A 144,179-nucleotide genomic window follows, 5' to 3' on the forward strand; every position below is an offset into this window, starting at 1 on the left:
AGTCTGATGAGGGCAAATCCCAGACCTATCCCAGACCTAACATGCGTTATCCTCTAAAATATTTATCAAGACCAGGTTTAATTGATTGTTTCAGTGTGGACCCACATTACTACGTGATCCAAACCAGAAAAAACCCAGGATCCGTTCAACAAGTATGTGAAGAATGCGAAAGTATGAGTCTGATGAGTGAAAATCCCAGGCCTAACCTAGACCTAACATGCGTTATCCTCAAAAGTATTGATCGAAACCTGGTTTAATCGACTGTTTCAGTGTGGTACCACATTACTATGTGATCCAAACCAGAAAATAACCCAGGATCTGTTCAACGAGTATGTGAAGTGTGCGAAAGTATGAGTCTGATGAGGGCTAATCCCAGACCTACCCCAGACCTAACTTGCGTTATCCTCTAAAATATTTATCAAGACCAGGTTTAATTGATTGTTTCAGTGTGGACCCACATAACTACGTGATCCAAACCAGAAAAAACCCAGGATCCGTTCAACAAGTATGTGAAGAATGCGAAAGTATGAGTCTGATGAGTGAAAATCCCAGGCCTAACCTAGACCTAACATGCGTTGTCCTCAAAAATAGTGATCGAAACCTGGTTTAATCGACTGTTTCAGTGTGGTACCACATTACTATGTGATCCAAACCAGAAAATAACCCAGGATCTGTTCAACGAGTATGTGAAGTGTGCGAAAGTATGAGTCTGATGAGGGCAAATCCCAGACCTATCCCAGACCTAACATGCGTTATCCTCTAAAATATTTATCAAGACCAGGTTTAATTGATTGTTTCAGTGTGGACCCACATTACTACGTGATCCAAACCAGAAAAAACCCAGGATCCGTTCAACAAGTATGTGAAGAATGCGAAAGTATGAGTCTGATGAGTGAAAATCCCAGGCCTAACCTAGACCTAACATGCGTTATCCTCAAAAGTATTGATCGAAACCTGGTTTAATCGACTGTTTCAGTGTGGTACCACATTACTATGTGATCCAAACCAGAAAATAACCCAGGATCTGTTCAACGAGTATGTGAAGTGTGCGAAAGTATGAGTCTGATGAGGGCTAATCCCAGACCTACCCCAGACCTAACTTGCGTTATCCTGTAAAATATTTATCAAGACCAGGTTTAATTGATTGTTTCAGTGTGGACCCACATAACTACGTGATCCAAACCAGAAAAAACCCAGGATCCGTTCAACAAGTATGTGAAGAATGCGAAAGTATGAGTCTGATGAGTGAAAATCCCAGGCCTAACCTAGACCTAACATGCGTTATCCTCAAAAATATTGATCGAAACCTGGTTTAATCGACTGTTTCAGTGTGGTACCACATTACTATGTGATCCAAACCAGAAAATAACGCAGGATCTGTTCAACGAGTATGTGAAGTGTGCGAAAGTATGAGTCTGATGAGGGCTAATCCCAGACCTACCCCAGACCTAACTTGCGTTATCCTCTAAAATAATTATCAAGACCAGGTTTAATTGATTGTTTCAGTGTGGACCCACATAACTACGTGATCCAAACCAGAAAAAACCCAGGATCCGTTCAACAAGTATGTGAAGAATGCGAAAGTATGAGTCTGATGAGTGAAAATCCCAGGCCTAACCTAGACCTAACATGCGTTATCCTCAAAAATATTGATCGAAACCTGGTTTAATCGACTGTTTCAGTGTGGTACCACATTACTATGTGATCCAAACCAGAAAATAACCCAGAATCTATTCAACGAGTATGTGCAGTGTGCGAAAGTATGAGTCTGAGGAGGGCAAATCCCAGACCTATCCCAGACCTAACACGCGTTATCCTCTAAAATATTTATCAAGACCAGGTTTAATTGATTGTTTCAGTGTGGACCCACATAACTACGTGATCGAAACCAGAAAAAACACAGGATCCGTTCAACAAGTATGTGAAGAATGCGAAAGTATGAGTCTGATGAGTGAAAATCCCAGACCTATCCCAGACCTAACTTGCGATATCCTCTAAAATATTGATCGAAACCAGGTTTAATTGACTGTTTTATTGTGGTACCACACTACTACGTGATACAAACCAGAAAAAACACAGGATCTGTTCAACAAGTATGTGAAAAACGCGAAAGTATGAGCCTGATGAGGGCAAATGCCAGACCTATCCCAGACCTAACTTGCGTTGTCCTCTAAGATATTGATGGAAACCAGGTTTAATTGACTGTTTCAGTGTTGTACTTCATTACTACGTGATGCAATCCAGAAAAAGCCCAGGATCTAGCCATCAAGTATGAGAAATATGCGAAAGAATGAGCCTGATGATAGCAAATCCCAGACATAACCTAGACCTAACATGAATTATTCTCTAAAATATTGATCGAAACCAGGTTTAATTGACTGTTTCAGGGTGGTCCCACATTAATACGTGATCCAAACCAGAAAAAACCCAGGATCCGTTCAACAAGTATGTGAAGAATGCGAAAGTATGAGCCTGATGAGTGAAAATCCCAGGCCTAACCTAGACCTAACATGCGTTATCCTCAAAAATATTGATCGAAACCTGGTTTAATCGACTGTTTCAGTGTGGTACCACATTACTATGTGGTCCAAACCAGAAAATAACCCAGGATCTGTTCAACGAGTATGTGAAATGTGCGAAAGTATGAGTCTGATGAGGGCTAATCCCAGACCTACCCCAGACCTAACTTGCGTTATCCTCTAAAATAATTATCAAGACCAGGTTTAATTGATTGTTTCAGTGTGGACCCACATAACTACGTGATCCAAACCAGAAAAAACCCAGGATCCGTTCAACAAGTATGTGAAGAATGCGAAAGTATGAGTCTGATGAGTGAAAATCCCAGGCCTAACCTAGACCTAACATGCGTTATCCTCAAAAATATTGATCGAAACCTGGTTTAATCGACTGTTTCAGTGTGGTACCACATTACTATGTGATCCAAACCAGAAAATAACCCAGAATCTATTCAACGAGTATGTGCAGTGTGCGAAAGTATGAGTCTGAGGAGGGCAAATCCCAGACCTATCCCAGACCTAACACGCGTTATCCTCTAAAATATTTATCAAGACCAGGTTTAATTGATTGTTTCAGTGTGGACCCACATAACTACGTGATCCAAACCAGAAAAAACACAGGATCCGTTCAACAAGTATGTGAAGAATGCGAAAGTATGAGTCTGATGAGTGAAAATCCCAGACCTATCCCAGACCTAACTTGCGATATCCTCTAAAATATTGATCGAAACCAGGTTTAATTGACTGTTTTATTGTGGTACCACACTACTACGTGATACAAACCAGAAAAAACACAGGATCTGTTCAACAAGTATGTGAAAAACGCGAAAGTATGAGCCTGATGAGGGCAAATCCCAGACCTATCCCAGACCTAACTTGCGTTGTCCTCTAAGATATTGATGGAAACCAGGTTTAATTGACTGTTTCAGTGTTGTACTTCATTACTACGTGATGCAATCCAGAAAAAGCCCAGGATCTAGCCATCAAGTATGAGAAATATGCGAAAGAATGAGCCTGATGATAGCAAATCCCAGACCTAACCTAGACCTAACATGAATTATTCTCTAAAATATTGATCGAAACCAGGTTTAATTGACTGTTTCAGTGTGGTCCCACATTAATACGTGATCCAAACCAGAAAAAACCCAGGATCCGTTCAACGAGTATGTGAAGAATGCGAAAGTATGAGCCTGATGAGTGAAAATCCCAGACCTATCCCAGACCTAACATGCGTTATCCTCTAAAATATTGATCCAAACCCGGTTTAATGGACTGTTTCAGTGTGGTACCACACTACTACGTGATCCAAACCTGAAAAAACCCAGGATCTGTTCAACAAGTATGTGAAAAACGCGAAAGTATGAGCCTGATGAGGGCAAGTCCAAGACCTATCCCAGACCTAACTTGCGTTGTCCTCTAAGATATTGATGGAAACCAGGTTTAATTGACTGTTTCAGTGTTGTACTTCATTACTACGTGATGCAATCCAGAAAAAGCCCAGGATCTAGCCATCAAGTTTGAGAAATATGCGAAAGAATGAGCCTGATGAGGGCAAATCCTAGACCTAACCCAGTCCTAACATGCGTTATCCTCTAAAATATTGATCGCAAGCAGGTTTAATGGACTGTTTCAGTGTGGTACCACACTACTACGTGAACCAAACCAGAAGAAACCCAGGATCCGTTCAACAAGTATGTGAAGAATGCGAAAGTATGAGTCTGATGAGTGAAAATCCCAGGCCTAACCTAGACCTAACATGCGTTTTCCTCAAAAATATTGATCGAAACCTGGTTTAATCGACTGTTTCAGTGTGGTACCACATTACTATGCGATCCAAACCAGAAAATAACCCAGGATCTGTCAAACGAGTATGTGAAGTGTGCGAAAGTATGAGCCTGATGAGAGCAAATCCCAGACCTAACCTAGACCTAACATGAATTATTCTCTAAAATATTGATCGAAACCAGGTTTAATTGACTGTCTCAGTGTGGTACCACATTACTACGTTATCGAAACCAGAAAAAACCCAGGATCAGTTCAACAAGTATGTGAACAATGCGAAAGTATGAATCTGATGAGTGAAAATCCCTGGGCTAACACAGACCTAACATGCGTTATCCTCTAAAATATTGATCGAAACCAGGTTTAATCGACCGTTTCAGTGTGGTACCACATTACTACGTGATCCAAACCAGAAAAAACCCAGGATCTGTTCAACGAGTATGTGTAAAACGCGAAAGTATGAGTGTGATGAGGTCAAATCCCAGACCTATCCCAGACTTATGTTGCGTTATCCTCTAAAATAATTATCAAGACCAGGTTTAATTGATTGTTTCAGTGTGGACCCACATAACTACGTGATCCAAACCAGAAAAAACCCAGGATCCGTTCAACAAGTATGTGAAGAATGCGAAAGTATGAGTCTGATGAGTGAAAATCCCAGGCCTAACCTAGACCTAACATGCGTTATCCTCAAAAATATTGATCGAAACCTGGTTTAATCGACTGTTTCAGTGTGGTACCACATTACTATGTGATCCAAACCAGAAAATAACCCAGAATCTATTCAACGAGTATGTGCAGTGTGCGAAAGTATGAGTCTGAGGAGGGCAAATCCCAGACCTATCCCAGACCTAACACGCGTTATCCTCTAAAATATTTATCAAGACCAGGTTTAATTGATTGTTTCAGTGTGGACCCACATAACTACGTGATCCAAACCAGAAAAAACACAGGATCCGTTCAACAAGTATGTGAAGAATGCGAAAGTATGAGTCTGATGAGTGAAAATCCCAGACCTATCCCAGACCTAACTTGCGATATCCTCTAAAATATTGATCGAAACCAGGTTTAATTGACTGTTTTATTGTGGTACCACACTACTACGTGATACAAACCAGAAAAAACACAGGATCTGTTCAACAAGTATGTGAAAAACGCGAAAGTATGAGCCTGATGAGGGCAAATCCCAGACCTATCCCAGACCTAACTTGCGTTGTCCTCTAAGATATTGATGGAAACCAGGTTTAATTGACTGTTTCAGTGTTGTACTTCATTACTACGTGATGCAATCCAGAAAAAGCCCAGGATCTAGCCATCAAGTATGAGAAATATGCGAAAGAATGAGCCTGATGATAGCAAATCCCAGACCTAACCTAGACCTAACATGAATTATTCTCTAAAATATTGATCGAAACCAGGTTTAATTGACTGTTTCAGTGTGGTCCCACATTAATACGTGATCCAAACCAGAAAAAACCCAGGATCCGTTCAACAAGTATGTGAAGAATGCGAAAGTATGAGCCTGATGAGTGAAAATCCCAGGCCTAACCTAGACCTAACATGCGTTATCCTCAAAAATATTGATCGAAACCTGGTTTAATCGACTGTTTCAGTGTGGTACCACATTACTATGTGGTCCAAACCAGAAAATAACCCAGGGTCTGTTCAACGAGTATGTGAAGAGTGCAAAAGTATGAGTCTGATGAGGGCAAATCCCAGACCTATCCCAGACCTAACATGCGTTATCCTCTAAAATATTGATCCAAACCCGGTTTAATGGACTGTTTCAGTGTGGTACCACACTACTACGTGATCCAAACCTGAAAAAACCCAGGATCTGTTCAACAAGTATGTGAAAAACGCGAAAGTATGAGCCTGATGAGGGCAAGTCCAAGACCTATCCCAGACCTAACTTGCGTTGTCCTCTAAGATATTGATGGAAACCAGGTTTAATTGACTGTTTCAGTGTTGTACTGCATTACTACGTGATGCAATCCAGAAAAAGCCCAGGATCTAGCCATCAAGTTTGAGAAATATGCGAAAGAATGAGCCTGATGAGGGCAAATCCTAGACCTAACCCAGTCCTAACATGCGTTATCCTCTAAAATATTGATCGCAAGCAGGTTTAATGGACTGTTTCAGTGTGGTACCACACTACTACGTGAACCAAACCAGAAGAAACCCAGGATCCGTTCAACAAGTATGTGAAGAATGCGAAAGTATGAGTCTGATGAGTGAAAATCCCAGGCCTAACCTAGACCTAACATGCGTTTTCCTCAAAAATATTGATCGAAACCTGGGGTCAATCGACTGTTTCAGTGTGGTACCACATTACTATGCGATCCAAACCAGAAAATAACCCAGGATCTGTCAAACGAGTATGTGAAGTGTGCGAAAGTATGAGCCTGATGAGAGCAAATCCCAGACCTAACCTAGACCTAACATGAATTATTCTCTAAAATATTGATCGAAACCAGGTTTAATTGACTGTTTCAGTGTGGTACCACATTACTACGTTATCGAAACCAGAAAAAACCCAGGATCAGTTCAACAAGTATGTGAACAATGCGAAAGTATGAATCTGATGAGTGAAAATCCCTGGGCTAACCCAGACCTAACATGCGTTATCCTCTAAAATATTGATCGAAACCAGGTTTAATCGACCGTTTCAGTGTGGTACCACATTACTACGTGATCCAAACCAGAAAAAACCCAGGATCTGTTCAACGAGTATGTGTAAAACGCGAAAGTATGAGTGTGATGAGGTCAAATCCCAGACCTATCCCAGACTTATGTTGCGTTATCCTCTAAAATACTGATCGAAACCAGGTTTAATCGACTGTTTCAGTGTGGTACCACATTAATACGTGATCCAAACCAGAAAAAACCCAGGATCCGTTCAACAAGTATGTGAAGAATGCGAAAGTATGAGTCTGATGAGTGAATATCCCCGACCTAACCTAGACCTAACATGCGTTATCCTCTAAAATATTGATCCAAACCAGGTTTAATGGACTGTTTCAGTGTGGTCCCACATTACTACGTGATCCAAACCAGAAAAAACCCATGATCCGTTCAACAAGTATGTGAAGAATGCGAAAGTATGAGTCTGATTAGTGAAAATCCCCGACCTAACCTAGACCTAACATGCGTTATCCTCTAAAATATTGATCCAAACCAGGTTTAATGGACTGTTTCAGTGTGGTACCACACTACTACGTGATCCGAACCAGAAAAAACCCAGGATCCGTTCAACAAGTATGTGAAGAATGCGAAAGTATGAGTCTGACGAGTGAAAATCCCAGGCCTAACCTAGACCTAACATGCGTTAACCTCAAAAATATTGATCGAAACCTGGTTTGATCGACTGTTTCAGTGTGGTACCATATTACTATGCGATCCAAACCAGAAAATAACCCAGGATCTGTCAAACGAGTATGTGAAGTGTGCGAAAGTATGAGCCTGATGAGAGCAAATCCCAGACCTAACCTAGACCTAACATGAATTATTCTCTAAAATATTGATCGAAACCAGGTTTAATTGACTGTTTCAGTGTGGTACCACATTACTACGTGATCCAAACCAGAAAAAACCCAGGATCAGTTCAACAAGTATGTGAAGAATGCGAAAGTATGAGTCTGATGAGTGAAAATCCCAGGGCTAACCTAGACCTAACATGCGTTATCCTCTAAAATATTGATCGAAACCAGGTTTAATCGACTGTTTCAGTGTGGTATCACAGTACTACGTGACCCAAACCAGAAAAAACCCATGATCTGTTCAACAAGTATGTGAAAAACGCGAAAGTATGAGCCTGATGAGGGCAAATCCCAGACCTATCCCAGACCTAACTTGCGTTATCCTCCAAAATATTGATCGAAACCAGGTTTAATTGACCGTTTCAGTGTGGTACCACATTACTACGTGATCCAAACCAGAAAAAACCCAGCATCCGTTCAACAAGTATGTGAAAAACGCGAAACTGTGAGCCTGATGAGGGCAAATCTTAGACCTAACCCAGACCTAAGATGCGTTATCCTCTAAAATATTTATCCAGACCAGGTTTAATTGACTGTTTCAGTGTGGTCCCACATTACTACGTGATCCAAACCAGAAAATAACCCAGGATCTGTTCAACGAGTATGTGAAGTGTGCGAAAGTATGAGTCTGATGAGGTCAAATCCCAGACCTATCCCAGACCTAACTTGCGTTATCCTCTAAAATATTGATCGAAACCAGGTTTAATCGACTGTTACAGTGTGGTACCACATTACTACGAGATCTAAACCAGAAAACTCCCAGGATCAGTTCAACAAGTATGTGAAGAATGCGAAAGTATGAGTCTGATGAGTGAAAATCCCAGGGCTAACCTAGACCTACCATGCGGTATCCTCTAAAATATTGACGCAGACCAGCTTTAATGGACAGTTTCAGTGTGGTACCACACTACTACGTGATGCAAACCAGAAAAAACCCAGGATCTGTTCAACAAGTATGCGAAAAACGCGAAAGTATGAGCCTGATGAGGGCAAATCCCAGACCTATCCCAGACCTAACTTGCGTTGTCCTCTAAGATATTGATGGAAACCAGGTTTAATTGACTGTTTCAGTGTTGTACTTCATTACTACGTGATGCAATCCAGAAAAAGCCCAGGATCTAGCCATCAAGTATGAGAAATATGCGAAAGAATGAGCCTGATGATAGCAAATCCCAGACCTAACCTAGACCTAACATGAATTATTCTCTAAAATATTGATCGAAACCAGGTTTAATTGACTGTTTCAGTGTGGTCCCACATTAATACGTGATCCAAACCAGAAAAAACCCAGGATCCGTTCAACAAGTATGTGAAGAATGCGAAAGTATGAGCCTGATGAGTGAAAATCCCAGGCCTAACCTAGACCTAACATGCGTTATCCTCAAAAATATTGATCGAAACCTGGTTTAATCGACTGTTTCGGTGTGGTACCACATTACTATGTGGTCCAAACCAGAAAATAACCCAGGATCTGTTCAACGAGTATGTGAAGAGTGCGAAAGTATGAGTCTGATGAGGTCAAATCCCAGACCAATCCCAGACTTAACTTGCGTTATCCTCTAAAATATTGATCGAAACCAGGTTTCATCGACTGTTTCAGTGTGGTACCACATTACTACGTGATACAAACCAGAAAAAACCCAGGATCTGTTCAACGAGTATGTGAAGTGTGCGAAAGTATGAGTCTGATGAGGGCAAATCCCAGACCTATCCCAGACCTAACATGCGTTATCCTCTAAAATATTGATCCAAACCAGGTTTAATGGACTGTTTCAGTGTGGTACCACACTACTACGTGATCCAAACCTGAAAAAACCCAGGATCTGTTCAACAAGTATGTGAAAAACGCGAAAGAATGAGCCTGATGAGGGCAAGTCCAAGACCTATCCCAGACCTAACTTGCGTTTTCCTCTAAGATATTGATGGAAACCAGGTTTAATTGACTGTTACAGTGTTGTACTTCATTACTACGTGATGCAATCCAGAAAAAGCCCAGGATCTAGCCATGAAGTATGAGAAATATGCGAAAGTATGAGCCTGATGAGGGCAAATCCTAGACCTAACCCAGACCTAAAATGCGTTAACCTCTAAAATATTTATCAAGACCAGGTTTAATTGAATGTTTCAGTGTGGTACCACATTACTACGTGATGCAATCCAGAAAAAGCCCAGGATCTAGCCATCAAGTTTGAGAAATATGCGAAAGAATGAGCCTGATGAGGGCAAATCCTAGACCTAACCCAGTCCTAACATGCGTTATCCTCTAAAATATTGATCGCAAGCAGGTTTAATGGACTGTTTCAGTGTGGTACCACACTACTACGTGATCCAAACCAGAAAAAACCCAGGATCTGTTCAACAAGTATGTGAAAAACGCGAAAGTATGAGTCTGATGAGGTCAAATCCCAGACCTATCCCAGACTTATGTTGCGTTATCCTCAAAAATATTGATCGAAACCTGGTTTAATCGACTGTTTCAGTGTGGTACCACATTACTATGCGATCCAAACCAGAAAATAACCCAGGATCTGTCAAACGAATTTGTGAAGTGTGCGAAAGTATGAGCCTGATGAGAGCAAATCCCAGACCTAACCTAGACCTAACATGAATTATTCTCTAAAATATTGATCGAAACCAGGTTTAATTGACTGTTTCAGTGTGGTACCACATTACTACGTGATCCAAACCAGAAAAAGCCCAGGATCAGTTCAACAAGTATGTGAGAAACGCGAAAGTATGAGTCTGATGAGCGCGAATCGCAGACCTATGCCAGACCTAACTTGCGTTATCCTCTAAAATATTGATCGAAACCAGGTTTAATTGACTGTTTCAGCGTGGTACCACATTACTACGTGATACAATCCAGAAACAGCCCAGGATCTAGCCATGAAGTATGAGAAATATGCGAAAGTATGAGCCTGATGAGGGCAAATCCTTGACCTAACCCAGACCTAACATGCGTTATCCTCTAAAATATTTAACAAGATCAGGTTTAATTGAATGTTTCAGTGTGGTACCACATTACTACGTGAACCAAACCAGAAAAAACCCAGGATCCGTTCAACAAGTATGTGAAGAATGCGAAAGTATGAGCCTGATGAGGGCAAATCCCAGACCTATCCCAGACCTAACTTGCGTTGTCCTCTGAGATATTGATGGAAACCAGGTTTAATTGACTGTTTCAGTGTGGTCCCACATTACTACGTGATGCAATCCAGAAAAAGCCCAGGATCTAGCCATCAAGTATGAGAAATATGCGAAAGAATGAGCCTGATGAGGGCAAATCCCAGTCCTAACCTAGACCTAACATGCGTTATCCTCAAAAATATTGATCGAAACCTGGTTTAATCGACTGTTTCAGTGTGGTACCACATTACTATGTGGTCCAAACCAGAAAATAACCCAGGATCTGTTCAACGAGTATGTGAAGAGTGCGAAAGTATGAGTCTGATGAGTTCAAATCCCAGACCAATCCCAGACTTAACTTGCGTTATCCTCTAAAATATTGATCGAAACCAGGTTTCATCGACTGTTTCAGTGTGGTACCACATTACTACGTGATTCAAACCAGAAAAAACCCAGGATCTGTTCAACGTGTATGTGAAGTGTGCGAAAGTATGAGTCTGATGAGGGCAAATCCCAGACCTATCCCAGACCTAACATGCGTTATCCTCTAAAATATTGATCCAAACCAGGTTTAATGGACTGTTTCAGTGTGGTACCACACTACTACGTGATCCAAACCTGAAAAAACCCAGGATCTGTTCAACAAGTATGTGAAAAACGCGAAAGTATGAGCCTGATGAGGGCAAGTCCAAGACCTATCCCAGACCTAACTTGCGTTGTCCTCTAAGATATTGATGGAAACCAGGTTTAATTAACTGTTTCAGTGTTGTACTTCATTACTACGTGATGCAATCCAGAAAAAGCCCAGGATCTAGCCATGAAGTATGAGAAATATGCGAAAGTATGAGCCTGATGAGGGCAAATCCTAGACCTAACCCAGACCTAAAATGCGTTATCCTCTAAAATATTTATCAAGACCAGGTTTAATTGAATGTTTCAGTGTGGTACCACATTACTACGTGATGCAATCCAGAAAAAGCCCAGGATCTAGCCATCAAGTTTGAGAAATATGCGAAAGAATGAGCCTGATGAGGGCAAATCCTAGACCTAACCCAGTCCTAACATGCGTTATCCTCTAAAATATTGATCGCAAGCAGGTTTAATGGACTGTTTCAGTGTGGTACCACACTACTACGTGATCCAAACCAGAAAAAACCCAGGATCTGTTCAACAAGTATGTGAAAAACGCGAAAGTATGAGTCTGATGAGGTCAAATCCCAGACCTATCCCAGACTTATGTTGCGTTATCCTCAAAAATATTGATCGAAACCTGGTTTAATCGACTGTTTCAGTGTGGTACCACATTACTATGCGATCCAAACCAGAAAATAACCCAGGATCTGTCAAACGAATTTGTGAAGTGTGCGAAAGTATGAGCCTGATGAGAGCAAATCCCAGACCTAACCTAGACCTAACATGAATTATTCTCTAAAATATTGATCGAAACCAGGTTTAATTGACTGTTTCAGTGTGGCACCACATTACTACGTGATCCATACCAGAAAAAGCCCAGGATCAGTTCAACAAGTATGTGAAAAACGCGAAAGTATGAGTCTGATGAGGGCGAATCCCAGACCTATGCCAGACCTAACTTGCGTTATCCTCTAAAATATTGATCGAAACCAGGTTTAATTGACTGTTTCAGCGTGGTACCACATTACTACGTGATACAATCCAGAAACAGCCCAGGATCTAGCCATGAAGTATGAGAAATATGCGAAAGTATGAGCCTGATGAGGGCAAATCCTTGACCTAACCCAGACCTAACATGCGTTATCCTCTGAAATATTTATCAAGGTCAGGTTTAATTGAATGTTTCAGTGTGGTACCACATTACTACGTGAACCAAACCAGAAAAAACCCAGGATCCGTTCAACAGGTATGTGAAGAATGCGAAAGTATGAGTCTGATGAGTGAAAATCCCAGGGCTAATCTAGACCTAACATGAATTATTCTCTAAAATATTGATCGAAACCAGGTTTAATTGACTGTTTCAGTGTGGTACCACATTACAACGTGATCCAAACCAGAAAAAGCCCAGGATCTAGCCATCAAGTATGAGAAATATGCGAAAGAATGAGAATGATGAGAGCAAGTCCCAGACCTAACCTAGACCTAACATGAATTATTCTCTAAAATATTGATCGAAACCAGGTTTAATTGACTGTTTCAGTGTGGTCCCACATTACTACGTGATCCAAACCAGAAGAAACCCAGGATCCGTTCAACAAGTATGTGAAGAATGCGAAAGTATGAGTCTGATGACTGAAAATCCCAGGCCTAACCTAGACCTAACATGCGTTTTCCTCAAAAATATTGATCGAAACCTGGTTTAATCGACTGTTTCAGTGAGGCACCACATTACTATGCGATCCAAACCAGAAAATAACCCAGGATCTGTCAAACGAGTATGTGAAGTGTGCGAAAGTATGAGCCTGATGAGAGCAAATCCCAGACCTAACCTAGACCTAACATGAATTATTCTCTAAAATATTGATCGAAACCAGGTTTAATTGACTGTTTCAGTGTGGTACCACATTACAACGTGATCCAAACCAGAAAAAACCCAGGATCAGATCAACAAGTATCTGAAGAATGCCAAAGTATGAGTCTGATGAGTGAAAATCCCAGGGCTAATCTAGACCTAACATGCGTTATCCTCTAAAATATTGATCGAAACCAGGTTTCATTGACTGTTTCAGTGTGGTACTACATTACTACGTGATGCAATCCAGAAAAAGCCCAGGATCTAGCCATCAAGTATGAGAAATATGCGAAAGAATGAGCCTGATGAGAGCAAATCCCAGACCTAACCTAGACCTAACATGCGTTATCCTCTAAAATATTGAGCGAAACCAGGTTTAATGGACTGTTTCAGTGTGGTACCACACTACTTCGTGATCCAAACCAGAAAGAACCCAGGATCTGTTCAACAAATATGTGAAAAACGCGAAACTGTGAGCCTGATGAGGGCAAATCTTAGACCTAACCCAGACCTAAGATGCGTTATCCTCTAAAATATTTATCCAAACCAGGTTTAATTGACTGTTTCACTGAGGTCCCACATTACTACGTGATCCCAACCAGAAAAGCCCAGAATCCGTTCAACAAGTATGTGAAGAATGCGAAAGTATGAGTCTGATAAATGAAAATCCCAGGCCTAACCTAGACCTAACATGAGTTATACTCTAAAATATTGATCGAAACCTGGTTTAATCGACTGTTACAGTGTGGTACCACATTACTATGTGATCCGAACCAGAAAATAACCCAGGATCTGTTCAACGAGTATGTGTAGTGTGCGAAAGTATGAGTCTGATGAGATCAAATCCCTGACCTATCCCAGACCTAACTTGCGTTATCCTCTAAAATATTGATCGAAACCAGGATTAATCGACTGTTTCAGTGTGGTACCACATTACTACGTGATCCAAACCAGAAAAAACCCAGGATCAGTTCAACATGTATGTGAAGAGTGCGAAAGTATGAGTCTGATGAGTGAAAATCCCAGGGCTAACCTAGACCTAACATGCGTTATCCTCTAAAATATTGATGCAAACCAGGTTTAATGGACAGTTTCAGTGTGGTACCACACTACTACGTGATACAAACCAGAAAAAACCCAGGATCTGTTCCACAAGTATGTGAAAAACGCGAAAGTATGAGCCTGATGAGGGCAAGTCCAAGACCTATCCCAGACCTAACTTGCGTTGTCCTCTAAGATATTGATGGAAACCAGGTTTAATTGACTGTTTCAGTGTTGTACTTCATTACTACGTGATGCAATCCAGAAAAAGCCCAGGATCTAGCCATGAAGTATGAGAAATATGCGAAAGTATGAGCCTGATGAGGGCAAATCCTAGACCTAACCCAGACCTAAAATGCGTTATCCTCTAAAATATTTATCAAGACCAGGTTTAATTGAATGTTTCAGTGTGGTACCACATTACTACGTGATGCAATCCAGAAAAAGCCCAGGATCTAGCCATGAAGTATGAGAAATATGCGAAAGTATGAGCCTGATGAGAGGAAATCCCAGACCTAACCTAGACCTAACATGAATTATTCTCTAAAATATTGATCGAAACCAGGTTTAATTGACTGTTACAGTGTGGTCCCACATTACTACGTGATCCAAACCAGAAAAAACCCAGGATCCGTTCAACAAGTATGTGAAGAATGCGAAAGTATGAGCCTGATGAGTGAAAATCCCAGGCCTAACCTAGACCTAACATGCGTTATCCTCAAAAATATTGATCGAAACCTGGTTTAATCGACTGTTTCAGTGTGGTACCACATTACTATGTGGTCCAAACCAGAAAATAACCCAGGATCTGTTCAACGAGTATGTGAAGTGTGCGAAAGTATGAGTCTGATAAGGGCAAATCCCAGACCTATCCCAGACCTAACATGCGTTATCCTCTAAAATATTTATCAGGACCAGGTTTAATGGACTGTTTCAGTGTGGTACCACACTACTACGTGATCCAAACCTGAAAAAACCCAGGATCTGTTCAACAAGTATGTGAAAAACGCGAAAGTATGAGCCTGATGAGGGCAAGTCCAAGACCTATCCCAGACCTAAAATGCGTTATCCTCTAAAATATTTATCAAGACCAGGTTTAATTGAATGTTTCAGTGTGGTACCACATTACTACGTGATGCAATCCAGAAAAAGCCCAGGATCTAGCCATCAAGTTTGAGAAGTATGCGAAAGAATGAGCCTGATGAGGGCAAATCCTAGACCTAACCCGGTCCTAACATGCGTTATCCTCTAAAATATTGATCGCAAGCAGGTTTAATGGACTGTTTCAGTGTGGTACCGCACTACTACGTGACCCAAACCAGAAGAAACCCAGGATCTGTTCAACAAGTATGTGAAAAACGCGAAAGTATGAGTCTGATGAGTGAAAATCCCAGGGCTAACCTAGAGCTAACATGTGTTATCCTCTAAAATATTGATCGAAACCAGGCTTAATCGACCGTTTCAGTGTGGTACCAGATTACTACGTGATCCAAACCAGAAAAAACCCAGGATCAGTTCAACAAGTATGTGAAGAATGCGAAAGTATGAGTCTGATGAGTGAAAATCCCAGGGCTAACCTAGACCTAACATGCGTTATCCTCTAAAATATTGGTCGAAACCAGGTTTAATCGACTGTTTCAGTGTGGTATCACAGTACTACGTGACCCAAACCAGAAAAAACCCATGATCTGTTCAACAAGTATGTGAAAAACGCGAAAGTATGAGCCTGATGAGGGCAAATCCCAGACCTATCCCAGACCTAACTTGCGTTATCCTCCAAAATATTGATCGAAACCAGGTTTAATTGACCGTTTCAGTGTGGTACCACATTACTACGTGATCCAAACCAGAAAAAACCCAGCATCCGTTCAACAAGTATGTGAAGGATGCGAAAGTATGAGTCTGATCAGTGAAAATCTCAGGACTTACCTAGACCTAACTTGCGTTGTCCTCTAAAATATTGATGGAAACCAGGATTCATTGACTGTTTCAGTGTGGTACTACATTACTACGTGATGCAATCCAGAAAAAGCCCAGGATTTAGCCATCAAGTATGAGAAATATGCGAAAGAATGAGCCTGATGAGAGCAAATCCCAGACCTAACCTAGACATAACATGCGTTATCCTCTAAAATATTGAGCGAAACCAGGTTTAATGGACTGTTTCAGTGTGGTACCACACTACTTCGTGATCCAAACCAGAAAGAACCCAGGATCTGTTCAACAAGTATGTGAAAAACGCGAAACTGTGAGCCTGATGAGGGCAAATCTTAGACCTAACCCAGACCTAAGATGCGTTATCCTCTAAAATATTTATCCAGACCAGGTTTAATTGACTGTTTCAGTGTGGTCCCACATTACTACGTGATCCAAACCAGAAAATAACCCAGGATCTGTTCAACGAGTATGTGAAGTGTGCGAAAGTATGAGTCTGATGAGGTCAAATCCCAGACCTATCCCAGACCTAACTTGCGTTATCCTCTAAAATATTGATCGAAACCAGGTTTAATCGACTGTTACAGTGTGGTACCACATTACTACGAGATCTAAACCAGAAAACTCCCAGGATCAGTTCAACAAGTATGTGAAGAATGCGAAAGTATGAGTCTGATGAGTGAAAATCCCAGGGCTAACCTAGACCTACCATGCGGTATCCTCTAAAATATTGACGCAGACCAGGTTTAATGGACAGTTTCAGTGTGGTACCACACTACTACGTGATACAAACCAGAAAAAACCCAGGATCTGTTCAACAAGTATGCGAAAAACGCGAAAGTATGAGCCTGATGAGGGCAAATCCCAGACCTATCCCAGACCTAACTTGCGTTGTCCTCTAAGATATTGATGGAAACCAGGTTTAATTGACTGTTTCAGTGTTGTACTTCATTACTACGTGATGCAATCCAGAAAAAGCCCAGGATCTAGCCATCAAGTATGAGAAATATGCGAAAGAATGAGCCTGATGATAGCAAATCCCAGACCTAACCTAGACCTAACATGAATTATTCTCTAAAATATTGATCGAAACCAGGTTTAATTGACTGTTTCAGTGTGGTCCCACATTAATACGTGATCCAAACCAGAAAAAACCCAGGATCCGTTCAACAAGTATGTGAAGAATGCGAAAGTATGAGCCTGATGAGTGAAAATCCCAGGCCTAACCTAGACCTAACATGCGTTATCCTCAAAAATATTGATCGAAACCTGGTTTAATCGACTGTTTCAGTGTGGTACCACATTACTATGTGGTCCAAACCAGAAAATAACCCAGGATCTGTTCAACGAGTATGTGAAGAGTGCGAAAGTATGAGTCTGATGAGGTCAAATCCCAGACCAATCCCAGACTTAACTTGCGTTATCCTCTAAAATATTGATCCAAACCACGTTTAATGGACTGTTTCAGTGTGGTACCACACTACTACGTGATCCAAACCTGAAAAAACCCAGGATCTGTTCAACAAGTATGTGAAAAACGCGAAAGAATGAGCCTGATGAGGGCAAGTCCATGACCTATCCCAGACCTAACTTGCGTTGTCCTCTAAGATATTGATGGAAACCAGGTTTAATTGACTGTTACAGTGTTGTACTTCATTACTACGTGATGCAATCCAGAAAAAGCCCAGGATCTAGCCATGAAGTATGAGAAATATGCGAAAGTATGAGCCTGATGAGGGCAAATTCTAGACCTAACCCAGACCTAAAATGCGTTATCCTCTAAAATATTTATCAAGACCAGGTTTAATTGAATGTTTCAGTGTGGTACCACATTACTACGTGATGCAATCCAGAAAAAGCCCAGGATCTAGCCATCAAGTTTGAGAAATATGCGAAAGAATGAGCCTGATGAGGGCAAATCCTAGACCTAACCCAGTCCTAACATGCGTTATCCTCTAAAATATTGATCGCAAGTAGGTTTAATGGACTGTTTCAGTGTGGTACCACACTACTACGTGATCCAAACCAGAAAAAACCCAGGATCTGTTCAACAAGTATGTGAAAAACGCGAAAGTATGAGTCTGATGAGGTCAAATCCCAGACCTATCCCAGACTTATGTTGCGTTATCCTCAAAAATATTGATCGAAACCTGGTTTAATCGACTGTTTCAGTGTGGTACCACATTACTATGCGATCCAAACCAGAAAATAACCCAGGATCTGTCAAACGAATTTGTGAAGTGTGCGAAAGTATGAGTCTGATGAGAGCAAATCCCAGACCTAACCTAGACCTAACATGAATTATTCTCTAAAATATTGATCGAAACCAGGTTTAATTGACTGTTTCAGTGTGGTACCACATTACTACGTGATCCAAACCAGAAAAAGCCCAGGATCAGTTCAACAAGTATGTGAGAAACGCGAAAGTATGAGTCTGATGAGCGCGAATCCCAGGCCTATGCCAGACCTAACTTGCGTTATCCTCTAAAATATTGATCGAAACCAGGTTTAATTGACTGTTTCAGCGTGGTACCACATTACTACGTGATACAATCCAGAAACAGCCCAGGATCTAGCTTTGAAGTATGAGAAATATGCGAAAGTATGAGCCTGATGAGGGCAAATCCTTGACCTAACCCAGACCTAACATGCGTTATCCTCTAAAATATTTATCAAGATCAGGTTTAATTGAATGTTTCAGTGTGGTACCACATTACTACGTGATACAAACCAGAAAAAACCCAGGATCTGTTCAACGTGTATGTGAAGTGTGCGAAAGTATGAGTCTGATGAGGGCAAATCCCAGACCTATCCCAGACCTAACATGCGTTATCCTCTAAAATATTGATCCAAACCAGGTTTAATGGACTGTTTCAGTGTGGTACCACACTACTACGTGATCCAAACCTGAAAAAACCCAGGATCTGTTCAACAAGTATGTGAAAAACGCGAAAGTATGAGCCTGATGAGGGCAAGTCCAAGACCTATCCCAGACCTAACTTGCGTTGTCCTCTAAGATATTGATGGAAACCAGGTTTAATTAACTGTTTCAGTGTTGTACTTCATTACTACGTGATGCAATCCAGAAAAAGCCCAGGATCTAGCCATGAAGTATGAGAAATATGCGAAAGTATGAGCCTGATGAGGGCAAATCCTAGACCTAACCCAGACCTAAAATGCGTTATCCTCTAAAATATTTATCAAGACCAGGTTTAATTGAATGTTTCAGTGTGGTACCATATTACTACGTGATGCAATCCAGAAAAAGCCCAGGATCTAGCCATCAAGTTTGAGAAATATGCGAAAGAATGAGCCTGATGAGGGCAAATCCTAGACCTAACCCAGTCCTAACATGCGTTATCCTCTAAAATATTGATCGCAAGCAGGTTTAATGGACTGTCTCAGTGTGGTACCACACTACTACGTGATCCAAACCAGAAAAAACCCAGGATCTGTTCAACAAGTATGTGAGAAACGCGAAAGTATGAGTCTGATGAGGTCAAATCCCAGACCTATCCCAGACTTATGTTGCGTTATCCTCAAAAATATTGATCGAAACCTGGTTTAATCGACTGTTTCAGTGTGGTACCACATTACTATGCGATCCAAACCAGAAAATAACCCAGGATCTGTCAAACGAATTTGTGAAGTGTGCGAAAGTATGAGCCTGATGAGAGCAAATCCCAGACCTAACCTAGACCTAACATGAATTATTCTCTAAAATATTGATCGAAACAAGGTTTAATTGACTGTTTCAGTGTGGTACCACATTACTACGTGATCCAAACCAGAAAAAGCCCAGGATCAGTTCAACAAGTATGTGAAAAACGCGAAAGTATGAGTCTGATGAGGGCGAATCCCAGACCTATGCCAGACCTAACTTGCGTTATCCTCTAAAATATTGATCGAAACCAGGTTTAATTGACTGTTTCAGCGTGGTACCACATTACTACGTGATACAATCCAGAAACAGCCCAGGATCTAGCCATGAAGTATGAGAAATATGCGAAAGTATGAGCCTGATGAGGGCAAATCCTTGACCTAACCCAGACCTAACATGCGTTATCCTCTAAAATATTTATCAAGATCAGGTTTAATTGAATGTTTCAGTGTGGTACCACATTACTACGTGAACCAAACCAGAAAAAACCCAGGATCCGTTCAACAAGTATGTGAAGAATGCGAAAGTATGAGTCTGATGAGTGAAAATCCCAGGGCTAACCTAGACCTAACATGCGTTATCTTCTAAAATATTGATCGAAACCTGGTTTAATCGACTGTTTCAGTGTGGTACCACTTTACTACGTGATCTAAAGCAGAAAAAACCCAGGATCTGTTCAACGAGTATGTGAAGTGTGCGAAAGTATGAGCCTGATGAGGGCAAATCCAAGACCTATCCCAGACCTAACTTGCGTTGTCCTCTAAGATATTGATGGAAACCAGGTTTAATTGACTGTTTCAGTGTTGTACTTCATTACTACGTGATGCAATCCAGAAAAAGCCCAGGATCTAGCCATCAAGTATGAGAAATATGCGAAAGAATGAGAATGATGAGAGCAAATCCCAGACCTAACCTAGACCTAACATGAATTATTCTCTAAAATATTGATCGAAACCAGGTTTAATTGACTGTTTCAGTGTGGTCCCACATTACTACGTGATCCAAACCAGAAGAAACCCAGGATCCGTTCAACAAGTATGTGAAGAATGCGAAAGTATGAGTCTGATGAGTGAAAATCCCAGGCCTAACCTAGACCTAACATGCGTTTTCCTCAAAAATATTGATCGAAACCTGGTTTAATCGACTGTTTCAGTGAGGCACCACATTACTATGCGATCCAAACCAGAAAATAACCCAGGATCTGTCAAACGAGTATGTGAAGTGTGCGAAAGTATGAGCCTGATGAGAGCAAATCCCAGACCTAACCTAGACCTAACATGAATTATTCTCTAAAATATTGATCGAAACCAGGTTTAATTGACTGTTTCAGTGTGGTACCACATTACTACGTGATCCAAACCAGAAAAAACCCAGGATCAGATCAACAAGTATGTGAAGAATGCCAAAGTATGAGTCTGATGAGTGAAAATCCCAGGGCTAATCTAGACCTAACATGCGTTATCCTCTAAAATATTGATCGAAACCAGGTTTCATTGACTGTTTCAGTGTGGTACTACATTACTACGTGATGCAATCCAGAAAAAGCCCAGGATCTAGCCATCAAGTATGAGAAATATGCGAAAGAATGAGCCTGATGAGAGCAAATCCCAGACCTAACCTAGACCTAACATGCGTTATCCTCTAAAATATTGAGCGAATCCAGATTTAATGGACTGTTTCAGTGTGGTACCACACTACTTCGTGATCCAAACCAGAAAGAACCCAGGATCTGTTCAACAAATATGTGAAAAACGCGAAACTGTGAGCCTGATGAGGGCAAATCTTAGACCTAACCCAGACCTAAGATTCGTTATCCTCTAAAATATTTATCCAAACCAGGTTTAATTGACTGTTTCACTGAGGTCCCACATTACTACGTGATCCCAACCAGAAAAGCCCAGAATCCGTTCAACAAGTATGTGAAGAATGCGAAAGTATGAGTCTGATAAATGAAAATCCCAGGCCTAACCTAGACCTAACATGAGTTATACTCTAAAATATTGATCGAAACCTGGTTTAATCGACTGTTACAGTGTGGTACCACATTACTATGTGATCCAAACCAGAAAATAACCCAGGATCTGTTCAACGAGTATGTGTAGTGTGCGAAAGTATGAGTCTGATGAGATCAAATCCCTGACCTATCCCAGACCTAACTTGCGCTATCCTCTAAAATATTGATCGAAACCAGGTTTAATCGACTGTTTCAGTGTGGTACCACATTACTACGTGATCCAAACCAGAAAAAACCCAGGATCAGTTCAACATGTATGTGAAGAGTGCGAAAGTATGAGTCTGATGAGTGAAAATCCCAGGGCTAACCTAGACCTAACATGCGTTATCCGCTAAAATATTGATGCAAACCAGGTTTAATGGACAGTTTCAGTGTGGTACCACACTACTACGTGATACAAACCAGAAAAAACCCAGGATCTGTTCCACAAGTATGTGAAAAACGCGAAAGTATGAGCCTGATGAGGGCAAATCCCAGACCTATCCCAGACCTAACTTGCGTTTTCCTCTAAGATATTGATGGAAACCAGGTTTAATTGACTGTTTCAGTGTTGTACTTCATTACTACGTGATGCAATCCAGAAAAAGCCCAGGATCTAGCCATCAAGTATGAGAAATATGCGAAAGAATGAGCCCGATGAGAGGAAATCCCAGACCTAACCTAGACCTAACATGAATTATTCTCTAAAATATTGATCGAAACCAGGTTTAATTGACTGTTTCAGTGTGGTCCCACATTACTACGTGATCCAAACCAGAAAAAACCCAGGATCCGTTCAACAAGTATGTGAAGAATGCAAAAGTATGAGCCTGATGAGTGAAAATCCCAGGCCTAACCCAGACCTAACTTGCGTTGTCCTCTAAGATATTGATGGAAACCAGGTTTAATTGACTGTTTCAGTGTTGTACTTCATTACTACGTGATGCAATCCAGAAAAAGCCCAGGTGAGATGAAGTGTGCGAAAGTATGAGTCTGATAAGGGCAAATCCCAGACCTATCCCAGACCTAACATGCGTTATCCTCTAAAATATTTATCAAGACCAGGTTTAATGGACTGTTTCAGTGTGGTACCACACTACTACGTGATCCAAACCTGAAAAAACCCAGGATCTGTTCAACAAGTATGTGTAAAACGCGAAAGTATGAGCCTGATGAGGGCAAGTCCAAGACCTATCCCAGACCTAACTTGCGTTGTCCTCTAAGATATTGATGGAAACCAGGTTTAATTGACTGTTTCAGTGTTGTACTTCATTACTACGTGATGCAATCCAGAAAAAGCCCAGGATCTAGCCATGAAGTATGAGAAATATGCGAAAGTATGAGCCTGATGAGGGCAAATCCTAGACCTAACCCAGACCTAAAATGCGTTATCCTCTAAAATATTTATCAAGACCAGGTTTAATTGAATGTTTCAGTGTGGTACCACATTACTACGTGATGCAATCCAGAAAAAGCCCAGGATCTAGCCATCAAGTTTGAGAAGTATGCGAAAGAATGAGCCTGATGAGGGCAAATCCTAGACCTAACCCGGTCCTAACATGCGTTATCCTCTAAAATATTGATCGCAAGCAGGTTTAATGGACTGTTTCAGTGTGGTACCGCACTACTACGTGATCCAAACCAGAAGAAACCCAGGATCTGTTCAACAAGTATGTGAAAAACGCGAAAGTATGAGTCTGATGAGGTAAAATCCCAGACCTATCCCAGACTTATGTTGCGTTATCCTCAAAAATATTGATCGAAACCTGGTTTAATCGACTGTTTCAGTGTGGTACCACATTACTATGCGATCCAAACCAGAAAATAACCCAGGATCTGTCAAACGAGTATGTGAAGTGTGCGAAAGTATGAGCCTGATGAGAGCAAATCCCAGACATAACCTAGACCTAACATGAATTATTCTCTAAAATATTGATCAAAACCAGGTTTAATTGACTGTTTCAGTGTGGTACCACATTACTACGTGATCCAATCCAGAAATAGCCCAGCATCCAGCCATGAAGTATGAGAAATATGCGAAAGTATGAGCCTGATGAGGGCAAATCCTAGACCTAACCCAGACCTAACTTGCGTTGTCCTCTGAGATATTGATGGAAACCAGGTTTAATTGACTGTTTCAGTGTGGTACCACATTACTACGTGATCCAAACCAGAAAAAGCCCAGGATCAGTTCAACAAGTATGTGAAAAACGCGAAAGTATGAGTCTGATGAGGGCGAATCCCAGACCTATGCCAGACCTAACTTGCGTTATCCTCTAAAATATTGATCGAAACCAGGTTTAATTGACTGTTTCAGCGTGGTACCACATTACTACGTGATACAATCCAGAAACAGCCCAGGATCTAGCCATGAAGTATGAGAAATATGCGAAAGTATGAGCCTGATGAGGGCAAATCCTAGACCTAACCCAGACCTAACATGCGTCATCCTCTAAAATATTTATCAAGATCAGGTTTAATTGAATGTTTCAGTGTGGTACCACATTACTACGTGAACCAAACCAGAAAAAACCCAGGATCCGTTCAACATGTATGTGAAGAATGCGAAAGTATGAGTCTGATGAGTGAAAATCCCAGGGCTAACCTAGACCTAACATGCGTTATCCTCTAAAATACTGATCCAAACCAGGTTTAATGGACTGTCTCAGTGTGGTACCACTTTACTACGTGATCCAAAGCAGAAAAAACCCAGGATCTGTTCAACGAGTATGTGAAGTGTGCGAAAGTATGAGCCTGATGAGGGCAAATCCCAGACCTATCCCAGACCTAACTGGCGTTGTCCTCTAAGATATTGATGGAAACCAGGTTTAATTGACTGTTTCAGTGTTGTACTTCATTACTACGTGATGCAATCCAGAAAAAGCCCAGGATCTAACCATCAAGTATGAGAAATATGCGAAAGAATGAGCCTGATGAGAGCAAATCCCAGACCTAACCTAGACCTAACATGAATTATTCTCTAAAATATTGATCGAAACCAGGTTTAATTGACTGTTTCAGTGGGGTCCCGCACTACTACGTGATCCAAACCAGAAGAAACCCAGGATCTGTTCAACAAGTATGTGAAAAACGCGAAAGTATGAGTCTGATGAGGTAAAATCCCAGACCTATCCCAGACTTATGTTGCGTTATCCTCAAAAATATTGATCGAAACCTGGTTTAATCGACTGTTTCAGTGTGGTACCACATTACTATGCGATCCAAACCAGAAAATAACCCAGGATCTGTCAAACGAGTATGTGAAGTGTGCGAAAGTATGAGCCTGATGAGAGCAAATCCCAGACATAACCTAGACCTAACATGAATTATTCTCTAAAATATTGATCAAAACCAGGTTTAATTGACTGTTTCAGTGTGGTACCACATTACTACGTGATCCAATCCAGAAATAGCCCAGCATCCAGCCATGAAGTATGAGAAATATGCGAAAGTATGAGCCTGATGAGGGCAAATCCTAGACCTAACCCAGACCTAACTTGCGTTGTCCTCTGAGATATTGATGGAAACCAGGTTTAATTGACTGTTTCAGTGTGGTACCACATTACTACGTGATCCAAACCAGAAAAAGCCCAGGATCAGTTCAACAAGTATGTGAAAAACGCGAAAGTATGAGTCTGATGAGGGCGAATCCCAGACCTATGCCAGACCTAACTTGCGTTATCCTCTAAAATATTGATCGAAACCAGGTTTAATTGACTGTTTCAGCGTGGTACCACATTACTACGTGATACAATCCAGAAACAGCCCAGGATCTAGCCATGAAGTATGAGAAATATGCGAAAGTATGAGCCTGATGAGGGCAAATCCTAGACCTAACCCAGACCTAACATGCGTCATCCTCTAAAATATTTATCAAGATCAGGTTTAATTGAATGTTTCAGTGTGGTACCACATTACTACGTGAACCAAACCAGAAAAAACCCAGGATCCGTTCAACATGTATGTGAAGAATGCGAAAGTATGAGTCTGATGAGTGAAAATCCCAGGGCTAACCTAGACCTAACATGCGTTATCCTCTAAAATACTGATCCAAACCAGGTTTAATGGACTGTCTCAGTGTGGTACCACTTTACTACGTGATCCAAAGCAGAAAAAACCCAGGATCTGTTCAACGAGTATGTGAAGTGTGCGAAAGTATGAGCCTGATGAGGGCAAATCCCAGACCTATCCCAGACCTAACTGGCGTTGTCCTCTAAGATATTGATGGAAACCAGGTTTAATTGACTGTTTCAGTGTTGTACTTCATTACTACGTGATGCAATCCAGAAAAAGCCCAGGATCTAACCATCAAGTATGAGAAATATGCGAAAGAATGAGCCTGATGAGAGCAAATCCCAGACCTAACCTAGATCTAACATGAATTATTCTCTAAAATATTGATCGAAACCTGGTTTAATCGACTGTTTCAGTGTGGTACCACATTACTATGCGATCCAAACCAGAAAATAACCCAGGATCTGTCAAACGAGTATGTGAAGTGTGCGAAAGTATGAGCCTGATGAGAGCAAATCCCAGACCTAACCTAGACCTAACATGAATTATTCTCTAAAATATTGATCGAAACCAGGTTTAATTGACTGTTTCAGTGTGGTACCACATTACTACGTGATCCAAACCAGAAAAAACCCAGGATCAGTTCAACAAGTATGTGAAGAATGCGAAAGTATGAGTCTCATGAGTGAAAATCCCAGGGCTAACCTAGACCTAACATGCGTTATCCTCTAAAATATTGAGCGAAACCAGGTTTAATGGACTGTTTCAGTGTGGTACCACACTACTTCGTGATCCAAACCAGAAAGAACCCAGGATCTGTTCAACAAGTATGTGAAAAACGCGAAAGTGTGTGTCTGATGAGGGCGAATCCCAGACCTATCCCAGACCTAACATGCGTTATCCTCTAAAATATTGATGCAAACCAGGTTTAATGGACAGTTTCAGTGTGGTACCACACTACTACGTGATACAAACCAGAAAAAACCCAGGATCTGTTCAACAAGTATGTGAAAAACGCGAAAGTATGAGTCTGATGAGGTCAAATCCCAGACCTATCCCAGACTTATGTTGCGTTATCCTCAAAAATATTGATCGAAACCTGGTTTAATCGACTGTTTCAGTGTGGTACCACATTACTATGCGATCCAAACCAGAAAATAACCCAGGATCTGTCAAACGAGTATGTGAAGTGTGCGAAAGTATGAGCCTGATGAGAGCAAATTCCAGACCTAACCTAGACCTAACATGAATTATTCTCTAAGATATTGATCGAAACCAGGTTTAATTGACTGTTTCAGTGTGGTACCACATTACTACGTGATCCAAACCAGAAAAAGCCCAGGATCAGTTCAACAAGTATGTGAAAAACGCGAAAGTGTGTGTCTGATGAGGGCGAATCCCAGACCTATGCCAGACCTAACTTGCGTTATCCTCTAAAATATTGATGGAAACCAGGTTTAATCGACTGTTTCAGCGTGGTACCACATTACTATGTGATACAATCCAGAAATAGCCCAGGATCTAGCCATGAAGTATGAGAAGAATGCGAAAGTATGAGCCTGATGAGTGAAAATACCAGGCCTAACCTAGACCTAACATGCGTTATCCTCAAAAATATTGATCGAAACCTGGTTTAATCGACTGTTTCAGTATGGTACCACATTACTATGTGATCCAAACCAGAAAATAACCCAGGATCTGTTCAACGAGTATGTGAAAAACGCGAAAGTATGAGCCTGATGTGGGCAAATCCCAGACCTATCACAGACCTAACTTGCGTTGTCCTCTAAGATATTGATGGAAACCAGGTTTAATTGACTGTTTCAGTGTTGTACTTCATTACTACGTGATGCAATCCTGAAAAAGCCCAGGATCTAGCCATCAAGTATGAGAAATATGCGAAAGAATGAGCCTGATGAGAGCAAATCCCAGACCTAACCTAGACCTAACATGAATTATTCTCTAAAATATTGATCGAAACCAGGTTTAATTGACTGTTTCAGTGTGGTACCACATTACTACGTGATCCAAACCAGAAAAAGCCCAGGATCAGTTCAACAAGTATGTGAGAAACGCGAAAGTATGAGTCTGATGAGCGCGAATCCCAGGCCTATGCCAGACCTAACTTGCGTTATCCTCTAAAATATTGATCGAAACCAGGTTTAATTGACTGTTTCAGCGTGGTACCACATTACTACGTGATACAATCCAGAAACAGCCCAGGATCTAGCTTTGAAGTATGAGAAATATGCGAAAGTATGAGCCTGATGAGGGCAAATCCTTGACCTAACCCAGACCTAACATGCGTTATCCTCTAAAATATTTATCAAGATCAGGTTTAATTGAATGTTTCAGTGTGGTACCACATTACTACGTGATACAAACCAGAAAAAACCCAGGATCTGTTCAACGTGTATGTGAAGTGTGCGAAAGTATGAGTCTGATGAGGGCAAATCCCAGACCTATCCCAGACCTAACATGCGTTATCCTCTAAAATATTGATCCAAACCAGGTTTAATGGACTGTTTCAGTGTGGTACCACACTACTACGTGATCCAAACCTGAAAAAACCCAGGATCTGTTCAACAAGTATGTGAAAAACGCGAAAGTATGAGCCTGATGAGGGCAAGTCCAAGACCTAACCCAGACCTAAGATGCGTTATCCTCTAACATATTTATCCAAACCAGGTTTAATGGACAGTTTCAGTGTGGTACCACACTACTACGTGATACAAACCAGAAAAAACCCAGGATCTGTTCAACAAGTATGTGAAAAACGCGAAAGTATGAGTCTGATGAGGTCAAATCCCAGACCTATCCCAGACTTATGTTGCGTTATCCTCAAAAATATTGATCGAAACCTGGTTTAATCGACTGTTTCAGTGTGGTACCACATTACTATGCGATCCAAACCAGAAAATAACCCAGGATCTGTCAAACGAGTATGTGAAGTGTGCGAAAGTATGAGCCTGATGAGAGCAAATTCCAGACCTAACCTAGACCTAACATGAATTATTCTCTAAGATATTGATCGAAACCAGGTTTAATTGACTGTTTCAGTGTGGTACCACATTACTACGTGATCCAAACCAGAAAAAGCCCAGGATCAGTTCAACAAGTATGTGAAAAACGCGAAAGTGTGTGTCTGATGAGGGCGAATCCCAGACCTATGCCAGACCTAACTTGCGTTATCCTCTAAAATATTGATGGAAACCAGGTTTAATCGACTGTTTCAGCGTGGTACCACATTACTATGTGATACAATCCAGAAATAGCCCAGGATCTAGCCATGAAGTATGAGAAGAATGCGAAAGTATGAGCCTGATGAGTGAAAATACCAGGCCTAACCTAGACCTAACATGCGTTATCCTCAAAAATATTGATCGAAACCTGGTTTAATCGACTGTTTCAGTATGGTACCACATTACTATGTGATCCAAACCAGAAAATAACCCAGGATCTGTTCAACGAGTATGTGAAAAACGCGAAAGTATGAGCCTGATGTGGGCAAATCCCAGACCTATCACAGACCTAACTTGCGTTGTCCTCTAAGATATTGATGGAAACCAGGTTTAATTGACTGTTTCAGTGTTGTACTTCATTACTACGTGATGCAATCCTGAAAAAGCCCAGGATCTAGCCATCAAGTATGAGAAATATGCGAAAGAATGAGCCTGATGAGAGCAAATCCCAGACCTAACCTAGACCTAACATGAATTATTCTCTAAAATATTGATCGAAACCAGGTTTAATTGACTGTTTCAGTGTGGTACCACATTACTACGTGATCCAAACCAGAAAAAGCCCAGGATCAGTTCAACAAGTATGTGAGAAACGCGAAAGTATGAGTCTGATGAGCGCGAATCCCAGGCCTATGCCAGACCTAACTTGCGTTATCCTCTAAAATATTGATCGAAACCAGGTTTAATTGACTGTTTCAGCGTGGTACCACATTACTACGTGATACAATCCAGAAACAGCCCAGGATCTAGCTTTAAAGTATGAGAAATATGCGAAAGTATGAGCCTGATGAGGGCAAATCCTTGACCTAACCCAGACCTAACATGCGTTATCCTCTAAAATATTTATCAAGATCAGGTTTAATTGAATGTTTCAGTGTGGTACCACATTACTACGTGATACAAACCAGAAAAAACCCAGGATCTGTTCAACGTGTATGTGAAGTGTGCGAAAGTATGAGTCTGATGAGGGCAAATCCCAGACCTATCCCAGACCTAACATGCGTTATCCTCTAAAATATTGATCCAAACCAGGTTTAATGGACTGTTTCAGTGTGGTACCACACTACTACGTGATCCAAACCTGAAAAAACCCAGGATCTGTTCAACAAGTATGTGAAAAACGCGAAAGTATGAGCCTGATGAGGGCAAGTCCAAGACCTATCCCAGACCTAACTTGCGTTGTCCTCTAAGATATTGATGGAAACCAGGTTTAATTAACTGTTTCAGTGTTGTACTTCATTACTACGTGATGCAATCCAGAAAAAGCCCAGGATCTAGCCATGAAGTATGAGAAATATGCGAAAGTATGAGCCTGATGAGGGCAAATCCTAGACCTAACCCAGACCTAAAATGCGTTATCCTCTAAAATATTTATCAAGACCAGGTTTAATTGAATGTTTCAGTGTGGTACCATATTACTACGTGATGCAATCCAGAAAAAGCCCAGGATCTAGCCATCAAGTTTGAGAAATATGCGAAAGAATGAGCCTGATGAGGGCAAATCCTAGACCTAACCCAGTCCTAACATGCGTTATCCTCTAAAATATTGATCGCAAGCAGGTTTAATGGACTGTCTCAGTGTGGTACCACACTACTACGTGATCCAAACCAGAAAAAACCCAGGATCTGTTCAACAAGTATGTGAGAAACGCGAAAGTATGAGTCTGATGAGGTCAAATCCCAGACCTATCCCAGACTTATGTTGCGTTATCCTCAAAAATATTGATCGAAACCTGGTTTAATCGACTGTTTCAGTGTGGTACCACATTACTATGCGATCCAAACCAGAAAATAACCCAGGATCTGTCAAACGAATTTGTGAAGTGTGCGAAAGTATGAGCCTGATGAGAGCAAATCCCAGACCTAACCTAGACCTAACATGAATTATTCTCTAAAATATTGATCGAAACCAGGTTTAATTGACTGTTTCAGTGTGGTACCACATTACTACGTGATCCAAACCAGAAAAAGCCCAGGATCAGTTCAACAAGTATGTGAAAAACGCGAAAGTATGAGTCTGATGAGGGCGAATCCCAGACCTATGCCAGACCTAACTTGCGTTATCCTCTAAAATATTGATCGAAACCAGGTTTAATTGACTGTTTCAGCGTGGTACCACATTACTACGTGATACAATCCAGAAACAGCCCAGGATCTAGCCATGAAGTATGAGATATATGCGAAAGTATGAGCCTGATGAGGGCAAATCCTTGACCTAACCCAGACCTAACATGCGTTATCCTCTAAAATATTTATCAAGATCAGGTTTAATTGAATGTTTCAGTGTGGTACCACATTACTACGTGAACCAAACCAGAAAAAACCCAGGATCCGTTCAACAAGTATGTGAAGAATGCGAAAGTATGAGTCTGATGAGTGAAAATCCCAGGGCTAACCTAGACCTAACATGCGTTATCTTCTAAAATATTGATCGAAACCTGGTTTAATCGACTGTTTCAGTGTGGTACCACTTTACTACGTGATCTAAAGCAGAAAAAACCCAGGATCTGTTCAACGAGTATGTGAAGTGTGCGAAAGTATGAGCCTGATGAGGGCAAATCCAAGACCTATCCCAGACCTAACTTGCGTTGTCCTCTAAGATATTGATGGAAACCAGGTTTAATTGACTGTTTCAGTGTTGTACTTCATTACTACGTGATGCAATCCAGAAAAAGCCCAGGATCTAGCCATCAAGTATGAGAAATATGCGAAAGAATGAGAATGATGAGAGCAAATCCCAGACCTAACCTAGACCTAACATGAATTATTCTCTAAAATATTGATCGAAACCAGGTTTAATTGACTGTTTCAGTGTGGTCCCACATTACTACGTGATCCAAACCAGAAGAAACCCAGGATCCGTTCAACAAGTATGTGAAGAATGCGAAAGTATGAGTCTGATGAGTGAAAATCCCAGGCCTAACCTAGACCTAACATGCGTTTTCCTCAAAAATATTGATCGAAACCTGGTTTAATCGACTGTTTCAGTGAGGCACCACATTACTATGCGATCCAAACCAGAAAATAACCCAGGATCTGTCAAACGAGTATGTGAAGTGTGCGAAAGTATGAGCCTGATGAGAGCAAATCCCAGACCTAACCTAGACCTAACATGAATTATTCTCTAAAATATTGATCGAAACCAGGTTTAATTGACTGTTTCAGTGTGGTACCACATTACTACGTGATCCAAACCAGAAAAAACCCAGGATCAGATCAACAAGTATGTGAAGAATGCCAAAGTATGAGTCTGATGAGTGAAAATCCCAGGGCTAATCTAGACCTAACATGCGTTATCCTCTAAAATATTGATCGAAACCAGGTTTCATTGACTGTTTCAGTGTGGTACTACATTACTACGTGATGCAATCCAGAAAAAGCCCAGGATCTAGCCATCAAGTATGAGAAATATGCGAAAGAATGAGCCTGATGAGAGCAAATCCCAGACCTAACCTAGACCTAACATGCGTTATCCTCTAAAATATTGAGCGAATCCAGATTTAATGGACTGTTTCAGTGTGGTACCACACTACTTCGTGATCCAAACCAGAAAGAACCCAGGATCTGTTCAACAAATATGTGAAAAACGCGAAACTGTGAGCCTGATGAGGGCAAATCTTAGACCTAACCCAGACCTAAGATTCGTTATCCTCTAAAATATTTATCCAAACCAGGTTTAATTGACTGTTTCACTGAGGTCCCACATTACTACGTGATCCCAACCAGAAAAGCCCAGAATCCGTTCAACAAGTATGTGAAGAATGCGAAAGTATGAGTCTGATAAATGAAAATCCCAGGCCTAACCTAGACCTAACATGAGTTATACTCTAAAATATTGATCGAAACCTGGTTTAATCGACTGTTACAGTGTGGTACCACATTACTATGTGATCCAAACCAGAAAATAACCCAGGATCTGTTCAACGAGTATGTGTAGTGTGCGAAAGTATGAGTCTGATGAGATCAAATCCCTGACCTATCCCAGACCTAACTTGCGCTATCCTCTAAAATATTGATCGAAACCAGGTTTAATCGACTGTTTCAGTGTGGTACCACATTACTACGTGATCCAAACCAGAAAAAACCCAGGATCAGTTCAACATGTATGTGAAGAGTGCGAAAGTATGAGTCTGATGAGTGAAAATCCCAGGGCTAACCTAGACCTAACATGCGTTATCCGCTAAAATATTGATGCAAACCAGGTTTAATGGACAGTTTCAGTGTGGTACCACACTACTACGTGATACAAACCAGAAAAAACCCAGGATCTGTTCCACAAGTATGTGAAAAACGCGAAAGTATGAGCCTGATGAGGGCAAATCCCAGACCTATCCCAGACCTAACTTGCGTTTTCCTCTAAGATATTGATGGAAACCAGGTTTAATTGACTGTTTCAGTGTTGTACTTCATTACTACGTGATGCAATCCAGAAAAAGCCCAGGATCTAGCCATCAAGTATGAGAAATATGCGAAAGAATGAGCCCGATGAGAGGAAATCCCAGACCTAACCTAGACCTAACATGAATTATTCTCTAAAATATTGATCGAAACCAGGTTTAATTGACTGTTTCAGTGTGGTCCCACATTACTACGTGATCCAAACCAGAAAAAACCCAGGATCCGTTCAACAAGTATGTGAAGAATGCAAAAGTATGAGCCTGATGAGTGAAAATCCCAGGCCTAACCCAGACCTAACTTGCGTTGTCCTCTAAGATATTGATGGAAACCAGGTTTAATTGACTGTTTCAGTGTTGTACTTCATTACTACGTGATGCAATCCAGAAAAAGCCCAGGTGAGATGAAGTGTGCGAAAGTATGAGTCTGATAAGGGCAAATCCCAGACCTATCCCAGACCTAACATGCGTTATCCTCTAAAATATTTATCAAGACCAGGTTTAATGGACTGTTTCAGTGTGGTACCACACTACTACGTGATCCAAACCTGAAAAAACCCAGGATCTGTTCAACAAGTATGTGTAAAACGCGAAAGTATGAGCCTGATGAGGGCAAGTCCAAGACCTATCCCAGACCTAACTTGCGTTGTCCTCTAAGATATTGATGGAAACCAGGTTTAATTGACTGTTTCAGTGTTGTACTTCATTACTACGTGATGCAATCCAGAAAAAGCCCAGGATCTAGCCATGAAGTATGAGAAATATGCGAAAGTATGAGCCTGATGAGGGCAAATCCTAGACCTAACCCAGACCTAAAATGCGTTATCCTCTAAACTATTTATCAAGACCAGGTTTAATTGAATGTTTCAGTGTGGTACCACATTACTACGTGATGCAATCCAGAAAAAGCCCAGGATCTAGCCATCAAGTTTGAGAAGTATGCGAAAGAATGAGCCTGATGAGGGCAAATCCTAGACCTAACCCGGTCCTAACATGCGTTATCCTCTAAAATATTGATCGCAAGCAGGTTTAATGGACTGTTTCAGTGTGGTACCGCACTACTACGTGATCCAAACCAGAAGAAACCCAGGATCTGTTCAACAAGTATGTGAAAAACGCGAAAGTATGAGTCTGATGAGGTAAAATCCCAGACCTATCCCAGACTTATGTTGCGTTATCCTCAAAAATATTGATCGAAACCTGGTTTAATCGACTGTTTCAGTGTGGTACCACATTACTATGCGATCCAAACCAGAAAATAACCCAGGATCTGTCAAACGAGTATGTGAAGTGTGCGAAAGTATGAGCCTGATGAGAGCAAATCCCAGACATAACCTAGACCTAACATGAATTATTCTCTAAAATATTGATCAAAACCAGGTTTAATTGACTGTTTCAGTGTGGTACCACATTACTACGTGATCCAATCCAGAAATAGCCCAGCATCCAGCCATGAAGTATGAGAAATATGCGAAAGTATGAGCCTGATGAGGGCAAATCCTAGACCTAACCCAGACCTAACTTGCGTTGTCCTCTGAGATATTGATGGAAACCAGGTTTAATTGACTGTTTCAGTGTGGTACCACATTACTACGTGATCCAAACCAGAAAAAGCCCAGGATCAGTTCAACAAGTATGTGAAAAACGCGAAAGTATGAGTCTGATGAGGGCGAATCCCAGACCTATGCCAGACCTAACTTGCGTTATCCTCTAAAATATTGATCGAAACCAGGTTTAATTGACTGTTTCAGCGTGGTACCACATTACTACGTGATACAATCCAGAAACAGCCCAGGATCTAGCCATGAAGTATGAGAAATATGCGAAAGTATGAGCCTGATGAGGGCAAATCCTAGACCTAACCCAGACCTAACATGCGTCATCCTCTAAAATATTTATCAAGATCAGGTTTAATTGAATGTTTCAGTGTGGTACCACATTACTACGTGAACCAAACCAGAAAAAACCCAGGATCCGTTCAACATGTATGTGAAGAATGCGAAAGTATGAGTCTGATGAGTGAAAATCCCAGGGCTAACCTAGACCTAACATGCGTTATCCTCTAAAATACTGATCCAAACCAGGTTTAATGGACTGTCTCAGTGTGGTACCACTTTACTACGTGATCCAAAGCAGAAAAAACCCAGGATCTGTTCAACGAGTATGTGAAGTGTGCGAAAGTATGAGCCTGATGAGGGCAAATCCCAGACCTATCCCAGACCTAACTGGCGTTGTCCTCTAAGATATTGATGGAAACCAGGTTTAATTGACTGTTTCAGTGTTGTACTTCATTACTACGTGATGCAATCCAGAAAAAGCCCAGGATCTAACCATCAAGTATGAGAAATATGCGAAAGAATGAGCCTGATGAGAGTAAATCCCAGACCTAACCTAGACCTAACATGAATTATTCTCTAAAATATTGATCGAAACCAGGTTTAATTGACTGTTTCAGTGGGGTCCCACATTACTACGTGATCCAAACCAGAAGAAACCCAGGATCCGTTCAACAAGTATGTGAAGAATGCGAAAGTATAAGTCTGATGAGGTAAAATCCCAGACCTATCCCAGACTTATGTTGCGTTATCCTCAAAAATATTGATCGAAACCTGGTTTAATCGACTGTTTCAGTGTGGTACCACATTACTATGCGATCCAAACCAGAAAATAACCCAGGATCTGTCAAACGAGTATGTGAAGTGTGCGAAAGTATGAGCCTGATGAGAGCAAATCCCAGACCTAACCTAGACCTAACATGAATTATTCTCTAAAATATTGATCGAAACCAGGTTTAATTGACTGTTTCAGTGTGGTACCACATTACTACGTGATCCAAACCAGAAAAAACCCAGGATCAGTTCAACAAGTATGTGAAGAATGCGAAAGTATGAGTCTCATGAGTGAAAATCCCAGGGCTAACCTAGACCTAACATGCGTTATCCTCTAAAATATTGAGCGAAACCAGGTTTAATGGACTGTTTCAGTGTGGTACCACACTACTTCGTGATCCAAACCAGAAAGAACCCAGGATCTGTTCAACAAGTATGTGAAAAACGCGAAAGTGTGTGTCTGATGAGGGCGAATCCCAGACCTATCCCAGACCTAACATGCGTTATCCTCTAAAATATTGATGCAAACCAGGTTTAATGGACAGTTTCAGTGTGGTACCACACTACTACGTGATACAAACCAGAAAAAACCCAGGATCTGTTCAACAAGTATGTGAAAAACGCGAAAGTATGAGTCTGATGAGGTCAAATCCCAGACCTATCCCAGACTTATGTTGCGTTATCCTCAAAAATATTGATCGAAACCTGGTTTAATCGACTGTTTCAGTGTGGTACCACATTACTATGCGATCCAAACCAGAAAATAACCCAGGATCTGTCAAACGAGTATGTGAAGTGTGCGAAAGTATGAGCCTGATGAGAGCAAATTCCAGACCTAACCTAGACCTAACATGAATTATTCTCTAAGATATTGATCGAAACCAGGTTTAATTGACTGTTTCAGTGTGGTACCACATTACTACGTGATCCAAACCAGAAAAAGCCCAGGATCAGTTCAACAAGTATGTGAAAAACGCGAAAGTGTGTGTCTGATGAGGGCGAATCCCAGACCTATGCCAGACCTAACTTGCGTTATCCTCTAAAATATTGATGGAAACCAGGTTTAATCGACTGTTTCAGCGTGGTACCACATTACTATGTGATACAATCCAGAAATAGCCCAGGATCTAGCCATGAAGTATGAGAAGAATGCGAAAGTATGAGCCTGATGAGTGAAAATACCAGGCCTAACCTAGACCTAACATGCGTTATCCTCAAAAATATTGATCGAAACCTGGTTTAATCGACTGTTTCAGTATGGTACCACATTACTATGTGATCCAAACCAGAAAATAACCCAGGATCTGTTCAACGAGTATGTGAAAAACGCGAAAGTATGAGCCTGATGTGGGCAAATCCCAGACCTATCACAGACCTAACTTGCGTTGTCCTCTAAGATATTGATGGAAACCAGGTTTAATTGACTGTTTCAGTGTTGTACTTCATTACTACGTGATGCAATCCTGAAAAAGCCCAGGATCTAGCCATCAAGTATGAGAAATATGCGAAAGAATGAGCCTGATGAGAGCAAATCCCAGACCTAACCTAGACCTAACATGAATTATTCTCTAATATATTGATCGAAACCAGGTTTAATTGACTGTTTCAGTGTGGTCCCACATTACTACGTGATCCAAACCAGAAAAAACGCAGGATCTGTTCAACATGTATGTGAAGAATGCGAAAGTATGAGTCTGATGAGTGAAAATCCCAGGGCTAACCTAGACCTAACATGCGTTATCCTCCAAAATACTGATCCAAACCAGGTTTAATGGACTGTCTCAGTGTGGTACCACTTTAATACGTGATCCAAAGCAGAAAAAACACAGGATCTGTTCAACGAGTATGTGAAGTGTGCGAAAGTATGAGCCTGATGAGAGCAAATCCCAGACCTAACCTAGACCTAACATGAATTATTCTCTAAAATATAGATCGAATCCAGGTTTAATGGACTGTTTCAGTGTGGTACCACACTACTACGTGATCCAAACCTGAAAAAACCCAGGATCTGTTCAACAAGTATGTGAAAAACGCGAAAGTATGAGCCTGATGAGAGCAAATCCCAGACCTATCCCAGACCTAACTTGCGTTGTCCTCTAAGATATTGATGGAAACCAGGTTTAATTAACTGTTTCAGTGTTGTACTTCATTACTACGTGATGCAATCCAGAAAAAGCCCAGGATCTAGCCATGAAGTATGAGAAATATGCGAAAGTATGAGCCTGATGAGGACAAATCCTAGACCTAACCCAGACCTAAAATGCGTTATCCTCTAAAATATTTATCAAGACCAGGTTTAATTGAATGTTTCAGTGTGGTACCACATTACTACGTGATGCAATCCAGAAAAAGCCCAGGATCTAGCCATCAAGTTTGAGAAATATGCGAAAGAATGAGCCTGATGAGGGCAAATCCTTGACCTAACCCAGACCTAACATGCGTTATCCTCTAAAATATTTATCAAGATCAGGTTTAATTGAATGTTTCAGTGTGGTACCACATTACTACGTGAACCAAACCAGAAAAAACCCAGGATCCGTTCAACAAGTATGTGAAGAATGCGAAAGTATGAGTCTGATGAGTGAAAATCCCAGGGCTAACCTAGACCTAACATGCGTTATCTTCTAAAATATTGATCGAAACCTGGTTTAATCGACTGTTTCAGTGTGGTACCACTTTACTACGTGATCTAAAGCAGAAAAAACCCAGGATCTGTTCAACGAGTATGTGAAGTGTGCGAAAGTATGAGCCTGATGAGGGCAAATCCCAGACCTATCCCAGACCTAACTTGCGTTGTCCTCTAAGATATTGATGGAAACCAGGTTTAATTGACTGTTTCAGTGTTGTACTTCATTACTACGTGATGCAATCCAGAAAAAGCCCAGGATCTAGCCATCAAGTATGAGAAATATGCGAAAGAATGAGAATGATGAGAGCAAATCCCAGACCTAACCTAGACCTAACATGAATTATTCTCTAAAATATTGATCGAAACCAGGTTTAATTGACTGTTTCAGTGTGGTCCCACATTACTACGTGATCCAAACCAGAAGAAACCCAGGATCCGTTCAACAAGTATGTGAAGAATGCGAAAGTATGAGTCTGATGAGTGAAAATCCCAGGGCTAACCTAGACCTAACATGCGTTATCTTCTAAAATATTGATCGAAACCTGGTTTAATCGACTGTTTCAGTGTGGTACCACATTACTACGTGATCCAAACCAGAAAAAACCCAGGATCAGATCAACAATTATGTGAAGAATGCCAAAGTATGAGTCTGATGAGTGAAAATCCCAGGGCTAATCTAGACCTAACATGCGTTATCCTCTAAAATATTGATCGAAACCAGGTTTCATTGACTGTTTCAGTGTGGTACTACATTACTACGTGATGGAATCCAGAAAAAGCCCAGGATCTAGCCATCAAGTATGAGAAATATGCGAAAGAATGAGCCTGATGAGAGCAAATCCCAGACCTAACCTAGACCTAACATGCGTTATCCTCTAAAATATTTATCCAAACCAGGTTTAATTGACTGTTTCACTGAGGTCCCACATTACTACGTGATCCCAACCAGAAAAGCCCAGAATCCGTTCAACAAGTATGTGAAGAATGCGAAAGTATGAGTCTGATAAATGAAAATCCCAGGCCTAACCTAGACCTAACATGAGTTATCCTCAAAAATATTGATCGAAACCTGGTTTAATCGACTGTTACAGTGTGGTACCACATTACTATGTGATCCAAACCAGAAAATAACCCAGGATCTGTTCAACGAGTATGTGTAGTGTGCGAAAGTATGAGTCTGATGAGATCAAATCCCTGACCTATCCCAGACCTAACTTGCGTTATCCTCTAAAATATTGATCGAAACCAGGTTTAATCGACTGTTTCAGTGTGGTACCACATTACTACGTGATCCAAACCAGAAAAAACCCAGGATCAGTTCAACATGTATGTGAAGAGTGCGAAAGTATGAGTCTGATGAGTGAAAATCCCAGGGCTAACCTAGACCTAACATGCGTTATGCTCTAAAATATTGATGCAAACCAGGTTTAATGGACAGTTTCAGTGTGGTACCACATTACTACGTGATCCAAACCAGAAAAAACCCAGGATCCGTTCAACAAGTATGTGAAGAATGCGAAAGTATGAGTCTCATAAATGAAAATCCCAGGCCAACCCTAGACCTAACATGAGTTATACTCTAAAATATTGATGCAAACCAGGTTTAATGGACAGTTTCAGTGTGGTACCACACTACTACGTGATACAAACCAGAAAAAACCCAGGATCTGTTCAACAAGTATGTGAAGAATGCGAAAGTATGAGTCTGATGAGTGAAAATCCCAGACCTAACCTAGACCTGACATGAATTATTCTCTAAAATATTCATCAAAACCAGGTTTAATTGACTGTTACAGTGTGGTCCCACATTACTACGTGATCCAAACCAGAAAAAACCCAGGATCCGTTCAACAAGTATGTGAAGAATGCGAAAGTATGAGCCTGATGAGTGAAAATCCCAGGCCTAACCTAGACCTAACATGCGTTATCCTCAAAAATATTGATCGAAACCTGGTTTAATCGACTGTTTCAGTGTGGTACCACATTACTATGTGGTCCAAACCAGAAAATAACCCAGGATCTGTTCAACGAGTATGTGAAGTGTGCGAAAGTATGAGTCTGATAAGGGCAAATCCCAGACCTATCCCAGTCCTAACATGCGTTATCCTCTAAAATATTTATCAAGACCAGGTTTAATGGACTGTTTCAGTGTGGTACCACACTACTACGTGATCCAAACCTGAAAAAACCCAGGCTCTGTTCAACAAGTATGTGAAAAACGCGAAAGTATGAGCCTGATGGGGGCAAGTCCAAGACCTATCCCAGACCTAACTTGCGTTGTCCTCTAAGATATTGATGGAAACCAGGTTTAATTGACTGTTTCAGTGTTGTACTTCATTACTACGTGATGCAATCCAGAAAAAGCCCAGGATCTAGCCATGAAGTATGAGAAATATGCGAAAGTATGAGCCTGATGAGGGCAAATCCTAGACCTAACCCAGACCTAAAATGCGTTATCCTCTAAAATATTTATCAAGACCAGGTTTAATTGAATGTTTCAGTGTGGTACCACATTACTACGTGATGCAATCCAGAAAAAGCCCAGGATCTAGCCATCAAGTTTGAGAAGTATGCGAAAGAATGAGCCTGATGAGGGCAAATCCTAGACCTAACCCGGTCCTAACATGCGTTATCCTCTAAAATATTGATCGCAAGCAGGTTTAATGGACTGTTTCAGTGTGGTACCGCACTACTACGTGATCCAAACCAGAAGAAACCCAGGATCTGTTCAACAAGTATGTGAAAAACGCGAAAGTATGAGTCTGATGAGGTAAAATCCCAGACCTATCCCAGACTTATGTTGCGTTATCCTCAAAAATATTGATCGAAACCTGGTTTAATCGACTGTTTCAGTGTGGTACCACATTACTATGCGATCCAAACCAGAAAATAACCCAGGATCTGTCAAACGAGTATGTGAAGTGTGCGAAAGTATGAGCCTGATGAGAGCAAATCCCAGACATAACCTAGACCTAACATGAATTATTCTCTAAAATATTGATCAAAACCAGGTTTAAGTGACTGTTTCAGTGTGGTACCACATTACTACGTGATCCAATCCAGAAATAGCCCAGCATCCAGCCATGAAGTATGAGAAATATGCGAAAGTATGAGCCTGATGAGGGCAAATCCTAGACCTAACCCAGACCTAACTTGCGTTGTCCTCTAAGATATTGATGGAAACCAGGTTTAATTGACTGTTTCAGTGTGGTACCACATTACTACGTGATCCAAACCAGAAAAAGCCCAGGATCAGTTCAACAAGTATGTGAAAAACGCGAAAGTATGAGTCTGATGAGGGCGAATCCCAGACCTATGCCAGACCTAACTTGCGTTATCCTCTAAAATATTGATCGAAACCAGGTTTAATTGACTGTTTCAGCGTGGTACCACATTACTACGTGATACAATCCAGAAACAGCCCAGGATCTAGCCATGAAGTATGAGAAATATGCGAAAGTATGAGCCTGATGAGGGCAAATCCTAGACCTAACCCAGACCTAACATGCGTCATCCTCTAAAATATTTATCAAGATCAGGTTTAATTGAATGTTTCAGTGTGGTACCACATTACTACGTGAACCAAACCAGAAAAAACCCAGGATCCGTTCAACATGTATGTGAAGAATGCGAAAGTATGAGTCTGATGAGTGAAAATCCCAGGGCTAACCTAGACCTAACATGCGTTATCCTCTAAAATACTGATCCAAACCAGGTTTAATGGACTGTCTCAGTGTGGTACCACTTTACTACGTGATCCAAAGCAGAAAAAACCCAGGACCTGTTCAACGAGTATGTGAAGTGTGCGAAAGTATGAGCCTGATGAGGGCAAATCCCAGACCTATCCCAGACCTAACTGGCGTTGTCCTCTAAGATATTGATGGAAACCAGGTTTAATTGACTGTTTCAGCGTGGTACCACATTACTACGTGATACAATCCAGAAACAGCCCAGGATCTAGCCATGAAGTATGAGAAATATGCGAAAGTATGAGCCTGATGAGGGCAAATCCCAGACCTATCCCAGACCTAACTGGCGTTGTCCTCTAAGATATTGATGGAAACCAGGTTTAATTGACTGTTTCAGTGTTGTACTTCATTACTACGTGATGCAATCCAGAAAAAGCCCAGGATCTAACAATCAAGTATGAGAAATATGCGAAAGAATGAGCCTGATGAGAGCAAATCCCAGACCTAACCTAGACCTAACATGAATTATTCTCTAAAATATTGATCGAAACCAGGTTTAATTGACTGTTTCAGTGGGGTCCCACATTACTACGTGATCCAAACCAGAAGAAACCCAGGATCCGTTCAACAAGTATGTGAAGAATGCGAAAGTATAAGTCTGATGAGGTAAAATCCCAGACCTATCCCAGACTTATGTTGCGTTATCCTCAAAAATATTGATCGAAACCTGGTTTAATCCACTGTTTCAGTGTGGTACCACATTACTATGCGATCCAAACCAGAAAATAACCCAGGATCTGTCAAACGAGTATGTGAAGTGTGCGAAAGTATGAGCCTGATGAGAGCAAATCCCAGACCTAACCTAGACCTAACATGAATTATTCTCTAAAATATTGATCGAAACCAGGTTTAATTGACTGTTTCAGTGTGGTACCACATTACTACGTGATCCAAACCAGAAAAAACCCAGGATCAGTTCAACAAGTATGTGAAGAATGCGAAAGTATGAGTCTGATAAATGAAAATCCCAGGCCTAACCTAGACCTAACATGAGTTATACTCTAAAATATTGATCGAAACCTGGTTCAATCGACTGTTACAGTGTGGTACCACATTACTACGTGATCCAAACCAGAAAATAACCCAGGAACTGTTCAACGAGTATGTGTAGTGTGCGAAAGTATGAGTCTGATGAGGTCAAATCCGAGACCTATCCCAGACCTAACATGCGTTATCCTCTAAAATATTGATGCAAACCAGGTTTAATGGACAGTTTCAGTGTGGTACCACACTACTACGTGATACAAACCAGAAAAAACCCAGGATCTGTTCAACAAGTATGTGAAAAACGCGAAAGTATGAGTCTGATGAGGTCAAATCCCAGACCTATCCCAGACTTATGTTGCGTTATCCTCAAAAATATTGATCGAAACCTGGTTTAATCGACTGTTTCAGTGTGGTACCACATTACTATGCGATCCAAACCAGAAAATAACCCAGGATCTGTCAAACGAGTATGTGAAGTGTGCGAAAGTATGAGCCTGATGAGAGCAAATTCCAGACCTAACCTAGACCTAACATGAATTATTCTCTAAGATATTGATCGAAACCAGGTTTAATTGACTGTTTCAGTGTGGTACCACATTACTACGTGATCCAAACCAGAAAAAGCCCAGGATCAGTTCAACAAGTATGTGAAAAACGCGAAAGTGTGTGTCTGATGAGGGCGAATCCCAGACCTATGCCAGACCTAACTTGCGTTATCCTCTAAAATATTGATGGAAACCAGGTTTAATCGACTGTTTCAGCGTGGTACCACATTACTATGCGATCCAAACCAGAAAATAACCCAGGATCTGTCAAACGAGTATGTGAAGTGTGCGAAAGTATGAGCCTGATGAGAGCAAATTCCAGACCTAACCTAGACCTAACATGAATTATTCTCTAAGATATTGATCGAAACCAGGTTTAATTGACTGTTTCAGTGTGGTACCACATTACTACGTGATCCAAACCAGAAAAAGCCCAGGATCAGTTCAACAAGTATGTGAAAAACGCGAAAGTGTGTGTCTGATGAGGGCGAATCCCAGACCTATGCCAGACCTAACTTGCGTTATCCTCTAAAATATTGATGGAAACCAGGTTTAATCGACTGTTTCAGCGTGGTACCACATTACTATGTGATACAATCCAGAAACAGCCCAGGACCTAGCCATGAAGTATGAGAAATATGCGAAAGTATGAGCCTGATGAGGGCAAATCCTAGACCTAACCCAGACCTAACATGCGTTATCCTCTAAAATATTTATCAAGATCAGGTTTAATTGATTGTTTCAGTGTGGTACCACATTACTACGTGATCCACACAAGAAAAAACCCAAGATCCGTTCAACAAGTATGTGAAGAATGCGAAAGTATAAGTCTGATGAGTGAAAATCCCAGGCCTAACCTAGATCTAACATGCGTTATCCTCAAAAATATTGATCGAAACCTGGTTTAATCGACTGTTTCAGAGTGGTACCACATTACTATGCGATCCAAACCAGAAAATAACCCAGGATCTGTCAAACGAGTATGTGAAGTGTGCGAAAGTATGAGCCTGATGAGAGCAAATCCCAGACCTAACCTAGACCTAACATGAATTATCCTCTAAAATATTGATCGAAACCAGGTTTAATTGACTGTTTCAGTGTGGTACCACATTACTACGTGATCCAATCCAGAAATAGCCCAGGATCCAGCCATGAAGTATGAGAAATATGCGAAAGTATGAGCCTGATGAGGGCAACTCCTAGACCTAACCCAGACCTAACATGCGTTATCCTCAAAAATATTGATCGAAACCTGGTTTAATGGACTGTTTCAGTGTGGTACCACACTACTTCGTGATCCAAACCAGAAAGAACCCAGGATCTGTTCAACAAGTATGTGAAAAACGCGAAACTGTGTGCCTGATGAGGGCAAATCTTAGACCTAACACAGACCTAAGATGCGTTATCCTCTAAAATATTTATCCAAACCAGGTTTAATTGACTGTTTCAGTGTGGTCCCACATTACTACGAGATCCAAACCAGTAAAAACCCAGAATCCGTTCAACAAGTATGTGAAGAATGCGAAAGTATGAGTCTGATAAATGAAAATCCCAGGCCTAACCTAGACCTAACATGAGCTATACTCTAAAATATTGAACGAAACCTGGTTCAATCGACTGTTACAGTGTGGTACCACATTACTACGTGATCCAAACCAGAAAATAACCCAGGAACTGTTCAACGAGTATGTGTAGTGTGCGAAAGGATGAGTCTGATGAGGTCAAATCCCAGACCTATCCCAGACCTAACATGCGTTATCCTCTAAAATATTGATGCAAACCAGGTTTAATGGACAGTTTCAGTGTGGTACCACACTACTACGTGATACAAACCAGAAAAAACCCAGGATCTGTTCAACAAGTATGTGAAAAACGCGAAAGTATGAGTCTGATGAGGTCAAATCCCAGACCTATCCCAGACTTATGTTGCGTTATCCTCAAAAATATTGATCGAAACCTGGTTTAATCGACTGTTTCAGTGTGGTACCACATTACTATGCGATCCAAACCAGAAAATAACCCAGGATCTGTCAAACGTGTATGTGAAGTGTGCGAAAGTATGAGCCTGATGAGAGCAAATTCCGGACCTAACCTAGACCTAACATGAATTATTCTCTAAGATATTGATCGAAACCAGGTTTAATTGACTGTTTCAGTGTTGTACTTCATTACTACGTGATGCAATCCTGAAAAAGCCCAGGATCTAGCCATCAAGTATGAGAAATATGCGAAAGAATGAGCCTGATGAGAGCAAATCCCAGACCTAACCTAGACCTAACATGAATTATTCTCTAATATATTGATCGAAACCAGGTTTAATTGACTGTTTCAGTGTGGTCCCACATTACTACGTGATCCAAACCAGAAAAAACGCAGGATCTGTTCAACATGTATGTGAAGAATGCGAAAGTATGAGTCTGATGAGTGAAAATCCCAGGGCTAACCTAGACCTAACATGCGTTATCCTCTAAAATACTGATCCAAACCAGGTTTAATGGACTGTCTCATTGTGGTACCACTTTAATACGTGATCCAAAGCAGAAAAAACCCAGGATCTGTTCAACGAGTATGTGAAGTGTGCGAAAGTATGAGCCTGATGAGAGCAAATCCCAGACCTAACCTAGACCTAACATGAATTATTCTCTAAAATATAGATCGAATCCAGGTTTAATTGACTGTTTCAGTGTGGTACCACATTACTACGTGATCCAAACCAGAAAAAGCCCAGGATCAGTACAACAAGTATGTGAAAAACGCGAAAGTATGAGCCTGATGAGGGCGAATCCCAGAACTATGCCAGACCTAACTTGCGTTGTCCTCTAAGATATTGATGGAAACCAGGTTTAATTGACTGTTTCAGTGTTGTACTTCATTACTACGTGATGCAATCCAGAAAAAGCCCAGGATCTAGCCATCAAGTATGAGAAATATGCGAAGAATGAGCCTGATGAGAGCAAATCCCAGACCTAACCTAGACCTAACATGAATTATTCTCTAATATATTGATCGAAACCAGGTTTAATTGACTGTTTCAGTGTGGTACCACATTACGATGCGATCCAAACCAGAAAATAACCCAGGATCTGTCAAACGAGTATGTGAAGTGTGCGAAAGTATGAGCCTGAGGAGAGCAAATCCCAGACCTAACCTAGACCTAACATGAATTATTCTCTAAAATATTGATCGAAACCAGGTTTAATTGACTGTTTCAGTGTGGTACCACATTACTACGTGATCCAAACCAGAAAAAACACAGGATCAGTTCAACAAGTATGTGAAGAATGCGAAAGTATGAGTCTCATGAGTGAAAATCCCAGGGCTAACCTAGACCTAACATGCGTTATCCTCTAAAATATTGATCCAAGCCAGGTTTAATGGACTGTTTCAGTGTGGTACCACTTTACTACGTGATCCAAAGCAGAAAAAAACCTCGATCAGGTCAACATGTAAGTTGAAACTGCGAAAGTATGACCCTGATGAGGGCAAATCCCAGGCCTAACCTAGACCTAACATGCGATGTTCTCTAAAATATTGATGGAAACCAGGTTTAATTGACTGTTTCAGTGTTGTACTTCATTACTACGTGATGCAATCCAGAAAATAACCCAGGATCTGTTCAACGAGTATGTGAAGTGTGCGAAAGTATGAGTCTGATGAGGTCAAATCCCAGACCTATCCCAGACCTAACTTGCGTTATCCTCTAAAATATTGATCGAAACCAGGTTTAATCGACAGTTTCAGTGTGGTACCACATTACTACGTGATACAAACCAGAAAAAACCCAGGATCTGTTCAACAAGTATGTGAAAAACGCGAAAGTATGAGTCTGATGAGGGCGAATCCCAGACCTATGCCAGACCTAACTTGCGTTATCCTCTAAAATATTGATCGAAACCAGGTTTAATTGACTGTTTCAGCGTGGTACCACATTACTACGTGATACAATCCAGAAACAGCCCAGGATCTAGCCATGAAGTATGAGAAATATGCGAAAGTATGAGCCTGATGAGGGCAAATCCTAGACCTAACCCAGACCTAACATGCGTCATCCTCTAAAATATTTATCAAGATCAGGTTTAATTGAATGTTTCAGTGTGGTACCACATTACTACGTGAACCAAACCAGAAAAAACCCAGGATCCGTTCAACATGTATGTGAAGAATGCGAAAGTATGAGTCTGATGAGTGAAAATCCCAGGGCTAACCTAGACCTAACATGCGTTATCCTCTAAAATACTGATCCAAACCAGGTTTAATGGACTGTCTCAGTGTGGTACCACTTTACTACGTGATCCAAAGCTGAAAAAACCCAGGACCTGTTCAACGAGTATGTGAAGTGTGCGAAAGTATGAGCCTGATGAGGGCAAATCCCAGACCTATCCCAGACCTAACTGGCGTTGTCCTCTAAGATATTGATGGAAACCAGGTTTAATTGACTGTTTCAGTGTTGTACTTCATTACTACGTGATGCAATCCAGAAAAAGCCCAGGATCTAACCATCAAGTATGAGAAATATGCGAAAGAATGAGCCTGATGAGAGCAAATCCCAGACCTAACCTAGACCTAACATGAATTATTCTCTAAAATATTGATCGAAACCAGGTTTAATTGACTGTTTCAGTGTGGTCCCACATTACTACGTGATCCAAACCAGAAGAAACCCAGGATCCGTTCAACAAGTATGTGAAGAATGCGAAAGTATGAGTCTGATGAGTGAAAATCCCTGGCCTAACCTAGACCTAACATGCGTTATCCTCAAAAATATTGATCGAAACCTGGTTTAATCGACTGTTTCAGTGTGGTACCACATTACGATGCGATCCAAACCAGAAAATAACCCAGGATCTGTCAAACGAGTATGTGAAGTGTGCGAAAGTATGAGCCTGATGAGAGCAAATCCCAGACCTAACCTAGGCCTAACATGAATTATTCTCTAAAATATTGATCGAAACCGGGTTTAATTGACTGTTTCAGTGTGGTACCACATTACTACGTGATCCAAACCAGAAAAAACACAGGATCAGTTCAACAAGTATGTGAAGAATGCGAAAGTATGAGTCTCATGAGTGAAAATCCCAGGGCTAACCTAGACCTAACATGCGTTATCCTCTAAAATATTGATCGAAACCAGGTTTCATTGACTGTTTCAGTGTGGTACTACATTACTACGTGATGCAATCCAGAAAAAGCCCAGGATCTAGCCATCAAGTATGAGAAATATGCGAAAGAATGAGCCTGATGAGAGCAAATCCCAGACCTAACCTAGACCTAACATGCGTTATCCTCTAAAATATTGAGCGAAACCAGGTTTAATGGACTGTTTCAGTGTGGTACCACACTACTTCGTGATCCAAACCAGGAAGAACCCAGGATCTGTTCAACAAGTATGTGAAAAACGCGAAACTGTGTGCCTGATGAGGGCAAATCTTAGACCTAACCCAGACCTAAGATGCGTTATCCTCTAAAATATTTATCCAAACCAGGTTTAATTGACTGTTTCAGTGTGGTCCCACATTACTACGTGATCCAAACCAGAAAAAACCCAGAATCCGTTCAACAAGTATGTGAAGAATGCGAAAGTATGAGTCTGATAAATGAAAATCCCAGGCCTAACATAGACCTAACATGAGTTATACTCTAAAATATTGATCGAAACCTGGTTTAATCGACTGTTACAGTGTGGTACCACATTACTACGTGATCCAAACCAGAAAATAACCCAGGAACTGTCAACGAGTATGTGTAGTGTGCGAAAGTATGAGTCTGATGAGGTCAAATCCCAGACCTATCCCAGACCTAACATGCGTTATCCTCTAAAATATTGATGCAAACCAGGTTTAATGGACAGTTTCAGTGTGGTACCACACTACTACGTGATACAAACCAGAAAAAACCCAGGATCTGTTGAACAAGTATGTGAAAAACGCGAAAGTATGAGTCTGATGAGGTCAAATCCCAGGCCTAACCTAGACCTAACATGCGTTATCCTCAAAAATATTGATCGAAACCTGGTTTAATCGACTGTTTCAGTGTGGTACCACATTACTATGCGATCCAAACCAGAAAATAACCCAGGATCTGTCAAACAAGTATGTGAAGTGTGCGAAAGTATGAGCCTGATGAGAGCAAATTCCGGACCTAACCTAGACCTAACATGAATTATTCTCTAAGATATTGATCGAAACCAGGTTTAATTGACTGTTTCAGTGTGGTACCACATTACTACGTGATCCAAACCAGAAAAAGCCCAGGATCAGTTCAACAAGTATGTGAAAAACGCGAAAGTGTGAGTCTGATGAGGGCGAATCCCAGACCTATGCCAGACCTAACTTGCGTTATCCTCTAAAATATTGATGGAAACCAGGTTTAATCGACTGTTTCAGCGTGGTACCACATTACTATGTGATACAATCCAGAAACAGCCAAGGACCTAGCCATGAAGTATGAGAAACATGCGAAAGTATGAGCCTTATGAGGGCAAATCCTAGACCTAACCCAGACCTAACATGCGTTATCCTCTAAAATATTTATCAAGATCAGGTTTAATTGATTGTTTCAGTGTGGTACCACATTACTACGTGATCCACACCAGAAAAAACCCAGGATCCGTTCAACAAGTATGTGAAGAATGCGAAAGTATGGGTCTGATTAGTGAAAATCCCCGACCTAACCTAGACCTAACATGCGATGTTCTCTAAAATATTGATGGAAACCAGGTTTAATTGACTGTTTCAGTGTGGTACCACACTACTACGTGATCCGAACCAGAAAAAACCCAGGATCTGTTCAACAAGTATGTGAAAAACGCGAAAGTACGAGCCTGATGAGAGCAAATCCCAGACCTAACCTAGACCTAACATGAATTATTCTCTAAAATATTGATCGAAACCAGGTATAATTGACTGTTTCAGTGTGGTCCCACATTACTACGTGATCCAAACCAGGAAAAACCCAGGATCCGTTCAACAAGTATGTGAAGAATGCGAAAGTATGAGTCTGATGAGTGAAAATCCCAGGCCTAACCTAGACCTAACATGCGTTATCCTCAAAAATATTGATCGAAACCTGGTTTGATCGACTGTTTCAGTGTGGTACCATATTACTACGCGATCCAAACCAGAAAATAACCCAGGATCTGTCAAACGAGTATGTGAAGTGTGCGAAAGTATGAGCCTGATGAGAGCAAATCCCAGACCTAACCTAGACCTAACATGTATTATTCTCCAATATATTGATCGAAACCAAGTTTAATTGACTGTTTCAGTGTGGTACCACATTCCTACGTGATCCAAACCAGAAGAAGCCCAGGATCAGTTCAACAAGTATGAGAAAAACGCGAAAGTATGAGTCTGATGAGGGCGAATCCCAGACCTATGCCAGACCTAACTTGCGTTATCCTCTAAAATATTGATCGAAACCAGGTTTAATTGACTGTTTCAGCGTGGTACCACGTTACTACGTGATACAATCCAGAAACAGCCCATGATCTAGCCATGAAGTATGAGAAATATGCGAGAGTATGAGCCTGATGAGGGCAAATCCTAGACCTAACCAAGACCTAACATGCGTTATACTCTAAAATATTTATCAAGATCAGGTTTAATTGAATGTTTCAGTGTGGTACCACATTACTACGTGAACCAAACCAGAAAAAACCCAGGATCCGTTCAACAAGTATGTGAAGAATGCGAAAGTATGAGTCTGATGAGTGAAAATCCCAGGGCTAACCTAGACCTAACATGCGTTATCCTCTAAAATATTGATCCAAACCAGGTTTAATGGACTGTTTCAGTGTGGTACCACTTTACTACGTGATCCAAAGCAGAAAAAACCCTCGATCAGGTCAACATGTATGTTAAAACTGCGAAAGTATGACCCTGATGAGGGCAAATCCCAGGCCTAACCTAGACCTAACATGCGTTGTCCTCTAAAATATTGATGGAAACCAGGTTTAATTGACTGTTTCACTGTTGTACTTCATTACTACGTGATGCAATCCAGAGAAAGCTCAGGATCTAGCCATCAAGTATGAGAAATATGCGAAAGAATGAGCCTGATGAGAGCAAATCCCAGACCTAACCTAGACCTAACATGTATTATTCTCTAAAATATTGATCGAAACCAGGTTTAATTGACTGTTTCAGTGTGGTACCACATTACTACGTGATCCACACCAGAAAAAACCCAAGATCCGTTCAACAAGTATGTGAAGAATGCGAAAGTATGAGTCTGATGAGTGAAAATCCCAGTCCTAACCTAGACCTGACATGAATTATTCTCTAAAATATTCATGAAAACCAGGTTTAATTGACTGTTTCAGTGTGGTACCACATTACTACGTGATGCAATCCAGAAAAAGCCCAGGATCTAGCCATCTAGTATGAGAAATATGCGAGAGTATGAGCCTGACGAGGGCAAATCCTAGACCTAACCCAGACCTAACATGCGTTATCCTCTAAAATATTTATCAAGACCAGGTTTAATTGGTTGTTTCTGTGTGGTCCCACATTACTACGTGATCCAAACCAGAAAAAACCCAGGATCCGTTCAACAAGTATGAGAAGAATGCGAAAGTATGAGTCTGATGAGTGAAAATACCAGGCCTAACCTTGACCTAACATGCGTTATCCTCAAAAATATTGATCGAAACCTGGTTTAACCGGCTGTTTCAGTGTGGTACCACATTACTACGTGATCCAAACCAGAAAAAAACCCAGGATCTGTTCAGCGAGTATGTGAAAAACGCGAAAGTATGAGCCTGATGTGGGCAAATCCCAGACCTATCCCAGACCTAACATGCGTTATCCTCTAAAATACATATCAAGACCAGGTTTAATTGATTGTTTCAGTGTGGTCCCACATTACTACGTGATCCAAACCAGAAAAAACCCAGGATCCGTTCAACAAATATGTGAAGAATGCGAAAGTATGAGTCTGATGAGTGAAAATCCCAGACCTATCCCAGACCTAACTTGCGTTATCCTCTAAAATATTGATGGAAACCAGGTTTAATTGACTGTTTCAGTGTGGTACTACATTACTACGTGATGCAATCCAGAAAAAGCCCAGGATCTAGCCATCAAGTATGAGAAATATGCGAAAGAATGAGCCTGATGAGAGCAAATCCCAGACCTAACCTAGACCTAACATGCGTTATCCTCTAAAATATTGAGCGAAACCAGGTTTAATTGACTGTTTCAGTGTTGTACTTCATTACTACGTGATGCAATCCAGAAAAAGCCCAGGATATAGCCATCAAGTATGAGAAATATGCGAAAGAATGAGCCTGATGAGAGCAAATCCCAGACCTAACCTAGACCTAACATGAATTATTCTCTAAAGTATTGATCGAAACCAGGTTTAATTGACTGTTTCAGTGTGGTCCCACATTACTACGTGATCCAAACCAGAAAAAACCCAGAATCCGTTCAACAAGTATGTGAAGAATGCGAAAGTATGAGTCTGATAAATGAAAATCCCAGGCCAACCCTAGACCTAACATGAGTTATACTCTAAAATATTGATCGAAACCTGGTTTAATCGACTGTTACAGTGTGGTACCACATTACTATGTGATCCAAACCAGAAAATAACCCAGGATCTGTTCAACGAGTATGTGTAGTGTGCGAAAGTATGAGTCTGATGAGGTCAAATCCCAGACCTATCCCAGGCCTAACTTGCGTTATCCTCTAAAATACTGATCGAAACCAGGTTTAATCGACTGTTTCAGTGTGGTACCACATTACTACGTGATCCAAACCAGAAAAAACCCAGGATCAGTTCAACAAGTATGTGAAGAATGCGAAAGTATGAGTCTGATGAGTGAAAATCCCAGGTCTAACCTAGACCTAACATGCGTTATCCTCTAAAATATTGATGCAAACCAGGTTTAATGGACAGTTTCAGTGTGGTACCACACTACTACGTGATACAAACCAGAAAAAACCCAGGATCTGTTCAACAAGTATGTGAAAAACGCGAAACAATGAGCCTGATGAGGGCAAATCCCAGACCTATCCCAGACCTAACTTGCGTTGTCCTCTAAGATATTGATGGAAACCAGGTTTAATTGACTGTTTCAGTGTTGTACTTCATTACTACGTGATGCAATCCAGAAAAAGCCCAGGATATAGCCATCAAGTATGAGAAATATGCGAAAGAATGAGCCTGATGAGAGCAAATCCCAGACCTAACCTAGACCTAACATGAATTATTCTCTAAAGTATTGATCGAAACCAGGTTTAATTGACTGTTACAGTGTGGTCCCACATTACTACGTGATCCAAACCAGAAAAAACCCAGGATCCGTTCAACAAGTATGTGAAGAATGCGAAAGTATGAATCTGATGAGTGAAAATCCCAGGCCTAACCTAGACCTAACGTGCGTTATCCTCAAAAATATTGATCGATACCTGGTTTAATCGACTGTTTCAGTGTGGTACCACATTACTATGTGGTCCAAACCAGAAAATAACCCAGGATCTGTTCAACGAGTATGTGAAGTGTGCGAAAGTATGAGTCTGATGAGGTCAAATCCCAGACCAATCCCAGACTTAACTTGCGTTATCCTCTAAAATATTGATCGAAACCAGGTTTCATCGACTGTTTCAGTGTGGTACCACATTACTACGTGATCCAAACCAGAAAAAACCCAGGATCTGTTCAACAAGTATGTGAAAAACGCGAAAGTATGAGTCTGATGAGGTCAAATCCCAGACCTATCCCAGACTTAACTTGCGTTATCCTCTAATATATTGATCGAAACCAGGTTTAATCGACTGTTTCAGCGTGGTACCACATTACTATGAGATACAATCCAGAAACAGCCCAGGATCTAGCCATGAAGAATAAGAAATATGCGAAAGTATGAGCCTGATGAGGGCAAATCCTAGACCTAACCCAAACCTAACATGCGTTATCCTCTAAAATATTTATCAAGACCAGGTTTAATTGAATGTTTCAGTGTGGTACCACATTACTACGTGAACCAAACCAGAAAAAACCCAGGATCCGTTCATCAAGTAAGTTACAACTGCGACAGTATGACCCTGATGAGAGCAAATCCCAGACCTAACCTAGACCTGACATGCGTTGTCCTCTAAAATATTGATGAAAACCAGGTGTAATTGACTGTTTCAGTGTGGTACCACATTACTATGTGATCCAATCCGGAAATAGCCCAGGATCCGGCCATGAAGTATGAGAAAATTGCGAAAGTAGGAGCCTGATGAGGGCAAATCCTAGACCTAACCCAGACCTAACATGCGATATCCTCTAAAATATTTATCAAGACCAGGTTTAATAGACTGTTTCAGTGTGGTACCACTTTACTACGTGATCCAAAGCGGAAAAGACCCTCGATCAGACCAATATGTATGTTAAAACTTCGAAAGTATGACCCTGATGAGAGCAAATCCCAGGCCTAACCTAGACCTAACATGCGTTGTGCTCTAAAATATTGATGGAAACCAGGTTTAATTGACTGTTTCAGTGTTGTACTTCATTACTACGTGATGCAATCCAGAGAAAGCCCAGGATCTAGCCATCAAGTATGAGAAATATGCGAAAGAATGAGCCTGATGAGTGCAAATCCCATGCCTAACCTAGACCTAACATGAATTATTCTCTAAAATATTTATCAAAACCAGGTTTAATTGACTGTTTCAGCGTGGTACCACTTTACTACGTGATCCAAAGCAGAAAAAACCCCCGATCACGTCAACATGTATGATAAAACTGCGAAAGTATGACCCTGATCAAGGCACATCCCAGGCCTAACCTAGACCTAACATGCGTTATCCTCAAAAATATTGATCGAAACCTGATTTAATCGACTGTTTCAGTGTGGTACCACATTACTATGTGATCCAAACCAGAAGATAACCCAGGATCTGTTCAACGAGTATGTGAAGTGTGCGAAAGTATGAGTCTGATGAGGGCAAATCCCAGACCTATCCCAGACCTAACATGCGTTATCCTCTAAAATATTTATCATGACCAGGTTTAATTGATTGTTTCAGTGTGGTCCCACATTACTTCGTGATCCAAACCAGAAAAAACCCGGGATCCGTTCAACAAGTATGTGAAGAATGCGAAAGTATGAGTCAGATGAGTGAAAGTCCCCGGCCTAAAACAGACCTAACATGCGTTATCCTCTAAAATATTGATCCAAACCAGGTTTAGTGGACTGTTTCAGTGTGGTACCACTTTACTACGTGATCCAAAGCAGAAAAAACCCTCGATCACGTCAACATGTATGATAAAACTGCGAAAGTATGACCCTGATGAGGGCTAATCCCAGACCTATCCCAGACCTAACTTTTTTTTCTTTTTTTTTTTTTTTTTTTTTTGTCGTGAGGAAAATCTTCGAAAGACTCCCTCCCACCTCCTTGGGGAGAGGTGGGAGGGGTGTGTGGGATTCCCCGCGCCCGTACAACGACAGGCGCGGGACCTACCCACTAAAAACCCCACGGTGACCCTTCGGCACGCTTTGGGAGGATACCGGGAATCGCTCGAAGCATTCTTCCGGTATCCTCCCCGTGCCCGCGCTTTCGCGCCCATCCCCCGGGGGGACAATCGGTCCCCCCAGTAGACACACTGCCTCATAGCGGCGGGACGGGGCCACTCCATCCCGCCGTTATCCGTCACGGGGCCGCGTTTAGTGGCGGCTGCGAATCCCAGACCTAACTTGCGTTATCCTCTAAAATATTGATTGAAACCAGGTTTAATTGATTGTTTCGGTGTGGTCCCACATTACTACGTGATCCAAACCAGAAAAAACACTCGATCAGGTCAACATGCATGTTAAAACTGCGAAAGTATGACCCTGATGAGGTCAAATCCCAGACCTATCCCAGACCTGACATGCGTTATCCTCTAAAATATTTATCAAGACCAGGTTTAATTGATTGTTTCGGTGTGGTCCCACATTACTACGTGATCGAAACCAGAAAAAACCCAGGATCCGTTCAACAAGTATGTGAAGAATGCGAAAGTATGAGTCTGATGAGTGAAAATCCCGGACCTAACCTAGACCTAACATGCGTTATCCTCTAATATATTGATCCAAACCAGGTTTAATGGACTGTTTCAGTGTGGTACCACTTTACTACGTGATCCAAAGCAGAAAAAACACTCGATCAGGTCAACATGTATGTTAGAACTGCGAAAGTATGACCCAGATGAGGGCAAATCCCAGACCTATCCCAGACCTAACTTGCGTTGTCCTCTAAGATATTGATGGAAACCAGGTTTAATTGACTGCTTCAGTGTGGTCCCACATTACTACGTGATCCAAACCAGAAAAAACCCAGGATCCGTTCAACAAGTACGTGAAGAATGCGAAAGTATGAGTGTGATGAGTGAAAATCCCAGGCCTAACCTAGATCTAACATGAATTATTCTCTAAAATATTGATCGAAACCTGGTTTAATCTACTGTTTCAGTGTGGTACCACATTACTATGTGATCCAAACCAGAAAATAACCCAGGATCTGTTCAACGAGTATGGGAAGTGTGCGAAAGTATGAGTCTGATGAGGTCAAATCCCAGACCTATCCCAGACTTCACTTGCGTTATCCTCTAAAATATTGATCGAAGCCGGGTTTAATCGACTGTTTCTGTGTGGTACCACATTACTACGTGATCCAAACCAGAAAAAACCCAGGATCAGTTCAACAAGTATGTGAAAAACGCGAAAGTATGAGCCTGATGAGGGCGAATCCCTGACCTATCCCAGACCTAACTTTTTTTTTTTTTTTTTTTTTTTTTTTTTTTGTCGTGGGGAAAATCTTCGAAAGACTCCCTCCCACCTCGTTGGGGAGAGGTGGGAGGGGTGTGTGGGATTCCCCGCGCCCGTACAACGACAGGCGCGGGACCTACCCACTAAAAACCCCACGGTGACCCTTCGGCACGCTTTGGGAGGATACCGGGAATCGCTCGAAGCATTCTTCCGGTATCCTCCCCGTGCCCGCGCTTTCGCGCCCATCCCCCGGTGGGACAATCGGTCCCCCCAGTAGACACACTGCCTCATAGCGGCGGGACGGGGCCACTCCATCCCGCCGCTATCCGTCCCGGGGCCGCGTTTAGTGGCGGCTGCGAGCCCCAACTCGCAACCGCCCGCGACCCCGTTTCCACCCCTCGGCGGCCGGGCGTTCATGGCCGCACCAGACCGCCGAGGGTGCCTCCCCTTGCGTCGGACCGGTAGGGGGAGGCACTCCTACCCCCAACCGGTCCGACCCGGCGCCGCCTGGCGGGAGGAGGGTCCCCTCAGGACCCCCCTCCCAGCCTAGGTCATCCGCCACGCCGAGGCGGCCGCCCGCGACGCCTCGCGACCGGGCGACGACCTCGGGCCACCGCACGAGCGCGAGCTTCAGCGGCGCGCTCCCTCCCCGCGGCCTCCTTCTGCAACATTACGTTCTCGCAGAAGGAGGCCACGGCCCTCCACTTCTCCTCGCTGCCGAGCATGGCGCGCACCACGCCCGGCAGCGAGACATCCCGCCCGACGACGCCGACCAGGACACGGCGCTCCCCCTCCCACGCGGGGCATACCTCCAGGGTATGATCCGCCGTGTCCTGCTCAGCGTCGCAGTGGCAGCAACGCGCCGTCGGCTCCTTCCCTATCCGGCACAGGTATCTTCCGAAGCTGCCATGCCCGGAAAACACCTGTGCCATCCGGTAGGTGAGGCTGCCATGGCCTCTGTCCAGCCACTCCTTCAGGAGTGGCCGAACCGCCCCGACAGTCCGGTGCCCCGCGGTTGGCAGAGCCAGCCGCTCCTGCCACGCGAGCAACACGGACTGCCGGGCCTGGCGCTTCAAATCGCCCCAAGCAGGTTCCTGCCCGCCCGGGACCGCCCCCACCCCCGCGCGACGGTCGACGCGGTGCCGGTACATCACCGCGTGCGACCGCGCGAGCAGGTCCATGGGCGGCATCCCCGCTAGAACCGTCGCCGCCTCATGTGACATGGTCCGATACCCGCGGACGACCCTGAGCGCCATGCGCCTCTGCACCCGACGCAGCATAGTCATGCTGCGCCGGGAGGCAGCCAGGTCGTCCGCCCAGACGGGGGCCCCGTATAGGGCCACCGACTGGACCATTGCCACATAGAGGCGACGAACTCGGCCCGCCGGGCCCCCCAGGTTGGGCAGGATCCGGCCCAGAGCCGCAACCATCCTTTCCAACCGGGGGACCAGGCAGCGGAAATGCTTCTCGAAACGCCAGTGGCTATCGAGGATCAGCCCTAGATACCTGATCTGGGGCTTCACCTCGATGTCAGCCCCACCCACCCGAATCAAAGGGGGTGGCGGATCCTGCCGAGGTGAGTGAAACGCAATCACCTCGGTCTTATGGACCGCCACCGTCATCCCCATCCCCCTGATTCGGTCGACGACGCGTTGCGACCCCTCCTCCGCGCGACGCATGGCCCTCCCCCAGTGCGCCCCGACGGCCAGCACCAGTGTGTCATCCGCATAACACACCGTGCTGACGCCGTCGGGGAGGCCGGCCCGCAACACCGAGTCGTACGCGATGTTCCACAGGAGTGGCCCGAGGACCGACCCCTGCGGAACACCGCAGTACACCTCCCTCCGCATATCACCATCCCGGCCCGGATACTCGATCCACCTGCCGCGGAGATAATCCCCGACGACCGCCCTGAGACAAGGGGGGACTCGATGATATTCGAGTCCCCTCCTTATCTCTTCCCAGGGGAGGGTGTTAAAGGCATTGGCAATATCCAAGGATATTGCCAATGCCACCCCTCCCCGGGAGACGGCCGCCTCCGAGAGGGCCCTCACACGACCTATCGCGTCGATAGTCGATCGGCCCCCCCGAAAACCGAACTGGCAGTCGGCCAGACCGGGATCACCCCGCGACAGGTGCTCGACGAGGCGGGCAGCAATCACACGCTCGAAGAGCTTGCCCACCTCGTCGAGGAGACAAATGGGCCGGTATGCGGAGGGAGACTCCGCGGGCCGACCCTCCTTCCGGAGGAGGACCATCCTCGCCACCTTCCAACTGGGGGGGAATCGCCCGTCCCTCAGGCAGCGGTCGAACAACCGCCTGAGGTCGGCCCCAAGGACGCCCTGGGTCAAGACCCAAACCCGGCCGGGCACACCATCCGGACCCGGGGCCGTGTTACGAACCCCGAGCCGTCTGATGGCCGCTGCCAGCTCCTCCTGCGTGACCCCCAGCTCGGCCGTCCACTCCACTGGGACAGCCGCCGCCGCCGGAGGACGCGGTCCCCTCTCCCCAATTGGGAAGAGTGTATTGACCACGTCCTCCAGCAGCCGGGGGTCAAGACCCTCGGTGACGGGGGGCGCCCACGGGCGGAGCTTATTCAGCACCACCTTATATGGGCGCCCCCATGGATCGTCATCAAGGGTCTGGAGGAGCTCCTTCCATGCCTGGGTCTTGGCCCGTTTGATGGCGACCTGCAGAGCAACCCGCGCCACGCGGTATGCTCCATACAGGTCATCAGCTGCCCTCGCTCGTGCCACGCCGTCGCCTGTACGTTGACGACGGCGCGCGCGGGTGTACTGGCGTCGGGCGCGGGCAGTCGCGACTCGCAACTCCGCGATCGCGTCCGACCACCAGTACACCGCCCGACGAGGAGAAGCCCGCCCGACCCGAGGCATCGCCGCGTTGCAAATACCCGCGACCAATGCTCCGAGCCGGGCGACCTCCTCCTCTATGCTCGGCAACTCGGCCGCTCCCTGCGGCCAAGTTGCAGCGAGGGCAGCTGCCATCAGGGCGTCCTTGTCCAGGCGCCGAAGCGCCCAGCGGCGTGGTGGGGTGCCACGCAGGCGGCCGTGTCGGGATGCACTCGCATCCCAGACCTAACTTGCGTTATCCTCTGAAATATTGATCGAATCCAGGTATAATTGACTGTTTCAGCGTGGTACCACATTACTACGTGATACAATCCAGAAACAGCCCAGGATCTAGCCATGAAGTATGAGAAATATGCGAAAGTATGAGCCTGATGAGGGCAAATTCTAGACCTGACCCAGACCTAACATGCGTTATCCTCTAAAATATTTATCGAGACCAGGTTTAATTGACTGTTTCAGTGTGGTACCACATTGCTACGTGATCCAAACCAGAAAAAACCCAGGATCAGTTCAACAAGTAAGTGAAAAACGCGAAAGTATGAGCCTGATGAGGGCAAATCCCAGACCTATCCCAGACCTAACTTGCGTTATGCTCTAAAATATTGATCGAAACCTGGTTTAATCGACTGTTTCTGTGTGGTACCACATTACTATGTGATCCAAACCAGAAAATAACCCAGGATCTGTTCAACGAGTATGTGAAGTGTGCGAAAGTATGAGTCTGATGAGGGCAAATCCTAGACCTATCCCAGACCTAACATGCGTTATCCTCTAAAATATTTATCAAGACCAGGTTTAATTGACTGTTTCAGCGTGGTACCACGTTACTACGTGATACAATCCAGAAATAGCCCAGGATCTAGTCATGAAGTATGAGAAATATGCGAAAGTATGAGCCTGATGAGGGCAAATTCTAGACCTGACCCAGACCTAACATGAGTTTTCCTCTAAAATATTTATCAAGACCTGCTTTAATTGAATGTTTCAGTGTGGTACCACATTACTACGTGATCTAATCCAGAAATAGCCCAGGATCTAGCCATGAAGTCTTAGAAATATGCGAAAGTATGAGCCTGACGAGGGCAAATCCTAGTCCTAACCCAGACCTAACATGCGTTTTCCTCTAAAATATTTATCAAGACCTGGTTTAATTGAATGTTTCAGTGTGGTACCACATTACTACGTGATCCAATCCAGAAATAGCCCAGGATCTAGCCATGAAGTATGAGAAATATGCGAAAGTATGAGCCTGACGAGGGCAAATCCTAGACCTAACCCAGACCTAACATGCGTTATCCTCAAAAATATTGATCGAAACCTGGTTTGATCGACTGTTTCAGTGTGGTACCATATTACTACGCGATCCAAACCAGAAAATAACCCAGGATCTGTCAAACGAGTATGTGAAGTGTGCGAAAGTATGAGCCTGATGAGAGCAAATCCCAGACCTAACCTAGACCTAACATGTATTATTCTCCAATATATTGATCGAAACCAAGTTTAATTGACTGTTTCAGTGTGGTACCACATTCCTACGTGATCCAAACCAGAAGAAGCCCAGGATCAGTTCAACAAGTATGAGAAAAACGCGAAAGTATGAGTCTGATGAGGGCGAATCCCAGACCTATGCCAGACCTAACTTGCGTTATCCTCTAAAATATTGATCGAAACCAGGTTTAATTGACTGTTTCAGCGTGGTACCACGTTACTACGTGATACAATCCAGAAACAGCCCATGATCTAGCCATGAAGTATGAGAAATATGCGAGAGTATGAGCCTGATGAGGGCAAATCCTAGACCTAACCAAGACCTAACATGCGTTATACTCTAAAATATTTATCAAGATCAGGTTTAATTGAATGTTTCAGTGTGGTACCACATTACTACGTGAACCAAACCAGAAAAAACCCAGGATCCGTTCAACAAGTATGTGAAGAATGCGAAAGTATGAGTCTGATGAGTGAAAATCCCAGGGCTAACCTAGACCTAACATGCGTTATCCTCTAAAATATTGATCCAAACCAGGTTTAATGGACTGTTTCAGTGTGGTACCACTTTACTACGTGATCCAAAGCAGAAAAAACCCTCGATCAGGTCAACATGTATGTTAAAACTGCGAAAGTATGACCCTGATGAGGGCAAATCCCAGGCCTAACCTAGACCTAACATGCGTTGTCCTCTAAAATATTGATGGAAACCAGGTTTAATTGACTGTTTCACTGTTGTACTTCATTACTACGTGATGCAATCCAGAGAAAGCTCAGGATCTAGCCATCAAGTATGAGAAATATGCGAAAGAATGAGCCTGATGAGAGCAAATCCCAGACCTAACCTAGACCTAACATGTATTATTCTCTAAAATATTGATCGAAACCAGGTTTAATTGACTGTTTCAGTGTGGTACCACATTACTACGTGATCCACACCAGAAAAAACCCAAGATCCGTTCAACAAGTATGTGAAGAATGCGAAAGTATGAGTCTGATGAGTGAAAATCCCAGTCCTAACCTAGACCTGACATGAATTATTCTCTAAAATATTCATGAAAACCAGGTTTAATTGACTGTTTCAGTGTGGTACCACATTACTACGTGATGCAATCCAGAAAAAGCCCAGGATCTAGCCATCTAGTATGAGAAATATGCGAGAGTATGAGCCTGACGAGGGCAAATCCTAGACCTAACCCAGACCTAACATGCGTTATCCTCTAAAATATTTATCAAGACCAGGTTTAATTGGTTGTTTCTGTGTGGTCCCACATTACTACGTGATCCAAACCAGAAAAAACCCAGGATCCGTTCAACAAGTATGAGAAGAATGCGAAAGTATGAGTCTGATGAGTGAAAATACCAGGCCTAACCTTGACCTAACATGCGTTATCCTCAAAAATATTGATCGAAACCTGGTTTAACCGGCTGTTTCAGTGTGGTACCACATTACTACGTGATCCAAACCAGAAAAAAACCCAGGATCTGTTCAGCGAGTATGTGAAAAACGCGAAAGTATGAGCCTGATGTGGGCAAATCCCAGACCTATCCCAGACCTAACATGCGTTATCCTCTAAAATACATATCAAGACCAGGTTTAATTGATTGTTTCAGTGTGGTCCCACATTACTACGTGATCCAAACCAGAAAAAACCCAGGATCCGTTCAACAAATATGTGAAGAATGCGAAAGTATGAGTCTGATGAGTGAAAATCCCAGACCTATCCCAGACCTAACTTGCGTTATCCTCTAAAATATTGATGGAAACCAGGTTTAATTGACTGTTTCAGTGTGGTACTACATTACTACGTGATGCAATCCAGAAAAAGCCCAGGATCTAGCCATCAAGTATGAGAAATATGCGAAAGAATGAGCCTGATGAGAGCAAATCCCAGACCTAACCTAGACCTAACATGCGTTATCCTCTAAAATATTGAGCGAAACCAGGTTTAATTGACTGTTTCAGTGTTGTACTTCATTACTACGTGATGCAATCCAGAAAAAGCCCAGGATATAGCCATCAAGTATGAGAAATATGCGAAAGAATGAGCCTGATGAGAGCAAATCCCAGACCTAACCTAGACCTAACATGAATTATTCTCTAAAGTATTGATCGAAACCAGGTTTAATTGACTGTTACAGTGTGGTCCCACATTACTACGTGATCCAAACCAGAAAAAACCCAGGATCCGTTCAACAAGTATGTGAAGAATGCGAAAGTATGAGTCTGATAAATGAAAATCCCAGGCCAACCCTAGACCTAACATGAGTTATACTCTAAAATATTGATGCAAACCAGGTTTAATGGACAGTTTCAGTGTGGTACCACACTACTACGTGATACAAACCAGAAAAAACCCAGGATCTGTTCAACAAGTATGTGAAGAATGCGAAAGTATGAGTCTGATGAGTGAAAATCCCAGACCTAACCTAGACCTGACATGAATTATTCTCTAAAATATTCATCAAAACCAGGTTTAATTGACTGTTTCAGTGTGGTACCACACTACTTCGTGATCCAAACCAGAAAGAACCCAGGATCTGTTCAACAAGTATGTGAAAAACGCGAAACTGTGAGCCTGATGAGGGCAAATCCCAGACCTATCCCAGACCTAACTTGCGTTGTCCTCTAAGATATTGATGGAAACCAGGTTTAATTGACTGTTTCAGTGTTGTACTTCATTACTACGTGATGCAATCCAGAAAAAGCCCAGGATATAGCCATCAAGTATGAGAAATATGCGAAAGAATGAGCCTGATGAGAGCAAATCCCAGACCTAACCTAGACCTAACATGAATTATTCTCTAAAGTATTGATCGAAACCAGGTTTAATTGACTGTTACAGTGTGGTACCACACTACTTCGTGATCCAAACCAGAAAATAACCCAGGATCTGTTCAACGAGTATGTGTAGTGTGCGAAAGTATGAGTCTGATGAGGTCAAATCCCAGACCTATCCCAGGCCTAACTTGCGTTATCCTCTAAAATACTGATCGAAACCAGGTTTAATCGACTGTTTCAGTGTGGTACCACATTACTACGTGATCCAAACCAGAAAAAACCCAGGATCAGTTCAACAAGTATGTGAAGAATGCGAAAGTATGAGTCTGATGAGTGAAAATCCCAGGTCTAACCTAGACCTAACATGCGTTATCCTCTAAAATATTGATGCAAACCAGGTTTAATGGACAGTTTCAGTGTGGTACCACACTACTACGTGATACAAACCAGAAAAAACCCAGGATCTGTTCAACAAGTATGTGAAAAACGCGAAACAATGAGCCTGATGAGGGCAAATCCCAGACCTATCCCAGACCTAACTTGCGTTGTCCTCTAAGATATTGATGGAAACCAGGTTTAATTGACTGTTTCAGTGTTGTACTTCATTACTACGTGATGCAATCCAGAAAAAGCCCAGGATATAGCCATCAAGTATGAGAAATATGCGAAAGAATGAGCCTGATGAGAGCAAATCCCAGACCTAACCTAGACCTAACATGAATTATTCTCTAAAGTATTGATCGAAACCAGGTTTAATTGACTGTTACAGTGTGGTCCCACATTACTACGTGATCCAAACCAGAAAAAACCCAGGATCCGTTCAACAAGTATGTGAAGAATGCGAAAGTATGAATCTGATGAGTGAAAATCCCAGGCCTAACCTAGACCTAACGTGCGTTATCCTCAAAAATATTGATCGATACCTGGTTTAATCGACTGTTTCAGTGTGGTACCACATTACTATGTGGTCCAAACCAGAAAATAACCCAGGATCTGTTCAACGAGTATGTGAAGTGTGCGAAAGTATGAGTCTGATGAGGTCAAATCCCAGACCAATCCCAGACTTAACTTGCGTTATCCTCTAAAATATTGATCGAAACCAGGTTTCATCGACTGTTTCAGTGTGGTACCACATTACTACGTGATCCAAACCAGAAAAAACCCAGGATCTGTTCAACAAGTATGTGAAAAACGCGAAAGTATGAGTCTGATGAGGTCAAATCCCAGACCTATCCCAGACTTAACTTGCGTTATCCTCTAATATATTGATCGAAACCAGGTTTAATCGACTGTTTCAGCGTGGTACCACATTACTATGAGATACAATCCAGAAACAGCCCAGGATCTAGCCATGAAGAATAAGAAATATGCGAAAGTATGAGCCTGATGAGGGCAAATCCTAGACCTAACCCAAACCTAACATGCGTTATCCTCTAAAATATTTATCAAGACCAGGTTTAATTGAATGTTTCAGTGTGGTACCACATTACTACGTGAACCAAACCAGAAAAAACCCAGGATCCGTTCATCAAGTAAGTTACAACTGCGACAGTATGACCCTGATGAGAGCAAATCCCAGACCTAACCTAGACCTGACATGCGTTGTCCTCTAAAATATTGATGAAAACCAGGTGTAATTGACTGTTTCAGTGTGGTACCACATTACTATGTGATCCAATCCGGAAATAGCCCAGGATCCGGCCATGAAGTATGAGAAAATTGCGAAAGTAGGAGCCTGATGAGGGCAAATCCTAGACCTAACCCAGACCTAACATGCGATATCCTCTAAAATATTTATCAAGACCAGGTTTAATAGACTGTTTCAGTGTGGTACCACTTTACTACGTGATCCAAAGCGGAAAAGACCCTCGATCAGACCAATATGTATGTTAAAACTTCGAAAGTATGACCCTGATGAGAGCAAATCCCAGGCCTAACCTAGACCTAACATGCGTTGTGCTCTAAAATATTGATGGAAACCAGGTTTAATTGACTGTTTCAGTGTTGTACTTCATTACTACGTGATGCAATCCAGAGAAAGCCCAGGATCTAGCCATCAAGTATGAGAAATATGCGAAAGAATGAGCCTGATGAGTGCAAATCCCATGCCTAACCTAGACCTAACATGAATTATTCTCTAAAATATTCATCAAAACCAGGTTTAATTGACTGTTTCAGCGTGGTACCACTTTACTACGTGATCCAAAGCAGAAAAAACCCCCGATCACGTCAACATGTATGATAAAACTGCGAAAGTATGACCCTGATCAAGGCACATCCCAGGCCTAACCTAGACCTAACATGCGTTATCCTCAAAAATATTGATCGAAACCTGATTTAATCGACTGTTTCAGTGTGGTACCACATTACTATGTGATCCAAACCAGAAGATAACCCAGGATCTGTTCAACGAGTATGTGAAGTGTGCGAAAGTATGAGTCTGATGAGGGCAAATCCCAGACCTATCCCAGACCTAACATGCGTTATCCTCTAAAATATTTATCATGACCAGGTTTAATTGATTGTTTCAGTGTGGTCCCACATTACTTCGTGATCCAAACCAGAAAAAACCCGGGATCCGTTCAACAAGTATGTGAAGAATGCGAAAGTATGAGTCAGATGAGTGAAAGTCCCCGGCCTAAAACAGACCTAACATGCGTTATCCTCTAAAATATTGATCCAAACCAGGTTTAGTGGACTGTTTCAGTGTGGTACCACTTTACTACGTGATCCAAAGCAGAAAAAACCCTCGATCACGTCAACATGTATGATAAAACTGCGAAAGTATGACCCTGATGAGGGCTAATCCCAGACCTATCCCAGACCTAACTTTTTTTTTTTTTTTTTTTTTTTTTTTTTTTGTCGTGAGGAAAATCTTCGAAAGACTCCCTCCCACCTCCTTGGGGAGAGGTGGGAGGGGTGTGTGGGATTCCCCGCGCCCGTACAACGACAGGCGCGGGACCTACCCACTAAAAACCCCACGGTGACCCTTCGGCACGCTTTGGGAGGATACCGGGAATCGCTCGAAGCATTCTTCCGGTATCCTCCCCGTGCCCGCGCTTTCGCGCCCATCCCCCGGGGGGACAATCGGTCCCCCCAGTAGACACACTGCCTCATAGCGGCGGGACGGGGCCACTCCATCCCGCCGTTATCCGTCACGGGGCCGCGTTTAGTGGCGGCTGCGAATCCCAGACCTAACTTGCGTTATCCTCTAAAATATTGATTGAAACCAGGTTTAATTGATTGTTTCGGTGTGGTCCCACATTACTACGTGATCCAAACCAGAAAAAACACTCGATCAGGTCAACATGCATGTTAAAACTGCGAAAGTATGACCCTGATGAGGTCAAATCCCAGACCTATCCCAGACCTGACATGCGTTATACTCTAAAATATTTATCAAGACCAGGTTTAATTGATTGTTTCGGTGTGGTCCCACATTACTACGTGATCGAAACCAGAAAAAACCCAGGATCCGTTCAACAAGTATGTGAAGAATGCGAAAGTATGAGTCTGATGAGTGAAAATCCCGGACCTAACCTAGACCTAACATGCGTTATCCTCTAATATATTGATCCAAACCAGGTTTAATGGACTGTTTCAGTGTGGTACCACTTTACTACGTGATCCAAAGCAGAAAAAACACTCGATCAGGTCAACATGTATGTTAGAACTGCGAAAGTATGACCCAGATGAGGGCAAATCCCAGACCTATCCCAGACCTAACTTGCGTTGTCCTCTAAGATATTGATGGAAACCAGGTTTAATTGACTGCTTCAGTGTGGTCCCACATTACTACGTGATCCAAACCAGAAAAAACCCAGGATCCGTTCAACAAGTACGTGAAGAATGCGAAAGTATGAGTGTGATGAGTGAAAATCCCAGGCCTAACCTAGATCTAACATGAATTATTCTCTAAAATATTGATCGAAACCTGGTTTAATCTACTGTTTCAGTGTGGTACCACATTACTATGTGATCCAAACCAGAAAATAACCCAGGATCTGTTCAACGAGTATGGGAAGTGTGCGAAAGTATGAGTCTGATGAGGTCAAATCCCAGACCTATCCCAGACTTCACTTGCGTTATCCTCTAAAATATTGATCGAAGCCGGGTTTAATCGACTGTTTCTGTGTGGTACCACATTACTACGTGATCCAAACCAGAAAAAACCCAGGATCAGTTCAACAAGTATGTGAAAAACGCGAAAGTATGAGCCTGATGAGGGCGAATCCCTGACCTATCCCAGACCTAACTTTTTTTTTTTTTTTTTTTTTTTTTTTTTTTGTCGTGGGGAAAATCTTCGAAAGACTCCCTCCCACCTCGTTGGGGAGAGGTGGGAGGGGTGTGTGGGATTCCCCGCGCCCGTACAACGACAGGCGCGGGACCTACCCACTAAAAACCCCACGGTGATCCTTCGGCACGCTTTGGGAGGATACCGGGAATCGCTCGAAGCATTCTTCCGGTATCCTCCCCGTGCCCGCGCTTTCGCGCCCATCCCCCGGTGGGACAATCGGTCCCCCCAGTAGACACACTGCCTCATAGCGGCGGGACGGGGCCACTCCATCCCGCCGCTATCCGTCCCGGGGCCGCGTTTAGTGGCGGCTGCGAGCCCCAACTCGCAACCGCCCGCGACCCCGTTTCCACCCCTCGGCGGCCGGGCGTTCATGGCCGCACCAGACCGCCGAGGGTGCCTCCCCTTGCGTCGGACCGGTAGGGGGAGGCACTCCTACCCCCAACCGGTCCGACCCGGCGCCGCCTGGCGGGAGGAGGGTCCCCTCAGGACCCCCCTCCCAGCCTAGGTCATCCGCCACGCCGAGGCGGCCGCCCGCGACGCCTCGCGACCGGGCGACGACCTCGGGCCACCGCACGAGCGCGAGCTTCAGCGCGCCGCTGAAGCTCGCGCTCCCTCCCCGCGGCCTCCTTCTGCAACATTACGTTCTCGCAGAAGGAGGCCACGGCCCTCCACTTCTCCTCGCTGCCGAGCATGGCGCGCACCACGCCCGGCAGCGAGACATCCCGCCCGACGACGCCGACCAGGACACGGCGCTCCCCCTCCCACGCGGGGCATACCTCCAGGGTATGATCCGCCGTGTCCTGCTCAGCGTCGCAGTGGCAGCAACGCGCCGTCGGCTCCTTCCCTATCCGGCACAGGTATCTTCCGAAGCTGCCATGCCCGGAAAACACCTGTGCCATCCGGTAGGTGAGGCTGCCATGGCCTCTGTCCAGCCACTCCTTCAGGAGTGGCCGAACCGCCCCGACAGTCCGGTGCCCCGCGGTTGGCAGAGCCAGCCGCTCCTGCCACGCGAGCAACACGGACTGCCGGGCCTGGCGCTTCAAATCGCCCCAAGCAGGTTCCTGCCCGCCCGGGACCGCCCCCACCCCCGCGCGACGGTCGACGCGGTGCCGGTACATCACCGCGTGCGACCGCGCGAGCAGGTCCATGGGCGGCATCCCCGCTAGAACCGTCGCCGCCTCATGTGACATGGTCCGATACCCGCGGACGACCCTGAGCGCCATGCGCCTCTGCACCCGACGCAGCATAGTCATGCTGCGCCGGGAGGCAGCCAGGTCGTCCGCCCAGACGGGGGCCCCGTATAGGGCCACCGACTGGACCATTGCCACATAGAGGCGACGAACTCGGCCCGCCGGGCCCCCCAGGTTGGGCAGGATCCGGCCCAGAGCCGCAACCATCCTTTCCAACCGGGGGACCAGGCAGCGGAAATGCTTCTCGAAACGCCAGTGGCTATCGAGGATCAGCCCTAGATACCTGATCTGGGGCTTCACCTCGATGTCAGCCCCACCCACCCGAATCAAAGGGGGTGGCGGATCCTGCCGAGGTGAATGAAACGCAATCACCTCGGTCTTATGGACCGCCACCGTCATCCCCATCCCCCTGATTCGGTCGACGACGCGTTGCGACCCCTCCTCCGCGCGACGCATGGCCCTCCCCCAGTGCGCCCCGACGGCCAGCACCAGTGTGTCATCCGCATAACACACCGTGCTGACGCCGTCGGGGAGGCCGGCCCGCAACACCGAGTCGTACGCGATGTTCCACAGGAGTGGCCCGAGGACCGACCCCTGCGGAACACCGCAGTACACCTCCCTCCGCATATCACCATCCCGGCCCGGATACTCGATCCACCTGCCGCGGAGATAATCCCCGACGACCGCCCTGAGACAAGGGGGGACTCGATGATATTCGAGTCCCCTCCTTATCTCTTCCCAGGGGAGGGTGTTAAAGGCATTGGCAATATCCAAGGATATTGCCAATGCCACCCCTCCCCGGGAGACGGCCGCCTCCGAGAGGGCCCTCACACGACCTATCGCGTCGATAGTCGATCGGCCCCCCCGAAAACCGAACTGGCAGTCGGCCAGACCGGGATCACCCCGCGACAGGTGCTCGACGAGGCGGGCAGCAATCACACGCTCGAAGAGCTTGCCCACCTCGTCGAGGAGACAAATGGGCCGGTATGCGGAGGGAGACTCCGCGGGCCGACCCTCCTTCCGGAGGAGGACCATCCTCGCCACCTTCCAACTGGGGGGGAATCGCCCGTCCCTCAGGCAGCGGTCGAACAACCGCCTGAGGTCGGCCCCAAGGACGCCCTGGGTCAAGACCCAAACCCGGCCGGGCACACCATCCGGACCCGGGGCCGTGTTACGAACCCCGAGCCGTCTGATGGCCGCTGCCAGCTCCTCCTGCGTGACCCCCAGCTCGGCCGTCCACTCCACTGGGACAGCCGCCGCCGCCGGAGGACGCGGTCCCCTCTCCCCAATTGGGAAGAGTGTATTGACCACGTCCTCCAGCAGCCGGGGGTCAAGACCCTCGGTGACGGGGGGCGCCCACGGGCGGAGCTTATTCAGCACCACCTTATATGGGCGCCCCCATGGATCGTCATCAAGGGTCTGGAGGAGCTCCTTCCATGCCTGGGTCTTGGCCCGTTTGATGGCGACCTGCAGAGCAACCCGCGCCACGCGGTATGCTCCATACAGGTCATCAGCTGCCCTCGCTCGTGCCACGCCGTCGCCTGTACGTTGACGACGGCGCGCGCGGGTGTACTGGCGTCGGGCGCGGGCAGTCGCGACTCGCAACTCCGCGATCGCGTCCGACCACCAGTACACCGCCCGACGAGGAGAAGCCCGCCCGACCCGAGGCATCGCCGCGTTGCAAATACCCGCGACCAATGCTCCGAGCCGGGCGACCTCCTCCTCTATGCTCGGCAACTCGGCCGCTCCCTGCGGCCAAGTTGCAGCGAGGGCAGCTGCCATCAGGGCGTCCTTGTCCAGGCGCCGAAGCGCCCAGCGGCGTGGTGGGGTGCCACGCAGGCGGCCGTGTCGGGATGCACTCGCATCCCAGACCTAACTTGCGTTATCCTCTGAAATATTGATCGAATCCAGGTATAATTGACTGTTTCAGCGTGGTACCACATTACTACGTGATACAATCCAGAAACAGCCCAGGATCTAGCCATGAAGTATGAGAAATATGCGAAAGTATGAGCCTGATGAGGGCAAATTCTAGACCTGACCCAGACCTAACATGCGTTATCCTCTAAAATATTTATCGAGACCAGGTTTAATTGACTGTTTCAGTGTGGTACCACATTGCTACGTGATCCAAACCAGAAAAAACCCAGGATCAGTTCAACAAGTAAGTGAAAAACGCGAAAGTATGAGCCTGATGAGGGCAAATCCCAGACCTATCCCAGACCTAACTTGCGTTATGCTCTAAAATATTGATCGAAACCTGGTTTAATCGACTGTTTCTGTGTGGTACCACATTACTATGTGATCCAAACCAGAAAATAACCCAGGATCTGTTCAACGAGTATGTGAAGTGTGCGAAAGTATGAGTCTGATGAGGGCAAATCCTAGACCTATCCCAGACCTAACATGCGTTATCCTCTAAAATATTTATCAAGACCAGGTTTAATTGACTGTTTCAGCGTGGTACCACGTTACTACGTGATACAATCCAGAAATAGCCCAGGATCTAGTCATGAAGTATGAGAAATATGCGAAAGTATGAGCCTGATGAGGGCAAATTCTAGACCTGACCCAGACCTAACATGAGTTTTCCTCTAAAATATTTATCAAGACCTGCTTTAATTGAATGTTTCAGTGTGGTACCACATTACTACGTGATCTAATCCAGAAATAGCCCAGGATCTAGCCATGAAGTCTTAGAAATATGCGAAAGTATGAGCCTGACGAGGGCAAATCCTAGTCCTAACCCAGACCTAACATGCGTTTTCCTCTAAAATATTTATCAAGACCTGGTTTAATTGAATGTTTCAGTGTGGTACCACATTACTACGTGATCCAATCCAGAAATAGCCCAGGATCTAGCCATGAAGTATGAGAAATATGCGAAAGTATGAGCCTGACGAGGGCAAATCCTAGACCTAACCCAGACCTAACATGCGTTATCCTCTAAAATATTTATCATGACCAGGTTTAATTGATTGTTTCAGTGTGGTCCCACATTACTACGTGATCCAAACCAGAAAAAACCCAGGATCCGTTCAACAAGTATGTGAAGAATGCGAAAGTATGAGTCTGATGAGGGCAAATCCTAGAACTATCCCTGACCTAACTTGCGTTATCCTCTAAAATATTGATCCAAACCAGGTTTAGTGGACTGTTTCAGTGTGGTACCACTTTACTACGTGATCCAAAGCAGAAAAAACCCCCGATCACGTCAACATGTATGATAAAACTGCGAAAGTATGACCCTGATGAGGGCACATCCCAGGCCTAACCTAGACCTAACATGCGTTATCCTCAAAAATATTGATCGAAACCTGATGTAATCGACTGTTTCAGTGTGGTACCACATTGCTACGTGATCCAAACCAGAAGATAACCCAGGATCCGTTCAACAAGTATGTGAAGAATGCGGAAGTATGAGTCAGATGAGTGAAAGTCCCCGGCCTAAAACAGACCTAACATGCGTTATCCTCTAAAATATTGATCCAAACCAGGTTTAGTGGACTGTTTCAGTGTGGTACCACTTTACTACGTGATCCAAAGCAGAAAAAACCCTCGATCACGTCAACATGTATGATAAAACTGCGAAAGTATGACCCTGATGAGGGCTAATCCCAGACCTATCCCAGACCTAACTTTTTTTTTTTTTTTTTTTTTTTTTTTTTTTTGTCGCGGGGAAAATCTTCGAAAGACTCCCTCCCACCTCCTTGGGGAGAGGTGGGTGGGGTGTGTGGGATTCCCCGCGCCCGTACAACGACAGGCGCGGGACCTACCCACTAAAAACCCCACGGTGACCCTTCGGCACGCTTTGGGAGGATACCGGGAATCGCTCGAAGCATTCTTCCGGTATCCTCCCCGTGCACGCGCTTTCGCGCACATCCCCCGGGGGGACAATCGGTCCCCCCAGTAGACACACTGCCTCATAGTGGCGGGATGGAGTGGCCCCGTCCCTGGGCCGCGCTTAGTGGCGGCTGCGTATCCCAGACCTAACTTGCGTTATCCTCTAAAATATTGATTGAAACCAGGTTTAATTGATTGTTTCGGTGTGGTCCCACATTACTACGTGATCCAAACCAGAAAAAACACTCGATCAGGTCAACATGTATGTTAGAACTGCGAAAGTATGACCCTGATGAGGGCAAAACCCAGACCTATCCCAGACCTAACTTGCGTTGTCCTCTAAGATATTGATGGAAACCAGGTTTAATTGACTGTTTCTGTGTTGTACTTCATTACTACGTGATGCAATCCAGAAAAAGCCCAGGATCTAGCCATCAAGTATGGGAAATATGCGAAAGAATGAGCCTGATGAGAGCAAATCCCAGACCTAACCTAGACCTAACATGAATTATTCTCTAAAATATTGATCGAAACCAGGTTTAATTGACTGTTTCAGTGTGGTCCCACATTACTACGTGATCCAAACCAGAAAAAACCCAGGATCCGTTCAACAAGTATGTGAAGAATGCGAAAGTATGAGTCTGGTGAGTGAAAATCCCAGGCCTAACCTAGACATAACATGAATTATTCTCTAAAATATTGATCAAAACCAGGTTTAATTGACTGTTTCAGTGTGGTACCACATTACTACGTGATCCAATCCAGAAATAGCCCAGGATCTAGCCATGAAGAATGAGAAATATGCGAAAGTATGAGCCTGACGAGGGCAAATCCTAGACCTAACCCAGACCTAACATGCGTTATCCTCTAAAATATTTATCATGACCAGGTTTAATTGATTGTTTCATTGTGGTCCCACATTACTACGTGATCCAAACCAGAAAAAACCCAGGATCCGTTCAACAAGTATGTGAAGAATGCGAAAGTATGAGTCTGATGAGTGAAAATCCCGGACCTAACCTAGACCTAACATGCGTTATCCTCTAAAATATTGATCCAAACCAGGTTTATTGGACTGTTTCAGTGTGGTACCACTTTACTACGTGATCCAAAGCAGAAAAAACACTCGATCAGGTCAACATGTATGTTAGAACTGCGAAAGTATGACCCTGATGAGGGCAAATCCCAGACCTATCCCAGACCTAACCTGCGTTGTCCTCTAAGATATTGATGGAAACCAGGTTTAATTGACTGTTTCTGTGTTGTACTTCATTACTACGTGATGCAATCCAGAAAAAGCCCAGGATCTAGCCATCAACTATGAGAGATATGCGAAAGAATGAGCCTGATGAGAGCAAATCCCAGACCTAACCTAGACCTAACATGAATTATTCTCTAAAATATTGATCGAAACCAGGTTTAATTGACTGTTTCAGTGTGGTCCCACATTACTACGTGATCCAAACCAGAAAAAACCCAGGATCCGTTCAACAAGTATGTGAAGAATGCGAAAGTATGAGTCTGGTGAGTGAAAATCCCAGGCCTAACCTAGACCTAACATGAATTATTCTCTAAAATATTGATCGAAACCTGGTTTAATCTACTGTTTCAGTGTGGTACCACATTACTACGTGATACAATCCAGAAACAGCCCAGGATCTAGCCATGAAGTATGAGAAATATGCGAAAGTATGAGCCTGATGAGGGCAAATTCTAGACCTGACCCAGACCTAACATGCGTTTTCCTCTAAAATATTTATCAAGACCTGCTTTAATTGAATGTTTCAGTGTGGTAGCACATTACTACGTGATCTAATCCAGAAATAGCCCAGGATCTAGCCATGAAGTCTGAGAAATATGCGAAAGTATGAGCCTGACGAGGGCAAATCCCCGGCCTAAAACAGACCTAACATGCGTTATCCTCTAAAATATTGATCCAAACCAGGTTTAGTGGACTGTTTCAGTGTGGTACCACTTTACTACGTGATCCAAAGCAGAAAAAACCCTCGATCACGCCAACATGTATGATAAAACTGCGAAAGTATGACCCTGATGAGGGCAAATCCCAGACCTATCCCAGACCTAACATGCGTTATCCTCTAAAATAATGATCGAAACCAGGTTTAATTGACTGTTTTAGTTGTGGTACCACTTTACTGCGTGATCCAAACCAGAAAAAACCCAGGATCCGTTCAACAAGTATGTGAAGAATGCGAAAGTATGAGTCTGATGAGTGAAAATCCCCGGCCTAACCTAGACCTAACATGCGTTATCCTCACAAATATTGATCGAAACCTGGTTTAGTCGACTGTTTCAGTGTGGTACCACATTACTATGTGATCCAAACCAGAAATATCCCAGGATCTAGCAATGAAGTATGAGAAATATGCGAATGTATGAGCCTGACGAGGGCAAATCCTAGACCTAACCTAGACATAACATGAATTATTCTCTAAAATATTGATCAAAACCAGGTTTAATTGACTGTTTCAGTGTGGTACCACATTACTACGTGATCCAATCCAGAAATAGCCCAGGATCTAGCAATGAAGTATGAGAAATATGCGAAAGTATGAGCCTGACGAGGGCAAATCCTAGACCTAACCCAGACCTAACATGCGTTATCCTCTAAAATATTTATCATGACCAGGTTTAATTGATTGCTTCATTGTGGTCCCACATTACAACGTGATCCAAACCAGAAAAAACCCAGGATCCGTTCAACAAGTATGTGAAGAATGCGAAAGTATGAGTCTGATGAGTGAAAATCCCAGGCCTAACCTAGACCTAACATGCGTTATCCTCTACAATATTGATCCAAACCAGGTTTAATTGAATGTTTTAGTTGTGGTACCACTTTACTACGTGATCCAAAGCAGAAAAAACCCAGGATCCGTTCAACAAGTACGTGAAGAATGCGAAAGTATGAGTCTGATGAGTGAAAATCCCAGGCCTAACCTAGACCTAACGTGAATTATTCTCTAAAATATTGATCGAAACCTGGTTTAATCTACTGTTTCAGTGTTGTACCACATTACTATGTGATCCAAACCAGAAAATAACCCAGGATCTGCTCAACGAGTATCGTAAGTGTGCGAAAGTATGAGTCTGATGAGGTCAAATCCCAGACCTATCCCAGACTTAACTTACGTTATCCTCTAAAATATTGATCGAAACCGGGTTTAATCGACTGTTTCAGTGTGGTACCACATTACTACGTGATCCAAACCAGAAAAAACCCAGGATCAGTTCAACAAGTATGTGAAAAACTCGAAAGTATGAGCCTGATGAGGGCGAATCCCTGACCTATCCCAGACCTAACTTGCGTTATCCTCTGAAATATTGATCGAAACCAGGTTTAATTGACTGTTTCAGCGTGGTACCACATTACTACGTGATACAATCCAGAAACAGCCCAGGATCTAGCCATGAAGTATGAGAAATATGCGAATGTATGAGCCTGATGAGGACAAATCCTAGACCTAACCCAGAACTAACATGCGTTATCCTCTAAAATATTTATCATGACCAGGTTTAATTGATTGTTTCAGTGTGGTACCACATTACTACGTGATCCAAACCAGAAAAAACCCAGGATCAGTTCAACAAGTATGTGAAAAACGCGATAGTATGAGCCTGATGAGGGCGAATCCCTGACCTATCCCAGACCTAACTTGCGTTATCCTCTGAAATATTGATCGAAACCAGGTTTAATTGACTGTTTCAGCGTGGTACCACATTACTACGTGATACAATCCAGAAACAGCCCAGGATCTAGCCATGAAGTATGAGAAATATGCGAATGTATGAGCCTGATGGGGACAAATCCTAGACCTAACCCAAACCTAACATGCGTTATCCTCCAAAATATTTATCAAGACCAGGTTTAATTGAATGCTTTAGTGTGGTACCACATTACTACGTGATCCAAACCAGAAAAAACCCAGGATCCGTTCAACAAGTATGTGAAGAATGCGAAAGTATGACCCTGATGAGGGCAAATCCCAGGCCTTACCTAGACCTAACATGCGTTGTCCTCTAAAATATTGATGGAAACTAGGTTTAATTGACTGTTTCAGTGTTGTACTTCATTACTACGTGATGCGATCCAGAAAAAGCCCAGGATCTAGCCATCAAGTATGAGAAATATGCGAAAGAATGAGCCTGATGAGAGCAAATCCCAGACCTAACCTAGACATAACATGAATTATTCTCTAAAATATTTATCATGACCAGGTTTAATTGATTGTTTCAGTGTGGTCCCACATTACTACGTGATCCAAACCAGAAAAAACCCAGGATCCGTTCAACAAGTATGTGAAGAATGCGAAAGTATGAGTCTGATGAGGGCTAATCCCAGACCTATCCCAGACCTAACTTGCGTTATCCTCTAAAATAATGATCGAAACCAGGTTTAATTGACTGTTTTAGTTGTGGTACCACTTTACTACGTGATCCAATCCAGAAATAGCCCAGGATCTAGCCATGAACTATGAGAAATATGCGAAAGTATGAGCCTGACGAGGGCAAATCCTAGACCTAACCCAGACCTAACATGCGTTATCCTCTAAAATATTTATCATGACCAGGTTTAATTGATTGTTTCAGTGTGGTCCCACATTACTACGTGATCCAAACCAGAAAAAACCCAGGATCCGTTCAACAAGTATGTGAAGAATGCGAAAGTATGAGTCTGATGAGGGCTAATCCCAGACCTATCCCAGACCTAACTTGCGTTATCCTCTAAAATAATGATCGAAACCAGGTTTAATTGACTGTTTTAGTTGTGGTACCACTTTACTACGTGATCCAAACCAGAAAAAACCCAGGATCCGTTCAACAAGTATGTGAAGAATGCGAAAGTATGTGTCTGATGAGTGAAAATCCCCGGCCTAACCTAGACCTAACATGCGTTATCCTCAAAAATATTGATCGAAACCTGGTTTAATCGACTGTTTCAATGTGGTACCACATTACTATGTGATCCAAACCAGAAAATAACTCAGGATCTGTTCAACGAGTATGTGAAGTGTGCGAAAGTATGAGTCTGATGAGGGCAAATCCTAGACCTATCCCAGACCCAACATGCGTTATCCTCTAAAATATTTATCAAGACCAGGTTTAATTGACTGTTTCAGTGTGGTACCACATTGCTACGTGATCCAAACCAGAAAAAACCCAGGATCAGTTCAACAAGTAAGTGAAAAACGCGAAAGTATGAGCCTGATGAGGGCAAATCCCAGACCTATCCCAGACCTAACTTGCGCTATGCTCTAAATTATTGATCGTAACCTGGTTTAATCGACTGTTTCTGTGTGGTACCACATTACTATGTGATCCAAACCAGAAAATAACCCAGGATCTGTTCAACGAGTATGTGAAGTGTTGCGAAAGTATGAGTCTGATGAGGGCAAATCCTAGACCTATCCCAGACCTAACATGCGTTATCCTCTAAAATATTGATCGAAACCAGGTTTAATTGACTGTTTCAGCGTGGTACCACATTACTACGTGATACAATCCAGAAACAGCCCAGGATCTAGCCATGAAGTATGAGAAATATGCGAAAGTATGAGCCTGATGAGGGCAAATTCTAGACCTGACCCAGACCTAACATGCGTTTTCCTCTAAAATATTTATCAAGACCTGCTTTAATTGAATGTTTCAGTGTGGTAGCACATTACTACGTGATCTAATCCAGAAATAGCCCAGGATCTAGCCATGAAGTCTGAGAAATATGCGAAAGTATGAGCCTGACGAGGGCAAATCCCCGGCCTAAAACAGACCTAACATGCGTTATCCTCTAAAATATTGATCCAAACCAGGTTTAGTGGACTGTTTCAGTGTGGTACCACTTTACTACGTGATCCAAAGCAGAAAAAACCCTCGATCACGCCAACATGTATGATAAAACTGCGAAAGTATGACCCTGATGAGGGCAAATCCCAGACCTATCCCAGACCTAACATGCGTTATCCTCTAAAATAATGATCGAAACCAGGTTTAATTGACTGTTTTAGTTGTGGTACCACTTTACTACGTGATCCAAACCAGAAAAAACCCAGGATCCGTTCAACAAGTATGTGAAGAATGCGAAAGTATGAGTCTGATGAGTGAAAATCCCCGGCCTAACCTAGACCTAACATGCGTTATCCTCGCAAATATTGATCGAAACCTGGTTTAATCGACTGTTTCAGTGTGGTACCACATTACTATGTGATCCAAACCAGAAAATAACTCAGGATCTGTTCAACGAGTATGTGAAGTGTGCGAAAGTATGAGTCTGATGAGGACAAATCCTAGACCTATCCCAGACCCAACATGCGTTATCCTCTAAAATATTTATCAAGACCAGGTTTAATTGACTGTTTCAGTGTGGTACCACATTGCTACGTGATCCAAACCAGAAAAAACCCAGGATGAGTTCAACAAGTAAGTGAAAAACGCGAAAGTATGAGCCTGATGAGGGCAAATCCCAGACCTATCCCAGACCTAACTTGCGCTATGCTCTAAATTATTGATCGTAACCTGGTTTAATCGACTGTTTCTGTGTGGTACCACATTACTATGTGATCCAAACCAGAAATATCCCAGGATCTAGCAATGAAGTATGAGAAATATGCGAAAGTATGAGCCTGACGAGGGCAAATCCTAGACCTAACCCAGACCTAACATGCGTTATCCTCTAAAATATTTATCATGACCAGGTTTAATTGATTGCTTCATTGAGGTCCCACATTACAACGTGATCCAAACCAGAAAAAACCCAGGATCCGTTCAACAAGTATGTGAAGAATGCGAAAGTATGAGTCTGATGAGTGAAAATCCCAGGGCTAACCTAGACCTAACATGCGTTATCCTCTACAATATTGATCCAAACCAGGTTTAATTGACTGTTTCAGCGTGGTACCACATTACTACGTGATACAATCCAGAAACAGCCCAGGATCTAGCCATGAAGTATGAGAATCTGTTCAGGAAACCAGAAAAAACCCAGGATCCGTTCAACAAGTATGTGAAGAATGCGAAAGTACGAGTCTGATGAGTGAAAATCACAGACCTAACCTAGACCTAACATGCGTTATCCTCAAAAATATTGATCGAAACCAGGTTTAATCGACTGTTTCAGTGTGGTACCACATTACTACGTGATCCAAACCAGAAAAAAACCCAGGACCTGTTCAACAAGTATGTGAAAAACGCGAAAGTATGAGCCTGATGACGGCAAATCCCAGACCCATCCCAGACCTAACTTGCGTTATCCTCAAAAATATTTATAGAAACCTGGTTTAATCGACTGTTTCAGTGTTGTACTTCATTACTACGAGATCCAATCCAGAAATAGCCCAGGATCTAGCCATGAACTATGAGAAATATGCGAAAGTATGAGCCTGACGAGGGCAAATCCTAGACCTAACCCAGACCTAGCATGCGTTATCCTCTGAAATATTTATCAAGACCAGGTTTAATTGATTGTTTCAGTGTGGTCCCACATTACTACGTGTTCCAAACCAGAAAAAAACCCAGGATCCGTTCAACAAGTATGTGAAGAATGCGAAAGTACGAGTCTGATGAGTGAAAATCACAGACCTAACCTAGACCTAACATGCGTTATCCTCAAAAATATTGATCGAAACCAGGTTTAATCGACTGTTTCAGTGTGGTACCACATTACTACGTGATCCAAACCAGAAAAAAACCCAGGACCTGTTCAACAAGTATGTGAAAAACGCGAAAGTATGAGCCTGATGACGGCAAATCCCAGACCCATCCCAGACCTAACTTGCGTTATCCTCAAAAATATTTATAGAAACCTGGTTTAATCGACTGTTTCAGTGTTGTACTTCATTACTACGAGATCCAATCCAGAAATAGCCCAGGATCTAGCCATGAACTATGAGAAATATGCGAAAGTATGAGCCTGACGAGGGCAAATCCTAGACCTAACCCAGACCTAGCATGCGTTATCCTCTGAAATATTTATCAAGACCAGGTTTAATTGATTGTTTCAGTGTGGTCCCACATTACTACGTGTTCCAAACCAGAAAAAAACCCAGGATCCGTTCAACAAGTATGTGAAGAATGCGAAAGTATGAGTCTGATGAGTGAAAATCCCAGGCCTAACCTAGGCCTAACATGCGTTATCCTCAAAAATATTGATCGAAACCAGGTTTAATCGATTGTTTCAGTGTGGTACCACATTACTATGTGATCCAAACCAGAAAATAACCCAGGATCTATTCAACGAGTATGTGAAGTGTGCGAAAGTATGAGTCCGATGAGGGCAAATCCCAGACCTATCCCAGACCTAACATGCGTTATCCTCTACAATATTTATCAAGACCATGTTTAATTGATTGTTTCAGTGTGATTCCACATTACTACGTGATCCTAACCAGTAAAAACCCAGGATCCGTTCTACAAGTATGTAAAGAAAGCGAAAGTATGAGTCAGATGAGTGAAAATCCCCGGCCTAACCCAGACCTAACATGCGTTATCCTAAAAAATATTGATCCAAACCAGGTTTAATGGACTGTTTCGGTGTGGTACCACACTACTACGTGACCCAAACCGGAAAAAACCCAGAATCTAGCCATCAAGTATGAGAAATATGCGAAAGTATGAGCCTGATGAGGGCGAATCCCTGACCTATCCCAGACCTAACTTGCGTTATCCTCTGAAATATTGATCGAAACCAGGTTTTATTGACTGTTTCAGTGTGGTACCACATTACTACGTGATACAATCCAGAAACAGCCCAGGATCTAGCCATGAAGTATGAGAAATATGCGAAAGTATGAGCCTGATGAGGGCAAATCCCAGACCTATCCCAGACCTAACATGCGTTATCCTCTAAAATAATGATCGAAACCAGGTTTAATTGACTGTTTTAGTTGTGGTACCACTTTACTGCGTGATCCAAACCAGAAAAAACCCAGGATCCGTTCAACAAGTATGTGAAGATTGCGAAAGTATGAGACTGATGAGTGAAAATCCCCGGCCTAACCTAGACCTAACATGCGTTATCCTCACAAATATTGATCGAAACCTGGTTTAATCGACTGTTTCAGTGTGGTACCACATTACTATGTGATCCAAACCAGAAATATCCCAGGATCTAGCAATGAAGTATGAGAAATATGCGAATGTATGAGCCTGACGAGGGCAAATCCTAGACCTAACCTAGACATAACATGAATTATTCTCTAAAATATTGATCAAAACCAGGTTTAATTGACTGTTTCAGTGTGGTACCACATTACTACGTGATCCAATCCAGAAATAGCCCAGGATCTAGCAATGAAGTATGAGAAATATGCGAAAGTATGAGCCTGACGAGGGCAAATCCTAGACCTAACCCAGACCTAACATGCGTTATCCTCTAAAATATTTATCATGGCCAGGTTTAATTGATTGCTTCATTGTGGTCCCACATTACAACGTGATCCAAACCAGAAAAAACCCAGGATCCGTTCAACAAGTATGTGAAGAATGCGAAAGTATGAGTCTGATGAGTGAAAATCCCAGGGCTAACCTAGACCTAACATGCGTTATCCTCTACAATATTGATCGAAACCTGGTTTAATCGACTGTTTCAGTGTGGTACCACATTACTATGTGATCCAAACCAGAAATATCCCAGGATCTAGCAATGAAGTATGAGAAATATGCGAATGTATGAGCCTGACGAGGGCAAATCCTAGACCTAACCTAGACATAACATGAATTATTCTCTAAAATATTGATCGAAACCTGGTTTAATCTACTGTTTCAGTGTTGTACCACATTACTATGTGATCCAAACCAGAAAATAACCCAGGATCTGCTCAACGAGTATTGTAAGTGTGCGAAAGTATGAGTCTGATGAGGTCAAATCCCAGACCTATCCCAGACTTAACTTACGTTATCCTCTAAAATATTGATCGAAACCGGGTTTAATCGACTGTTTCAGTGTGGTACCACATTACTACGTGATCCAAACCAGAAAAAACCCAGGATCAGTTCAACAAGTATGTGAAAAACTCGAAAGTATGAGCCTGATGAGGGCGAATCCCTGACCTATCCCAGACCTAACTTGCGTTATCCTCTGAAATATTGATCGAAACCAGGTTTAATTGACTGTTTCAGCGTGGTACCACGTTACTACGTGATACAATCCAGAAACAGCCCAGGATCTAGCCATGAAGTATGAGAAATATGCGAATGTATGAGCCTGATGAGGACAAATCCTAGACCTAACCCAGAACTAACATGCGTTATCCTCTAAAATATTTATCATGACCAGGTTTAATTGATTGTTTCAGTGTGGTACCACATTACTACGTGATCCAAACCAGAAAAAACCCAGGATCAGTTCACCAAGTATGTGAAAAACGCGAAAGTATGAGCCTGATGAGGGCGAATCCCTGACCTATCCCAGACCTAACTTGCGTTATCCTCTGAAATATTGATCGAAACCAGGTTTAGTTGACTGTTTCAGCGTGGTACCACATTACTACGTGATACAATCCAGAAACAGCCCAGGATCTAGCCATGAAGTATGAGAAATATGCGAATGTATGAGCCTGATGGGGACAAATCCTAGACCTAACCCAAACCTAACATGCGTTATCCTCCAAAATATTTATCAAGACCAGGTTTAATTGAATGCTTTAGTGTGGTACCACATTACTACGTGATCCAAACCAGAAAAAACCCAGGATCCGTTCAACAAGTATGTGAAGAATGCGAAAGTATGACCCTGATGAGGGCAAATCCCAGGCCTTACCTAGACCTAACATGCGTTGTCCTCTAAAATATTGATGGAAACTAGGTTTAATTGACTGTTTCAGTGTTGTACTTCATTACTACGTGATGCGATCCAGAAAAAGCCCAGGATCTAGCCATCAAGTATGAGAAATATGCGAAAGAATGAGCCTGATGAGAGCAAATCCCAGACCTAACCTAGACATAACATGAATTATTCTCTAAAATATTGATGAAAACAAGGTTTAATTGGCTGTTTGAGTGTGGTACCACATTACTACGTGATCCAATCCAGAAATAGCCCAGGATCTAGCCATGAAGTATGAGAAATATGCGAAAGTATGAGTCTGGTGAGGTCAAATCCCAGAACAATCCCAGACCTAACTTGCGTTATCCTCTAAAATATTGATCGAAACCAGGTTTAATCGACTGTTTCAGTGTGGTACCACATTCCTACGTGAACCAAACCAGAAAAAACCCAGGATCCGCTCAACAAGTATGTGAAGAATGCGAAAGTATGAGTTTGATGAGAGAAAATCCCAAACCTAACCTAGACCTAACATGCGTTATCCTCTTAAATATTGATCCAAACCAGGTTTAATGGACTGTTACAGTGTGGTACCACACTACTACGTGATCCAAACCAGAACAAACCCAGGATCTGTTCAACAGGTATGTGAAAAACGCGAAAGTATGAGCCTGATGAGGGCAAATCCCCGACCTATCCCAGACCTAACTTGCGTTGTCCTCTAAGATATTGATGGAAACCAGGTTTAATTGACTGTTTCAGTGTTGTACTTCATTACTACGTGATGCAATCCAGAAAAAGCCCTGGATCTAGCCATCAAGTATGAGAAATATGCGAAAGAACGAGGCTGATGAGAGCAAATCCCAGACCTAACCTAGACCTAACATGAATTATTCTCTAAAATATTGATCGAAACCAGGTTTAATTGACTGTTTCAGCGTGGTACCACATTACTACGTGATACAATCCAGAAACAGCCCAGGATCTAGCCATGAAGTATGAGAGATATGCGAAAGTATGAGCCTGCTGAAGGCAAATCCTAAACCTAACCCAAACCTAACATGCGTTATCCTCTAAAATATTTATCAAGACCAGGTTTAATTGATTGTTTCAGTGTGGTACCACACTACATCGTGAGCCAAACCAGAAAAAACGCAGGATCTGTTCAACAAGTATGTGAAGTGTGCGAAAGTATGAGTCTGATGAGGTCAAATCCCAGACCAATCCCGGACTTAACTTGCGTTATCCTCTAAAAGATTGATCGAAACCAGGTTTAATCGACTGTTTCAGTGTGGTACCACATTACTACGTGATGCAATCCAGAAAAAGCCCAGGATCTAGCCATCAAGTATGAGAAATATGCGAAAGTATGAGCCTGATGAGGGCAAATCCTCGACCTAACCCAAACCTAACATCCGTTATCGTCTAAAATATTTATCAAGACCAGGTTTAATGGAATGTTTCAGTGTGGTACCACTTTACTACGTGATCCAAAGCAGAAAAAACCCTCGATCAGGTCAACATGTATGATAAAACTGCGAAAGTATGAGTCTGATGAGTGAAAATCCCAGGGCTAACCGAGACCTAACATGCGTTATCCTCTAAAATATTGATCCAAACCAGGTTTAATGGACTGTTTCAGTGTGGTACCACACTACTACGTGATACAAACCAGAAAAAACCCAGGATCTGTTCAACAAGTATGTGAAAAACGCGAAAGTATGAGCCTGATGAGGGCGAATCCCAGACCTATGCCAGACCTAACTTTTTTTTTTTTTTTTTTTTTTTGTCGTGGGGAAAATCTTCGAAAGACTCCCTCCCACCTCCTTGGGGAGTGGTGGGAGGGGTGTGTGGGATTCCCCGCGCCCGTACAACGACAGGCGCGGGACCTACCCACTAAAAACCCCACGGTGACCCTTCGGCACGCTTTGGGAGGATACCGGGAATCGCTCGAAGCATTCTTCCGGTATCCTCCCCGTGCCCGCGCTTTCGCGCCCATCCCCCGGGGGGACAATCGGTCCCCCCAGTAGACACACTGCCTCATAGCGGCGGGACGGGGCCACTCCATCCCGCCGCTATCCGTCCCGGGGCCGCGTTTAGTGGCGGCTGCGAGCCCCAACTCGCAACCGCCCGCGACCCCGTTTCCATCCCTCGGCGGCCGGGCGTTCATGGCCGCACCAGACCGCCGAGGGTGCCTCCCCTTGCGTCGGACCGGTAGGGGGAGGCACACCTACCCCCAACCGGTCCGACCCGGCGCCGCCTGGCGGGAGGAGGGTCCCCTCAGGACCCCCCTCCCAGCCTAGGTCATCCGCCACGCCGAGGCGGCCGCCCGCGACGCCTCGCGACCGGGCGACGACCTCGGGCCACCGCACGAGCGCGTGCTTCAGCACGCCGCTGAAGCTCGCGCTCCCTCCCCGCGGCCTCCTTCTGCAACATTACGTTCTCGCAGAAGGAGGCCACGGCCCTCCACTTCTCCTCGCTGCCGAGCATGGCGCGCACCACGCCCGGCAGCGAGACATCCCGCCCGACGACGCCGACCAGGACACGGCGCTCCCCCTCCCACGCGGGGCATACCTCCAGGGTATGATCCGCCGTGTCCTGCTCAGCGTCGCAGTGGCAGCAACGCGCCGTCGGCTCCTTCCCTATCCGGCACAGGTATCTTCCGAAGCTGCCATGCCCGGAAAATACCTGTGCCAGCCGGTAGGTGAGGCTGCCATGGCCTCTGTCCAGCCACTCCTTCAGGAGTGGCCGAACAGCCCCGACAGTCCGGTGCCCCGCGGTTGGCAGAGCCAGCCGCTCCTGCCACGCGAGCAACACGGACTGCCGGGCCTGGCGCTTCAAATCGCCCCAAGCAGGTTCCTGCCCGCCCGGGACCGCCCCCACCCCCGCGCGACGGTCGACGCGGTGCCGGTACATCACCGCGTGCGACCGCGCGAGCAGGTCCATGGGCGGCATCCCCGCTAGAACCGTCGCCGCCTCATGTGACATGGTCCGATACCCGCGGACGACCCTGAGCGCCATGCGCCTCTGCACCCGACGCAGCATAGTCATGCTGCGCCGGGAGGCAGCCAGGTCGTCCGCCCAGACGGGGGCCCCGTATAGGGCCACCGACTGGACCATTGCCACATAGAGGCGACGAACTCGGCCCGCCGGGCCCCCCAGGTTGGGCAGGATCCGGCCCAGAGCCGCAACCATCCTTTCCAACCGGGGGACCAGGCAGCGGAAATGCTTCTCGAAACGCCAGTGGCTATCGAGGATCAGCCCTAGATACCTGATCTGGGGCTTCACCTCGATGTCAGCCCCACCCACCCGAATCAGAGGGGGTGGCGGATCCTGCCGAGGTGAATGAAACGCAATCACCTCGGTCTTATGGACCGCCACCGTCATCCCCATCCCCCTGATCCGGTCGACGACGCGTTGCGACCCCTCCTCCGCGCGACGCATGGCCCTCCCCCAGTGCGCCCCGACGGCCAGCACCAGTGTGTCATCCGCATAACACACCGTGCTGACGCCGTCGGGGAGGCCGGCCCGCAACACCGAGTCGTACGCGATGTTCCACAGGAGTGGCCCGAGGACCGACCCCTGCGGAACACCGCAGTACACCTCCCTCCGCATATCACCATCCCGGCCCGGATACTCGATCCACCTGCCGCGGAGATAATCCCCGACGACCGCCCTGAGACAAGGGGGGACTCGATGATATTCGAGTCCCCTCCTTATCTCTTCCCAGGGGAGGGTGTTAAAGGCATTGGCAATATCCAAGGATATTGCCAATGCCACCCCTCCCCGGGAGACGGCCGCCTCCGAGAGGGCCCTCACACGACCTATCGCGTCGATAGTCGATCGGCCCCCCCGGAAACCGAACTGGCAGTCGGCCAGACCGGGATCACCCCGCGACAGGTGCTCGACGAGGCGGGCAGCAATCACACGCTCGAAGAGCTTGCCCACCTCGTCGAGGAGACAAATGGGCCGGTATGCGGAGGGAGACTCCGCGGGCCGACCCTCCTTCCGGAGGAGGACCATCCTCGCCACCTTCCAACTGGGGGGGAATCGCCCGTCCCTCAGGCAGCGGTCGAACAACCGCCTGAGGTCGGCCCCAAGGACGCCCTGGGTCAAGACCCAAACCCGGCCGGGCACACCATCCGGACCCGGGGCCGTGTTACGAACCCCGAGCCGTCTGATGGCCGCTGCCAGCTCCTCCTGCGTGACCCCCAGCTCGGCCGTCCACTCCACTGGGACAGCCGCCGCCGCCGGAGGACGCGGTCCCCTCTCCCCAATTGGGAAGAGTGTATTGACCACGTCCTCCAGCAGCCGGGGGTCAAGACCCTCGGTGACGGGGGGCGCCCACGGGCGGAGCTTATTCAGCACCACCTTATATGGGCGCCCCCATGGATCGTCATCAAGGGTCTGGAGGAGCTCCTTCCATGCCTGGGTCTTGGCCCGTTTGATGGCGACCTGCAGAGCAACCCGCGCCACGCGGTATGCTCCATACAGGTCATCAGCTGCCCTCGCTCGCGCCACGCCGTCGCCTGTACGTTGACGACGGCGCGCGCGGGTGTACTGGCGTCGGGCGCGGACAGTCGCGACTCGCAACTCCGCGATCGCGTCCGACCACCAGTACACCGCCCGGCGAGGAGAAGCCCGCCCGACCCGAGGCATCGCCGCGTCGCAAATACCCGCGACCAATGCTCCGAGCCGGGCGACCTCCTCCTCTATGCTCGGCAACTCGGCCGCTCCCTGCGGCCAAGTTGCAGCGAGGGCAGCTGCCATCAGGGCGTCCTTGTCCAGGCGCCGAAGCGCCCAGCGGCGTGGTGGGGTGCCACGCAGGCGGCCGTGTCGGGATGCACTCGCGGCGGCAGAGACCTCCATCCGGATGTACCGGTGATCGGAGAGTGTCTCTGCCCCCGCGACCACGTGCCAACCCGACACCATGCGCACGGCGTTGGGGGTCGCGAATCCAACATCCACGATGGACCCCCCATATCGCCGCACGCATGTGTTCTCCGACCCCCGGTTCAATACCCGGAGGTCGAGCCCCGCCGCCCAATCGCCCAGGATCCCGCCGCGAACGGAGGTCCTGGGGGATCCCCAAGCCACCGACTTGGCATTAAAATCCCCCAGGACCAGCACCGGCCGGGCCGCGTAGCGCTGCACGCATGCCGCGACCTCGGCCAAGTACAGCTCGAACGCAGCGTGACCGCTACGGGGCGAAATGTAGCACCCCACCACAGCGACTCCCCCCCAGTCCACGGCGACGAATCCCCGACCGCGCTCCAACAAGGAGAACGGTGGGGACCCGTCGCCCCCTCCCCATACCGTCGCCACCAAGCCGTCCGCGTCGCCCACCCAATGAGGGTGATCAGGGACGCGGTACGGCTCGGCGGCGACCGCCAGGCCAACCCCCCACTCCGCGAGGACTTGGGACATCAAGTCCTGTGCCGCGCGGCAGTGGTTGAGGTTGGCCTGGAGGAGGAGGCGGGGCGGCATTAATTAATGGCCGCGCCAGCCTCCTCCCGGCCGTCCGTCCCCGTAGCACCGTCCACCTCCATGGAGGACGATGCCACCGCCCTCGGCACCGGAGCCGGTGCAGCCCGCCTCTTCCTCTCCTTCCGGGAGGGGGGGGAGCACTTCTTGCTCCCCACCCTGTGATCGGCTGGCCTCCCCATGTCCGCACACAACGGGCAGTGGGGGGCCGCCGAGCACTGGCTCGCACGGTGCTCTTTGGCACCGCAGCGGTAACACTGACCGCTGCGGTCCACCGGCGAGGTGCACCACTGCCTCACGTGCCCCAATTCGAGGCAGCGGTGACACTGGAGCGGGCGCGGCGCGAGGATTTCCACTCGCGCCGAAACCCACCCCACCAACACCCTCCCGGATTCCGCCACCTTACGGGCGGCGGAGAGGGGGCACCGGGCCCACACCGACCCGAGGCCGGAGGGCGACCTGCGGATCTCTCCGATCCGCAGGTCCTCCACAGGACAGTCCCCCGCCCTCGCAAGGGCACGGGACACATCCTGTGCGCTGACCGAGTCGTCCAGCCCACAAATGCGCATCTCCGTGCGCTTCGTGGGCCGGGCGACCCGGACACCTCGCTCGCCCAGCTGCTCCCGGAGCCTCTGGGCGAGACGATCCGCCTTCGCGCCGCCTTCTGCACCGGGGATCTCCAGCAAGAGACCCCCGGTCACGGCCCTCTTCGCCCTCACGGAGGCGATGCCCAGCTCTTCCAGGGAGATATTCTCCCTGGCGAGCCGCATCGCCTCCGCGAGGGTCAGGTCGCCCCCCTGCGCAACGGTCAGCGTCACCGCTGCCGTTTTTGGGGGACGACCTGGTCGTGCCTTCCCGACCTTCGCGGCCTTTACCTTGGCCGCCGGCGGCGGAGGCGGAGGCTGCGGTTGCGAGGCCTTCCTCGCCGCCCGCTTCGCCTTCCGCCCCACCACCTCACTCCATGCCACCCCCCCTTGGGAGGGTGCTGTGGAGGACGCGACCACCGCGACCACGGGTACACCACCCCCCTTGGGGGTCGCGACCCGGGGCCCTGGTGCCGCAACGCTGGGCGGAGCCTTCACTCCGCCCTTCTTTGCCTTCCCCGACTGTACCGGAACAGGTCGGGGAGGCACCGCCTTCCTGCTGACCGCTCTTCCGGCGAGGAGTTCCTCCCGGAAGGCGGCCAGCTTGCCATCAATCATGTCCCCAATCCTCCTCAGAAGATCGTCTTCTGAGGAGGACGGGGACTTCTTCACGGGCGGAGTGCGGGTGGAGGGGCCCGCGGTGCCCCGCACCACTGCCGCCGCACCCCGTTTATTTACCTCCGCCGAGGGACGCGGCGGTGGAGGAGGAGGGAGGATGGGAGGGAGGGCCGCGCTGTTCCACAGCGCCTCTGCCCTCCTCCTCCCCTGTCGCTCCTCCTCCAACAGGAGCTGCAGACGGGCGTTCCGCCCTCTGAGCTCCCGCGCTGCCTCCCTCATTTCCTCCGCCGCGGCCTTCAGGGCCTCCGCGCCACCGCTTTTCTGCCCCTTAAAGGCGCAGGCAGCGGCGACTTTCTCCACCCGCCTCAGGGACGAGGAGATCCTCTCCGATATCTCCTCGGTCACCTCGTCCCTGAGGCAACTCAGCCTCACCGACGGGCTCATCGCCCCGCCCACCTCATGCCAGACCTAACTTGCGTTATCCTCTAAAATATTGATCGAAACCAGGTTTAATTGACTGTTTCAGCGTGGTACCACATTACTACATGATGCAATCCAGAAAAAGCCCAGGATCCAGCCATCAAGTATGAGAAATATGCGAAACAACGAGCCTGATGAGAGCAAATCCCAGACCTAACCTAGACCTAACATGAATTATTCTCTAAAATATTGATCGAAACCAGGTTTAATTGACTGTTTCAGCGTGGTACCACATTACTACGTGATACAATCCAGAAACAGCCCAGGATCTAGCCATGAAGTATGAGAGATATGCGAAAGTATGAGCCTGCTGAGGGCAAATCCTAAACCTAACCCAAACCTAACATACGTTATCCTCTAAAATATTTATCAACACCAGGTTTAATTGATTGTTTCAGTGTGGTCCCACATTACAACGTGATCCAAACCAGAAAAAACCCGGGATCCGTTCAACAAGTATGTGAACAATGCGAAAGTATGAGTCTGATGAGTGAAAATCCCTGGCCTAACCTAGACCTAACATGCGTTATCCTCAAAAATATTGATCGAAACCTGGTTTAATCGACTGTTTCGGTATGGTACCACATTACTATAGGATCCAAACCTGAAAATAACCCAGGATCTGTTCAACGAGTATGTGAAGTGTGCGAAAGTATGAGTCTGATGAGGGCAAATCCCAGACCAATCCCAGACTTAACTTGCGTTATCCTCTAAAATATTGATCGAAACCAGGTTTAATCGACTGTTTCAGTGTGGTACCACATTACTACGTGATCCAAACCAGAAAAAACCCAGGATCAGTTCAACAAGTATGAGAGGAATGCGAAAGTATGAGTCTGATGAGTGAAAATCCCAGGGCTAACCTAGACCTAACATGCGTTATCCTCTAAAATATTGATCCAAACCAGGTTTAATGGACTGTTTCAGCGTGGTACCACATTACTACATGATGCAATGCAGAAAAAGCCCAGGATCCAGCCTACAAGTATGAGAAATATGCGAAACAACGAGCCTGATGAGAGCAAATCCCAGACCTAACCTAGACCTAACATGAATTATTCTCTAAAATATTGATCGAAACCAGGTTTAATTGACTGTTTCAGCGTGGTACCACATTACTACGTAATACAATCCAGAAACAGCCCAGGATCTAGCCATGAAGTATGAGAGATATGCGAAAGTATGAGCCTGCTGAGGGCAAATCCTAAACCTAACCCAAACCTAACATACGTTATCCTCTAAAATATTTATCAACACCAGGTTTAATTGATTGTTTCAGTGTGGTCCCACATTACAACGTGATCCAAACCAGAAAAAACCCAGGATCTGTTCAACAAGTATGTGAAAGACGCGAAAGTATGAGCCTGATGAGGGCAAATCCCAGACCTATCCCAGACCTAACTTGCGTTGTCCTCTAAGATATTGATCGAAACCAGGTTTAATCGACTGTTTCAGTGTGGTACCACATTACTACCTGAACCAAACCAGAAAAAACCCAGGATCTGTTCAACAAGTATGTGAAGTGTGCGAAAGTATGAGTCTGATGAGGGCAAATCCCAGACCAATCCCAGACTTAACTTGCGTTATCCTCTAAAATATTGATCGAAACCAGGTTTAATCGACTGTTTCAGTGTGGTACCACATTACTACCTGAACCAAACCAGAAAAAACCCAGGATCAGTTCAACAAGTATGTGAAAGACGCGAAAGTATGAGCCTGATGAGGGCAAATCCCAGACCTATCCCAGACCTAACATGCGTTATCCTCTAAAATATTGATCCAAACCAGGTTTAATGGACTGTTTCAGTGTGGTACCACACTACTACGTGATCCAAACCAGAAAAAACCCAGGATCTGTTCAACAAGTATGTGAAAGACGCGAAAGTATGAGCCTGATGAGGGCAAATCCCAGACCTATCCCAGACCTAACTTGCGTTGTCCTCTAAGATATTGATGAAAACCAGGTTTAATTGACTGTTTCAGTGTTGTACTTCATTACTACGTGATGCAATCCAGAAAAAGCCCAGGATCCAGCCATCAAGTATGAGAAATATGCGAAAGAACGAGCCTGATGAGAGCAAATCCCAGACCTAACCTCGACCTAATATGAATTATTCTCTAAAATATTGATCGATACCAGGTTTAATGGACTGTTTCAGTGTGGTAGCACACTACTACGGGATCCATACCAGAAAAAACCCAGGATCTGTTCAACAAGTATGTGAAGTGTGCGAAAGTATGAGTCTGATGAGGTCAAATCCCAGACCAATCCCGGACTTAACTTGCGTTGTCCTCTAAAATATTGATCGAAACCAGGTTTAATCGACTGTTTCAGTGTGGTACCACATTACTACGTGATACAATCCAGAAACAGCCCAGGATCTAGCCATGAAGTATGAGAGATATGCGAAAGTATGAGCCTGCTGAGGGCAAATCCTAAACCTAACCCAAACCTAACATACGTTATCCTCTAAAATATTTATCAACACCAGGTTTAATTGATTGTTTCAGTGTGGTCCCACATTACAACGTGATCCAAACCAGAAAAAACCCGGGATCCGTTCAACAAGTATGTGAACAATGCGAAAGTATGAGTCTGATGAGTGAAAATCCCTGGCCTAACCTAGACCTAACATGCGTTATCCTCAAAAATATTGATCGAAACCTGGTTTAATCGACTGTTTCGGTGTGGTACCACATTACTATATGATCCAAACCTGAAAATAACCCAGGATCTGTTCAACGAGTATGTGAAGTGTGCGAAAGTATGAGTCTGATGAGGGCAAATCCCAGACCAATCCCAGACTTAACTTGCGTTATCCTCTAAAATATTGATCGAAACCAGGTTTAATGGACTGTTTCAGTGTGGTACCACACTACTACGTGATACAAACCAGAAAAAACCCAGGATCTGTTCAACAAGTATGTGAAAAACGCGAAAGTATGAGCCTGATGAGGGCGAATCCCAGACCTATGCCAGACCTAACTTGCGTTATCCTCTAAAATATTGATCGAAACCAGGTTTAATTGACTGTTTCAGCGTGGTACCACATTACTACGTGATACAATCCAGAAACAGCCCAGGATCTTGCCATGAAGTATGAGAAATATGCGAAAGTATGAGCCTGATGAGGGCAAATCCTCGACCTAACCCAAACCTAACATCCGTTATCCTCTAAAATATTTATCAAGACCAGGTTTAATGGAATGTTTCAGTGTGGTACCACTTTACTACGTGATCCAAAGCAGAAAAAACCCTCGATCAGGTCAACATGTATGATAAAACTGCGAAAGTATGACCCTGATGAGGGCAAATCCCAGGCCTAACCTAGACCTAACTTGCGTTATCCTCTAAAATATTGATCGAAACCAGGTTTAATTCACTGTTTCAGCGTGGTGCCACATTACTATGTCATACAATCCAGAAACAGCCCAGGATCTAGCCATCAAGTATGAGAAATATGCGAAAGAATGTGCCTGATGAGAGCAAATCCCAGACATAACCTAGACCTAACATGAATTATTCTCTAAAATATTGATCGAAACCAGGTTTAATCGACTGTTTCAGTGTGGTACCACATTACTACCTGAACCAAACCAGAAAAAACCCAGGATCCGCTCAACAAGTATGTGAAGAATGCGAAAGTATGAGTCTGATGAGTGAAAATCCCAGACCTAACCTAGACCTAACATGCGTTATCCTCTAAAATATTGATCCAAACCAGGTTTAATGGACTGTTTCAGTGTGGTACCACACTACTACGTGATCCAAACCAGAAAAAACCCAGGATCTGTTCAACAAGTATGTGAAAAACGCGAAAGTATGAGCCTGATGGGGGCAAATCCCAGACCTATCCCAGACCTAACTTGCGTTGTCCTGTAAGATATTGATGGAAACCAGGTTTAATTGACTGTTTCAGTGTTGTACTTCATTACTACGTGATGCAATCCAGAAAAAGCCCAGGATCCAGCCATCAAGTATGAGAAATATGCGAAACAACGAGCCTGATGAGAGCAAATCCCAGACCTAACCTAGACCTAATATGAATTATTCTCTAAAATATTGATCGATACCAGGTTTAATTGACTGTTTCAGCGTGGTACCACATTACTACGTGATACAATCCAGAAACAGCCCAGGATCTAGCCATGAAGTATGAGAGAAATGCGAAAGTATGAGCCTGCTGAGGGCAAATCCTAGACCTAACCCAAACCTAACATGCGTTATCCTCTAAAATATTTATCAAGACCAGGTTTAATTGATTGTTTCAGTGTGGTCCCACATTACAACGTGATGCAATCCAGAAAAAACCCAGGATCTAGCCATCAAGTATGAGAAATATGCGAAAGAACGAGCCTGATGAGAGCAAATCCCAGACCTAACCTAGACCTAACATGAATTATTCTCTAAAATATTGATCGAAACCAGGTTTAATTGACTGTTTCAGCGTGGTACCACATTACTACGTGATACAATCCAGAAACAGCCCAGGATCTAGCCATGAAGTATGAGAGATATGCGAAAGTATGAGCCTGCTGAGGGCAAATCCTAAACCTTACCCAAACCTAACATGCGTTATCCTCTAAAATATTTATCAAGACCAGGTTTAATTGATTGTTTCAGTGTGGTACCTCACTACTACGTGATCCAAACCAGAAAAAACCCAGGATCTGATCAACAAGTATGTGAAAAAAGGCGAAAGTATGAGCCTGATGAGGGCAAATCCCAGAGCTATCCCAGACCTAACTTGCGTTGTCCTCTAAGATATTGATGGAAACCAGGTTTAATTCACTGTTTCAGTGTGGTCCCACATTACTACGTGATCCAATCCAGAAAGAGCCCAGGATCTAGCCATCAAGTATGAGTAATATGCGAAAGAATGAGCCTGATGGGAGTAAATCCCAGAAATAACCAGGACCTAACATGAATTATTCTCTAAAATATTGATCGAAACCAGGTTTAATTGACTGTTTCAGAGTGGTCCCACATTACTACGTGATCCAAACCAGAAAAAACCCAGGATCAGTGCAACAAGTATGTGAAAAACGCGAAAGTATGAGCCTGATGAGGGCAAATCCCAGACCTATCCCAGACCTAACTTGCGATATCCTCTAAAATATTGATCGAAACCAGGTTTAATTGACTGTCTTATTGTGGTACCACTCTACTACGTGATCCAAACCAGAAAAAACCCAGGATCTGTTCAACAAGTGTGTGAAAAACGCGAAACTGTGAGCCTGATGAGGGCAAATCTTAGACCTAACCCAGACCTAAGATGCGTTATCCTCTAAAATATTTATCCAGACCAGGTTTCATTGAATGTTTCAGTGTGGTACCACTTTACTACGTGATCCAATCCAGAAATAGCCCAGGATCTAGCCATGAAGTATGAGAAATATGCGAAAGTAAGAGCCTGATGAGGGCAAATCCTAGACCTATCCCAGACCTAACTTGCGTTATCCTCTAAAATATTTATCAAGACCAGGTTTAATTGATTTTTTCAGTGTGGTACCACATTACTACGTGATCCAAACCAGAAAAAACCCAGGATCAGTTCAACAAGTATGTGAAAAACGCGAAAGTATGAGCCTGATTAGGGCGAATCCCAGCCCTATCCCTGACCTAACTTGCGGTATCCTCTAAAATATTGATCGAAACCAGGTTTAATTGACTGTTTCAGCGTGGTACCACATTACTACGTGATCCAAACCAGAAAAAACCCAGGATCTGTTCAACAAGTATGTGAAGAATGCGAAAGTATGAGTCTGATGAGTGGAAATCCCAGGCCTAACCTAGACCTAACATGCTTTATCCTCAAAAATATTGATCGAAACCTGGTTTAATCGACTGTTTCAGTGTGGTACCACATTACTACCTGATCCAAACCAGAAAAAACCCAGGATCAGTTCAACAAGTATGTGAAAAACGCGAAAGTATGAGCCTGATTAGGGCGAATCCCAGACCTATCCCAGACCTAACTTGCGTTATCCTCTAAAATATTGATCGAAACCAGGTTTAATTGACTGTTTCAGCGTGGTACCACATTACTACGTGATACAGTCCAGAAAAAACCCAGGATCCGTTCAACAAGTACGTGAAGAATGCGAAAGTATGAGTCTGATGAGGGCAAATCCTAGACCTAACCCAGACCTAACATGCGCTATCCTCAAAAATATTGATCGAAACCTGGTTTAATCGACTGTTTCAGTGTGGTACCACATTACTATGTGATCCAAACCAGAAAATAACCCAGGATCTGTTCAACGAGTATGTGAAGGGTGCGAAAGTATGAGTCTGACGAGGTCAAATCCCAGACCTATCCCAGACCTAACTTGCGTTATCCTCTAGAATATTGATCGAAACCAGGTTTAATCGACTGTTTCAGTGTGGTACCACATTACTACCTGATCCAAACCAGAAAAAACCCAGGATCAGTTCAACAAGTATGTGAAAAACGCGAAAGTATGAGCCTGATGAGGGCAAATCCTAGACCTAACCCAGACCTAACATGCGTTATCCTCTAAAATATTTATCAAGACCAGGTTTAATTGGTTGTTTCAGTGTGGTCCCACATTACTACGTGATCCAAACCAGAAAAAACCCAGGATCTGTTCAACAACTACGTGAAGAATGCGAAAGTATGAGTCTGATGAGGGCAAATCCTAGACCTAACCCAGACCTAACATGCGTTATCCTCTAAAATATTTATCAAGACCAGGTTTAATTGAATGTTTCAGTGTGGTACCACATTACTACGTGATGCAATCCAGAAAAAGCCCAGGATCTAGCCATCAAGTTTGAGAAATATGCGAAAGAATAAGCCTGATGAGGGCAAATCCTAGACCTAACCCAGACCTAACATGCGTTATCCTCTAAAATATTGATCGCAACCAGGTTTAATGGACTGTTTCAGTGTGGTACCACACTACTTCGTGATCCAAACCAGAAAAAACCCAGGATCTGTTCAACAAGTATGTGAAAAACGCGAAACTGTGAGCCTGATGGGGGCAAATCTTAGACCTAACCCAGACCTAAGATGCGTTATCCTCTAAAATATTTATCCAGACCAGGTTTCATTGAATGTTTCAGTGTGGTACCACTTTACTACGTGATCCAATCCAGAAATAGCCCAGGATCTAGCCATGAAGTATGAGAAATATGCGAAAGTAAGAGCCTGATGAGGGCAAATCCTAGACCTATCCCAGACCTAACTTGCGTTATCCTCTAAAATATTGATCGAAACCAGGTTTAGTTGGCTCTTTCAGCGTGGTACCACATTACTACGTGACACAATCCAGAAACAGCCCAGGATCTAGCCATGAAGTATGAGAAATATGCGAAAGTATGAGCCTGATGAGGGCAAATCCTAGACCTAACCCAGACCTAACATGCGTTATCCTCTAAAATATTTATCAAGACCAGGTTTAATTGATTGTTTCAGTGTGGTACCACATTACTACGTGATCCAAACCGGAAAAATCCAGGATCAGTTCAACAAGTATGTGAAGAACGCGAAAGTATGAGCCTGATTAGGGCGAATCCCAGCCCTATCCCAGACCTAACTTGCGGTATCCTCTAAAATATTGATCGACACCAGGTTTAATTGACTGTTTCAGCGTGGTACCACATGACTACGTGATCCAAACCAGAAAAAACCCAGGATCTGTTCAACAAGTATGTGAAAAACGCGAAACTGTGAGCCTGATGAGGGCAAATCTTAGACCTAACCCAGACCTAAGATGCGTTATCCTCTAAAATATTTATCCAGACCAGGTTTCATTGAATGTTTCAGTGTGGTCCCACATTACTACGAGATCCAAACCAGAAAAAACCCAGGATCCGTTCAACAAGTATGTGAAGAATGCGAAAGTATGAGTCTGATGAGTGAAAATCCCAGGCCTAACCTAGACCTAACATGAATTATTCTCTAAAATATTGATCGAAACCAGATTTAATTGACTGTTTCAGTGTGGTCCCACATTACTACGTGATCCAAACCAGAAAAAACCCAGGGTCCGTTCAACAAGTATGTGAAGAATGCGAAAGTATGAGTCTGATGAGATCAAATCCCAGACTTATCCCTGACTTAACTTGCGTTATCCTCTAAATTATTGATCGAAACCAGGTTTAATCGACTGTTTCAGCGTGGTACCACATTACTACGTGATACAATCCAGGAACAGCCCAGGATCTGTTCAACAAGTATGTGAAAAACGCGAAACTGTGAGCCTGATGAGGGCAAATCTTAGACCTAACCCAGACCTAAGATGCGTTATCCTCTAAAATATTTATCCAGACCAGGTTTCATTGAATGTTTCAGTGTGGTCCCACATTACTACGAGATCCAAACCAGAAAAAACCCAAGATCCGTTCAACAAGTATGTGAAGAATGCGAAAGTATGAGTCTGATGAGTGAAAATCCCAGGCCTAACCTAAACCTAACATGAATTATCCTCTAAAATATTGATCGAAACCAGGTTTAATGGACTGTCTCAGTGTGGCACCACTTTACTACGTGATCCAAAGCAGAAAAAACCCTCGATCAAGCCAACATGTATGTTAAAACTGCGAAAGTATGACCCTGATGAGGGCAAATCCCAGGCCTAACCTACACCTAACATGCGTTATCCTCTAAAATATTGATCGAAACCTGGTTTAATCGACTGTCTCAGAGTGGTACCACATTAATATGTGATCCAAACCAGAAAATATCCCAGGATCTGTTCAACGAGTATGTGAAGTGTGCGAAAGTAAGAGTCTGATGAGGTCATATCCCAGACCTATCCCAGACCTAACTTGCGTTATCCTCTAAAATATTGATCGAAACCAGGTTTAGTCAACTGTTTCAGTGTGGTACCACATTACTACGTGATCCAAACCAGAAAAAAACCAGGTTCCGTTCAACAAGTATGTGAAGAATGCGAAAGGATGAGTCTGATGAGTGAAAATCCCAGGGCTAACCTAGACCTAACATGCGTTATCCTCTAAAATATTGATCCAAACCAGGTTTAATGGACTGTTTCAGTGTGGTACCACACTACTTCGTGAGCCAAACCAGAAAAAACCCAGGATCTGTTCAACAAGTATGTGAAAAACGCGAAACTGTGAGCCTGATGAGGGCAAATCTTAGACCTAACCTTGACCTAACATGCGTTATCCTCTAAAATATTGAGCGAAACCAGGTTTAATGGACTGTTTCAGTGTGGTAGCACACTACTACGGGATCCATACCAGAAAAAACGCAGGATCTGTTCAACAAGTATGTGAAGTGTGCGAAAGTATGAGTCTGATGAGGTCAAATCCCAGACCAATTCCGGACTTAACTTGCGTTATCCTCTAAAATATTGATCGAAACCAGGTTTAATTGACTGTTTCAGTGTGGTACCACATTACTACGTGATCCAATCCAGAAATAGCCCAGGATCTAGCCATGAAGTATGAGAAATATGCGAAAGTATGAGCCTGACGAGGGCAAATCCTAGACCTAACCCAAACCTAACTTGCGTCATCCTCTAAAGTATTGATCGAAACCAGGTTTAATTGACTGTTTCAGCGTGATACCACATTACTACGTGATACAATCCAGAAACAGCCCAGGATCTAGCCATGAAGTATGAGAAATATGCGAAAGTATGAGCCTGACGAGGGCAAATCCTAGACCTAACCCAAAGCTACCATGCGTTATCCTCTAAAATATTTATCAAGACCAGGTTTAATTGATTGTTTCATTGTGGTCCCACATTACTACGTGATCCAAACCAGAAAAAACCCAGGATCCGTTCAACAAGTATGTGAAGAATGCGAAAGTATGAGTCTGATGAGTGAAAATCCCAGACCTAACCTAGACCTAAGATGCATTATCCTCTAAAATATTTATCCAGACCAGGTTTCATTGAATGTTTCAGTGTGGTACCACTTTACTACGTGATCCAATCCAGAAATAGCCCAGGATCTAGCCATGAAGTATGAGAAATATGCGAAAGTAAGAGCCTGATGAGGGCAAATCCTAGACCTATCCCAGACCTAACTTGCGTTATCCTCCAAAATATTGATCGAAACCAGGTTTAATTGACTGTTTCAGCGTGGTACCACATTACTACGTGATACAATCCAGAAACAGCCCAGGATGTAGCCATGAAGTATGAGAAATATGCGAAAGTATGAGCCTGATGAGGGCAAATCCTAGACCTAACCTAGACCTAACATGCGTTATCCTCCAAAATATTTATTAAGACCAGGTTTAATTGATTGTTTCAGTGTGGTCCCACATTACTACGTGATCCAAACCAGAAAAAACCCAGGATCCGTTCAACAAGTATGTGAAGAATGCGAAAGTATGAGTCTGATGAGTGAAAATCCCAGGCCTAACCTAGACCTAACATGAATTATTCTCTAAAATATTGATCGAAACCAGATTTAATTGGCTGCCTCAGTGTGGTCCCACATTACTACGTGATGCAAACCAGAAAAAACCCAGGCTCCGTTCAACAAGTATGTGAAGAATGCGAAAGTATGAGTCTGATGAGTGAAAATCCCAGGCCTAATCTAGACCTAACATGCGTTATCCTCAAAAATATTGATCGAAACCAGGTTTAATCGACTGTTTCAGTGTGGTACCACATTACTATGTGATCCAAACCAGAAAATAACCCAGGATATGTTCAACGAGTATGTGAAAAACGCGAAACTGTGAGCCTGATGAGGGCAAATTTCAGACCTATCCCAGACCTAACTTGCGTTGTCCTCTAAGATATTGATGGAAACCAGGTTTAAGTGACTGTTTCAGTGTTGTACTTCATTACTACGTGATGCGATCCAGAAAAAGCCCAGGATCTAGCCATCATGTATGAGACATATGCGAAAGAATAAGCCTGATGAGGGCAATTCCTAGACCTATCCCAGACCTAACATGCGTTATCCTCTAAAATATTTATCCAGACCAGGTTTCATTGAATGTTTCAGTGTGGTACCACTTTACTACGAGATCCAATCCAGAAATAGCCCAGGATCTAGCCATGAAGTATGAGAAATATGCGAAAGTATGAGCCTGATGAGGGCAAATCCTAGGCCTAACCCAGACCTAACATGCGTTGTCTTCTAAAATATTTATCATGATCAGGTTTAATTGAATGTTTCAGTGTGGTACCACATTACTACGTGATGCAATCCAGAAAAAGCCCGGGATCTAGCCACCAAGTTTGAGAAATATGCGAAAGAATGAGCCTGATGAGGGCAAATACTAAACCTAACCCAGACCTAACATGCGTTATCCTCTAAAATATTGATCGCAACCAGGTTTAATTGACTGTTTCAGTGTTGTACTTCATTACTACGTGATGCGATCCAGAAAAAGCCCAGGATCTAGCCATCAAGTATGAGAAATATGCGAAAGAATGAGCCTGATGAGAGCAAATCCCAGACCTAACCTAGACTTAACATGAATTATTCTCTAAAATATTGATCGAAACCAGGTTTAATTGACTGTTTCAGTGTTGTACTCCATTACTACGTGATGCAATCCAGAAAAAGCCCAGGATCTAGCCATCAAGTATGAGAAATATGCGAAAGTATGAGCTTGATGAGGGCAAATCCTAGACCTAACCCAGACCTAACATGCGTTATCCTCTAAAATATTTATCAAGGCCAGGTTTAATTGAATGTTTCAGTGTGGTACCACATTACTACGTGACCCAAACCAGAAAAAACCCAGGATATGTTCAACAAGTATGTGAAAAACGCGAAAGTATGAGCCTGATGAGGGCAAATCCCAGACCTATCCCAGACCTAACTTGCGTTATCCTCTAAAATATTGGTCGAAACCAGGTTTAATTGACTGTTTCAGCGTGATACCACATTACTACGTGATACAATCCAGAAACAGCCCAGGATCTAGCCATGAAGTATGAGAAATATGCGAAAGTATGAGCCTGATGAGGGCAAATCGTAGACCTAACCCAGACCTAACATGCGTTATCCTCTAAAATATTGATCGAAACCTGGTTTAATCGACTGTCTCAGAGTGGTACCACATTGCTATGTGATCCAAACCAGAAAATATCCCAGGATCTGTTCAACGAGTATGTGAAGTGTGCGAAAGTAAGAGTCTGATGAGGTCATATCCCAGACCTATCCCAGACCTAACTTGCGTTATCCTCTAAAATATTGATCGAAACCAGGTTTTGTCAACTGTTTCAGTGTGGTACCGCATTACTACGTGATCCAAACCAGAAAAAAACCAGGTTCCGTTCAACAAGTATGTGAAGAATGCGAAAGTATGAGTCTGATGAGTGAAAATCCCAGGGTAAACCTAGACCTAACATGCGTTATCCTCTAAAATATTGATCCAAACCAGGTTTAATGGACTGTTTCAGTGTGGCACCACACTACTACGTGATCCAAACCAGAAAAAACCCAGGATCTGTCCAACAAGTATGTGAAGAACGCGAAAGTATGACTCTGATGAGGGCAAATCCCAGACCTATCCCAGACCTAACTTGCGTTATCCTCTAAAATATTGGTCGAAACCAGGTTTAATTGACTGTTTCAGTGTGGTACCACATTACTACGTGATCCAATCCAGAAAAAACCCAGGATCCGTTCAACAAGTATGTGAAGAATGCGAAAGTATGAGTCTGATGACTGAAAATCCCAGACCTAACCTAGACCTAAGATGCATTATCCTCTAAAATATTTATCCAGACCAGGTTTCATTGAATGTTTCAGTGTGGTACCACTTTACTACGTGATCCAATCCAGAAATAGCCCAGGATCTAGCCATGAAGTATGAGAAATATGCGAAGGTATGAGCCTGATGAGGGCAAATCCTAGACCTAACCTAGACCTAACATGCGTTATCCTCCAAAATATTTATCAAGACCAGGTTTAATTGATTGTTTCAGTGTGGTCCCACATTACTAAGTGATCCAAACCAGAAAAAAACCCAGGATCCGTTCAACAAGTATATGAAGAATGCGAAAGTATGAGTCTGATGAGTGATAATCCCAGGCCTAACCTAGACCTAACATGAATTATTCTCAAAAATATTGATCGAAACCAGATTTAATTGACTGCTTCAGTGTGGTACCACACTAATTCGTGATCCAAACCAGAAAAAACGCAGGATCTGCTCAACAAGTATGTGAAAAACGCGAAACTGTGAGCCTGATGAGGGCAAATTTCAGACCTATCCCAGACCTAACTTGCGTTGTCCTCTAAGATATTGATGGAAACCAGGTTTAAGTGACTGTTTCAGTGTTGTACTTCATTACTACGTGATGCGGTCAAGAAAAAGCCCAGGATCTAGCCATCATGTATGAGACATATGCGAAAGAATAAGCCTGGTGAGGGCAATTCCTAGACCTAACCCAGACCTAACATGCGTTATCCTCTAAAATATTTATCCAGACCAGGTTTCATTGAATGTTTCAGTGTGGTACCACTTTACTACGAGATCCAATCCAGAAATAGCCCAGGATCTAGCCATGAAGTATGAGAAATATGCGAAAGTAAGAGCCTGATGAGGGCAAATCCTAGACCTATCCCAGGCCTAACTTGCGTTATCCTCCAAAATATTGATCGAAACCAGGTTTAGTTGACTGTTTCAGCGTGGTACCACATTACTACGTGATGCAATCCAGAAAAAGCCCAGGATCTAGCCACCAAGTTTGAGAAATATGCGAAAGAATGAGCCTGATGAGGGCAAATACTAGACGTAACCCAGACCTAACATGCGTTATCCTCTAAAATATTGATCGCAACCAGGTTTAATTGACTGTTTCAGTGTTGTACTTCATTACTACGTGATGCGATCCAGAAAAAGCCCAGGATCTAGCCATCAAGTATGAGAAATATGCGAAAGAATGAGCCTGACGAGGGCAAATCCTAGACCTAACCCAAAGCTAACATGCGTTATCCTCTAAAATATTTATCAAGACCAGGTTTAATTGATTGTTTCATTGTGGTCCCACATTACTACGTGATCCAAACCAGAAAAAACCCAGGATCCGTTCAACAAGTATGTGAAGAATGCGAAAGTATGAGTCTGATGAGTGAAAATCCCAGACCTAACCTAGACCTAAGATGCATTATCCTCTAAAATATTTATCCAGACCAGGTTTCAATGAATGTTTCAGTGTGGTACCACTTTACTACGTGATCCAATCCAGAAATAGCCCAGGATCTAGCCATGAAGTATGAGAAATATGCGAAAGTAAGAGCCTGATGAGGGCAAATCCTAGACCTATCCCAGACCTAACTTGCGTTATCCTCCAAAATATTGATCGAAACCAGGTTTAATTGACTGTTTCAGCGTGGTACCACATTACTACGTGATACAATCCAGAAACAGCCCAGGATCTAGCCATGAAGTATGAGAAATATGCGAAAGTATGAGCCTGATGAGGGCAAATCCTAGGCCTAACCCAGACCTAACATGCGTTGTCTTCTAAAATATTTATCATGACCAGGTTTAATTGAATGTTTCAGTGTGGTCCCACATTACTACGTGATCCAAACCAGAAAAAACCCAGGATCCGTTCAACAAGTATGTGAAGAATGCGAAAGTATGAGTCTGATGAGTGAAAATCCCAGACCTAACCTAGACCTAAGATGCATTATCCTCTAAAATATTTATCCAGACCAGGTTTCATTGAATGTTTCAGTGTGGTACCACTTTACTACGTGATCCAATCCAGAAATAGCCCAGGATCTAGCCATGAAGTATGAGAAATATGCGAAAGTATGAGCCTGATGAGGGCAAATCCTAGACCTAACCTAGACCTAACATGCGTTATCCTCCAAAATATTTATCAAGACCAGGTTTAATTGATTGTTTCAGTGTGGTCCCACATTACTACGTGATGCAAACCAGAAAAAACCCAGGCTCCGTTCAACAAGTATGTGAAGAATGCGAATGTATGAGTCTGATGAGTGAAAATCCCAGGCCTAATCTAGACCTAACATGCGTTATCCTCAAAAATATTGACCGAAACCTGGTTTAATCGACTGTTTCAGTGTGGTACCACACTAATTCGTGATCCAAACCAGAAAAAACCCAGGATCTGTTCAACAAGTATGTGAAAAACGCGAAACTGTGAGCCTGATGAGGGCAAATTTCAGACCTATCCCAGACCTAACTTGCGTTGTCCTCTAAGATATTGATGGAAACCAGGTTTAAGTGACTGTTTCAGTGTTGTACTTCATTACTACGTGATGCGATCAAGAAAAAGCCCAGGATCTAGCCATCATGTATGAGACATATGCGAAAGAATAAGCCTGATGAGGGCAATTCCTAGACCTAACCCAGACCTAACATGCGTTATCCTCTAAAATATTTACCCAGACCAGGTTTCATTGAATGTTTCTGTGTGGTACCACTTTACTACGAGATCCAATCCAGAAATAGGCCAGGATCTAGCCATGAAGTATGAGAAATATGCGAAAGTATGAGCCTGATGAGGGCAAATCCTAGGCCTAACCCAGACCTAACATGCGTTGTCTTCTAAAATATTTATCATGACCAGGTTTAATTGAATGTTTCAGTGTGGTACCACATTACTACGTGATGCAATCCAGAAAAAGCCCGGGATCTAGCCACCAAGTTTGAGAAATATGCGAAAGAATGAGCCTGATGAGGGCAAATACTAAACCTAACCCAGACCTAACATGCGTTATCCTCTAAAATATTGATCGCAACCAGGTTTAATTGACTGTTTCAGTGTTGTACTTCATTACTACGTGATGCGATCCAGAAAAAGCCCAGGATCTAGCCATCAAGTATGAGAAATATGCGAAAGAATGAGCCTGATGAGAGCAAATCCCAGACCTAACCTAGACCTAACATGAATTATTCTCTAAAATATTGATCGAAACCAGGTTTAATTGACTGTTTCAGTGTTGTACTTCATTACTACGTGATGCAATCCAGAAAAAGCCCAGGATCTAGCCATCAAGTATGAGAAATATGCGAAAGTATGAGCTTGATGAGGGCAAATCCTAGACCTAACCCAGACCTAACATGCGTTATCCTCTAAAATATTTATCAAGGCCAGGTTTAATTGAATGTTTCAGTGTGGCACCACATTACTACGTGACCCAAACCAGAAAAAACCCAGGATCTGTTCAACAAGTATGTGAAAAACGCGAAAGTATGAGCCTGATGAGGGCAAATCCCAGACCTATCCCAGACCTAACTTGCGTTATCCTCTAAAATATTGGTCGAAACCAGGTTTAATTGACTGTTTCAGCGTGATACCACATTACTACGTGATACAATCCTGAAACAGCCCAGGATCTAGCCACGAAGTATGAGAAATATGCGAAAGTATGAGCCTGATGAGGGCAAATCGTAGACCTAACCCAGACCTAACATGCGTTATCCTCTAAAATATTGAACGAAACCTGGTTTAATCGACTGTCTCAGAGTGGTACCACATTACTATGTGATCCAAACCAGAAAAAAACCAGGTTCCGTTCAAGAAGTATGTGAAGAATGCGAAAGTATGAGTCTGATGAGTGAAAATCCCAGGGCAAACCTAGACCTAACATGCGTTATCCTCTAAAATATTGATCCAAACCAGGTTTAATGGACTGTTTCAGTGTGGCACCACACTGCTACGTGATCCAAACCAGAAAAAACCCAGGATCTGTCCAACAAGTATGTGAAGAACGCGAAAGTATGACTCTGATGAGGGCAAATCCCAGACCTATCCCAGACCTAACTTGCGTTGTCCTCTAAGATATTGATGGAAACCAGGTTTAATTGACTGTTTCAGTGTTGTACTTCATTACTACGTGATGCGATCCAGAAAAAGCCCAGGATCTAGCCATCAAGTATGAGAAATATGCGAAAGAATGAGCCTGATGAGAGCAAATCCCAGACCTAACCTAGACCTAACATGAATTATTCTCTAAAATATTGATCGAAACCAGGTTTAGTTGACTGTTTCAGTGTTGTACTTCATTACTACGTGATGCAATCCAGAAAAAGCCCAGGATCTAGCCATCAAGTATGAGAGATATGCGAAAGTATGAGCTTGATGAGGGCAAATCCTAGACCTAACCCAGACCTAACGTGCGTTATCCTCTAAAATATTTATCAAGACCAGGTTTAATTGAATGTTTCAGTGTGGTACCACGTTACTACGTGATCCAAACCAGAAAAAACCCAGGATCCGTTCAACAAGTATGTGAAGAATGCGAAAGTATGAGTCTGATGAGTGAAAATCGCAGACCTAACCTAGACCTAAGATGCATTATCCTCTAAAATATTGATTGCAACCAGGTTTAATTGACTGTTTCAGCGTGATACCACATTACTACGTGATACAATCCAGAAACAGCCCAGGATCTAGCCATGAAGTATGAAAAATATGCGAAAGTATGAGCCTGATGAGGGCAAATCGTAGACCTAACCCAGACCTAACATGCGTTATCCTCTAAAATATTTATCAAGACCAGGTTTAATTGGTTGTTTCAGTGTGGTCCCACATTACTACGTGATCCAAACCAGAAAAAACCCAGGATCTGTTCAACTGGTATGAGAAATATGCGACAGAATGAGTCTGATCAGTGAAAATCTCAGGCCTTACCTAAACCTAACTTGCGTTGTCCTCTAAAATATTGATGGAAACCAGGTTTCATTGACTGTTTCAGTGTGGTACTACATTACTACGTGATGCAATCCAGAAAAAGCCCATGATATAGCCATCAAGTATGAGAAATATGCGAAAGAATGAGCCTGATGAGAGCAAATCCCAGACCTAACCTAGACCTAACATGCGTTATCCTCTAAAATATTGAGCGAAACCAGGTTTAATGGACTGTTTCAGTGTGGTACCACACTACTTCGTGATCCAAACCAGAAAAAACCCAGGATCTGTTCAACAAATATGTGAAAAACGCGAAACTGTGAGCCTGATGAGGGCAAATCTTAGACCTAACCCAGACCTAAGATGCGTTATCCTTTGTAATATTTATCCAGACCAGGTTTCATTGAATGTTTCAGTGTGGTCCCACATTACTACGTGATCCAAACCAGAAAAAACCCAGGATCTGTTCAACATGTATGAGAAATATGCGAAAGAATGAGTCTGATCAGTGAAAATCTCAGGCCTTACCTAAACCTAACTTGCGTTGTCCTCTAAAATATTGATGGAAACCAGGTTTCACTGACTGTTTCAGTGTTGTACTTCATTACTACGTGATGCAATCCAGAAAAAGCCCAGGATCTAGCCATCAAGTATGAGAGATATGCGAAAGTATGAGCCTGATGAGGGCAAATCCTAGACCTAACCTAGACCTAACATGCGTTATCCTCCAAAATATTTATCAAGACCAGGTTTAATTGATTGTTTCAGTGTGGTCCCACATTACTAAGTGATCCAAACCAGAAAGAACCCAGGATCCGTTCAACAAGTATGTGAAGAATGCGAAAGTATGAGTCTGATGAGTGAAAATCCCAGGCCTAACCTAGACCTAACATGAATTATTCTCTAAAATATTGATCGAAACCAGATTTAATTGACTGCTTCAGTGTGGTCCCACATTACTACGTGATGCAAACCAGAAAAAACCCAGGCTCCGTTCAACGAGTATGTGAAGAATGCGAAAGTATGAGTCTGATGAGTGAAAATCCCAGGCCTAATCTAGACCTAACATGCGTTATCCTCAAAAATATTGACCGAAACCTGGTTTAATCGACTGCTTCAGTGTGGTACCACACTAATTCGTGATCCAAACCAGAAAAAACCCAGGATCTGTTCAACAAGTATGTGAAAAACGCGAAACTGTGAGCCTGATGCGGGCAAATTTCAGACCTATCCCAGACCTAACTTGCGTTGTCCTCTAAGATATTGATGGAAACCAGGTTTAAGTGACTGTTTCAGTGTTGTACTTCATTACTACGTGATGCGATCAAGAAAAAGCCCAGGGTCTAGCCATCATGTATGAGACATATGCGAAAGAATAAGCCTGATGAGGGCAATTCCTAGACCTAACCCAGACCTAACATGCGTTATCCTCTAAAATATTTATCCAGACTAGGTTTCATTGAATGTTTCAGTATGGTACCACTTTACTACGAGATCCAATCCAGAAATAGCCCAGGATCTAGCCATGAAGTATGAGAAATATGCGAAAGTATGAGCCTGATGAGGGCAAATCCTAGGCCTAACCCAGACCTAACATGCGTTGTCTTCTAAAATATTTATCAAGACCAGGTTTAATTGAATGTTTCAGTGTGGTACCACATTACTACGTGATGCAATCCAGAAATAGCCCAGGATCTAGCCACCAAGTTTGAGAAATATGCGAAAGAATGAGCCTGATGAGGGCAAATACTAGACCTAACCCAGACCTAACATGCGTTATCCTCTAAAATATTGATCGCAACCAGGTTTAATTGACTGTTTCAGTGTTGTACTTCATTACTACGTGATGCGATCCAGAAAAAGCCCACGATCTAGCCATCAAGTATGAGAAATATGTGAAAGAATGAGCCTGATGAGAGCAAATCCCAGACCTAGCCCTGACCTAACATGAATTATTCTCTAAAATATTGATCGAAACCAGGTTTAATTGACTGTTTCAGTGTTGTACTTCATTACTACGTGATGCAATCCAGAAAAAGCCCAGGATCTAGCCATCAAGAATGAGAAATATGCGAAAGTATGAGCTTGATGAGGGCAAATCCTAGACCTAACCCAGACCTAACATGCGTTATCCTCTAAAATATTTATCAGGGCCAGGTTTAATTGAATGTTTCAGTGTGGTACCACATTACTACGTGACCCAAACCAGAAAAAACCCAGGATCTGTTCAACAAGTATGTGAAAAACGCGAAAGTATGAGCCTGATGAGGGCAAATCCCAGACCTATCCCAGACCTAACTTGCGTTATCCTCTAAAATATTGGTCGAAACCAGGTTTAATTGACTGTTTCAGCGTGATACCACATTACTACGTGATACAATCCAGAAACAGCCCAGGATCTAGCCATGAAGTATGAAAAATATGCGAAAGTATGAGCCTGATGAGGGCAAATCCTAGACCTAACCCAGACCTAACATGCGTTATCCTCTAAAATATTGATCGAAACCTGGTTTAATCGACTGTTTCAGTGTGGTACCACATTACTATGTGATCCAAACCAGAAAAAACCCAGGGTCCGTTCAACAAGTATGTGAAGAATGTGAAAGTATGAGTCTGATGAGTGAAAATCCCAGACCTAACCTAGACCTAACATGCGTTATCCTCTAAAATATTGAGCGAAACCAGGTTTAATGGACTGTTTCAGTGTGTTACCACACTACTTCGTGATCCAAACCAGAAAAAACCCAGGATCTGTTCATCAAGTATGTGAAAAACGCGAAACTGTGAGCCTGATGAGGGCAAATCTTAGACCTAACCCAGACCTAAGATGCGTTATCCTTTGTAATATTTATCCAGACCAGGTTTCATTGAATGTTTCAGTGTGGTCCCACATTACTACGTGATCCAAACCAGAAAAAACCCAGGATCTGTTCAACATGTATGAGAAATATGCGAAAGAATGAGCCTGATAAGAGCAAATCCCAGACCTAACCTAGACCTAACATGCGTTATCCTCTAAAATATTGAGCGAAACCAGGTTTAATGGACTGTTTCAGTGTGTTACCACACTACTTCGTGATCCAAACCAGAAAAAACCCAGGATCTGTTCATCAAGTATGTGAAAAACTCGAAACTGTGAGCCTGATGAGGGCAAATCATAGACCTAACCCAGACCTAAGATGCGTTATCCTCTAAAATATTTATCCAGACCAGGTTTCATTGAATGTTTCAGTGTGGTCCCACATTACTACGGGATCCAAACCAGAAAAAACCCAGGGTCCGTTCAACAAGTATGTGAAGAATGTGAAAGTATGAGTCTGATGAGTGAAAATCCCAGGCCTAACCTAGACCTAACATGCGTTATCCTCTAAAATATTGATCCAAACCAGGTTTAATGGACTCTTTCAGTGTGGTACCACACTACTACGTGATACAAACCAGAAAACCCCAGGATCTGTTCAGCAAGTATGTGAAAAACGCGAAAGTATGGGCCTGATGAGGGCAAATCCCAGACCTATCCCAGACCTAACTTGCGTTGTCCTCTAAGATATTGATGGAAACCAAGTTTAATTGACTGTTTCAGTGTGGTACCACATTACTACGTGATCTAATCCAGAAATAGCCCAGGATCTAGCCATGAAGTATGAGAAATATGCGAAAGTATGAGCCTGACGAGGGCAAATCCTAGACCTTACCCAGACCTAACATGCGTTATCCTCTAAAATATTTATCAAGACCAGGTTTAATTGATTGTTTCAGTGTGGTTCCACATTACTACGTGATCCAAACCAGAAAAAACCCAGGATCTGTTCAACGAGTATATGAAGTGTGCGAAAGTATGAGGCTGATGAGGGCAAATCCCCGACCTATCCCAGACCTAACATGCGTTATCCTCTAAAATATTTATCAAGACCAGGTTTAATTGATTGTTTCAGTGTGGTCCCACATTACTACGTGATCCAAACCAGAAAAACCCATGATCCGTTCAACAAGTATGTGAAGAATGCGAAAGTATGAGTCTGATGAGTGAAAATCCCAGACCTAACCTAGACCAAACATGCGTTATCCTCTAAAATATTGATCCAAACCAGGTTCAATGGACTGTTTCAGTGTGGTACCATACTACTACGTGATCCAAACCAGAAAAAACCCAGGATCTGTTCAAAAAGTATGTGAAAAACGCGAAAGTATGAGCCTGATGTGTGCAAATCCAAGACCCATCCCAGACCTAGCTTGCGTTGTCCTTTAAGATATTGATGGAAACCAAGTTTAATTGACTGTTTCAGTGTGGTACCACATTACTACGTGATCTAGTCCAGAAATAGCCCAGGATCTAGCCATAAAGTATGAGAAATATGCGAAAGTATGAGCCTGACGAGGGCAAATCCTAGACCTTACCCAGACCTAACATGCGTTATCCTCTAAAATATTTATCAAGACCAGGTTTAATTGATTGTTTCAGTGTGGTTCTACATTACTACGTGATCCAAACCAGAAAAAACCCAGGATCTGTTCAACGAGTATATGAAGTGTGCGAAAGTATGAGGCTGATGAGGGCAAATCCCCGACCTATCCCAGACCTAACATGCGTTATCCTCTAAAATATTTATCAAGACCAGGTTTAATTGACTGTTTCAGTGTGGTCCCACATTACTACGTGATCCAAACCAGAAAAAACCCATGATCCGTTCAACAAGTATGTGAAGAATGCGAAAGCATGAGTCTGATGAGTGAAAATCCCAGACCTAACCAAGACCTAACATGCGTTATCCTCAAAGATATTGATCGAAACCTGGTTTAATTGACTGTTTCAGCGTGGTACCAAATTACTACGTGATACAATCCAGAAACAGCCCAGGATCTAGCCATGAAGTATGAGAAATATGCGAAAGTATGAGTCTGATGAGTGAAAATCCCAGGGCTAACCTAGACCTAACATGCGTTATCCTGTAAAATATTGATCGCAACCAGGTTTAATCGCCTGTTTCAGTATGGTACCACATCACTACGTGATCCAAACCAGAAAAAACCCAGGATCCGTTCAACAAGTATGTGAAGTGTGCGAAAGTATGAGTCTGATGAGTGAAAATCCCAGGCCTAACCTAGACCTAACATGCGTTATCCTCAAAAATATTGATTGAAACAAGGTTGAATCGACTGTTTCAGTGTGGTACCACATCACTACGTGATCCAAACCAGAAAATACCCAGGGTCTGTTCAACGAGTATGTGAAGTGTGCGAAAGTATGAGTCTGATGAGGTCAAATCCCAGACCTATCCCAGACCTAACATGCGTTATTCTCTAAAATATTTATCAAGACCAGGTTTAATTGATTGTTTCAGTGTGGTCCCACATTACTACGTGATCCAAACCAGAAAAAACCCAGGATCCGTTCAACAAGTATGTGAACAATGCGAAAGTATGAGTCTGATGAGTGAAAATCCCAGACCTAACCCAGACCTAACATGCGTTATCCTCTAAAATATTGATCCAAACCAGGTTCAATGGACTGTTTCAGTGTGGTACCATACTACTACGTGATCCAAACCAGAAAAAACCCAGGATCTGTTCAAAAAGTATGTGAAAAACGCGAAAGTATGAGCCTGATGAGGGCAAATCCTAGACCTTACCCAGACCTAACATGCGTTATCCCCTAAAATATTTATCAAGACCAGGTTTAATTGATTGTTTCAGTGTGGTTCCACATTACTACGTGATCCAAACCTGAAGAAACCCAGGATCTGTTCAACGAGTATGTGAAGTGTGCGAAAGTATGAGGCTGATGAGGGCAAATCCCCGACCTATCCCAGACCTAACATGCGTTATCCTCTAAAATATTTATCAAGATCAGGTTTAATTGATTGTTTCAGTGTGGTACCACATTACTACGTGATCCACACCAGAAAAAACCCAAGATCCGTTCAACAAATATGTGAAGAATGCGAAAGTATGAGTCTGATGAGTGAAAATCCCAGGGCTAACCTAGACCTAACATGCGTTATCCTCTAAAATATTGATCGCAACCAGGTTTAATTGAGTGTTTCAGTGTTCTACTTCATTACAACGTGATGCAATCCAGAAAAAGCACAGGATCTAGCCATCTAGTATGAGAAATATGCGAAAGTATGAGTCTGATGAGTGAAAATCCCAGACCTAACCAAGACCTAACATGCGTTATCCTCAAAAATATTGATCGAAACCTGGTTTAATCGACTGTTTCAGTGTGGTACCACATTACTACGTGATCTAATCCAGAAATAGCCCAGGATCTAGCCATGAAGTATGAGAAATATGCGAAAGTATGAGCCTGACGAGGGCAAATCCTAGACCTTACCCAGACCTAACATGCGTTATCCTCTAAAATATTTATCAAGACCAGGTTTAATTGATTGTTTCAGTGTGGTCCCACATTACTACGTGATCCGAACCAGAAAAAACCCAGGATCTGTTCAACAAGTATGTGAAAAACGCGGAAAGTATGAGCCTGATGAGGGCAAATCCCAGACCTATCCCAGACCTAACTTGCGTTGTCCTCTAAAATATTGATCGAAACCAGGTTTAATTGACTGTTTCAGTGTGGTCCCACATTACTACGTGATCCAAACCAGAAAAAACCCAGGATCCGTTCAACAAGTATGTGAAGAATGCGAAAGTATGAGTCTGATGAGTGAAAATCCCAGGCCTAACCTAGACCTAACATGAATTATTCTCTAAAATATTTATCAAGATCAGGTTTAATTGATTGTTTCAGTGTGGTCCCACACTACTACGTGATCCGAACCAGAAAAAATCCAGGATCTGTTCAACAAGTATGTGAAAAACGCGGAAAGTATGAGCCTGATGAGGGCAAATCCCAGACCTATCCCAGACCTAACTTGCGTTGTCCTCTAAAATATTGATCGAAACCAGGTTTAATTGACTGTTTCAGTGTGGTCCCATATTACTATGTGATCCAAACCAGAAAATAACCCAGGATCTGTCAAACGAGTATGTGAAGTGTGCGAAAGTATGAGCCTGATGAGAGCAAATCCCAGACCTAACCTAGACCTAACATGAATTATTCTCTAAAATATTGATCGAAACTAGGTTTAATTGACTGTTTCAGTGTGGTCCCACATTACTACGTGATCCAAACCAGAAAAAACCCAGGATCCGTTCAACAAGTATGTGAAGAATGCGAAAGTATGAGTCTGATGAGTGAAAATCCCAGGCCTAACCTAGACCTAACATGCGTTATCCTCAAAAATATTGATCGAAACCTGGTTAAATCGACTGTTTCAGTGTGGTACCACATTACTACGTGATCTAATCCAGAAATAGCCCAGGATCTAGCCATGAAGTATGAGAAATATGCGAAAGTATGAGCCTGACGAGGGCAAATCCTAGACCTTACCCAGACCTAACATGCGTTATCCTCTAAAATATTTATCAAGACCAGGTTTAATTGATTGTTTCAGTGTGGTCCCACATTACTACGTGATCCAAACCAGAAAAAACCCATGATCCGTTCAACAAGTATGTGAAGAATGCGAATGTATGAGTCTGAAGAGTGAAAATCCCAGACCTAACCAAGACCTAACATGAATTATTCTCAAAATTATTGATCGAAACCAGGTTTAATTGACTGTTTCAGTGTGGTTCCACATTACTACGTGATCCAAACCAGAAAAAATCCAGGATCCGTACAACAAGTATGTGTAGAATGCGAAAGTATGAGTCTGATGAGTGAAAATCCCTGGCCTAACCTAGACCAAACATGCGTTATCCTCAAAAATATTGATCGAAACCTGGCTTAATCGACTGTTTCCGTGTGGTACCACATTACTATGTGATCCAAACCAGAAAATAGCCCAGGATCTATCCATGAAGTATAAGAAATATGCGAGAGTATGAGCCTGACGAGGGCAAATCCTAGACCTAACCCAGACCTAACATGCGTTATCCTCAAAAATATTTATCAAGACCAGGTTTAACTGAATGTTTCAGTATGGTACCACAATACTACGTGATCCATACCAGAAAAAACCCAGGATCTGTTCAACAAGTATGTGAAAAATGCGAAAGCATGAGTCTGATGAGGGCAAATCCCAGACCTATCCCAGACCTAACTTACGTTATGCTCTAAAATATCGATCGAAACAAGGTTTAATTGACTGTTTCAGCGTGGTACCACATTACTACGTGATACAATCCAGAAACAGCCCAGGATCTAGCCATGAAGTATGAGAAATATGCGAAAGTATGAGCCTGATGTGGGCAAATCCTAGACCTAACCCAAACCTAACATGCGTTATCCTCTAAAATATTTATCAAGACCAGGTTTATTTGAATGTTTCAGTGTGGTACCACATTACTACGTGATCCAAACCAGAAAAAACCCAGGATCGGTTCAACAAGTATGTGAAGAATGCGAAAGTCTGAGTCTGATGAGAGCAAATCCTAGACCTAACCCAGACCTAACATGCGTTATCCTCTAAAATATTTATCAAGACCAGGTTTAATTGAATGTTTCAGTGTGGTAGCACATTACTATGTGATCCAAACCAGAAAATAGCCCAGGATCTATCCATGAAGTATAAGAAATATGCGAAAGTATGAGTCTGATGAGGGCAAATCCCAGACCTATCCCAGACCTAACTTACGTTATCCTCTAAAATATCGATCGAAACAAGGTTTAATTGACTGTTTCAGCGTGGTACCACATTACTACGTGATACAATCCAGAAACAGCCCAGGATCTAGCCATGAAGTATGAGAAATATGCGAAAGTATGCGCCTGATGAGGGCAAATCCTAGAGCTAACCCAGACCTAACATGCGTTATCCTCTAAAATATTGACCGCAACCAGGTTTCCTGGACTGTTTCAGTGTGGTACCACACTACTACGTGATCCAAACCAGAAAAAACCCAGGATCTGTGCAACAAGTATGTGAAAAACGCGAAAGTATGAGTCTGATGAGGTCAAATTCCTGACCTATCCCAGACTTAACTTGCGTTATCCTCTAAAATATTGATCGAAACCGGGTCTAATCAACTGTTTCAGCGTGGTACCACATTACTACGTGATCCAAACCAGAAAAAACCCATGATCCGTTCAACAAGTATGTGAAGAATGCGAAAGCATGAGTCTGATGAGTGAAAATCCCAGACCTAACCAAGACCTAACATGCGTTATCCTCAAAGATATTGATCGAAACCTGGTTTAATTGACTGTTTCAGCGTGGTACCAAATTACTACGTGATACAATCCAGAAACAGCCCAGGATCTAGCCATGAAGTATGAGAAATATGCGAAAGTATGAGTCTGATGAGTGAAAATCCCAGGGCTAACCTAGACCTAACATGCGTTATCCTCTAAAATATTGATCGCAACCAGGTTTAATCGCCTGTTTCAGTGTGGTACCACATCACTACGTGATCCAAACCAGAAAAAACCCAGGATCCGTTCAACAAGTATGTGAAGTGTGCGAAAGTATGAGTCTGATGAGTGAAAATCCCAGGCCTAACCTAGACCTAACATGCGTTATCCTCAAAAATATTGATTGAAACAAGGTTGAATCGACTGTTTCAGTGTGGTACCACATCACTACGTGATCCAAACCAGAAAATACCCAGGGTCTGTTCAACGAGTATGTGAAGTGTGCGAAAGTATGAGTCTGATGAGGTCAAATCCCAGACCTATCCCAGACCTAACATGCGTTATTCTCTAAAATATTTATCAAGACCAGGTTTAATTGATTGTTTCAGTGTGGTCCCACATTACTACGTGATCCAAACCAGAAAAAACCCAGGATCCGTTCAACAAGTATGTGAACAATGCGAAAGTATGAGTCTGATGAGTGAAAATCCCAGACCTAACCCAGACCTAACATGCGTTATCCTCTAAAATATTGATCCAAACCAGGTTCAATGGACTGTTTCAGTGTGGTACCATACTACTACGTGATCCAAACCAGAAAAAACCCAGGATCTGTTCAAAAAGTATGTGAAAAACGCGAAAGTATGAGCCTGATGAGGGCAAATCCTAGACCTTACCCAGACCTAACATGCGTTATCCTCTAAAATATTTATCAAGACCAGGTTTAATTGATTGTTTCAGTGTGGTTCCACATTACTACGTGATCCAAACCTGAAGAAACCCAGGATCTGTTCAACGAGTATGTGAAGTGTGCGAAAGTATGAGGCTGATGAGGGCAAATCCCCGACCTATCCCAGACCTAACATGCGTTATCCTCTAAAATATTTATCAAGATCAGGTTTAATTGATTGTTTCAGTGTGGTACCACATTACTACGTGATCCACACCAGAAAAAACCCAAGATCCGTTCAACAAATATGTGAAGAATGCGAAAGTATGAGTCTGATGAGTGAAAATCCCAGGGCTAACCTAGACCTAACATGCGTTATCCTCTAAAATATTGATCGCAACCAGGTTTAATTGAGTGTTTCAGTGTTCTACTTCATTACAACGTGATGCAATCCAGAAAAAGCACAGGATCTAGCCATCTAGTATGAGAAATATGCGAAAGTATGAGTCTGATGAGTGAAAATCCCAGACCTAACCAAGACCTAACATGCGTTATCCTCAAAAATATTGATCGAAACCTGGTTTAATCGACTGTTTCAGTGTGGTACCACATTACTACGTGATCTAATCCAGAAATAGCCCAGGATCTAGCCATGAAGTATGAGAAATATGCGAAAGTATGAGCCTGACGAGGGCAAATCCTAGACCTTACCCAGACCTAACATGCGTTATCCTCTAAAATATTTATCAAGACCAGGTTTAATTGATTGTTTCAGTGTGGTCCCACATTACTACGTGATCCGAACCAGAAAAAACCCAGGATCTGTTCAACAAGTATGTGAAAAACGCGGAAAGTATGAGCCTGATGAGGGCAAATCCCAGACCTATCCCAGACCTAACTTGCGTTGTCCTCTAAAATATTGATCGAAACCAGGTTTAATTGACTGTTTCAGTGTGGTCCCACATTACTACGTGATCCAAACCAGAAAAAACCCAGGATCCGTTCAACAAGTATGTGAAGAATGCGAAAGTATGAGTCTGATGAGTGAAAATCCCAGGCCTAACCTAGACCTAACATGAATTATTCTCTAAAATATTTATCAAGATCAGGTTTAATTGATTGTTTCAGTGTGGTCCCACACTACTACGTGATCCGAACCAGAAAAAATCCAGGATCTGTTCAACAAGTATGTGAAAAACGCGGAAAGTATGAGCCTGATGAGGGCAAATCCCAGACCTATCCCAGACCTAACTTGCGTTGTCCTCTAAAATATTGATCGAAACCAGGTTTAATTGACTGTTTCAGTGTGGTCCCATATTACTATGTGATCCAAACCAGAAAATAACCCAGGATCTGTCAAACGAGTATGTGAAGTGTGCGAAAGTATGAGCCTGATGAGAGCAAATCCCAGACCTAACCTAGACCTAACATGAATTATTCTCTAAAATATTGATCGAAACTAGGTTTAATTGACTGTTTCAGTGTGGTCCCACATTACTACGTGATCCAAACCAGAAAAAACCCAGGATCCGTTCAACAAGTATGTGAAGAATGCGAAAGTATGAGTCTGATGAGTGAAAATCCCAGGCCTAACCTAGACCTAACATGCGTTATCCTCAAAAATATTGATCGAAACCTGGTTAAATCGACTGTTTCAGTGTGGTACCACATTACTACGTGATCTAATCCAGAAATAGCCCAGGATCTAGCCATGAAGTATGAGAAATATGCGAAAGTATGAGCCTGACGAGGGCAAATCCTAGACCTTACCCAGACCTAACATGCGTTATCCTCTAAAATATTTATCAAGACCAGGTTTAATTGATTGTTTCAGTGTGGTCCCACATTACTACGTGATCCAAACCAGAAAAAACCCATGATCCGTTCAACAAGTATGTGAAGAATGCGAAAGTATGAGTCTGAAGAGTGAAAATCCCAGACCTAACCAAGACCTAACATGAATTATTCTCAAAATTATTGATCGAAACCAGGTTTAATTGACTGTTTCAGTGTGGTTCCACATTACTACGTGATCCAAACCAGAAAAAATCCAGGATCCGTACAACAAGTATGTGTAGAATGCGAAAGTATGAGTCTGATGAGTGAAAATCCCTGGCCTAACCTAGACCAAACATGCGTTATCCTCAAAAATATTGATCGAAACCTGGCTTAATCGACTGTTTCAGTGTGGTACCACATTACTATGTGATCCAAACCAGAAAATAGCCCAGGATCTATCCATGAAGTATAAGAAATATGCGAGAGTATGAGCCTGACGAGGGCAAATCCTAGACCTAACCCAGACCTAACATGCGTTATCCTCAAAAATATTTATCAAGACCAGGTTTAACTGAATGTTTCAGTATGGTACCACAATACTACGTGATCCATACCAGAAAAAACCCAGGATCTGTTCAACAAGTATGTGAAAAATGCGAAAGCATGAGTCTGATGAGGGCAAATCCCAGACCTATCCCAGACCTAACTTACGTTATGCTCTAAAATATCGATCGAAACAAGGTTTAATTGACTGTTTCAGCGTGGTACCACATTACTACGTGATACAATCCAGAAACAGCCCAGGATCTAGCCATGAAGTATGAGAAATATGCGAAAGTATGAGCCTGATGTGGGCAAATCCTAGACCTAACCCAAACCTAACATGCGTTATCCTCTAAAATATTTATCAAGACCAGGTTTATTTGAATGTTTCAGTGTGGTACCACATTACTACGTGATCCAAACCAGAAAAAACCCAGGATCGGTTCAACAAGTATGTGAAGAATGCGAAAGTCTGAGTCTGATGAGAGCAAATCCTAGACCTAACCCAGACCTAACATGCGTTATCCTCTAAAATATTTATCAAGACCAGGTTTAATTGAATGTTTCAGTGTGGTACCACATTACTATGTGATCCAAACCAGAAAATAGCCCAGGATCTATCCATGAAGTATAAGAAATATGCGAAAGTATGAGTCTGATGAGGGCAAATCCCAGACCTATCCCAGACCTAACTAACGTTATCCTCTAAAATATCGATCGAAACAAGGTTTAATTGACTGTTTCAGCGTGGTACCACATTACTACGTGATACAATCCAGAAACAGCCCAGGATCTAGCCATGAAGTATGAGAAATATGCGAAAGTATGCGCCTGATGAGGGCAAATCCTAGAGCTAACCCAGACCTAACATGCGTTATCCTCTAAAATATTGACCGCAACCAGGTTTCCTGGACTGTTTCAGTGTGGTACCACACTACTACGTGATCCAAACCAGAAAAAACCCAGGATCTGTGCAACAAGTATGTGAAAAACGCGAAAGTATGAGTCTGATGAGGTCAAATTCCTGACCTATCCCAGACTTAACTTGCGTTATCCTCTAAAATATTGATCGAAACCGGGTCTAATCAACTGTTTCAGCGTGGTACCACATTACTACGTGATCCAAACCAGAAAAAACCCAGGATCTGTTCAACAAGTATGTGAAAAACGCGAAAGTATGAGCCTGATTAGGGCGAATCCCAGATCTATCCCAGACCTAACTTGCGTTATGCTCTAAAATATTGATCCAAACCAGGTTTAGTGGACTGTTTCAGTGTGGTACCACTTTACTACGTGATCCAAAGCAGAAAAAACCCCCGATCACGTCAACATGTATGATAAAACTGCGAAAGTATGACCCTGATGAGGGCACATCCCAGGCCTAACCTAGACCTAACATGCGTTATCCTCAAAAATATTGATCGAAACCTGATTTAATCGACTGTTTCAGTGTGGTACCACATTGCTACGTGATCCAAACCAGAAAAACCCCAGGATCAGTTCAACAAGTAAGTGAAAAACGCGAAAGTATGAGCCTGATGAGGGCAAATCCCAGATCTATCCCAGACCTAACTTGCGTTATGCTCTAAAATATTGATCGAAACCTGGTTTAATCGACTGTTTCAGTGTGGTACCACATTACTATGTGATCCAAACCAGAAGATAACCCAGGATCCGTTCAACAAGTATGTGAAGAATGCGAAAGTATGAGTCAGATGAGTGAAAGTCCCCGGCCTAAAACAGACCTAACATGCGTTATCCTCTAAAATATTGATCCAAACCAGGTTTAGTGGACTGTTTCAGTGTGGTACCACTCTACTACGTGATCCAAAGCAGAAAAAACCCTCGATCACGTCAACATGTATGATAAAACTGCGAAGTTATGACCCTGATGAGGGCTAATCCCAGACCTATCCCAGACCTAACTTGCGTTGTCCTCTAAAATAATGATGGAAACCAGGTTTAATTGACTGTTTCAGTGTTGTACTTCATTACTACGTTATGCAATCCAGAAAAAGCCCAGGATCTAGCCATGAAGTTTGAGAAATATGCGAAAGAATGAGCCTGATGAGGGCAAATCCTAGAGCTAACCCAGACCTAACATGCGTTATCCTCTAAAATATTGACCGCAACCAGGTTTCATGGACTGTTTCAGTGTGGTACCACACTACTACGTGATCCAAACCAGAAAAAACCCAGGATCTGTTCAACAAGTATGTGAAGAACGCGAAAGTATGAGTCTGATGATGTCAAATTCCAGACCTATCCCAGACTTAACTTGCGTTATACTCTAAAATGTTGATCGAAACCGGGTCTAATCAACTGTTTCAGCGTGGTACCACATTACTACGTGATCCAAACCAGAAAAAACCCAGGATCTGTTCAACAAGTATGTGAAAAACGCGAAAGTATGAGCCTGATGAGGGCAAATTTCAGAGCTATCCCAGACCTAACTTGCGTTGTCCTCTAAGATATTGATGGAAACCAGGTTTAGGTGACTGTTTCAGTGTTGTTCTTCATTACTACGTGATGCAATCAAGAAAAAGGCCAGGATCTAGCCATGAAGTATGAGAAATATGCGAAAGTAAGGGCCTGATGAGGGCAAATCCTAGACCTATCCCATACCTAACTTGCGTTATCCTCTAACATATTGATCGAAACCAGGTTTAATTGACTGATTCAGCGTGGTACCACATTACTACGTGATGCAATCCAGAAAAAGCCCAGGATCTAGCCATCAAGTATGAGAAATATGCGAAAGAATGAGCCTGATGAGGGCAAATCCTAGACCTAACCCAGACCTAACATGCGTTATCCTCTAAAATATTTATCCAGACCAGGTTTCATTGAATGTTTCAGTGTGGTACCACTTTACTACGTGATCCAATCCAGAAATAGCCCAGGATCTAGCCATGAAGTATGAGAAATATGCGAAAGTATGAGCCTGATGAGGGCAAATCCAAGACCTATCCCAGACCTAACTTGCGTTGTCCTCTAAGATATTGATGGAGACAAGGTTCAATTGACTGTTTCAGTGTTGTACTTCATTACTACGTGATGCAATCCAGAAAAAGCCCAGGATCTAGCCATGATGTATGAGAAATATGCGAAAGTATGAGCCTGATGAGTGCAAATCCTAGACCTAACCCAGACCTAACATGCGTTATCCTCTGAAATATTTATCAAGACCAGGTTTAATTGAATGTTTCAGTGTGGTACTACATTACTACGTGACGCAATCCAGAAAAAGCCCAGGATCTAGCCATCAAGTTTGAGAAATATGCGAAAGAATGAGCCTGATGAGGGCAAATACTAGTCCTAACCCAGACCTAACATGCGTTATCCTCTAAAATATTGATCGCAACCAGGTTTAATGGACTGTTTCAGTGTGGTACCACACTACTACGTGATCCAAACCAGAAAAAACCCAGGATCTAGCCATGAAGTATGAGAAATATGCAAAAGTATGAGCCTGATGAGAGTAAATCCTAGACCTAACCCAGACCTAACATGCGTTATCCTCTAAAATATTTATCAAGACCAGGTTTAATTGATTGATTCAGTGTGGTCCCACATTACTACGTGTTCCATGCCAGAAAATACCCAGGATCTGTTCAACATGTATGAGAAATATGCGGAAGAATGAGCCTGATGAGAGCAAATCCCAGACCTATCCTAGACCTAACATGAATTATTCTCTAAAATATTGATCGAAACCAGGTTTACTTGACTGTTTCAGTGTGGTCCCACATTACTACGTGATCCAAACCAGAAAAAACCCAGGATCTGTTCAACAAGTATGTGAAAAACGCGAAACTGTGAGCCTGATCAGGGCAAGTCTTAGACCTAACCTTGACCTAACATGCGTTGTCCTCTAAGATATTTATCCAGACCAGGTTTCATTGAATGTTTCAGTGTGGTACCACTTTACTACGTGATCCAATCCAGAAATAGCCCAGGATCTAGCCATGAAGTTTGAGAAATATGCGAAAGAATGAGCCTGATGTGGGCAAATCCTAGACCTAACCCAAACCTAACATGCGTTATCCTCTAAAATATTTATCAAGACCAGGTTTATTTGAATGTTTCAGTGTGGTACCACATTACTACGTGATCCAAACCAGAAAAAACCCAGGATCGGTTCAACAAGTATGTGAAGAATGCGAAAGTCTGAGTCTGATGAGAGCAAATCCTAGACCTATCCCAGACCTAACTTACGTTATCCTCTAAAATATCGATCGAAACAAGGTTTAATTGACTGTTTCAGCGTGGTACCACATTACTACGTGATCCAATCCAGAAATAGCCCAGGATCTAGCCATGAAGTTTGAGAAATATGCGAAAGAATGAGCCTGATGTGGGCAAATCCCAGACCTAACCCAAACCTAACATGCGTTATCCTCTAAAATATTTATCAAGACCAGGTTTATTTGAATGTTTCAGTGTGGTACCACACTACTACGTGATCCAAACCAGAAAAAACCCAGGATCTGTGCAACAAGTATGTGAAAAACGCGAAAGTATGAGTCTGATGAGGTCAAATTCCTGACCTATCCCAGACTTAACTTGCGTTATCCTCTAAAATATTGATCGAAACCGGGTCTAATCAACTGTTTCAGCGTGGTACCACATTACTACGTGATCCAAACCAGAAAAAACCCAGGATCTGTTCAACAAGTATGTGAAAAACGCGAAAGTATGAGCCTGATTAGGGCGAATCCCAGATCTATCCCAGACCTAACTTGCGTTATGCTCTAAAATATTGATCCAAACCAGGTTTAGTGGACTGTTTCAGTGTGGTACCACTTTACTACGTGATCCAAAGCAGAAAAAACCCCCGATCACGTCAACATGTATGATAAAACTGCGAAAGTATGACCCTGATGAGGGCACATCCCAGGCCTAACCTAGACCTAACATGCGTTATCCTCAAAAATATTGATCGAAACCTGATTTAATCGACTGTTTCAGTGTGGTACCACATTGCTACGTGATCCAAACCAGAAAAAACCCAGGATCAGTTCAACAAGTAAGTGAAAAACGCGAAAGTATGAGCCTGATGAGGGCAAATCCCAGACCTATCCCAGACCTAACTTGCGTTATGCTCTAAAATATTGATCGAAACCTGGTTTAATCGACTGTTTCAGTGTGGTACCACATTACTATGTGATCCAAACCAGAAGATAACCCAGGATCCGTTCAACAAGTATGTGAAGAATGCGAAAGTATGAGTCAGATGAGTGAAAGTCCCCGGCCTAAAACAGACCTAACATGCGTTATCCTCTAAAATATTGATCCAAACCAGGTTTAGTGGACTGTTTCAGTGTGGTACCACTCTACTACGTGATCCAAAGCAGAAAAAACCCTCGATCACGTCAACATGTATGATAAAACTGCGAAGTTATGACCCTGATGAGGGCTAATCCCAGACCTATCCCAGACCTAACTTGCGTTGTCCTCTAAAATAATGATGGAAACCAGGTTTAATTGACTGTTTCAGTGTTGTACTTCATTACTACGTTATGCAATCCAGAAAAAGCCCAGGATCTAGCCATGAAGTTTGAGAAATATGCGAAAGAATGAGCCTGATGAGGGCAAATCCTAGAGCTAACCCAGACCTAACATGCGTTATCCTCTAAAATATTGACCGCAACCAGGTTTCATGGACTGTTTCAGTGTGGTACCACACTACTACGTGATCCAAACCAGAAAAAACCCAGGATCTGTTCAACAAGTATGTGAAGAACGCGAAAGTATGAGTCTGATGAGGTCAAATTCCAGACCTATCCCAGACTTAACTTGCGTTATACTCTAAAATGTTGATCGAAACCGGGTCTAATCAACTGTTTCAGCGTGGTACCACATTACTACGTGATCCAAACCAGAGAAAACCCAGGAGCTGTTCAACAAGTATGTGAAAAACGCGAAAGTATGAGCCTGATGAGGGCAAATTTCAGAGCTATCCCAGACCTAACTTGCGTTGTCCTCTAAGATATTGATGGAAACCAGGTTTAGGTGACTGTTTCAGTGTTGTTCTTCATTACTACGTGATGCAATCAAGAAAAAGGCCAGGATCTAGCCATGAAGTATGAGAAATATGCGAAAGTAAGGGCCTGATGAGGGCAAATCCTAGACCTATCCCATACCTAACTTGCGTTATCCTCTAACATATTGATCGAAACCAGGTTTAATTGACTGATTCAGCGTGGTACCACATTACTACGTGATGCAATCCAGAAAAAGCCCAGGATCTAGCCATCAAGTATGAGAAATATGCGAAAGAATGAGCCTGATGAGGGCAAATCCTAGACCTAACCCAGACCTAACAAGCGTTATCCTCTAAAATATTTATCCAGACCAGGTTTCATTGAATGTTTCAGTGTGGTACCACTTTACTACGTGATCCAATCCAGAAATAGCCCAGGATCTAGCCATGAAGTATGAGAAATATGCGAAAGTATGAGCCTGATGAGGGCAAATCCAAGACCTATCCCAGACCTAACTTGCGTTGTCCTCTAAGATATTGATGGAGACAAGGTTCAATTGACTGTTTCAGTGTTGTACTTCATTACTACGTGATGCAATCCAGAAAAAGCCCAGGATCTAGCCATGAAGTATGAGAAATATGCGAAAGTATGAGCCTGATGAGTGCAAATCCTAGACCTAACCCAGACCTAACATGCGTTATCCTCTGAAATATTTATCAAGACCAGGTTTAATTGAATGTTTCAGTGTGGTACTACATTACTACGTGATGCAATCCAGAAAAAGCCCAGGATCTAGCCATCAAGTTTCAGAAATATGCGAAAGAATGAGCCTGATGAGGGCAAATACTAGTCCTAACCCAGACCTAACATGCGTTATCCTCTAAAATATTGATCGCAACCAGGTTTAATGGACTGTTTCAGTGTGGTACCACACTACTACGTGATCCAAACCAGAAAAAACCCAGGATCTAGCCATGAAGTATGAGAAATATGCGAAAGTATGAGCCTGATGAGAGTAAATCCTAGACCTAACCCAGACCTAACATGCGTTATCCTCTAAAATATTTATCAAGACCAGGTTTAATTGATTGATTCAGTGTGGTCCCACATTGCTACGTGTTCCATGCCAGAAAATACCCAGGATCTGTTCAACATGTATGAGAAATATGCGGAAGAATGAGCCTGATGAGAGCAAATCCCAGACCTATCCTAGACCTAACATGAATTATTCTCTAAAATATTGATCGAAACCAGGTTTACTTGACTGTTTCAGTGTGGTCCCACATTACTACGTGATCCAAACCAGAAAAAACCCAGGATCTGTTCAACAAGTATGTGAAAAACGCGAAACTGTGAGCCTGATCAGGGCAAGTCTTAGACCTAACCTTGACCTAACATGCGTTGTCCTCTAAGATATTTATCCAGACCAGGTTTCATTGAATGTTTCAGTGTGGTACCACTTTACTACGTGATCCAATCCAGAAATAGCCCAGGATCTAGCCATGAAGTTTGAGAAATATGCGAAAGAATGAGCCTGATGAGGGCAAATCCTAGAGCTAACCCAGACCTAACATGCGTTATCCTCTAAAATATTGACCGCAACCAGGTTTCATGGACTGTTTCAGTGTGGTACCACACTACTACGTGATCCAAACCAGAAAAAACCCAGGATCTGTTCAACAAGTATGTGAAGAACGCGAAAGTATGAGTCTGATGAGGTCAAATTCCAGACCTATCCCAGACTTAACTTGCGTTATACTCTAAAATGTTGATCGAAACCGGGTCTAATTAACTGTTTCAGCGTGGTACCACATTACTACGTGATCCAAACCAGAAAAAACCCAGGATCTGTTCAACAAGTATGTGAAAAACGCGAAAGTATGAGCCTGATGAGGGCAAATTTCAGAGCTATCCCAGACCTAACTTGCGTTGTCCTCTAAGATATTGATGGAAACCAGGTTTAGGTGACTGTTTCAGTGTTGTTCTTCATTACTACGTGATGCAATCAAGAAAAAGGCCAGGATCTAGCCATGAAGTATGAGAAATATGCGAAAGTAAGGGCCTGATGAGGGCAAATCCTAGACCTATCCCATACCTAACTTGCGTTATCCTCTAACATATTGATCGAAACCAGGTTTAATTGACTGATTCAGCGTGGTACCACATTACTACGTGATGCAATCCAGAAAAAGCCCAGGATCTAGCCATCAAGTATGAGAAATATGCGAAAGAATGAGCCTGATGAGGGCAAATCCTAGACCTAACCCAGACCTAACAAGCGTTATCCTCTAAAATATTTATCCAGACCAGGTTTCATTGAATGTTTCAGTGTGGTACCACTTTACTACGTGATCCAATCCAGAAATAGCCCAGGATCTAGCCATGAAGTATGAGAAATATGCGAAAGTATGAGCCTGATGAGGGCAAATCCAAGACCTATCCCAGACCTAACTTTCGTTGTCCTCTAAGATATTGATGGAGACAAGGTTCAATTGACTGTTTCAGTGTTGTACTTCATTACTACGTGATGCAATCCAGAAAAAGCCCAGGATCTAGCCATGAAGTATGAGAAATATGCGAAAGTATGAGCCTGATGAGTGCAAATCCTAGACCTAACCCAGACCTAACATGCGTTATCCTCTGAAATATTTATCAAGACCAGGTTTAATTGAATGTTTCAGTGTGGTACTACATTACTACGTGATGCAATCCAGAAAAAGCCCAGGATCTAGCCATCAAGTTTGAGAAATATGCGAAAGAATGAGCCTGATGAGGGCAAATACTAGTCCTAACCCAGACCTAACATGCGTTATCCTCTAAAATATTGATCGCAACCAGGTTTAATGGACTGTTTCAGTGTGGTACCACACTACTACGTGATCCAAACCAGAAAAAACCCAGGATCTAGCCATGAAGTATGAGAAATATGCGAAAGTATGAGCCTGATGAGAGTAAATCCTAGACCTAACCCAGACCTAACATGCGTTATCCTCTAAAATATTTATCAAGACCAGGTTTAATTGATTGATTCAGTGTGGTCCCACATTGCTACGTGTTCCATGCCAGAAAATACCCAGGATCTGTTCAACATGTATGAGAAATATGCGGAAGAATGAGCCTGATGAGAGCAAATCCCAGACCTATCCTAGACCTAACATGAATTATTCTCTAAAATATTGATCGAAACCAGGTTTACTTGACTGTTTCAGTGTGGTCCCACATTACTACGTGATCCAAACCAGAAAAAACCCAGGATCTGTTCAACAAGTATGTGAAAAACGCGAAACTGTGAGCCTGATCAGGGCAAGTCTTAGACCTAACCTTGACCTAACATGCGTTGTCCTCTAAGATATTTATCCAGACCAGGTTTCATTGAATGTTTCAGTGTGGTACCACTTTACTACGTGATCCAATCCAGAAATAGCCCAGGATCTAGCCATGAAGTTTGAGAAATATGCGAAAGAATGAGCCTGATGAGGGCAAATCCTAGACCTATCCCAGACCTAACTTCCGTTATCCTCTAAAATATTGATCGAAACCAGGTTTAATTGACTGTTTCAGCGTGGTACCACATTACTACGTGATACAATCCAGAAACAGCCCAGGATCTAGCCATGAAGTATGAGAAATATGCGAAAGTATGAGCCTGATGAGGGCAAATCCTAGACCTAACCCAGACCTAACATGCGTTATCCTCTAAAATACTTATCAAGATCAGGTTTAATTGATTGTTTCAGTGTGGTCCCACATTACTACGTGTTCCATGCCAGAAAATACCCAGGATCTGTTCAACATGTATGAGAAATATGCGGAAGAATGAGCCTGATGAGAGCAAATGCCAGACCTAACCTAGACCTAACATGAATTATTCTCTAAAATATTGATCGAAACCAGGTTTACTTGACTGTTTCAGTGTGGTCCCACATTACTACGTGATCCAAACCAGAAAAAACCCAGGATCTGTTCAACAAGTATGTGAAAAACGCGAAACTGTGAGCCTGATCAGGGCAAGTCTTAGACCTAACCTTGACCTAACATGCGTTGCCCTCTAAGATATTTATCCAGACCAGGTTTCATTGAATGTTTCAGTGTGGTACCACTTTACTACGTGATCCAATCCAGAAATAGCCCAGGATCTAGCCATGAAGTTTGAGAAATATGCGAAAGAATGAGCCTGATGAGGGCAAATCCTAGACCTATCCCAGACCTAACTTCCGTTATCCTCTAAAATATTGATCGAAACCAGGTTTAATTGACTGTTTCAGCGTGGTACCACATTACTACGTGATACAATCCAGAAACAGCCCAGGATCTAGCCATGAAGTATGAGAAATATGCGAAAGTATGAGCCTGATGAGGGCAAATACTAGTCCTAACCCAGACCTAACATGCGTTATCCTCTAAAACATTGATCGCAACCAGGTTTAATGGACTGTTTCAGTGTGGTACCACACTACTACGTGATCCAAACCAGAAAAAACCCAGGATCTGTTCAACAAGTATGTGAAAAACGCGAAAGTATGAGTCTGATGAGGTCAAATCCCAGACCTATCCCAGACTTAACTTGCGTTATCCTCTAAAATATTGATGGAAACCAAGTTTAATTGACTGTTTCAGTGTTGTACTTCATTACTACGTGATGCAATCCAGAAAAAGCCCAGGATCTAGCCATCAAGTATGAGAAATATGCGAAAGAATGAGCCTGATGAGAGCAAATCCCTGACCTAACCTAGACCTAACATGAATTATTCTCTAAAATATTGATCAAAACCTGGTTTAATTGACTGTTTCAGTGTGGTGCCACATTACTACATGATCCAATCCAGAAATAGCCCAGGATCTAGCCATGAAGTATGAGAGATATGCGAAAGTATGAGCCTGATGAAGGCAAATCCTAGACCTAACCCAGACCTAACATGCGATACTCTCTAAAATATTTATCAAGACAAGGTTTAATTGAATGTTTCAGTGTGGTACCACATTACTACGTGATCAAAACCAGAAAAAACCCAGGATCTGTTCAACAAGTATGTGAAAAACGCGAAAGTATGAGCCTGATGGGTGCAAATCCTAGACCTAACCCAGACCTAACATGCGTTATCCTCTGAAATATTTATCAAGACCAGGTTTAATTGAATGTTTCAGTGTGGTACTACATTACTACGTGATGCAATCCAGAAAAAGCCCAGGATCTAGCCATCAAGTATGAGAAATATGCGAAAGTATGAGCCTGATGGGTGCAAATCCTAGACCTAACCCAGACCTAACATGCGTTATCCTCTGAAATATTTATCAAGACCAGGTTTAATTGAATGTTTCAGTGTGGTACTACATTACTACGTGATCCAATCCAGAAATAGCCCAGGATCTAGCCATGAAGTATGAGAAATATGCGAAAGTATGAGTCCGATCAGTGAAAATCTCAGGCCTTACCTAGACCTAACTTGCGTTGTCCTCTAAAATATTGATGGAAACCAGGTTTCATTGACTGTTTCAGTGTGGTACTATATCATTACGTGATGCAATCCAGAAAAAGCCCAGGATCTAGCCATAAAGTATGAGAAATATGCGAAAGAATGAGCCTGATGAGAGCAAATCCCAGACCTAACCTAGACCTAACATGCGTTATCCTCTAAAACATTGATCGCAACCAGGTTTAATGGACTGTTTCAGTGTGGTACCACACTACTACGTGATCCAAACCAGAAAAAACCCAGGATCTGTTCAACAAGTATGTGAAAAACGCGAAAGTATGAGCCTTATGAGTGCAAATCCTAGACCTAACCCAGACCTAGCATGCGTTATCCTCTGAAATATTTATCAAGGCCAAGTTTAATTGAATGTTTCAGTGTGGTACTACATTACTACGTGATGCAATCCAGAAAAAGCCCAGGATCTAGCCATGAAGTATGAGAAATATGCGAAAGTATGAGCCTAATGAGGGCAAATCCTAGACCTAACCCAAACCTAACATGCGTTATCCCCTAAAATATTTATCAAGACCAGGTTTAATTGAATGTTTCAGTGTGGTACCACATTACTACGTGAACCAAACCAGAAAAAACCCAGGATCCGTTTAACAAGTATGTTAAAACTGCGGCAGTATGACCCTGATGAGAGCAAATCCCTGACCTAACCTAGACCTAACATGAATTATTCTCTAAAATATTGATCAAAACCAGGTTTAATTGACTGTTTCAGTGTGGTGCCACATTACTACGTGATCCAATCCAGAAATAGCCCAGGATCTAGCCATGAAGTATGAGAAATATGCGAAAGTATGAGCCTGATGAGGGCAAATCCTAGACCTAACCCAGACCTAACATGCGTTATTCTCTAAAATATTTATCAAGACCAGGTTTAATTGAATGCTTCAGTGTGGTACCACATTACTACGTGATCAAAACCAGAAAAAACCCAGGATCCGTTCAACAAGTATGTGAAGAATGCGAAAGTATGAGTCTGATCAGTGAAAATCTCAGGCCTTACCTAGACCTAACTTGCGTTGTCCTCTAAAATATTGATGGAAACCAGGTGTCATTGACTGTTTCAGTGTGGTACTACATTATTACGTGATGCAATCCAGAAAAAGCCCAGGATCTAGCCATCAAGTATGAGAAATATGCGAAAGAATGAGCCTGATGAGAGCAAATCCCAGACCTAACCTAGACCTAACATGCGTTATCCTCTAAAATATTGAGCGAAACCAGGTTTAATGGACTGTTTCAGTGTGGTACCACACTACTTCGTGATCCAAACCAGAAAAAACCCAGGATCTGTTCAACAAGTATGTTAAAACTGCGGCAGTATGACCCTGATGAGAGCAAATCCCTGACCTAACCTAGACCTAACATGAATTATTCTCTAAAATATTGATCAAAACCAGGTTTAATTGACTGTTTCAGTGTGGTGCCACATTACTACGTGATCCAATCCAGAAATAGCCCAGGATCTAGCCATGAAGTATGAGAAATATGCGAAAGTATGAGCCTGATGAGGGCAAATCTTAGACCTAACCCAGACCTAAGATGCGTTATCCTCTAAAATATTTATCCAGACCAGGTTTCATTGAATGTTTCAGTGTGGTACCACTTTACTACATGATCCAATCCAGAAATAGCCCGGGATCTAGCCATGAAGTATGTGAAATATGCGAAAGTATGAGCCTAATGAGGGCAAATCCTAGACCTAACCCAAACCTAACATGCGTTATCCTCTAAAATATTTATCAAGACCAGGTTTAATTGAATGTTTCAGTGTGCTACCACATTACTACGTGAACCAAACCAGAAAAAACCCAGGATCCGGTCAACAAGTATGTTAAAAATGCGACAGTATGACCCTGATGAGGGCAAATCCCAGGCCTAACCTAGACCTATCATGCGTTGTCCTCTAAAATATTGATGGAAACCAAGTTTAATTGACTGTTTCAGTGTTGTACTTCATTACTACGTGATGCAATCCACAAAAAGCCCAGGATCTAGCCATCAAGTATGAGAAATATGCGAAAGAATGAGCCTGATGAGAGCAAATCCCTGACCTAACCTAGACCTAACATGAATTATTCTCTAAAATATTGATCAAAACCAGGTTTAGTTGACTGTTTCAGTGTGGTGCCACATTACTACATGATCCAATCCAGAAATAGCCCAGGATCTAGCCATGAAGTATGAGAGATATGCGAAAGTATGAGCCTGATGAGGGCAAATCCTAGACCTAACCCAGACCTAACATGCGATACTCTCTAAAATATTTATCAAGACAAGGTTTAATTGAATGTTTCAGTGTGGTACCACATTACCACGTGATCAAAACCAGAAAAAACCCAGGATCTGTTCAACAAGTATGTGACGAATGCGAAAGTATGAGTCTGATCAGTGAAAATCTCAGGCCTTACCTAGACCTAACTTGCGTTGTCCTCTAAAATATTGATGGAAACTAGGTTTCATTGACTGTTTCAGTGTGGTACTACATTACTACGTGATGCAATCCAGAAAAAGCCCAGGATCTAGCCATCAAGTATGAGAAATATGCGAAAGAATGAGCCTGATGAGGGCAAATCCTAGACCTAACCCAGACCTAACATGCGTAATCCTCTAAAATATTTATCCAGACCAGGTTTCATTGAATGTTTCAGTGTGGTACCACTTTACTACGTGATCCAATCCAGAAATAGCCCAGGATCTAGCCATGAAGTATGAGAAGTATGCGAAAGTATGAGCCTAATGAGGGCAAATCCTAGACCTAACCCAAACCTAACATGCGTTATCCTCTAAAATATTTATCAAGACCAGGTTTAATTGAATGTTTCAGTGTGGTACCACATTACTACGTGAACCAAACCAGAAAAAACCCAGGATCCGTTTAACAAGTATGTTAAAACTGCGGCAGTATGACCCTGATGAGAGCAAATCCCTGACCTAACCTAGACCTAACATGAATTATTCTCTAAAATATTGATCAAAACCAGGTTTAATTGACTGTTTCAGTGTGGTGCCACATTACTACGTGATCCAATCCAGAAATAGCCCAGGATCTAGCCATGAAGTATGAGAAATATGCGAAAGTATGAGCCTGATGAGGGCAAATCCTAGACCTAACATGCGTTATTCTCTAAAATATTTATCAAGACCAGGTTTAATTGAATGTTTCGGTGTGGTACCACATTACTACGTGATCAAAACCAGAAAAAACCCAGGAGCCGTTCAACAAGTATGTGAAGAATGCGAAAGTATGAGTCTGATCAGTGAAAATCTCAGGCCTTACCTAGACCTAACTTGCGTTGTCCTCTAAAATATTGATGGAAACCAGGTGTCATTGACTGTTTCAGTGTGGTACTACATTATTACGTGATGCAATCCAGAAAAAGCCCAGGAACTAGCCATCAAGTATGAGAAATATGCGAAAGAAAGAGCCTGATGAGAGCAAATCCCAGACCTAACCTAGACCTAACATGCGTTATCCTCTAAAATATTGAACGAAACCAGGTTTAATGGACTGTTTCAGTGTGGTACCACACTACTTCGTGATCCAAACCAGAAAAAACCCAGGATCTGTTCAACAAGTATGTTAAAACTGCGGCAGTATGACCCTGATGAGAGCAAATCCCTGACCTAACCTAGACCTAACATGAATTATTCTCTAAAATATTGATCAAAACCAGGTTTAATTGACTGTTTCAGTGTGGTGCCACATTACTACGTGAACCAATCCAGAAATAGCCCAGGATCTAGCCATGAAGTATGAGAAATATGCGAAAGTATGAGCCTGATGAGGGCAAATCTTAGACCTAACCCAGACCTAAGATGCGTTATCCTCTAAAATATTTATCCAGACCAGGTTTCATTGAATGTTTCAGTGTGGTACCACTTTACTACATGATCCAATCCAGAAATAGCCCAGGATCTTGCCATGAAGTATGAGAAATATGCGAAAGTAAGAGCCTGATGAGGGCAAATCCTAGACCTATGCCAGACCTAACTTCCGTTATCCTCTAAAATATTGATCGAAACCAGGTTTAATTGACTGTTTCAGCGTGGTACCACATTACTACGTGATACAATCCAGAAACAGCCCAGGATCTAGCCATGAAGTATGAGAAATATGCGAAAGTATGAGCCTGATGAGGGCAAATCCTAGACCTAACCCAGACCTAACATGCGTTATCCTCTAAAATATTTATCAAGATCAGGTTTAATTGATTGTTTCAGTGTGGTCCCACATTACTACGTGTTCCATGCCAGAAAATACCCAGGATCTGTTCAACATGTATGAGAAATATGCGGAAGAATGAGCCTGATGAGAGCAAATCCCAGACCTAACCTAGACCTAACATGAATTATTCTCTAAAATATTGATCGAAACCAGGTTTACTTGACTGTTTCAGTGTGGTCCCACATTACTACGTGATCCAAACCAGAAAAAACCCAGGATCTGTTCAACAAGTATGTGAAAAACGCGAAACTGTGAGCCTGATGAGGGCAAATCTTAGACCTAACCTTGACCTAACATGCGTTATCCTCTAAGATATTTATCCAGACCAGGTTTCATTGAATGTTTCAGTGTGGTACCACTTTACTACGTGATCCAATCCCGAAATAGCCCAGGATCTAGCCATGAAGTATGAGAAATATGCGAAAGTAAGAGCCTGATGAGGGCAAATCCTAGACCTATCCCAGACCTAACTTCCGTTATCCTCTAAAATATTGATCGAAACCAGGTTTAATTGACTGTTTCAGCGTGGTAACACATTACTACGTGATACAATCCAGAAACAGCCCAGGATCTAGCCATGAAGTATGAGAAATATGCGAAAGTAAGAGCCTGATGGGGGCAAATCCTAGAACTATCCCAGACCTAACTTCCGTTATCCTCTAAAATATTGATCGAAAACAGGTTTAATTGACTGTTTCAGTGTTGTACTTCATTACTAAGTGATGCAGTCCAGAAAAAGCCCGGGATCTAGCCATCAAGTATGAGAAATATGCGAAAGAATGAGCCTGATGAGGGCAAATCCTAGACCTAGCCCAGACCTAACATGCGTTATCCTCTAAAATATTCATCAAGACCACGTTTTATTGAATGTTTCAGTGTGGTACCACATTACTACGTGATGCAATCCAGAAAAAGCCCAGGATCTAGCCATCAAGTATGAGAAATATGCGAAAGAATGAGCCTGATGAGAGCAAATCCCAGACCTAACCTAGACCTAACATGAATTATTCTCTAAAATATTGATCGAACCCAGGTTTAATTGACTGTTTCAGTGTTGTACTTCATTACTACGTGATGCAATCCAGAAAAAGCCCAGGAACTAGCCATCAAGTATGAGAAATATGCGAAAGAATGAGCCTGATGAGAGCAAAACCCAGACCTAACCTAGACCTAACATGAATTATTCTCTAAAATATTGATCGAAAGCAGGTTTAATCGACTGTTTCAGTGTGGTACCACAATACTATGTGATCCAAACCAGAAAATAACCCAGGATCTGTTCAAGGAGTATGTGAAGTGTGCGAAATTATGAGTCTGATGAGGCCAAATCCCTGACCTATCCCAGACCTAACTTGCGTTATCCTCTAAAATATTGATCGAAACGAGGTTTAATCGACTGTTTCAGTGTGGTCCCACATTACGACGTGATCCAAACCAGAAAAAACCCAGGATCCGTTCAACAAGTATGTGAAGAATGCGAAAGTATGAGTCTGATGAGTGAAAATCCCAGGCCTAACCTAGACCTAACATGCGTTATCCTCAAAAATATTGATCGAAACCTGGTTTAATCGACTGTTTCAGTGTGGTATCACACTACCACGTGACCCAAACCAGAAAAAACCCATGATCTGTTCAACAAGTATGTGAAAAACGCGAAAGTATGAGTCTGATGAGGTCAAATCCCAGACCAATCCCAGACTTAACTTGCGCTATCCTCTAAAATATTGATCGAAACCAGGTTTAATCGACTGTTTCAGTGTGGTACCACATTACTACGTGATCCAAACCAGAAAAAACCCATGATCAGTTCAACAAGTATGTGAAGAATGCGAAAGTATGAGTCTGATGAGTGAAAATCCCAGGGCTAACCTAGACCTAACATTCGTTATCCTCTAAAATATTGATCGAAACCAGGTTTAATCGACTGTTTCAGTGTGGTACTGCATTACTACGTGATGCAATCCAGAAAAAGCCCAGGATCTAGCCATCAAGTATGAGAAATATGCGAAGGAATGAGCCTGATGAGAGCAAATCCCAGACCTAACCTAGACCTAACATGCGTTATCCTCTGAAATATTTATCAAGACCAGGTTTAATTGAATGTTTCAGTATGGTACTACATTACTACGTGATGCAATCCAGAGAAAGCCCAGGATCTAGCCATCAAGTTTGAGAAATATGCGAAAGTATGAGCCTGATGAGGGCAAATCCTAGATCTAACCCAGACCTAACATGCGTTATCCTCTAAAATATTTATCAAGACCAGGTTTAATTGATTTTTTCAGTGTGGTCCCACATTACTACGTGATCCAAACCAGAAAAAACCCAGGATCTGTTCAACATGTATGAGAAATATGCGAAAGAATGAGCCTGATGAGAGCAAATCCCAGACCTAACCTAGACCTAACATGAATTATTCTCTAAAATATTGATCGAAACCTGGTTTAATCGACTGTTTCAGTGTGGTACCACATTACTATGTGATCCAAACCAGAAAATAACCCAGGATCTGTTCAACGAGTATGTGAAGTGTGCGAAAGGATGAGTCTGATGAGGTCAAATCCCAGACCTATCCCAGACCTAACTTGCGTTATCTTCTAAAATATTGATCGAAACCAGGTTTAATCGACTGTTTCAGTGTGGTACCACATTACTACGTGATCCAAACCAGAAATAGCCCAGGATCTATCCATGAAGTATGAGAAATATGCGAAAGTATGAACCTGACGAGGGCTAATCCTAGACCTAACCCAGACCTAACATGCGTTATCCTCCAAAATATTTATCAAGACCAGGTTTACTTGATTGTTTCAGTGCGGTTCCACATTACTACGTGATCCAAACCAGAAAAAACCCAGGATCTGTTCAACGAGTATGTGAAGTGTGCGAAAGTATGAGTCTGATGAGGGCTAATCCCCGACCTATCCCAGACCTAACATGCGTTATCCTCTAAAATATTTATCAAGACCAGGTTTAATTGATTGTTTCAGTGTGGTCCCACATTACTACGTGATCCAAACCAGAAAAAACCCAGGATCTGTTCAACAAGTATGTGAAAAACGCGGAAAGTATGAGCCTGATGAGGGCAAATCCCAGAGCTATCCCAGACCTAACTTGCGTTGTCCTCTAAGATATTGATGGAAACCAGGTTTAATTGACTGTTTCAGTGTAGTACTTAAATTACTACGTGATCCAATCCAGAAAACAACCCAGGATCTGCCAAACGAGTATGTGAAGTGTGCGAAAGTATGAGTCTGATGAGGGCAAATCCCAGACCTATCCCAGACCTAACATGCGTTATCCTCTAAAATATTTATCAAGACCAGGTTTAATTGATTGTTTCAGTGTGGTCCCACACTACTACGTGATCCAAACCAGAAAAAACCCAGGATCTGTTCAACAAGTATGTGAAAAACGCGGAAAGTATGAGCCTGATGAGGGCAAATCCCAGAGCTATTCCAGACCTAACTTGCGTTATCCTCTAAAATATTGATCCGAACCAGGTTTAATGGACTGTTTCAGTGTGGTACCACACTACTACGTGATCCGAACCAGAAAAAACACAGGATCTGTTCAACAAGTATGTGAAAAACGCGAAAGTATGAGCCTGATGAGGGCGAATCCCAGACCTATCCCAGACCTAACTTGCGTTGTCCTCTAAGATATTGATGGAAACCAGGTTTAATTGACTGTTTCTGTGTTGTACTTCATTACTACGTGATGCAATCCAGAAAAAGCCCAGCATCTAGCCATCAAGTATGAGAAATATGCGAAAGAATGAGCTTGATGAGAGCAAATCCCAGACCTAACCTAGACCTAACATGTATTATTCTCAAAAATATTGATCGAAACCAGGTTTAATTGACTGTTTCAGTGTGGTCCCACATTACTACGTGATCCAAACCAGAAAAAACCCAGGATCTGTACAACAAGTATGTGAAGAATGCGAAAGTATGGGTCTGATGAGTGAAAATCCCCGACCAAACCTAGACCTAACATGCGCTATCCTCTAAAATATTGATCCAAACCAGGTTTAATGGACTGTTTCAGTGTGGAACCACACTACTACGTGATCCAAACCAGAAAAAACCCAGGATCTGTTCAACAAGTATGTGAAAAACGCGAAAGTATGAGCCTGATGAGGGCAAATACCAGACCTATCCCAGACCTAACTTGCGTTGTCCTCTAAGATATTGATGGAAACCAGGTTTAATTGACTGTTTCTGTGTTGTATTTCATTACTACGTGATGCAATCCAGAAAAAGCCCAGCATCTAGCCATGAAGTATGAGAAATATGCGGAAGTATGAGTCTGATGAGTGAAAATCCCAGACCTAACCAAGACCTAACATGCGTTATCCTCAAAAATATTGATCGAAACCTGGTTTAATCGACTGTTTCAGTGTGGTACCACATTACTATGTGATCCCAACCAGAAAATAATCCAGGATCTGTTCAACGAGTATGTGAAGTGTGCGAAAGTATGAGTCTGATGAGGGCAAATCCCAGACCTATCCCAGACCTAACATGCGTTATCCTCTAAAATATTTATCAAGACCAGGTTTAATTGATTGTTTCAGTGTGGTCCCACACTACTACCTGATCCAAACCAGAAAAAACCCAGGATCTGTTCAACAAGTATGTGAAAAACGCGGAAAGTTTGAGCCTGATGAGGGCAAATCCCAGACCTATCCCAGACCTAACTTGCGTTGTCCTCTAAGATATTGATGGAAACCAGGTTTAATTGACTGTTTCAGTGTTGTACTTCATTACTACGTGATGCAATCCAGAAAAAGCCCAGCATCTAGCCATCAAGTATGAGAAATATGCGAAAGAATGAGCCTGATGAGAGCAAATCCCAGGCCTAACCTAGACCTAACATGAATTATTCTCTAAAATATTGATCGAAACCAGGTTTAATTGACTGTTTCAGTGTGGTACCACATTACTACGTGATCCAAACCAGAAAAAACCCAGGATCAGTTCAACAAGTATATGAAAAACGCGAAAGTATGAGTCTGATGAGGGCGAATCACAGACCTATGCCAGACATAACTTGCGTTATCCTGTAAAATATTGATCGAAACCAGGTTTAATTAACTGTTTCAGCGTGGTACCAAATTACTACGTGATCCAAACCAGAAAAAACCCAGCATCTGATCAACGAGAATGTGAAGTGTGCGAAAGTATGAGTCTGATGAGATCAAATCCCAGACCAATCCCAGACTTAACATGCGTTATCCTCTAAAATATTGATCGAAACCAGGTTTAATCGGCAGTTTCAGTGTGGTATCACACTACCACGTGACCCAAACCAGAAAAAACCCATGATCTGTTCAACATGTATGTGAAAAACGCGAAAGTATGAGCCTGATGAAGGCAAATCCCAGACCTATCCCAGACCTAACTTGCGTTATCCTCTAAAATATTGATCGAAACCACGTTTAATTGACCGTTTCAGTGTGGTACCACATTACTACGTGATCCAAACCAGAAAAAACCCAGGATCGGTTCAACAAGTTTGTGAAGAATGCGAAAGTAGGAGTCTGATCAGTGAAAATCACAGGCCTTACCTAGACCTAACTTGCGTTGTACTCTAAAATATTGATGAAAACCAGGTTTCATTGACTGTTTCAGTGTGGTACTGCATTACTACGTGATGCAATCCAGAAAAAGCCCAGGATCTAGCCATCAAGTATGAGAAATATGCGAAGGAATGAGCCTGATGAGAGCAAATCCCAGACCTAACCTAGACCTAATATGCGTTATCCTCTGAAATATTTATCAAGACCAGGTTTAATTGAATGTTTCAGTATGGTACTACATTACTACGTGATGCAATCCAGAGAAAGCCCAGGATCTAGCCATCAAGTTTGAGAAATATGCGAAAGTATGAGCCTGATGAGGGCAAATCCTAGACCTAACCCAGACCTAACATGCGTTATCCTCTAAAATATTTATCAAGACCAGGTTTAATTGATTTTTTCAGTGTGGTCCCACATTACTACGTGATCCAAACCAGAAAAAACCCAGGATCTGTTCAACATGTATGAGAAATATGCGAAAGAATGAGCCTGATGAGAGCAAATCCCAGACCTAACCTAGACCTAACATGAATTATTCTCTAAAATATTGATCGAAA

Source organism: Colletes latitarsis, unplaced genomic scaffold, assembly GCF_051014445.1.
Source record: "Colletes latitarsis isolate SP2378_abdomen unplaced genomic scaffold, iyColLati1 scaffold0006, whole genome shotgun sequence".
Classification (NCBI taxonomy): domain Eukaryota; kingdom Metazoa; phylum Arthropoda; class Insecta; order Hymenoptera; family Colletidae; genus Colletes; species Colletes latitarsis.